Genomic DNA, 123,881 nt, shown 5'->3' with positions numbered 1-123,881 from the left:
TGAAATCTGCCCTCTTCTGGCACCAGAAGTTGAGAGAGGGGGCTGGGGGGGGGGGTCTGCAGGGGAAGGGCAGTGAGAGCCGGCTTGGTGGTGCGTGCCTGTAGTCCCAGCACACAGGAAGTAGAAACAGAAGGATCAAGAGTTCAAGGTCATGCTCCGGGACAGATGAAAATGCTCCCCTCTTCCTTTCTCATATATTGCAGGGGAACAGGGAAGGGCCTGATTGTTGAGCAAGCAGACTGAGTGGGAGAAGCCAAGAACTGGAACGTTCCCATGTAGGTTCCCACAGAGGTATCTTCACGCTAACACTCTTTCTCCATCTCTTCTACCAAATCTGCCCAAGGTGCAATCAGAATGTTCTGGTAGCAGAATAGACGGACTTAAGTGATACAGTGAAACATTTTGTTTTTATTTTATTTTTTTTAGAGTAAGTGGGCTTTTTAAAATCTATTTTTTATTACATATTCTTCCCCTCCCCTGAGTCCTTCCAGATCCTCTCCCCCTCTACCCTATTTATTTTATTTTTTAAGCCTTAATTACATTTTATTCTCTCTTTCTCTCTCTCTGTGTGTTTGTGTGTGTGAGTGATCTTGGGGACATGTGTGTACAGTTGTGGGAGTCAGAGAACTTGCAAGGAGTCTGATTCCCCCTCTTCCATGTAGGCCCTGGGGAATCTGACCCAGGCAGGTTTGGCAGCAAGTACCCTTACCCCTGAGCCATGTTGCCAGCCCCAGAATTTATTTTCATGTATGAGAGAAACTTTCATAAACAATACACCAAAACCACGGTGCAGAGAGGCTATCGCTTGGAACAAAATTATATCAAGGAATAAAATGGGTGAATTGAAATATTAGGGATAGAGCCAGGTGTGGTGGCGTATGCCTTTAATCCCAAGCACTCGGGAGGCAGAGGTAGGTGGATCGCTGTGAGTTCGAGGCCAGCCTGGTCTACAAAGCAAGTCCAGGACAACCAAAGCTACATAGAGAAACCCTGTCTCCATTAGAAAGAAAGAAAGAAAGAAAGAAAGAAAGAAAGAAAGAAAGAAAGAAAAGAAAAGAAATATTAGGGATAGAATAAATATAAACAGTTTTAACAAAATTCATGGTGGGAAGGCGGGAACAGCCCAGATTTAGGAATGAGGAGTTCTCATCAGAGCTCTCATCAGAAACTGAGAGCAGAACTCTGATGAAGATTTTAATTCTAGAACCTTCTCGCCAGCTATCCATCTCTAGGTTAATTCCAGGTTCTTTTGCTGACATGTTACACAGGAATCTGTTGCAGTGTCGTCTGTGATGCTTATCCCCAGAGGATCATTACATATACAACAGGCAAAGCTAGGACCCACTTGACATCATGTATCAAGGGATAAATACATCCACAGTGCACTCTAGGGGCAGGACAGGGAACGTAGCTCAGTGGTAGAGCACTTTGCTAATCAAGCACACACACACACCAATCCAACACCAACCCAACAAATGTGACCTAGTCACACAGTGAAATATTTAGCCTTCGAAGAGGTAGGAAATCCTGACATATGCTACATGGATGAACCCTGAAAGCACTGTTAATGAATGGAAGCCAGTCGGGAAAAGATGCTCTAAATGAGGGATCTAGAGCAGCCAAACCCTCAGAAACAAAACTATGACTGAGAGCTGGGAGTGGTTTGGAGGAGGGAAGGGGAGTTCCTATTTAATGGCAGTAGAGGTTTGGTTTTGCAAGAGGAGCCATTCTGGGAAAGGAGGAGGAACATTCTTGATGCTCTTAAGCCATGCCCTTAAAATGACAAAAATGCTAAGTTTTATGTAAGAAATCTGCATAGCAGTTAACACTTTGGGTTTTGTTGTTATTGTCCTTTGAGACGGTTTCTTCTCTGTGTGACCCTGGCTGTCCTGGAACTCACTCTCCAAACCAGGCTGGCCTTGAACTCAGAGCACCACTTGCCTGTGTCTCTCAGGTGCTGGGATTAAAAGCATGTGCCACAACTGCTAGCTAATATTTGGCATTTCAATGGCTCACATGTGGGAAGGAATATGGGAGGATCAGGGACATAACTTGGGGTAAGCCCAGCCGATTGTCTCCATGGTGATGACTAATGACAGCATCCTGTGACGGTCAGGGGCCAGCACAAAATCTTCCCAAGGTCAGCTTGTGCTTGTCCCAGTGTGTGTCATATGCTTACCTTCCTCACCAGTCAATCCTGTCTATGCTAAAACACTGGGCTGTCGTTCAACAGAGCTGGGCTTTATGCAACCCTTGGAAGAGGAGGGGTAGACACGCCACGTAGCCTCTCCCCTCAAAATGGCTAAATCCAACCAGCTCCTAGTGATGGAAGTACAGGATGCCTTTTCCTCAAGATCAACTCATTGATGGGATCTAGTTGTTGGGAGGCGATGGGAACTTTGGGAGAACAAGCTGGAGGCAGGCACCCAACAGGAGGGTGTGTGTGTATGTGTGTGTTCAGAGGCTAGATCTTGTCCCAGACTCCTTTCTGTTCCTCTCCCTGCTTCTTGGCTGCACCTATGGTGAATTCTACTGCCAAGATGTTCTGCCTCTCAGTACTATATAGCAGGGTAGTCACTGTCCAGGGGACTGAACCCATAAACCAAAATAAGTGAGAATCCACAGTGACAGGTATTCACCCCCAGCAATGCACCTTGAGACATTAAAGAAGCCCCCCCTTTCCAAGGTCAGGCCTTTCAGGCTAGCTGTGGTTTCTTTTTGAAGAGTGTCTAGGATTTTTTTTTTTAACTATGTGGATATTTGGAAGTGCACTGGTAGTGAAGGCGGATGACAGCATTACATCCTCCCCCCCCACCCTGTACTATGAGCAGACCCTTAGTGGGGCTCAGATCTTGGTAAAGCTGGATGATCTGGGCTCTCTGGAGAGCTTGCCTGCTACCTCCCCCAAAAAACAGGTGGCAGGAGATGGTGACACAGGCCATAACATGTCTGAGTCTTGAGGGTGTTATGCCAAGAAAAACAGATCTAATACAAAAAGACAAAGAGCATCCTACTAGGAGACTCCTAGGAACTGGTCCTCACTCAGACACAGAAAACCGGAGGTGGTTTCCAGCAGTCCAGGGGAGGGGTGTGGGGGCTTATTGTTTTGTCGGTGCTATGGTTTGAATGTTTATTCCCCACCTCACACCCCCCCCCCCCGCTAGACTTATATTAAGCACTGTCCCCAAGGTGACTGGTAGTATTAATTGGAGCATGGCCAGGTGTGGTGGCTCACATCTTGTAACCCCAACACTTGAGAGGCCGAGGCAAGAGGAGTATAATTCAAAGCCAGTCTGGACCAAATGGTGAAAGAGGAGGCCTTTGGGAGTGATTGGTGCATGAGAGTTTTCACTTCGTGAATAGGGAGTGGACAGGCACCCTTATTTTAGAAAGCACTTGGGAGAGGGTGTCTTCCCATTTTGCCATTCTGAAAGGGCATAGAAGGTCCCATCTAAGAATGACAGGTCCTCACCAGACACCAAACCTACGGGAGCCTTGACCCTGGGCCTTTCCACTTCCAGAGCTCAAAATGAATTTCAATTGTCTGTGAATTACCTAAGCCAAAGTATCAGTATGGTGGCTGTTTAAACAGACAAAGGCTTTTAGGTACATCTTCTCCAAAGAGGGGCCATTCCCCTTCTGTCTTAGTGTTTTATTGCTGTGAAAAGACACCCTGACCATAGCGACTCTTTTAAAAGAAAGCATTTAATTGATGCTGGCTTACAGCTTCAGAGGTGTAGTCTTTTGGTTTTGGTTTTTTGAGACAGGATTTCTCTGTGTAGCCTTGACTGTCTTGGACCTGCTTTGTAGACCAGGCTGGTTTTGAACTCACAGTGATCCAGCTGCCTCTGTCTCCCAAGTGCTGGGATTAAAGGTGTGTGCCACCACCGCCCGGCCTTAGTCTTATTATTGTTATGGCAGGAAGCATGGCAGCATGCGGGCAGACACGGTGCTGGAGAAGGAGTTGAGAGTTCTACCTCTTGATCCACAGGCAGCAGGGAGAGAGAGAGAGACACTGGGCCTGGCATGGACTTTTGAAACCTCAAAGCCCATTGACAGTGACACCCTTCCTCCAACAAGGCCACACCCACTCCAACAAGACCACACCTTCTAATCCTTTCAAATAGTTCCACTCCCTAAGCATCTAAAAATATAAGCCTATGAGGGCCATTTTTTGGGGGGGGGGTTTCAAGACAGGGTTTCTCTGTGTAGCCTTGGCTGTCTTAGACTCACTTTGTAGACCAGACTGGCCTCGAACTCACAGCGATCCACCTACCTCTGCCTCCCGAGTGCTGGGATTAAAGGCGTGCGCCACCACGCCCGGCTCTCGAGGGCCATTCTTATTCAAACCACCACACCTTCTTAGTGGCTAAGATGATAACTTTCCTATTATATTTGACCGCATTTTCCAAAAAACAGATGGGTGAAAATGTGGGAGCGACTAGTGGCAAGGTGAAGATAAAGCCAGAGAGATAGCGATGGGCACAGCTGTCGCTTTTACGCCACTGGGGAAAAAAGAAAGCGGAATGACCACGGGCTTTAAAAATGAGGTGCTTTAACACTGAAAGCTGGGAGCCAGGTATGGTGGCTGTGATGGCTCATCTTAGTTGTCAGTTTGAGAGGATCTAGAATCATCTGAGGTCTCTGAGCATGCCTGTGGGAGATTACCTTGATTACGTGAACTGATGTGAAGACCCCTGAGCTTTCTCCGCGGGAGGGCGCTCTGCTCCTCCAGAGTAAACACAGACACTCCTGTGGGAGGGTAGACCTGCCCTCATCCCAGGGAAGGCAGCATTTTATTTAGTAGAGTACAGCTGGAGACTGGGGGTGGGGGAGCTGGTGTTGACGTAGAGGGATGGGGGCCTCCCTCTCCATGCTTAGAAGTTGCCTTTGAGCTAGGCAGAAGTCTCCGTGTTTGGGTTTGTGCTCCTCAGCCCTCGGCCTTTGACTTGGTTGTTTTCTCCTCTGAGTCCTCGTTGGGATGCACTCGGAGGATTTGGGCTTTGCCAATGAACTCTAGAGGACAGAAGGGAGGAAAGAGAGGAAAGAGTGGACAGGGAGATGGGCCAAAGTCAAGGCCAGCTTTGCTTTCAGTTCCTGGGGGGGGGGGCGTACCTAAGACAAGCTGGCTCCCCTGCTCTGAGCCATACCGCTCCTCCCAGGCTGTTTCTCATCTGGATAGCAATAGCGAATCAAACCCCCTTTGTAGCCAGGCACGGTGGTGCATGCCTTTAATCTCCGTAGTCGAGAGGCAGAGGCAGATGGACCTCTGTGAGTTCGAGGCCAGCCTGGTCTACAAAGTGAGTCCAGGATAGCCAAGGCTACCCAGACTGTCTTGAAAAACCAGCCAACCAATGAAACACTCCTTTTGCATGCCAGCTCTCTTTGGGGGCACTTTGGACCCTGCATGGCCTGACAAGGGAGAATCATGCCCACTGTCAACAAGCATTCTCTTCTCTCCCCTCCAGCTGCTGCCCCACCCCCACACACTCTGGTTTAAGACACTATGTCCTGTCCACTGCAGGGGTCTCCTCTTTAGGCTCCCTGGTCGCTTTCCTGCCATTACCACCCTCACCCACGCTTTGCACAGTGACCACAGGGACATGCCACATCCTGCTCATAACCTCCAGAGTGCCCTGCACTCTTCAAGAGGTTGGCCTTGCCTTGTCTTACCTCATACTACTGCCCCCACCCACCAGATACCCCGGCCAGCTTCTTGTTCTATCGGTCTGCCAGGCAGGAGGGAATTTTACTTGGTGACTCTCCTTGGGCATGCTCAGGGACAAGCGTCTGTGGCTCAGCACAGGGAGTCCTCCCCCATTCACCTATTGTCTTCCCAAGGGATCCCGTCCTTTGTGCACATCCCTCTCTAAGATATAAATCCCGATGAAGTAGGAACTTGTCCCAGTTCTTCCCTCATGACTCCTCAGAGCCTGATACATGGTAAGTAAGCAACCAATGTTTGTTGCATGAGAAAGCAAACTGACTTTCTTGGGCAGGAACCCAGCCAGAGCTGGCTTCTGTGTACCTCCAGAATAACTCCCTTTGAGGGCTTTTTCTTACCTGGTTTTTCTATCTTGGGTGGAGGTGGTGTCTTTGTCTTCCTCAGGGATGGACTATAACCAAATACAAAAGATAGGCTCGGGAGGCTGAGTCCACAGATGGTCGGTTGGGTAGGAATTGGGGTGTGGCCAGTAGCCAGCTCTCAGGAAAGGCAAGACACCCTTCCTGCAGACCTTGGTGCAGGACTGTCAATGTGTGGACCCAGGCACCTCCCTGCACCACCAGAGCAGGAACTGGACAGGTGTGCTTCTGTGCCTACTGTTGCCACAGGGAACCAAAGCCCTCTTGTCTGGACTCATAAGGGAAGACCTTTCCCATAGCCCCGTGCCTGTCAGGCTGCGTCTGGACAAGCAGCTAAGAAGCTGCTGCAGCCCTTCACATACCCACACCATTTTATCTATAACTCTAGCAGGAGGCTTTAGAGAGGGGGTGCAGAGGCCAACTTGGGGTTGCTTATCAAAGCACACAGCACTGCTTGCCTTCCCTTCCTTGTGTTCTTCCAATGGCTTAGTCCCTATGTTTCAGCACTAGGAATTGAACCCAGGACTTGTCCAACCATCTACCCAATGAACCCTAGCCCCGTTTAAACAGGATATGGTGGCGGACACCTGTAATCCCAGTGCTCAGTAGGCAGATGCCGGAGGGTCGAGGGTTCAAGGTCATCTTCAGATACACAAAGCTGGTTGGAGGCCTACCTGGTCCACAAAGCAAAGCAGCCACCCACCAAAACATGCCTCCCACAAACCTAAGCCATTTTCCTCAGCTGTGCTCCAGCACCCCAAACACTATTCCCTCAAGTGTGCTCATCCCTGACCAGGCCAGTACTCCTCCATCTCCTGAGATGGGACCTTTTCCCAGCCTCTCTGCTTTGCGCTTTGTGCCTCAGTATTCAGCTGAGGAGATGGCTAAGTGCACAAGGTTCTTGCCAGGCAAGTTTGTGAGGTCTGGAGGCCCAGCGCCCACATGCATGTACTCTCCCCTGTGCCTTGAGGCACAATCTCTCCACTGCATCCAACAAACACTGATACATGTAGTCTAGCTAACCAACTTGCTTCCTTTTCCCTGTGCTATGTGCTGGAAGTAGAGGTTGGTCACTGAGCTAGGGAAGAGCAGATGCTCATCGTGAGGGTGTGGTTCTGGGAACAGGACAGATGAAGGGGGGCCTGGAGCCCACCTGGAGGTAGCCTGTTGCGTTTCTTGAGGCGGTTCTTGAAGCTCTTGGAGTTGGTTTAAGAGCTTCTCGGCTGGGATGGAGGGGAGAGGCTGTGGGAGGAGCTGAGCCACAGCGGTCTGCAAAAGCCCCAGCGCTAAGTCCTTCTCTGAAAACACAGCACAGGGCAGCATCCTTAAGGCCCAGCTCTTTCCTCCCTCATCCAGTCCCACCCTGGTGAAGAACAGCTTTCTCTAATCATCCTACTTTTCTTCATAGGGAGAAACCCAAGAAAGGTTCCCCACACTGCTTGTAGCTGTGTGAGCAGAGCCCTCAACCCTTCAGCCCTCTCTCCTACCAGGAAAAAACCAATATGCACTTGATTCTTGGCCCCTCCCACCACCTCCCACTCCCCCCACCCCCACCCAATGGCTGGGATTTTCTCTCCTCCCTCCCCACTTCCAACTTCCTTCTCCCATCCAGAAACTCCCCTCCAGTGAGCTGTAGCTCTGTCCCTGGAGATGCGCCCTCCCCACACAGTCCCAAAGCAGATGTGTACTTGTTGGCTTTTGCATACAAGCCCCTGTTTTCTTGTATGTGCACCCGGGTAGATATGTTTCCTACAGCAGCTGGGAAGGGCTGTGCCTGCTAGGAACAGTCTGGATATTTTTTTTTTCCTTTCCTTCCCAGACACCTATGCCTGAGGTCAGTACTAAAGTGGGATTCCCTTCCAAGGAATAGAGCCACAGAAACCCTACTGAGGAGCAGGGGAGGGGTGATGCTGGGAAGCCTTTGGGCTACTTTGGGAGTCCTAAGAGGAAAGACAGAAGGCCCTGGGGTAGAAGCTGAGTATCTCTGTCCTGCAGGGTCAGGAACAAGGGCAAGGTCTTGGCAGTCCCTACACAGGGCAAAGGCCACATTGTGCTGTCCTCACCCTTCGGTGGAGCATAGAGCAGCCAGAACTGAATAGCGCTTAGAGAGTCTGTTTGTAGAATCTGACAAAGGAGCTCCAAGATCTGTGTGTAAGAGGACAGGCTGTGGTCAGTGGGAGGCCCCCCGGCACACTCTAGCCAGAAGTGCAGCCAAATATGGGATCAGGGGATAGCAAGCTCCTCCACTCAACATATGGCCCCTGGGCCAGAGGCTTCTCTCGGCTAAACTGGTTCTCCTGTAGGATCCAGCACTTTGAGGAGGGGCTTTTTCTAACAATTGTTCTGGGGACATGGAGTGGAGGACACACGTAAGCTCCCCCACTGGGCAGGTAGAGGATGCGAGGCCTTGAGGATGGAAGGCCTCAAGTGGGGACTTCAGGACAGAGTTAAGCCTCAGAGAGCAGACAGGTAGACCCTGCAGCGCCACAGTTTTCATCAGGCTAGTTGGAACTTTTAGAGGCCCTCACTGGGACAGCTAAGTCAGAGCTGACATGTCACCTCCTCAGAGACGCATTGAGTCCAGCATGCTGGGATCTTTTGAGTGTTGACTTGAGGTACCCCACGGGGGCCTTCCCACCCGGGAGCTCTAAGAATCTAGAGATATTAGCCAGGGTGTGGGGGACTTGCTGTAAGTAGCCTGCTGGCCAGAGTGGGTTGCTTCTGCCAAGTGCCTAGTGAGGGGTTCCATCCAGTGAAGCAACCGAAAATCTCTGCTCTTAGCTGCCTCCTCAGCCTGTTGCTCCCCCTGTCTCCTCCAGTCAAGCAGCGGCAGGATATGGTCCAGCTGTGTCCGGAATGTGGTCTGGGGACTTCCTAGGCCAAGTTGCAGGTGGCGGCTGTGGCTATGGAAGGCTGGAGGGGGTACCCGAGGTGGGAGGTGAAACCCTGAGAGTCCTAGGAAAGTGGGGTTCTCTTAGCACTTTCCAGTCGGCTTTCCCAAGGACCTGGAGGGGTCTATCAGACCCTGGCAGGCCCACCTAATCCTTGATGGAGTAGGAACTGGGTTAGGCGTCTCCCTCAGGCCTTGACCTGCTAGATGCCCACACCCTGGTCCCCCAGCACCCACTTGCAGTGGTGGCCCACCCTGAACTGCCCTTAGACCCTTCCCCGTTCTTCCCGTCCTCCTTACCTGCCCTGGGCCCCCTCCCCACGGGACCTGAGAACCTAACTCCAGGTGCGGTGAGGCCACCCTATGGTGAAGAAAGTACTAGTTCTAGCTTGGCTATGCTAGTCATCCTCTGGGGACCTGAGCCGCAGGACTCTACCCAACAGAGACTAAACCTCATTGGTGAATGGGGGATCCTGGAATCTGTCTCATCCATGTTACTGGGCCCCAAAACACTGCCTTTCAGAGGGAGGTGGTGGTACTCTGGCTCTGGGGGATACATACTCATTTTCACAGGGATTGCCAATGCCCTAGTCCAATTGTCACACCGTAGGAGCTCATTTCAAGCCTTGATGGGAAAAGGGGCCCAAGGAGACCCAGGCCTGGCTAGCCTTTGCAGCCTGTGGGTTGGGAATGCACCAGCGGGCCCTTCCCTTTTAGCTTTTCAGTCCCTCTGAAGCTTTCTCAAGAACAGTGGGTATTAACACTGGAAGGATGCCTCAGTCGTAATGTTGCTCCCAATTTGGTCAATGAGCCCTGAGAGAGGACTTATACAGAAGGGTCAGGATGACAACAGGCTGTCTAGAGGTAGAGTGGCTCAGAGCCCAGGATGCTCACTCCTGGGGCAGGCTCTTTCTGGTCTTACAGTCTTAGGGGGCAGCGTTTCCAGAGAAGCTTCCCAAAGGCAGGCCAGAAGGGTGCTTGTTTGGAAGGCCTGGGAAGCTGGAGGCGGAGACCTTTGCAGTCCCTGCCTTCAGGATAGGGCTTACCAGAAGCTCCTGGTTCTGCAGAACAGAGGTTTGGACTCCTCCATCTTTGCCAGAAGGGTTGCCCCGCTGGCCCTGGCGGCTACGGCGGGTGAGGGCTTGGCTGGAAGCAGGAATAAGCCTACCAGTCTCAGCCGAGTACTTTGCCCCCTGGTCCCTCAGAGAGGGCTCTTCCTTCTGCTGGGAACAAAAGTGACCAAGGTCTCTAGGAGCCGGTGAGACCAGGAGAAGGCAGAGGGAGAAAGCTAAAGAGGAGGCTGGGTCACACCACATGCAGCCTCCCCCAAATCCTAGCAGGGACCTAGGATGTTGTCAAAGCTGTCTTCGCCTTGCCCCAGGCCCTCCTTCATCCTGGATCACCCTGCATCCCAACTCAGCATCCCAGGGTTGAATGAAGATGCCCCTAGTGGCCTCTTCCAGAGGCAGGTCTTCTTCCATCCTGTTTCAAGGTCCCTTCATCAACCCTAATTCCTGGCTCAGCTGCCCCTCTGTCTGAGGTCTGTTCCTCACAGCTTAACATGTTTTCTCCACTGCCCTGGCATCCATGCTCCCGTGTGTGAGTGTGTGTGTGTGTGTGTGTGTGTGTGTGTGTGTGTGTGTGTGTGTGTTTGTCTGCATGTGTGGATATGTACCACATGCGTGCAGTGTCTTCTGTTGATCCCCGGAACCAGAATTCTGAATGGTTGTGAGCCACCATGGGGATGCTGGGAACTAAATCTGGATCCTCTGTCAGAGCAACCAGTGTTCCTAACCACTGAGCCATCTCGTCAGCCCCTCTGCTCCCCTACACACAGCTTTTTAAAAGTGGGTGTTGAAGATTACCTTATCAGTCCCTTATAAGATAAGTTTTGTTTTGTTATTGTTTTTTGAGACAGGGTCTCTTCTCTACATGGAGCTGGCTGTATTAGAACTCACTGTGTAGACCCGGCTGGTCTCAAACTCATAAACTCACAGAGATTTGCCTGCCTTTACCTACTGAGGGGTTAAATTCATGTTCCACCATGCTTATAAAGCAAGTGTATTCTTTGGCTGGGTGAGGGGTGGAAGTAGGGGTGGGGTGGGAGTGCCGGGGAAGGAGGGGAAAGGCAAGTGTTTTCTCAATGAACTGTCTTCCTGGCCCTCGACAATCCCTGGGAAGCTTCTGGGTGCAAGGCAGGCTTGGAGCCTCGTGCATATGTAATTCTAGCTAAAGTGTGTACTAGTTCTCTCCCATTTTTTTTCCCCTTTGCTTTTTTTTCTTTTTTGGTTTGAGGCAAAGCCTCAGTAAGCAGCACTGACTGGCCTGGAACTTACTATGTAAAGCAGGCTAGCCTTAAGCTTGCACTAATCCTCCTGCCTCCATCTTCCTAATGCTGAGATCAGAGATGTGTACTGCTACACTCATTTTTCTCCACCATTTAAAGAAAACAAGACCTGGACACTTAGCTGAGCTACCCTGAGCACCGTAATGAGTTAGTTGCAAGCAGGGGACAAGAAGCCATGTCCCCACCTCTACACATAGGTCGCCCAAAACACACTCCATTACAAAGGGCTGAGTCTGTCCCAGTACCACCTGCCCTCACCACTTTGTCCCTGAATAGGACCGGTGAAATCATTTCCACTCTGAAACCCTCCTGCGATCCTCTACTCCCAATGAGACTGGGTGCTAACCTGTGTCGGTAAGTTAAGAAGAAATTCTTCCTCCTTTCCTTCAAAGTCAGCCTCCTCTCATCTGTCACCGCTGCCCACTCTACCCTGGGCTCCAGGCTTTGTTCTCTGAAGATATCCTAAGGTGGGTCAGGGGGCCTGCTGCTCAGAAGTGTTTCCCCCATAAGCATCCGTGGATGACCCTAGAGCAATGGTTCTCAACCTGTGGGTTGAGACCTTTGTGGGGATGGTGGAATGACCCCCTTCACAGGGGTCACCTGAGACCACCCCGCATATCAGATGTTTCCGTTACAGTTCATAACTCGTGTAATTATAGTTAGGAAGCCGCAGCCAAACTCATCCTGTGGTTGGGGCGGCACCACACTGTGAGGAGCTGTATTAAAGCGCCGCCTCATCAGGAAGGTTGAGAGCCACTGGACTAGAGGGTGCTTCTTGGGTTTCCTTTTGCTAGGTGTGATTTTGTGCCGCTTTGCCCTTCGCCGGCATGATGGCCCTTCCCCTCCCACGCCAGCAGCTGGGTGGCTGGGGGAGGGGACGGCGACTTACAGCAGCTTTCTTTCCAGGCTCGCTCCTTTGTTCGGCACCTGCGTCATTCATCCTTGACTCAATTTCCTTAGCCACTTGGGAAGCCAGGTCCTTTAAATTCTTCTTCCAGGTGTCTGAGGGGACAGGACAAGATTTAGGGGAGGGGGTCACCCTGTTTGCCCTCCCTGCGTCATCAGGATAGGGATGGAGGAGGGGAAAGGTTCTTAGAAGTGGCCTCTCACTTGGCAAGCTTTTCTGCCCCGGAGGGAAAAAGCTTAGAGACAGCCAAAGGAGCAGGTTTTGCTGATGCTGGCAGTCTCCCCGAGTCCTCTCCTGGAGGGTTAGGGGTGGTGGGGTGGAGCTTGGGGACATTAGGGCTACTGTGTCTAAATGCAAGCAGTCTGAGCTGGCTTCTCTTCCCTTTTAGATTCCTGGAGCCAACGCTGAGATTTGATTTGGGAAAGAGCCATGCTTGTTGTTAAGACACTGTGCCACTCAAATTTCTCTGCCTTGTACTGGCCGCCACCCTGTTCGACAGGATCTCTCCCACACCCTACTCTCCTGGACCTCCCACACCCTAGGAGCAGAAAAATAGGGCTTGGCCTCTGAAGTCCCTCCAACATCACAGCTGGAGGTCCTGATAAACCTCTTGAGTGTACGTGTTGCTAAATAGTACAACAGTCACATTTGTCTTTAGCTCCAAGTCACATGAGTATGGCCCAGACTGACTTGACTCCTGCTCTTTCTTACTGCTCAGATCTAAGCAGGTGCACTTTTAGGGGCTTTAGGACCTGGGGGATGACACATGAGACTGACCCAGGAACGGAGGGAAACGGGGAACCCCAATTGATGAACAATGGCCCTCTCCTTCTCATGTCCCTTGCCCAACCACATACTTTGGGAAAGGTCTGAGCCTCAGGTAGAAGAGTGTGGCCAAAGTACCCACCAGGAGAAAGCTGGGGGTTCCGGTTGGACTGTGGGTCTCCAATGGGAACAGAGATGGTGGGCATCCCTGTCAGATAGTCGGATAAAAGTGTAGATGTTGTCAAGGGTGCCAGAGAGATCTCGTCCCTCACCACGCAGACGGGCTTCCCGGTGATATCTGCAGAAGGAATGAGATCTGAAGGCTGGACCCCAGGAGCTCCAAGGGGCTGGGAAGAGGTGGGGACAGCAAGGGGTGCTCCGGGTCCTCCTCTTCCTATAACTAGAAACTCATATCATCGGAGACAACAACCCATATCAGACTTTACTCATGGGCTCAAGGGGCAAAGGCAAGACAGAGGCAAGCTCTCATAGGACCCTGGCTTCCCTACACTGGTCAATGAATTGTAGGTGGCTTACAATGAAGACAATAGGGGTGGGGGTGACGTGGGGGTGGGGGTGAGGGGACAGTTCCGTTGGTAAGTATTTCGCCTTGGAAGCAAGGGGATTTGTGGTCCACACTTAGATCTATGACTTTAAAAGGGGGCTGGACAGATGATGCTTAGTGAGTAAAAGCACTTGTCATGTAAATGTGAGGATCTGGGTTTAAATCCCAGGACCCATATAAAAGCCGGATGCATAAAGTGGGCATCTATAATCTAGTGTTCTTATGTATGGGGAGATGGGGGTAGAGCGAAGATATCCATGAAGCAGCTGGCCAGTGGAAAGCCAAGGATGCTCATTATCAAACAAGGTAGAAGGAGGTAAGGACTGATGCCTGAGGCTACCCTCTGACCTCTACCCGAATACCTGGGCACAGGTATACCCACATTCATAAATGTGAATGCGCGCGCGCGTGCGCGCGCACGCGCGCGCACACACACACACATACACACAAAGCCAAGCTTGTAACCCAAGAGCTGGGGAGGTGGAGACAGGAGGATCTCTAGTGCTTGTGGGCCAACCATCCTAGCTAAATGGGGATGGTGCCTGGAGAGCAACAGGATTGCTGCCTGGCCTCCACTTGCACACACATGAACATGCACACACACACACACACACACACAGACACACACAGACACACAGACACACACACACACACACACACACACACACACACACACACACACACACACGGGGTAGGGGCATTGGTGAGGACAGTAGAAAAGGAATTAGAATTTCTGTTAGCAGCCTATATGGGGTGGAGAAGAGTCTGCATGTGAGGACCCTTCCTGCCCAGAACCTATCACAAGTCCAAAGGTAAGGAACAGTGCGGCTGGGCCTTTGCTGCTTTGATCCCAGGACCCTCCCTCTACTGGCTCTGTGGTGTCTCCTCATCTTCTCTAATGTCTCCTAATTTCCTCAAGCTCTTCATCTGAACCTCTGTTCTTTTGTGTCTTTACAGTGTACTGTTTCTTCTCAGATGGCTCTCGCAGTGGTATCTCCCCAGCCTGTTCCATCTGTTTCCTCTACCACTGGCTCCTCCCCACTTCTATCCCCACCTCTGCTGGCCCTTGATGGCTTCTTAGTATTGGATTACTCTGGTTCTTTACTGCCCTGGCTGACCGTTAAGGAGTTGACATTGATGCCTCTCTGCCCTATGCTTCAGCTGAAGTCAGTGGTCAGATCCTAGGGACCTTCCCTTCTGTACTTGTAGAGCTATGGAATCTTCCACTGCTTGATGGTTCCGCTTCCATGAAGGCCACCAGTGTGATCTTGTTCAAATACTTCTCATGGTCACTTCTACTCTTGTCATCCTCCCAATGGCCCCAGTTTGATTCAGTGAAGCGATGATGATGATGATGATGATGATTGGCAATATCTCACTAGGTAGCACAGGGTAGGCAGGACCTTTTATGTAGACCAGGGTGGCCTTATACTTGTGATGATCCTTCTGCCTCAGCATTCCAAATGCTAGAGTTATAGGAGTATTCACCATGTCAGGCTGAGGTGGCTTAAGGCAGCACCAATGGCCTGCAGGATCCACCTACTCCTGCCTCTCTGAACTGCCATCCCTTCCCCTCTGCTTCTTACTCTGCCCGAGGCCCCCAATGGGGCTCTCCTGCTGTACCTCCAACAGAGCCAGGGTCTTTGTGTCGTGCCTCTGCATGACATTCTTGTGTTTGACTGATTCATGCTTATGGGTCCCACCCTTTCCTCTCTTTAGTCTTCCTCAATATCATGTAGTTGATTAGGACTCTTGTGACAACCTTTTGAAAATGGCCATCTCCCCTCTGTAGCCTGGTGCCGACATCTAGTCTATGTCTCATCCTTTCCAGCTGGATGTCAGCTCCTGGACAGCGGGGACAGTAGTCTGTTTCTGCCTATTGTCTTGTCCTTGGTGCCCTGACAAGTGCCCTTCTGTAGCTCACACTCTGTAAAAGCTGCAGGTGGGTGGGTGGGTGGATGGATGGCCAAAAGGACCAAACAGTATGAATCAGACGTCAGTGTAGTTCTGGGGGGGGGGGGGGCGAGACACCCATCCTTTTCTCTGGACTCGCAGGGAAGGAAATTCTGTAGGGAACTTCTGATATGCTTTTGCTTTCCTGTAGTCCCCAGGTCAGTCCTGGCTTGGCCACTGGGCAGCCTTGGGACTCAGTCAGGCCCCATGCTCTCTAGGCTCTGCCTGGAAACAGGTACGAATGCATGCCTCTATGCCAGATCTCATGATGCCTTAGTGATACCCACACCTCTGCAGGCCCCTGTAGGCAGATCCTGCGTACTTGGCCCCTACCTTGGATGTGCGTCACTCGCTGTGGTTGGGGGTGGTGCCGGGAGAAGAAAGAATGGTGGCTGAGGCGTCCAAAGCGGTAGGCACTGGGTGTTTGGGGCTTAGAAGTCTTCACTTCCTCTTGGGTCAGCTCGAAATCCACAATGCCTGGGACCACAGGCTCTTTCTGGAACCCGACGTCCCCGTGGCTCCTTGGAAAGGGCTCTGGTTTCTTCTCGGGCCCCGGCTCTGCCTTTGGACTAAAAGGGGATGGTTAAAGAGAGGCGAATGGTGTTTCCTCTGGCTCATCAGGCCTTGGGACTCAAGTGCTTATCAAGGAGCCCAGTCCCAGAGGCTGCCTTCATGGCACCCCCACCCTGTGACCCCAAAGCTTGGTTCCCCGAGAATCCTTTCCCAGTGATGCCATCTGGTCCCAGTGAGCCTCTGTCTTCCTAAGATGCCTTGGTAGGGATCTGGGGCCCATCTGCCAGAGAACAGATGGGACCTCCCAGGAGTCCCCGCTTTCTTCCTGAGACCAGATCTAAAACCAGAAAGAGAAGCCTCAGACCCACCTAGTCACCACACCCCCCTAGAATGCGCCAAAAGCCCCTTATATACATTCCCCGGGAACAGGGGCTGACCTCGTCAGGGGTTTCTCCCCAAACCAAAAATTTGGCAGCCCCAAGACGCCAGCTTCAGGCTGTCACCCTCCCCTGTGTCATTCTTATCTTAGTTTCAGCACCCCAGAGGTCAGATCTAGAGGCAAGGCCTGGGCCAGTCCTAGCAAGTCCTTTGCCCACGTGGTCCCTCCCAGGAGCTGCTGAGCTGAACTCCAAAGCGGCAGGAAGGGAAGCATCCAGCTTTTTGTCTTGTTGGGCTAGGCTGGAGACCAGCTGTCTCAGGTTCCCAGCATCCCACCCCACCCCCAGGATCTGAGGAAGCTTAGCCTCTGTCCCTGAAGAGGAGGAGGTGGTCAGTCTAGGTCCGAAGGTTGTCCCAGGAGGGTCGGCTCTACCACCTGCCTGGTGGCTTTCTGTACTTCCTTTGCTTGCTGACCCTGGCTGCAGGGAGGTCCCTTGGTGGAGTGGAGGTGGGCTTGGAATATGCTAAGAAAGGCGTGCCTCCCCTGATTCCTGGGAGGATGTTGCTGGGCGGCCCCCTTTTCCATTCTCTTTTCAGCTCTAGGCAATCTGAGACTTAAAGAAATAAAGCAAACTTCTCTGAAGTGGCAGTTCATGGCCTCCTCCACTCCCAAGTAAGGGGAAAAGCGCCTGCGCTGTAGCCCTGCCTTCTACTGTGTATTTCAGAGACCTATACGGAGTAGCTACCCAGCTCTGCTGGGTACCATTCCAAGGTGAGGAAGGGCCTCTCCTGGAGCTTGGACCCCAACTTACTGAATTCCTCCAAGTCTACCTTTGTCTTCTGTCCTGCTTCATCTCCCTGGTGGCCCCAATGCACTCCTTTCTAGCCCGTAGGCATTTAGGTCCTCACCTCGCTAGTGGATGCTCAGTCAACTGGGTTTTCACCTCCGTAGTCATCTCAGCGTTTGCAATGAGAGAGAAAGACTAGAATCCTAATGCCACTGTTCTCGCGGGAGGGCACAGCTCTGGTGGACTGCTGGCAGGTGTATAGACTGGAACAGACGATCTGAGTGGAGGAGAAGGGGGCAGCGTGTGGTAAAACTGAACACTGCGTTACCCAGGAACTCCTCTCCCAGACCTAAGATAAACTCCTACAGCTGTGCAACATGGTTGCCTGTGAGAGTAGTGCAGTCAGAGGGTCCAAAAATGGCAAAAATAAGACCCATCGCCATCGCATACATGCAGAAATGTGGGAAAGCCAGGGCTACACTCAGACCATGGCGCTTTTAGGTTGCTGAGAGAAGCGATGAACCATAGTAACAGCTACAGCAGGGCAGTAGTTCTTAACCCATGGGTTGCCATCCATCTTGGGGGAGGCGTCTGTCAAATGGACCCTTTCACAGGGGTCACATATTAGATATTTATTTACATTATGATTCATAACAGTAGCAAAATTACAGTTATGAGTAGCAACAAAGTTACTTTGTGGTTTGGGGGGTTCACCACAACATGAGGAACTGTATTAAATGGATGCAGCTTTCGGAAGGTTAAGAGCCACTGATGTAGGGTCTCACTATGTAGCCTTTGCCGGCCTGAAACTTGATAAGTACCCCAGGCTGGCCTTGGTCTCAAACTCATAGAAATCCACCTGCCTCTGACTCCAGAGTCCTGGGATTAAAGGCATTCCCCACCATGGCCAGCTTTGAAATGTTTTTTAAAAGTAGAAGTTCACAGGGTCATCAAGATGGCTCAACAGGTTAAGACACCTGCCACCAAGCCTGAGTTTAATCCCTGCAACCCACATGATGTTAACAGAAAGCTGACTCCTCCTAGTTGTTCTCTGACCTCTACACACACACACACACACACACACAAACCCATGCACATACACCCATCCACACACTGTACTCACACAGTATACACACACCTATACACACACACACACCATACATATATGCACAATACACACCTATACACACATAAATACACTGAAACACACCCCCATACAAACATCCATAAACACACCCACCCATATACACACACCCATACAGAGACACACACACGCTCCATAAACACATACTCAATACACAAACACGTATACACACATATCTATATGCACATACCATAAACACACTATACACCCCAACACGCACATGTACACACACACACACACACACACACACACACACAAACACAAATTCAGAGGCAAACATAATTATCACAAACATTAGGTCAGACAATAAATAAAACAACTAAGGAAGTTCCCCTAGTGAAATTTTTGGGTGGGACAAGTAGGAGGAAAAGAGCACGCAGGAGACATGTTAGTGGCGATGCTGTGATTCTTGTGCAGGTGGCACATTTACAACAGTTCAGTGCTCTAGTAAGTAAACTAATTAAAAGAAATGGATGAAAGGTGACAGATATAAAAAACCTGCTGAATTACGATGCCAGTTCTAGGGACAGGACATGAGTGCATCCTGAGAAAGGCCCTTAGCATCACGGATCTGCAAGGCTGAGAGGCCTCAGTACCACCCCCATCAGGTTAGCATATGATGGGTTTGCCTCATTTGAGGCTACCCAGCCAAGGACCAGCACCCCCGTTGGACTCACAGGCTCCTGATCTTTTGTCTAAAACAGTGAGCGAGGCTCCCTCTTCAGGAAGCCGCAGGAGGCTGTCATCGATGGCAGGGGCAAGTGCTTAGATGCTTCATGCTTGGAGACTGGGCATTTGGAGGTCCCTCATCCACTCGCCTACAGGAGAAGGTGCTCTTTAGAATAGAAGCTCTCAAGTGCTCTTGACCATCACAACAGCAAGAAATTCTTTTTCCCCTCAGGTCTCAATTCACATGTGTGTTACATGTGCATGCACATGCTTGTGTAACACACATGGATATATTCCGAAGCAGTATCAATCCATGAGATGTATTTGGATACTTTCGTATTTTTTTCTTTTTATGAACATCAGACATGCCCCATTCAACTGCTTCAATGAGCTTATGAGTTGCCACCCACACTAGAAGGGTCAGTAGGGACCCAGCAGGAGAGACAGATGAGGTCACTGCAGCCCGCTTCTACCATCCCCTGCCTCTACTCTGGGATCCTTGACAGTCAGGTACAAAAGGTCTGAAGGTAGCCACCAAATCTAACCACAGGTTGTCCTCTTGTCCCCCATCCCTTTATCCTCACCTGGAGCCAGAGCCTAGTTCATTTCCTGCCCTCCAGAGAGGTCCCCGAACTCACCAGGAAGCTGTCCACTACAGCATAAGAGCAAGAAGCCCCTGGTGCCTGACCAGGAAGGATAAAGAAGACTATTAATCAGGGGTAAGGCTTGTCGGAACTGTGGGCAAACCTGTTCTTTGTGACTGTGCTGAGCCCAGTGGTTGCTAGGTTACCTCTTTCCCACAGAACTGTGTTCCCCAGAACACAGACCCAGGACCTTCCCTGCCCCCCCCCCATATAGCCTTTCTCTTTCCTGGGGTAGGGGGTGGGGGACAGACAACTCACAGAGGACTTTCTCTCATCCCTTGAAACTCCTCCACTTCTTCTCCAAGCCCTTCTAATGGGGACCCACAGAAGAGGGTTAATTACCTGCAGCCAGCGCCAGATGGGAGGGAGAAAATCTGGCCAAGGATACAGGCTAAACTCGATTCTGGTCTTGCCAGCTTGACACAGCCAGAGCCATGTGCAGGGCTCTGCCTCGGGGAGCTTTGATTCTTGGGATCAGTACTGGGGCAGCGGAGGGGAGAAAGGGCTGGTTACCTCTTAGGTATAGAAGAGACCAATCGCAGGACCTGGAGGGACCCTGTGGCTTCACTTTGGCCGGATGGCAAGGAGGAAGGATTAGGGTTTTCAGTCAGTTAAGCTGCCTGCTGCATTGCCAGGCGTGTGGATTTCCAAGTACCCTCTGTTCAAATCCCATTCTGTCATTTATTGTGATGTGGCCTCAGACAGTCTACCCAAGGGCTCTGAGCCTCAGTCCCCATCTCTCTGAAATAGAGATGGGGTTCCCATTTATTGTCCCTTGGAAACTGAGTTAACACACACATTAAAGTGCTTAGAACAAAGCCGGGCCTGGTAGCACATGCCTTTAATCCCAGCACTCAGGAGGCAGAGGCAGGCAGATTGCTGTGAGTTCGAGGCCAGCCTGATCTACAAAATGAGTCCAGGACAGCCAAGGCTACACAGAGAAACCTTGTCTCAAAAAACCAAACGAAAAGAAGAAAGAAAGAAAGAAAGAAAGAAAGAAGAAAAAAAGAAAAAGTGCCTAGAACAGTATGTGGCATTGAGTCTGATCTCAACTATTATGTCTGTGTGAACTGAATGCCCTTGCCTGCCTCCCAGCTTGTTCTGAAGAATAAAGGAACTGGTGAGAGTGAAGTGCCTAACTATATTCATGCAGGAGATGCTCAAAAAGAGGGGCTAGGGAGGCGCTTTAGTCTGCAAAATGTTTACCCTGCAAGCATGCGCAGATAGATTTAGGTGGTTCCCTGACACTCCTGGTCCATCAGCCTACTGTGTTGGCTAGTTATCTGTCAATTTGATGCAAGCTTGAGTCGTTGGAGAGGAGGGAGCCTCGCTTTTACGTTAGGCTGTAGGCAATGGGGAGGGCCCAGCCCATTGTGGGTGGTGCCATCCCTGGCTGCCCTGTTTGAGTTCCTGTCCTGACTTCTTTTGGTGATAAATAGTGGTGTAGAGCAGTGTGTATGTCCGCCATATACACCCCTTCCTCCCCAAGTTGCTCTGGTGTTTCATCACAGCACTAGGGCACCTAGCCTATTTGGTGAAAAGAAAAAGTGGATGATGCCTGAGGAATGATATTTAAAATTGCTTTCTGGCTCATGTTCTTCACATGTTCACACATGTTCAGTAGCTGTATACACATGTGCACACACAAAAGTGATACTCAAAAGGATGTGTGTTACATAAAATTCATAGGCTATTAGTTTTTTTAAGGCAGGGTTTCTCTAGGCACCCCAGCTTAATTTTTATTATTAAAGGCCTATACTTATTATAATTGTTTTATCTAACCTGCTATCATAAGCAACAAAAGACAGACACCTGATTTTAGGTAAGCCTTATTTTACCTGGGCAGATATTAGCCCCTAAACTACCCTTATCTCCCAGCCCCCAAATTCTCTCTCTCTCTCTCTCTCTCTCTCTCTCTCTCTCTCTCTCTCTCTCTCTCTCTCTGTTTTTGGAGACAGAGTTTCACTGTGTAGCCTTGGATGTCCTGGACTCGCTTTGTAGAACAGGCTGGCCTCGAACTCACAGCGATCTGCTTGCTGCTGCCTCCCAAGTGCTGGGATGAAAGGCGTGCGCCACTGCGCCCGGCCCATAAATACTTTTTTTCCATCTGGGCTGCTTTCCTCCATCCATGCTGATCCAGCCATATGCTTCTCTCCATGCTAAGCCATGGTGGCTCCCTTCCTTCTTTCTCCTCCGGTACTTGTCTCTTTCTGTGATCTTTCAGTCCCCAAAGCCCTTGAACCTTAGCTCTGCCCCTCACTTCTGTCCTGCCCAGGTGTAGGCCTTTTATTCAGTCAATCAGGGATAATTTCTTAGGCAAAAATGACAAACATCATTTTGGGATACCTGAGTGTCTGCTCGTAAAAGACAGCAGACAGAACTCGGGGACCAAAATAATGAACAATCAGATGCAAAGCACCAGACTCGCTGCTGCTGACTAACTTATCCAGTCAGTTAAGCGAAGCAGGGTCTACAGTGGGGTGACGTCTTTGTCCACAACTACCTCATATAGTTAATGTGTTTATTTCTCTGAAGTTCAACCTGGGTACAGTAAAGTAGGAACAAGTTTGTCCTTGGTCCGGGGCCTCTTATGGCCTGGGAGGCATGTGGACAGGCTCTGTAAGCCAAGGAGTCTTGAATAAGCTACTGGAAGCAGGCCTAGAAATAAAGCTGCTAGCCAGGCATGGTGGTGCATGCCTTTAATCCCAGCACTCAGGAGGCAGAGGCAGGCAGATCGATGGGAATTTGAGGCCAGCCTGGTCTATAAAGTGAATCTAGGACAGCCAGGGCTACACAGAGAAACCCTGTCTCAAACAAACAAAAGAAAGAAAGAAAAGAAATAAGGCTGCTGCGTTTCCAAAACTTCTGGGGTTGCTTTATGTCAGTGTCGTGAGGCATCTAGACTCTGTGGGTAGACACTGTGGAGCAAGGGGTTTGAAATGGATAAAATGAGTGAACTGCTTTAAGCTCTCCTACTGTTCTGCCCCTCCCTGGGGACAGGAGACTCGAGCTCAGGAAGTTGGCCTCTGACTTCAAAAGCTTCCCCCTTTATGTGGCTCAGAGCATTCTTTGTCTGAGAAACGGCCTTTTTATCTGGGCCTGTCTCTGCAGGGTTCAGATGACCCTTTGGAAAACACCTTGAAAGCCCCTCTTGCATGTTTCTGGGCAGTCTGGTGACTATTGAGACAAATCCTACTGTGTTGGAGAAGGAGAAGGAGAAAGGAGGGGGAGGAGGAAGAGGAGGAGGAGGAGGAGGAAGAGGAGGAGGAGGAGGAGGACGCAGATTTCATGACCAGCCCCTCCCGACAGCGTCCTGCACTCTGGGGATTTCCTACCAAGTCTGCTGACACAGCTAAGGAGAAACCCCCACGCCACCTTCCCCACAGTGCCCTTTAATACTTTCATTGTGTGTGTATGCATGGTGCAGCTGGGGTGGAAGATGCAGGGGATAACTTAAGAAATGTCTTTTCTGTCCTTGGGAGGTGGTGGTTTAATTCCAGTACTCAGAAGGCAGAGGCGGGTGGATCTTTTTTGTTTGTTTCTTTTGTTTTTGGTTTTTCAACATAGGGTTTCTCTGTTACACAGAGCCCTGGCTGTCTTGAGGTAGGTGGATCTCTTTTTTGTTTTTGTTTTTGTTTTTTGTTTGTTTGGTTGGTTTTTTGAGGCAAGGTTTCTCTGTGTAGCATGGTTGTCCTGGACTCACTCTGTAGATCAGGTTGGCCTCGAACTCACAGTGATGAAGCAGGTGGATCTTAAGTTTACAGAGGAACTGGAGAACCCTCAGATCCTACCCCCAGGAGTGTCAGAAAGAGGAGCGAGCTGGGCTGCATAAGGAGACTGACCTAGGCCAGCCAGGGCTATACAGAGAGATCTTGTCTACAATAAATAAGTAAGACAGGGAGAGAGGAGAGGAGAGGAGAGAGAGGAGAAGAAAGGGGAGGGGAGGAGAGAGAGGTGAGGTAGAGGGGAGGTGAGGAAGACAAGGAGAGGAGAAGGGAGAGGAGAGAGGAGGAGAGAGAGGAGAGGGAGAGAGAGGTCTGTCTGCCTAGGCGTGTTTTGAGGTAAAGCCCTCTACCTCAGTCTCTCAGTAAAAGAGGAATAATATTAGACTTTACAGAAGAGGCAGAACAAGAGAATGACATTTCTAGCTGCGCATGGTGATGCACACCTTTAATCCCAGCACTGGGGAGGCAGAGGCAGGTGGATCGCTGTGAGTTCGAGGCCAGCCTGGTTTACAAAGTGAGTCTAGGACAGCTAAGGCTACATAGAGAGAACCTGTGTTGAAACAAAGAAACAAACAACGCTCCCCACCCCCCATCCCCAAAGAGAGTGACATTTCAAGAGGTTGAGCCTAGTTAAATAAGTATGAATTCACATTGAAACAGAAGGCACAGGGATTATTGCACATCTTCCAGACCATAAGGTCACAATAAGCTCCCCCATCATGGAAAAACTTCCTTGACAGGCTTCCTGTGTGTCAGGCACCATGGCAACCCTTTCAGATGTTTTATCTCATTTAACCCTTGGGCCAGGGAGATCTGTGTGTTGTAATTTTTTTTTTTTTTTTTTTTTAGCATCTGTGGCTTGTTCTTCTATCTTTAATGTGTTGGTTTTCTGCTCTCCCCACCCTCTACTTGGAACTGAACTTGGGGGCTCTGAGGCTCAGCTCTGGGTGCTCAGATGACAAGTCTGCACCACCACGCCAACTCTAACAGAATTTTCTGATAAAGATAAATTTCTAGTGTCAATGGATCGTATCCTTAATAGTTTGCCTACCTGAGGCTATGAGACATTCTCCCTGTTCTCCAGAACATTCTCCGGTTTATCTTTGAAATGCGAGTCTTTGGTCATCTGGAGACAGGTTTTGTGTATCACAGGATAAGGGTAAAGATCTGATTCCCCAGATAAATAGTTATTGAGCTGGGTGTGCTGCTACAAGCCTGTAATTGTAGCGTTTAGGAGGCCGCAGTAGGATTACTTTGAGCTCAAGTTTAGCCTGGGCTACAGAGTGAGACTCTCTGAAGAAGGAACAAAGCTGGCAAGATGGCTCAGCGCGTGATGTCACTTGCCACCAAACCTGATGATCTGAGTTCAATCTCCAAGACCTATAAGGATAAGGAGAGAAGTGACTCCTGCTAGTTATCCTCTGATCTAGACACACACATACAAACACACGCATACACACTCACTCTCACACATATTACACTCTCTCACACACCCTCTCTCCCTCACAAAATTTTAAAAGCAACAGCAGGCTGGGCGTGGCGGCGTGACGCACACCTTTAACCTCAGAACTCAGGAGACAGAGGCAGGTGGATCACTGTGAGTTCAAGGCCAGCCTGGTCTACAAAGCAAGTCCAGGACAGCCAAGGCTACATGGAGAAACCCTGTCTCAACACACACACACACACACACACACACACACACACCAGTTCACTGTGTTTGGTTGGTAAACAAGGTCAAGGTTTTGTCTTCATGACAGATACTCACCAGTGACCTTATCACCAGTGACCTTAGTGAATAAGTTTGCATGGGAAGACCACCTAGCTTTTGAAGGATGCCACCTTAAAGAACTTCCTGTTTTCTCTTCAAGCTGAACTTTGGCCCAGTAGCTATCTTCTGCATCTCAGCCCACAGATGCTCTGTCCACAAATAATCTTGGCAACAGTGGAGAAGGCAGCATGAGCAGATGGGAGAGGGCTCGGAGTACAGCGCAAAGCAGTCTGCCCTGCAGTGTCAGGGGTTTCCAGGCGGGGCGTGGGCTGCTAAGTCCTGCTTTCAAGTGCACGCTTCTAGCCCATGCTTTTAGTTTTCCTTGCTTTCTTGTGGATTCTATTATTTATCTATTTATTCCTCCTTATCTTCCTCATTCTTTGCCTTCTTGTTGTTGTTTGTCCCCCTTTTGATTTGTTTGTATTTCTTGAGACAGGATCTTACTACGTAGTCCAAATTGACCACAAACTTTTGTTTGTTTGTTTATCAAGACAGGGTTTCTCTGAGTAACCTTGGCTGCCCTGGACTCACTCTGTAGACCAGGCTGGCCTCGAACTCACAGAGATCCGCCTGCCTCTGCCTCCCGAGTGCTGAGATTAAGAGGCATGCACCACCACACCTGGGCCAACTGTTGGCTCTCTTAATTACTAACATCATCCTGCTCTCTTTGGGTTTACATTTCTAGTTCTTATATTTGTTGAGCAGACTATGCTTATTAATAATTAAGTTAATTGATAGCTGATTTTCAAATGTTTCAATGTTTCATCTCTTTAGGGCCATCATACCTTCTTCCCATAAATGTGTCTGATTTTATTGGAAACAAATGGGACCTGAGTACGGCTTTACTTTGACCTATTCAATGAGTAAAACTAAGTATATTTTCATATGGCTGAATGCTGTACTTCTGTGACCTTTGTCGTATCTTCCTAACGTGGGTACATAGCTTTAACTACTAGAGAGACAACCTCTTTGTGGTACGAGAGAGATGGTTTTTTTTCCTTCTCTCCTTTGTATATCTTCTCACTCTGTTCCTGCTGTTAACTCATGTTTTAGGCATTTTCTTCTGGTTATGCTGTACACTGGTGAAAGAGAGTTTTACCTGCCTTCAGAACTTGGAGAGGGCTTTTTAAAAAAAAGATTTATTTACTTATTTATTTTCTGCTTGTTTGTTTGTTTGTTTGTTTGTTCGAGACAGGGTTTCTCTGTGTAGCCATGGCTGTCCTGGTCTTGCCTTTTAGACCAGACTGGCCTTGAACTCACAGCGATCTGCCTGCCTCTGCCTCCCGAGTGCTGGGATTAAAGACATGCACCACCATGCCTGGCTACTTATTTATTATACAGGATTCTGCCTTCATGCCAGAAGAGGGCACCAGATCTCATTACAGATGGTTGTGAGCCACCATGTGATTGCTAGGAATTGAACTCAGGACCTTTGGAAGAGTAGTCAGTGCTCTTAAACTCTGAGCCATCTCTCTAGCCCCTGTGGGGTTTAGGGGCTTTAACCCATCATGTTTTAGTGGGATTTTGTCTAACCCCACGAGAAGGTCCACAGAACAGATGAGAAATTCCAGCACCGGAGACACTTGGGTCACCATTCTGTACCTATGTGACTGTGGATGCACACCGGTAGCTTCTGGGCCTTTGTTTCCTCATGTACAAAACAGGGGTAATGGTTCTGCTCATCCCATGAGACTGTTTGATGATTATACAAGATAATGCTTAAGTGATCAGCCAGCACAGGGCCTAGACCACTGTTCATAAAAATGAAGCAGATGTTGTTGAGAATGGCAGCTACCTTTTGCTGTTATTCTCTGTGGGTGTGTGGGAAGAACTCTTGTACCCACCCACTCCTGTCTCACAGGCTGTATGCTCTATGGTTTGTCTATGGATTCTGGCCAGTGTCACTAAGATGCTCTGATGAGGGCTGGCTGCTCTGAACCTTGAGTCCGTGCCAGACTTTGGCACCTGCCCCGGCTTTGTCGGTGCCCTGTTATCCTAACCTCTGTGGTAGCCTTTTGATGGAGTTGAGAAGAAAGAGGAGGTGTGGCTGCCCATCCCACCTGTCTCCTCTGGGCTGACCAGCCGGGTCATCTGTCATTTGAGCAGAAGTCTCAGCTCTGGGACTGACATGTGTGGGTTAGTCTAAACCAATACAGAGAAGGGTCAATGGCATGGAAGAGCGGGCACAGGGCACAGGAAGCACCTGCGCTCTTGAGAAAGTTGAAGGTCGGGCACAAACAAGCTTCCTACACACAGTCCTTTTCAACTGAAACGTCTTTTCTGTGGCCTTTACGCTAGTTCTCTGCTCACATTTTTCTTAGTGCCCGGTGCTCCTCATAATTCCATGCATCTCTTCTGCAAGCATACAAACTCCAAGAAGGGAAAGGTGACCGGGCAGTGGTGGCGCACGCCTGTAATCCCAGCACTCAGGAGGCAGAGGCAGGCGGATCTCTGTGAGTTCGAGGCCAGCCTAGTCTACAAAGCGAGAGCCCAAAAACAGCTGGCACTGTTACACAGAGAAACCATTTCTGGGAGCAGAAGGGAGCGGGAAGAGAAGGGAAAGGCTTCCTTTGTCTTGTCACCAAGCTCCTCAATATGTGTGGTAGCTCGGTGGGTGTGTTTGCTCACCTGTCAAGCTCCTGCTACAGCACCTGGTGCTCAGTATCATGGAATGAATGTATGAATCAGTTTCAGGTATGTATCTAATCCACTTATCTCCCCCACGCCTGGATCCTTGCCTAGTTCTCAACGAGCCCACCTAGTCTGAAGTCATTCTGCCCTGCCCAAGCTTGCCTTGTAGTTTGTGGTAGAGCTCTGTTGACTGCAGAGTTCCTAGGACTCGTTGAAATATGTTTTTCTAGAGACTTTCAGGTAGTCTTGTTCTAGTTACCCACCGTAAAAGCCATTATTATTATTATTATTATTATTATTATTATTATTATTATTTATTATTATTATTATTTTGGCTATGCTCATCCTTCAGATATTTAATTGATTCTCATGCCTAGCCCCTCTCCAGGATAGTCCCAGAATTATTTATGAGAAACAGCAGGAAATAGGCTAAGGAGTTTAGAAACGTTAAGGAATCAATGGGCTGGAGAAGTGCCTCAGTGATTAAGAGCACTGGCTGCTCTCCAAGAGCTAGTTGAGATCCTAGCGCTCACATGGTGGTTCGCAACTGTCTGTACCTCCAGTTCAAAGAGGCCTGGTGCCCTCTTCTAGCCTCCACAAGTGCTGCACGTAGTATTCCGTGGTGTAAACCTATCACCGGGGCATTTAGGCTGTTTCCAGGTTCTGGCTATTGTGAATAAGGCTGCTATGAACATGGTTGAGCATATGTCCTTGCTGTGTGGTGGAGCATAGACATCCATGTAGGAGTTCGGTCTGAGGATGAGAGGGACATAGGGGAGAAGGCAAAGCAAGACGGAAGCTGACCATAAGGGGCCTTAAGTACCAAGTCCAAGACCAGCTTTAGTTAACCAGGCTTGGAATGGTGTCTTTCTCTTTGATGGCTTCTTCAGATATGATGGGCTTCATTGGTAGACGGGTACCATACTCTGACATGGCAGGTGATTACTATTATAGCTTATACCATGTACTGAGCTCTTACTGGCCAAGAGCTTTCTGCATGGCCTGGAGGAAGGCCCAGGTCATCTCTGTTGCTCCTATCTAATGGATGTCCCTCTGATCAGTTTTCTCCCAACAGGCCTTGGGCTCTAGCTTGTTTTCGTGGTTGTAATGTTGCTTTCAGAGACATTGGGCAATCCCCACAGGGCTTTCTGTTCTCAACCAGAAACTCTGCAAGGCTTCCCTGGAGTCAGCAGGAAGGCCTTGTTGCTGCTGTGAACAGTGTGTTTGCAAGGACGTGTGTGGTTTTTGTGTGGAAGGTACTTGTGTGGCTTCAGAAAAGAAGCCAGCTTTAAACGGACTTGACAGTGGTATAGTGGCGAGGAATGCTAGATGTCTGAAGAGAAAACCTGTGGAATGACTTAAACATTCAAAATGCTCAAATGGGTGATAGACAGTACGATTGGGCCTTTGAAATATGTCTGAGCAAGCGGTTTCCTCTTAGTGGCGCTTGCAACACTGGTTCCTGTTGATCCTCAGTAGCTGAGCATAGCAGTCCCTTCCAGCTGATCTACAAAGGCTAGCTAGCTTCAGGCTGCACATCCACCAGGAAGCAGGTAGGCAGTGGCTCCAACAGGGCTCTGGACTCTGCCCAACCCAGTCTCCCTACTGATATTCAGAGGGAACAAGAAGCTATTTTGTACCGAGAATGACCCTGGCACTTGTCCTATCTTCTTTGCCAGCCTATCAAGGCTTGGGCTTCTCCGTCATGTCCCATGTATTGCCTTGACAGTACCCTCACAGCTTGGGAAATGTATAATAATCAGACATTCATTGACACAGAATGCTGGAGGCTGGAAGTCCAAGATGGAAGGGGCAGCATCTACTGAGGGCTTTTCGACTCTGTCATACTCCAGGAGAAGGGCAAAGAGAGACAGAGAGCGAGATGAAGGTTGAACTTGATGATGCTGACATTAATAATTCATTCATGAGGGCAGAGCCCCAACAGCCGCCTTCTTCTTCTTCTTCTTCTTCTTCTTCTTCTTCTTCTTCTTCTTCTTCTTCTTCTTCTTCTTCTTTTCTCCTTCTCCTTCTCCTTCTCCTTCTCCTTCTCCTTCTTTCCTTCTTTTGGTTTTTCGAGACAGGGTTTCTCTGTGAACCAGGCTGTCCCACATGCTGGGATTAAAGGCATGGGCCACCTATGGCTCCTAATTGCTTCTTAAAGATCCCCAGCTGACTCATTATGATCATTTCTAGTCCAATCTATTTGTCCACACATTTCAGGATTTCCTTGTTTTTAATAGCTGACTAGTATTCCATGGTATAAACATATCACTGGGGCATTTAGGCTGTTTCCAGGTTCTGGCTATTATGAATAAGGCTGCTATGAACATGGTTGAGCATATGTCCTTGCTGTGTGGTGGAGCATTTTCTGGGTATATTCCAAGGAGTGGGATAGCTGGGTCTTGAGGAAGCCCTATTCCCAGTTTTCTGAGAAATTGCCAGATAGATTTTCAAAGTGGTTTTACAAGTTTGCACTCCCACCAGCAATGAAGGAGTGTTCCTCTTTCTCCACATCCTCCCCACCATGTGGTGTCACTTGAGTTTTTAGATCTTAGCCATTCTAATGGGTATAAGATGGAATCTCAGAGTCATTTTTATTTTGCATTTCTCTGATGACTAAAGATGCTGAGCATTTCTTTAGGTGTTTCTCAGCCATTCGTTCAGTTAACTCAGAAGCAGAAAGACTCACATGGTAGATATTCACTTATAATTGTGCACTAGCCCAAAAGGCACATCCCATGAAAGTCTTCATTTACCAGGAGATTGGGATAGATGTGAGGACATCCTTCTGACACTCTAGGTAAGAGAAATATAGGAGATGGGGAAATAGAAGGACACAGAGGGTCCTAGAAACCTATAAGAAGAACATCATGATGGGTGGATTGGGGCCTAGAGGGTTCTGCTCAAACTATTGCACTAACCAAGGACAATGCAATAGTAAATATCGAAACCCTATTCTGATCTACCCAATGGACAGGACATTCTCCACAGTCATGTGGAGAGCGAGGTCTGACTTTGACATGAGCTCTGGTGCTCCATATTTGACCACCCCCCCCCTTGGTGAGGAGGCCTAGTGGCACTCAAAGAAAGAATAAGCAGGCTACCCAGATGAGACTTGATAGCCTATGACCATATAGTGGGGGAGGAGGTTCCCCTTGGTCATAGACCTAGGGGAGGGGAATAGGGGGAAAACAGGAGGGAGGGAAGAATGGGAGGATACAAGTGATGGAATAATGACTGAGTTGTAATCTGAATAAATTAATAAAAAAAAGATTCTCCAGCTGAAATATCCTTGCACTGTGGAAACTTATAGCACATGATCTTTAGGGACGGGTGTCATCTAAATATTCAGGGCATATTTGAAATCTAGCTTTGAAATCTAGGTTTACTCATTTGCTAAGTAGGGTGCTGAGATAAAATACTGCTGTGAATAAACAAAAACGTACTGTCTCACAGTTCTTGAGGCTAGAAGTCAGAGGTCAAGGTGTTGGGAAGGTGTAGGTTCTCCTGAAGGCTGAGGAGAAAGGTGTTTCCTGTCTCCTTCTTGCTGATGCTCTAGTGCCCTTGCCTTCTTCTTTTTTTTTTTTTTAAGATTTATTTATTTATTTATTATGTTTACAGTGCTCTGCCTGCATGTACACCTGTAGGTCAGAAGAGAGCATCATATCTCATTATAGGTGGTTGGGAGCCACCATGTGTTGCTGGGAATTGAATTCAGGACCTCAAGAAGAGCAGTCTTAACCACTGACCTATCTATCCAGCCCCGCCCTTGCCTTCTTACCATCTCCATTCTACACCTGTCCAAATTTCTCCTTTTAAAGATTTACCTTAAGCTGGGTGCAGTGGCACACGCCTGTAATCCCAGCACTCGGGAGGCAGAGGCAGGTGGATCTCTCTGAGTTCAAGAGTTCAGCCTAGTCTACAAAGTGAGTCCAGGACAGCCAAGGCTACACAGAAAAGCACTGTCTCAAAAACAAAACAAAACAACAACAACAACAACAACAAACCCCTTACCTTAAATAAAGGATTATTGTGTATGTATATGCATGGTGTGTGTGTGTGTGTGTGTGTGTGTGTGTGTGTGTGTGTGTGTGTTAGGGGATGGGGTACATGTAGTCAGAGGACAACTTTATGGAGTCTATTCTCTCCTTCTATTTACATAGGCTCTGAGGTATCAAACAGCCCATGAGGCTTGAGTAACACGTGTCTTTACTCACTGAGCCACCTTGCTGTGCCTCAGTTACCCTTTCCTAAGGATTCCAGTCATTTGGAGCTAGGCACCCAACCTGTCCTGGTACTACAACTATGTCTACCGTGATTTCATTTTCTAGTAGTTATAATCTGGGGACCTGAGAGTTAGGAGGCCAGCACAGGGATTGTCAGGGATATAATTCATCCCTAATGAAGATGGCCTTAGCATCAGCACCAGACGCCACCCTGCCGGTTCCTGTTGTACTGAGTCGGGCTTATAGGAAACCATGGCACCGGAAATCTGATGGTTAAGGGAGAGGCCCCAGTTCTGCTATGGTAAGTTGAAGGTAGAGCCCGTTAGCGATGGGGAGACAGCTCAGCTGCTAAAGTACTGCCAAAGTCAGTCAGGAGGGCCTGCCTGCTACAGCACTTGCCTGTCATGTGTGAGTCTTTGGACTGGATTGCCACCATTGCCAAAACATAATATAAAATGAAATAAAACATTGAGATCCTGTCTCAAAATAATCAATTAAGAAGCTGGGTGTGGTGGTGCATGCCTTTAATCCCAGCACTCAGGAGGCAGAAGCAGGCAGATTGATGTGAGTTTGAGACCAGCCTGGGCTACAAAAAGGCTACACAGAGAAACCTTGTCTCGAAAAACCAAAAAAAAAAAAAAAAATCAATTAAGAAATAGTATAGATTAGTAAATAAAATTGAGAGATTTTTATAGAGGGAAAAGGGAGTTCTGTCTTGCCTTGGAAAATCGAGGATCAAGGTGCTGGTCCCCTTGTCCATGGCACTGGTCCCCATGACCTCCGGCACTAAGCCCCATTCTTTATCCCTGCTGCTTTCTTTCCCATAGCCCCAGCACCCTCTGTCTCATCATACAGAAATGGATTATGCTTCTCTGTCTCTCCCATCAGGTCAGGGGCCGAAATCTGTTTTGCTTAGTGATACACTCCACACCCAAGATGCTGGCATTTTAATAGTTTAATGAATGCATGATTGAGCCTATGGCCCACATTCCCAGATGACAAGTCATATGACCTACCTGGGGCTCCTGAAGGCAGATCTACTGGCCATTATGGCCCTACACGCCTGAGGCTGCTGGGCTGCATGCCAGGCCCTCCCTCAGTGTGGCCTTGACTTGTCTGCCTTCACCAGTGGCTGAACAGGTGCGCTTTGCTCAGCCAGAGACTCTCCTGCCTTCCTGCCTCTACCTGGCTAAATCTTGGCTGTCTGTGTGCTCAGCTGTGACTGTCCTGGATCCCTCTTTTTAGGTTAATGCCACTCAGCAAGGAGAGGAACTGACTATAGACAAAACCAAACCAAACAAAGGCTTATGGAGAAAATTCTTAACATTTAGGTGTGTGTGTGTGTAAGAGAGAGAGAGAGAGAGAGAGAGAGAGAGAGAGAGAGAGAGAGAGAGAGAGAGAGCGCAGGGGTCAACCTTGAGTGTCTCTTCCTTAATTACTCTTACCTTATTTTTTGAGACAGGGTCTCTTACTGAACTTGTAGCTCACTGGTTCACTTAGACTAGCTGGCTCCAGGAATCCTTTTGTGGCTGCCCCGCCCAGAAGAGGATTACAGGCATGTGCTACTTTGTCTCACTTTTTTAAAGTTCTCCCCAGCCCCACCTCAATCAGGGTTTTTTTTATGTAGCCTTGTCTGTCCTGGACTCACTTTGTAGACCAGGCTGGCCAGGAACTCAAAGAGATCCACCTGCCTCTACCTCCCAGAGTGCTGGGATGCCAGGTGTGCGCCACCACACCTGGCTTTAACTTACATAAAAGTATATAACTTTTATTATATAAAATATATCAATTATATAGAACATAATTATATAGAATATATAATTGTATGTAATATAAAATTATATTAAAATTTGTATAAAATTTTAACTTATATGAAAATATTGCTTTATGTGTGTGGATGCTTTGGCTCATGTGTTTGTGTACCATCTGAGTGCTTGTTGGATGTGGAAGCCGGAAGAAGGTGTAGGATCCCCTGGAACTTTAGTTACGAGTGGCTCTGAGCTGCCATGTGGGTGCTGGAGAGCAATCCTGGGTCCTCTGCAAAAGCCACCCTTGCTCTTAATGTCAAGTCATCCCTTTAGCCTGTGTTCAGCATTTTCACATGTGTTCTAGGGGGCGGATCGAAGAGGCAGGTCCTCATGTTTGCATGACAAGATTACCAAGCCATTTTCCCAGGCATTTTATTTGAAAGACAAGGTCTCACTATGTAACCCTGGTGATCCTGGAATATGCTACACAGACCAGGCTGGTTTTGAAGTTGTGTGTTGGTCCTCCCGCCTCTCCCTAAATACTCTGAGTTTTTGCATCGGTCTTTAAAGATAACAAAGCCATCGCCATAGAAAGGTGGATGACTGCTGACTCTCCTGACCTCTAAATTGGAGGCTCAGGTGTCACACAGCTGGACTCACCCCGTGAGTCACCCTAGAAACTGGTTCTACAGGGACATACTAGGAGAAACTGTGTGCCTAGGTTTGCAATGATTTTATTGGTCCTCTGTTTACCCAGAACTTAGATTACTGGCCTCTTTAATAGGCTTTGTCTGTGGGAACAAGGCAGCCTGGCTTTCCAGAGGGCATCTGGCTACACTGTTCATCCTCGCAGCAGGACTAGGACAAATGCCAGGTGTACGCCACCGTACCTGGCTTTAACTTATATAAAATTACATAATTTTGTTATATAAAATATATCAATTACATATAATATAATTATATAGAATATCTAATTGTATATAATATAAAATTATATTAAAATTTTATTGGTTCAACAAATGATTGCTTCCTAGGGACCTGGAGTTATCAAACAGAGACTTCTGGGGAGCGAAACCCAAGTAGGCCATAGAGAAATCTAGACTAGAGACTCGGAGAGTGGTTTCCCCTCTCTACCCAATAATTGTTATTGATTGATTGATCGATTGACCAATTGTGATGGTGGTGGTAGTAAGGAGTAAGACAGGGTCTCACAGTGCAACTGGAGCCTTCATTTAGAGATCCTCCTGCCGCAGCTTTCCAAATGCTGGGGTTAAAGGCTTGTATTGATACACTCAGTTTTGAGTCAAGGAAATTGAAACCCAGAGAAGGTGAACGGTGCATTTAAAGCCATAAAGCACATATTCCCAAAGCCAACACAAGAAACAACTGTATTTTCTGGCTCTGGGTTCTGGGGCTAAAATATCAGGAATTCTAGGCTGTCTCTACTAGCTACAGGACCAAAGTGTAGGAGGAGATGAAGTCAAGTTTATCAGCTTTTACTCTGAAGTGGACAACGTACACGGTGGCCAAGGATTACATTCTTTTTCACTCTATCTTCAGGAGAGTCTCAACATGGACCTGTGGAAAGCTCTTCTGAGGCTGGGCATGGTGGTATCTGCCTGTCATCCCAGCACTTAGGAGCTGGGTGTAGGCCAGCCTCAGCTACACAGTGAGTTTGAGGTGAGCTTGGGTCGCATGAGACTCTTTCCCCTGCCTGCACCCCAGGAAAAAATGCAAAGCAGGGGCTGGAGAATTGGATCAGCAATTAAAAGAACAGGCTGATCTTTCAGGGGATGGGATGCCCTCTTCTGGCTTCTGCAGGTACTGCACACACATGGTGCACAGCTATACACACAGGCTTCCTCTGTAGCATCCTGGAAATGAGAAAACTTGTGATTACAATTTCAGAAATGGTTCCTTTGGAATTCAGTGACAAAATGCAGGCCCTCATGATGAAGATCTGTACATCTTTCTTTCTTTTTTTTCTTTTCTTTTCTTTTTGTTTGTTTGTTTTTTGTTTTTAGAGACAAGGTTTCTCTGTGTAGCCTTGGCTGTCTGGGACTCACTTTGTAGACCAGGCTGGCCTCGAACTCACAGAGATCCACTTGCCTCTGCCTCCCGACTGTACATCTTTCATTCTGGGCACAGGTTCCAAATTTTAGTTTCATGTCACATACAAACAGCAGTGGTTTGTTTCCTTTCATTGCTTTTGTTTTTATTGCTGCTATTTTTTTTTAACACTCTAATGTATAATCCAGGCTGGCTTGGAACTTACTATATAGCCAAGACTTGCCTAAAACTTGTGATCCTTCTGCCTCAACTTTCTAAGTGCTGGCATTACAAGGATATACTGTCATACTTGGCAGTGGCATTTTACTTTTGGGAGGGCAGGGGGCAGGAGCTGGTTTTATCTATTTACTCTTTCAGGAAGAAATATCATTACAATGTTGCATGCTACACATGTGTTGTATTTGAAATTTTGTTAACTCGTTTTGTAAAGATTTACTTTGTGGGCATGTGCATACCTCTGTGTGTGTGTGTGTGTGTGTGTGTGTGTGTGTGTGTGTGTGTGTATACACAAACATGCATGTGGGGCGCCTGCAGAGGCCAGAAGAGGTTGCCTGACATGGATGCTAAGACTCCAACTCATTTTTCCTGCAAGAGCAGCAAGTGCTCTTAGCCACTGAGCCATTTCTCCAGCCCAAGAAATTGTCTGTTCTGTAGTTTTGGAAAATTACACGCCCTATGACAGAACTACTCACTTGATGATTGAGTCACCAAGACACCATCTCTGTCTGGCCTGCATGCATTGCTCTCCCCCTTCGCAAGGAGTGTGCTGCTGGTTCTGGGACAGTCTGCCTGGCATTTTTATTGCTCTGGTATGCTGAGAGCTCTGAACTAAAGAGCTAAGGCACTTCTGACCTCCTCCTCCTGCTCCCATCTCATCTTGGGCCCTCCTCTTCGAGGCACGTTCCTTATCTTCCTGGAGATCCAACAAAAGACTCAACTGTCACGTGCTTCTCCCTCCCCTGCGATGTCATTACCCAGGGCAGATTACCAGAACAGAAAGTGACTGTAAGTATTGTCATTGTCTGCCTCTTGTTCTAATGGCTGCCCCCTGGGCAACTGAGAGGTCTTTCCTGTACTTAGCAAGACAACCTTCATTGACTGCCTTCCCTCACTTCTGCCGTGTGGCCCGTTGCCTAACCACCTTCAGCAGACACCCAAAGCTTCCATTCCTCTCTGTAGCTCAGGTCAGGTGTCAATCACCCACAGTCCTTCAAGGGTTATATTTGAGAGCCTCCTGCTGGGAACATCATGATATAATAATATGATTTCTCTCTCTTGTTCATCTGCCTACCATCAAATTATTTCATAACTAAATCCTTGAACCTTGAGGAAATTAAAAAAAAAAGGCCTTTTAAACTGGGCGTGGTGGCTCACACCTTTAATCCCAGCACTCAGGAGGCAGAGGCAGGTGGATCACTGTGAGTTTGAGACCAGCCTGGTCTACAGAGCGAGTCCAGGACGGCCAAGGCTAACACAGAGAAACCCTGTCTTGAAAAACCAAAAAAATAAACAACAACAAAAAAAAGGCCTTTTCTTTTGAAGTGTGTAGGAATTTGATTTTGAGGGGCTGGTTAGGGTGCCTGCTGCCAGAGTTCAATACCTGAGATTCACATAGATGGAAGGGGAGAACTTACTCCTGTCCTTAGCATCCATGTCAGGAGTCACCTGCACTCCACACACACACCATAGCCTGCAGTCCCCCTGGGGTGGGAATCAAAACATGTAAAACATTTTTTTTTTTAAGAACTTGATTTTGGGATACTAAAAGGGAGTTAGAAAAATATAAGTATGGAATCTGATAGGATTTGGGTATGTCCTGCTCTGTGAGGAGCACCACCTGCTAGCACCACTCAGACAAGTGAGAGAGAGGCTGGTGGGAGGGACCAATCCACTTGCTAGGATAAGGGCCTTAAAGGACCAGAGATCAGACTTAACGGGACAAACTGGCTGGGTTTAGCTTATCACAGAACTCTGATAGGGACCTGGCTATGGCAGAAGCAGATGGAATAATGATTTGTCAGTGTCAACTGAGAGACAGGCCCAGTGTGGGTACTGGCTGCCGCTGTTGCAATACGCCCATCTTATAAACTTTGATTTGAGACCCCTGGCTGGAAGCCCAGAGAGTTAAAACAACTTGCCTGCACCTTACTCCATCAGACATATCTGACAACCCCTACATTGCTGAGAAGAGAACTCTAATAAGACAGGGACAAGAGAAAAACTCAATGCTTTCCAAAGAAGCTATAAAGTCAGACATGATGGCACACATATGCGACCCCAGCATTCTGGAGGGGGAGGCAGGAAGATCAGCAGTTTAAGCTATATAGAGACTTTAATGCTAGCCTGGACAACATATTACTCATGAAAGCAGAATAAAGATGCATGCAAGCATGCACAAGCTCACATATGGACACACCCCTAAAACTAAAAGAAGATAGCTTGCGGTTCTAGCTTAGTTGGTAGAGCACTTGTTTAACATGCATGAAAGCCTCAGGTTCTATCCTTAGCACTGCAGGAACATGGCATGACGTCACATACCTATGATGCTAGCACTTAGGCAGTGGAAGTAGGACAAGAGAGCTGTTCAAGGTTGGCCACATAGTGCGTTTGAAGCCAGCTTGCACTCTATGAGTCCCTCTCTTTCTCTCTCTTTTTAAAAAAGATTTATTTATTTATTATTATATATACAATGCTCTGCCTGCATGTACACCTGCATGCCGGAAGAGGCACCAGATCTCATTATAGATGGCTGTGAGCCACCATGTGGTTGCTGGGATTTGAACTCAAGACCTCTGGAGGAGCAGTCAGTGCCCTGAACCTCTGAGCTATCTCTCCAGCCGGAGTCCCTGTCTCAAAAACAACAAAAACAGCTCAAGTAAGCAGGCATGTTGAATGTACAGTCTACAAAGGCATGGCCTTCTCCTTTTGCTTTTTATTGCTGTGTAACTGAGTGGATTGTTGTTGTTGTTGTTGTTTTAAATCACATCTGTGTGTGTGCTTGCTCAGAGACCATCTTGTGAAGTCAGTTCTTTCTTTTTGCCATACGGACCGCAGGCATGCAGCTCAGGGCTTGAAGGTTCTGAGGCATCTTTTTTTTTTTTTTTGGTTCTGAGGCATCTTGCTGGATCCCGCTATATAACTCTGCAGCATGCAAAGGAATTGGACAAAGTTTAAAGGGCGTTGCTGTCCCATTTACCTCAAAGAATAGTGAACACATTGGCAACAAACACTGCATCTACCCTTCACATCCACCTGGCTGGCTGGCCGTGAGGAAAAGAACTTGTGTGTTAGCGAAGGAGGGAGCTGGGTAAGAAGACAGACATCGAAAGTAAGATCTAATCTAAGGCATCTAAGCTGTGTGGCAGGCCCTGGCATGCAGTTTAGCCTGAGTATCTTTTATTGTTGTTCAAGTTATTTTATTTACTGGAAAGTTTTGTGGGGTTTTTGTTTTTGTTTTTGTTTTTTGTTTTTTGAGACAGGGTTTCTCTGTGTAGCCTTGACTGTCTTGGACTAGCTTTGTAGACCAGGCTGGCCTAGAACTCACAAAGATCCACCAGCCTCTGCCTCTCGAGTGCTGGGATTACAGGCATGCGCCACAGGCTTCTATCAGAAAGTTTTACAATCTCTGTATTGGGTGGGGTGGGGGAGGGGCTAGCTGAGGACCTGAGGGGGTGTCTGGTTGCAGCCCACCTGTCTTCAAAGTTGTCTTGTGGTAGCTCCTCACTGGTTTCCTTCTGCCAAAGGAAGTTTCTGTTTGTCTAGCTTTTGATATGGTCACTGTTTTTTGATATTTTGTACACCGTAGGTCTCTTTGGGAAGGGTGTGGCTTCCTTGGAAAGTTGGTCTCAGTTTTGTGAAGGCTTGGTCACAGTGACTTTGGGGATCAGAGCCTAAGACATGACTCTAGGGAGGACAGGCGGCCACTCAAGCCAAGCCATGGGAGTGCAGAGGGACTCCCTGTTCCTCTCAGCTTCTTGTCACATGGAAAAGACCAGACATTTGCCTTGTTCTGTGGGCACCTCCCTTGTCTTCCCTCCCCGCTGTGTCCATCTGCCTTGCCTTTGTCTAACTCCTAGCTGGTGGCACCAAGGTTGTCTCTGGCCCTGTCTGGGTGCACTTAGATTATGAAACTTTTTCTTTTCTTTCTTTCTTTCTTTTTTTTTTTTTTTTTAATGATTTCATTATGTCGTCCTGGCTGTCCTGGAACTCACTACATACACCAGGCTGGCGTTGAACTCACAGAGCTCTCCCTATCTTTGCTGGCATTAAAGTGTGTGCCACCATTCCCAGCTGCTTATGAACTCCTTGTTGGATCCTGCAGGTTGCTTTCGTGATTTCTTTAAGGCTCATATTTGCGGGGTTCCTGACTGACATCACACGATATAAGCATGTGGTTTCTCTCCTGTTCATCTGCTTACCATCAGCTCGGTTGTACTTTTCCAGAGCCTTTCCAGGGTCTCAGATGCCACAAATCTTAGGTCTTCCCACAGCTTTACATGCTGAGCAAGGAGTATCAAGACTATAGGCCAGGGCCGCCATAGTGGTGTTTGGCTTTAATGCCAGCACTTGGGAGGTGAGTGTGAGACCAGCTAGAGACCCTATCAAGGAAAAAAAAAAGGGGGGGGGGGAATGTGTTTGCCTAAGGAGGAGCAAACTCTCACCAGCGGGCATGGATGGCTATCATTCTGAGCAGAACCAGATGTGCTGGTGTGAATGCTTTTTGCAATTGGTAGATGCAGGTGCTGCAATGAAATACTCCCGGCCTAAACTGATAACAGAAAATCCCAGAGTGGCTTCTTTCCTTTCCCCAAACTCTGCATCAGGAAGGTGGTCGGGTCCTCACTTAGTCCCTCTCAATCTCCTGTTACCCTGGGAGGCACCAAGGGTATCAAGGGGCAGCTTGGGGGGACGTTTTTTCCTGCTTCACACATATGCATATTCTTCATTAAACTCCATAAACAAGTGCAGACAAAGGCATGTAATAAGAACACTGGCTTTCTCTGCCAACAGGGGTGGGGGTGGGGTGGGGACGGGGAGCTTTTTTTCCCTTCAGATCTTGTTATGCGCAGATCAACCTGGAGAGCTTGTTAAAGTGTAGGTACTGGTTTGGGTCTGGATTGGGGCTCTTAAACGCCAACTTTCTAACAAGTTCTCAGGTAATGCCAAAGCTGTTCTTGTGCTGCCTTACCTGTTGCTCACTAGCCAGCTAAGTGCTGGGTGGGAAGAGGGTTCCAGGACTTTAGGCTTCAGTTAGTCTTCGTCCCCACACTCACCCCCAGTTTCTCTCTCTCTCTCTCTCTCTCTCTCTACACACACACACACACACACACACACACACACACACACACACACACACACACACACACGATGGGGGTCGGGTGGCAAGCAGAAGCAAGAGAGGCAGCGAGGCAGCATCAGGGCCTGACAGGGACCGTGAGAGAACACACCTGCAAGCCTAGACCTGTGTTGCAGTCTCCACTCTGCTGAGAACTGCCAGGAGATGCAGCTCTCTCCAGGCCCAGTTCTGTTGTGTATGCTCTCTAGAGTCCATCAGACAAATAGCTGACGGGGGTGGGGGGGTGGGGGGGTGGGAGTGGTGGGGGTAGGGGGGTGGGGGGGTGGGGGTGGGGGGGGTAGGGGGGTGGTGGGGGTGGGGCCTCTCACTCTTTGTAATTCATAAACAAGTCTTCCCTAGGTCATTGGAAGTCTGGAGCCTTGGCTAAACCCCACTCCCCCTTGCATGGCTTTGCTCTCTGTGCCCTTGTGTTTGTCAGTTGCAAAGGAGGGACTGAGAGTCAAGGAATCAGGGCAAGTCAGGACAGAGAATGAGCACCACGTAACAGAGACGCTGAGCATCGAGACGCTGAGCATAATTCTCCCCCAAGAAAAGATCAGTCAAAACAGTTGAATTGGGTTCGTATTTCTGGGAAGAATCAGGTATGTTGGAGGATGGAGGGGTGGAGGTGGGGGGGGGGGGCGGGTGAGGGAATCCGACCTTGCCTTCCACTCACCTGGATACATGAATTCTAGAGTCAAGGACAAGGGGCCTAGGGAGATTGTTTAGCAGGTACAAGCATGGTGGCTTCAGTTCAAATCCCCAGAGCCACACAAAAAGCCATGCATGGCTAAGCTCATCAGCGTTGGGGGGGAGGGGGGGTGATAGGGAGGCTCAAACAGGTGGCTCACTGGATCTTGATTGTCTCCCTCATCCTTAGGCCTTTGCACTCATGCACGGTATGTACAGCCACACACATGTACACTCACACAAAGGGGATATTCTTAGGCGTTAAATAATTCTACATGTTTCCATGGCAGCTAAGGAGAAGGCTGGAGGCAATGCCTCTGACCTGAAGAAGTAATAAAACACAGATGGGGCATATGCAGGGCAGGGCTTATATAGCTCTTGAAGAGCAGACATTGGAAGAGGTGCAGGCTGCATCACTCAACGTTACAGCACCGAGAACATGGTAAGAGCTGGAGGCATCATGATCTGACTCAGGAGATCTGGATGTCACAGAGAGATGCCTGGTTGTGGAAGGGTATGGAAGGGCCCAGCAACCTGCCAGGTTTCTTCAGGGTCTTAACTACTGTGAGAGGGAGACTGAAGGGGTGCTGCCATGGGGTGCAGAGGAGGCAAAATGTTCCATCCCAGACTCACCAGATAGAGATAAGGATGGGGCTACTAAGGACACCCTCATTTGGGTATCTTCACTCACAAGGGGATGGAACTGGGTGTCTTCATGGGTGACAATTCCATTTCGTGTCTCTGTCTCTCTCTGTCTCTCTCTGTCTCTCTCTGTCTCTCTCTCTCTCTCTCTCTCTCTCTCTCTCTCTCTCCAGGGTTTCTCTGTATAATAGCCCTGGCTGTCCTGGAACTCTCTTTGTAGACCAGGCTGGCCTCGAACCCACAGCAATCTGCCTGCATCTGCCTCTGCTTCCCAAGTGCTAGGATTAAAGGTGTGTGCCACCACGCCCAGCTAGGTGTTTCTTAAAAGGCCCACCATACAAGTCATTGCTGTAACTATGCAGCCATCTGCTCCACTAAGTAAGGGTTGTCATACCTGTTTGAAAGGCACTTTTCCTCCTATCTGGTATGAGAGGTGACTTTTGTGATCCTGGTAGGCCCTTCCACTTTGATAATAGTGATTACCAACTTTGCTTCTGAAAATACCATTTCAGCGGTTGGAGAGATGGCTTAGTGGATAAGAGCACAATCTGCTCTTCCAGAGGTTCTGAGTTCAATTCCCAGCAACCACATGGTGGCTCACAACCATCTATATTGGGATCTGATGCCCTCTTCTGGCATGAATGTGTACATGCAAATAGAGCACTCATACACACAAAATAAATAAATCTTTATTTAAAAAAAAAAAGAACATACCATTTCTGCCCAGTATTTATACTATTTGCCTTCTATTGCCTCTGGGGAGTGAAGGCTGGGGTGATGTTTCTATTAACCAAGTTGACATGCCATTTTTCCTCAGACATCATTAACCTTGATAGGAAAACCAATCTCTTGCTTACTCAGTGAACTTGACACAAGCTAAAGTCAACTGAGAGGAGAGACAATTAATTAAGAAAATGCCTTGGGCTGGAGAGATGGCTCAGAGGTTAAGAGCACTAGCTGCTCTTACAGAGGTCCTGAGTTCAATTCCCAGCAACCACATGGTGGTTCATAACCATCTATAGTGATCTGATGCCCTCTTCTGGCCTTCAGGTACACATGAAGGCAGAGCACTGTATACATAATACATAAATAAATAAATAAATCTTAAAAAAAAAAAAAGCAAGCCAGGGCAACAAGCCAGTACATAACGCTCCTTTATGGCCTCAGCGTTAGCTCCTAGCTCCAGGTTTTTGCCCTGTTTGAGTTCCTGTCCTGACAGGACAGTAAGCCAAAAAATCCATTTTCCCCCCAAGTTTCTTTGGTCACGGTGTTTAATCACAGCAATAGAAACCCTAACTAAGACACTGAGTAAAATCTCAAAGCTCTTTCTTTACAGACCCAGGTCAGGTGGTGGCTTAGATCAGTCTTATCTGCAAGCCCACACTGGATGGAAGTGACCAGCTGTGTCCAGAATGCTAGCCTTGGGGTAGGGTGAGGGAGTGGAAGCCTTGCTCTCTGAAGCCCTAATTGGCCTCAAAATTCCAGCACTGTTCCTGCCTCGGCCGGCTTACGGGAGTGAACCACTACACCAGGTTCAAACTAGTTATCTCAAGTATTTATTTTTATTTATGTGTCTGTGTCTACCAAATGTGTGTGTGTGTGTGTCTTCCAAGTGTGTGTGTGTGTCCTCAGAGGACAGAGAGGATGTCAGACCTGGGCCTGGACGAATAGGTGGCTGGGAGGCATCTTATGTGGGTGCTGAGAGCCAATCTCACTGAGCCCTCCCTCTCAGGCCCTTCAAACTATCCTTTTACAGCCAACTTTTTTGTTTGTTCTTGTTTTTTGGAGACAGAGTTTCTCTGTGTAGCCTCAGCTGTCCTCGTCTCGCTAGTGTAGACTAGACAGGCCCTTGAACTCACGGAGATCTGCCTGCCTTTGCTTCCAGAGTGCTGGGATTACAGGCCTGCACCACTGCACCCGCCTAAACAACCAACTTCTTATGGCTATAATTTCAGGACTTGGGAGCCTGAGGCAGGAGGATTGATTCAAGTTCAATGCTAGTTTATAGCTTACACAACAGTGAGACCCTGTCTCAAGCGAATAAACACCAACCCATCCCCCAAACTGCTGAGCATAAGCGGCTGGCCCATGACTTTGATCTCAACGTTTGGGAGATGGAGGGCAGGAAGCTTGTGACTTCAAAGTTACCCTCAGATACATGACCAATTTGAGGCCGGCATGGCCCACATCAGAACTTGTCTCAAAACAAAGATTATGGTAGAGAGATGTCATCCTAGCTTTTTGGAAGGCTATGCTGAATCAGGAGAATACCTAAATCAAAGCCTCGCCCGCAGTACAGAAAGAGCTCAAGGCCAGCCTAGGCAATTTAGTAAAAACCCGGCATCCTAAAACAACAACAACAACAACAGACAACATAAGACAAAAGACAACATAAGACAAATAAAAAAAGGGACGCCTGAAGGAGTTGTAAAACAACAGGGCCAGTCTCCGGCTCTAGCAGAGACCTCCAGACACCTCACCGGGCTAAATCACACTCTTTACTCCGCCAGCGGGTGGCGCGCACGCGCTGAGGGCGGAGTACACGGAGAGCCCAGAGCCGCGTCTGACGTGCGCGCGCCCCACAGCGTCGTGGCCGCGCACGCCCGGGGCTCCAGGAGGCGGGCCGGTACCCTAAAGCCATTTCCGGGAGGGGCGGGACGGGCGGCGGCGCACCTCCAATCTCGGCGGCGGCGGCGGAAAGGGGAACCCGGGTCCAGCGACCGGGTCAGTCTTTAAGAGCAGAGGCGCGGGAGTTGGGCGGTGGCGGCGAGCTGAGCCGCTGCTGTGGAAGAAGCAGGCGAGGGTCCTCGGCTTGAGGAGGTGGAGTCGCTGCGGTGGGCAGGACGGGGCTGGGGCTGAGGGGAGTCAGGCAGAGCTGAGGTGGAGGGGGATCGGGGCTGGGCTGAGAGGAGGAGAAGGGGGAGGCCGAGCTGTGAGGAGCTGGGCCCGAGAGGGAGCCGAGCTGAGGGGTGGCGGGCCCGTGGCTGTGGGGGAGTCGGGCTGAGGGGAGCGGGTTTCCGGGCTTGCCGGGGAGCTGTGCTAAGGGAGAGAGGGTCCTGGTCTGAGGAGAGCGCAGGCCAGGGTGAGGGGGAGCTGGGCTGAGGGGAGCGGGGTCCGGGCCTTGTGGGGGTACGGGAGCTGGGTGACGGGAGCGGGGCCTGGGCTGAGGTGGGTGGGTCCCGGGCTGGTGTGTGGAGCAGGGCTGAGCCTTGGCGCCGAGGTTTGGGTACCTAGGGCTGTCAGCAGCCGAGCGGGAGAGACTGATCGGGCTAGGGTAGCCTGAGGTCTGGCTGGCGATCGGGCTGGGGTAGCCTGAGGTCTGGCTAGCGGTGAGGCTGTGGAACTGTGGAGCTGTTGGGCTGGGGGCGCCGGGGGCTGCGCTGTCTAGTTTGTCCACCCTAGGGGGGAGGTGGGGCAGGGCGGGGCTCCCGCGTGAACTCTTCTGAGTTCTTTTCCTTTTGGATTCTGGTGTTCTGGTTCGGCTAGCGTGCTGATAATCCAGGCAGTGAAATCCCGAGAGCCTTCCAAGGAGCCGGCCAGGCAGCTGATCCAGCAGCTTTCAAGTCTTAGAGTGGAAAAAAAAAGTGTTTCCCCTTTTCAGACGCTGAAAAAGAGGAGGCCTGAGGAGACTGCTGCAGAGGAAGATGCCTAGTACCGACCTTCTAAAGTTGGTGAGTTCCGATCAAAGAGAACCCTCATCCCTTAACTCTCAGAAGGATCTAAGTCATGTGGCCATTTTCCCTCTGATGTTTGCTTTTGGTAAAAGCTGAGCATTGTCACTTTGTTTGTTTTTTTGTTTTAAACTGGAGTTAATAATCAGGGTGAATAAATTGATAAATACAGTATATGTAGAACTTACAAATTCTTGGAGAATGTTTTACAGAGTCATCGCAGAAGGTTTTCAGCTCTTTCTGCTCTTCCCACTAGAGCAATTGCTTTTTGTTTTTGTTTTCCTTCTGAAGTAACTCAGGGAGGCTGGAACTCAGCATATATACTTAGCCTTGAACAGTCAGTAATTTTCCTTCCTTTACCTCTCAGTGTTGGGATTTTTGTTTGCTTCGTTTTTTATTTATTTATTTATTTTTGTTTCTGTTTTGTTTTGTCTTGTTTTTGTTTGGCTTTTGGAGACAGTATCTCATTATGTAATACTGGCTGGCCTGTAACTTGCTATGTAGATCAGGCTGGCCTGGAATTCCAGGAGATTTGCCTGCTTCTGCCTCCTGAGTGCTGGGATTAAACAAAGAAATAACCACAAGCCCAGCTTGTTTTGTTTTGTTTTTGAGGCAGAAGCTCTCAATGTAGCGTAGGGTGGCCTTGAACTAGCAATCCTCCTTCTGCCTCCTAAGTGTGAACCATCGTGCTGGGCTCTTTTTGAGACAGCACGTCACTAAGCAAACAAGGATGTCTGTGAACTCCTTATCCCGATGGAGCTGACCTTGAACTCTGTATGGTTCAGATGAGACAGGAAGACTTGCTTTGCCTTCAGAGCCTAGTGAAAAGTTTACAGAAAATAGATTCTTGCCCAAATTTCATGAATTTTCAGCAGGTAATAAATAGCTGTATGAACTGCAAATTTATATTACAAGAGAATTATGTTTAGAAATATTGGAAACTAAATAAAAGGAACCTAATCTCTCTCCATTGCCCTTCACCTCCTCCTTGCAACACTCTATTACCAAGAGACAGTTGCTATTGGCATATTGGACAGTTAATGGGCAGCTTCTGGCTTTCCTCTACTGTATCTCAATGTGCATGTAAATGGCAAATTCCCATACAGAAGTAGAATATTTCTTCTTCATGTGAGGATTGTGCTTATTTGGGGGGAGGGGTGTTAATGAGCTCTTAAGTCTGAGCAGGGCTTGTTTTCGTTTAGTGTATTTGGAATCCTTTTTGTTCTGAGTTATTTCTCTAGCTGTCGTCATGCCCATCGATGGCTTCCTGGTACTCTAGAATGGGGATTTTTGTCTAGCTTATTGAAGTAAGGGATTGACGTAGATAAGAATAATCCTTGACAAGCCATTTTTTGAAGATAACATAGAGATTGCATAAAGTGCTTTCACTAAAAAGGCTGTCAACTTTTTCTTAACTGTAGTGTGTTGTTGCTTGGGGTTGAAAGGTTAAAAAAAAAAAAAAAAGGACCAGAGCTAGACTTTCAATGGATTACTACATTTTTATCATGATCTGAGTTTATAAGGTTCTCATTCTCTTTTTTACAATATTTAAAACTGATTTGTCACCTGGAAAGAAAGGACCTAAGAAAGTGAAAAGAAGCAATCCCAGAAAAATGTCTCATAATCTTAAAAAACAAACAAACCAACTCTGTGTGTGTGTGTATGTACAGTTCAGAGTCTTACATGCTAGGCAAGTGCTCAGCACTTCTTACTGTCTCAGGCAGGCTTTGAACTTAGAATCCTCCTGCTCACCAGGCCCTGATTAAAAACAATCTTATGCCATTTGGGGAGCTTAATATTGTACATGAATCCAGATTCTCATCACTTATGCTAGCAGAATGAGACCAGCAGTAGGGTAGGAAGTCAGTATGAGGTGGATTCTCAGAGAATAGAATAGCTCTTACTGTTCATGTCAAGATTGCATTAGATGCAGAAAGAGATAGTTTACATACTTATTAAATTTTTACTAGACTCTCTAAAAAAATATCCTGACATCCTCCTTTAATAAATGAAAAAATTAGGCTCTACTGAGTTCCACAGGAGTTCGGTGGTGGAGTTGTTTTACCTCAAGTGGAATGATTTCAGAAGATCCCTCCCTTTCACCTTTGTCATACTGCCTGGAGCAGATCTCTGAGAGGTGGAGGCTGTTGATCATTGTGGCTGACAGTGGAGAGTTTGGGAAGAACAGAAATTGGAACTATTTGGGGGCGGGCACTTTGGAAATGCATGTGAGAAGAAAGATTCTTGTCTCAGTATCATCTTGCCGTGAAGTCCCTGGTGTATTATAAAGTCCTGTTTATTTTCCTTTATAACTGCAGTTACGAGATTGAAAATTTGAACTGTGTGCCTATAAGTATAATGTTAAAGTGCTTGAAGAGGCTGGGTGTAGTGGCACATGTCTGCAATCCCAGCACTCAGGGAGGCAGAGGCAGGTGGATCTCTGTGAGTTCGAGCCCAGCATGGTCTACAAACCGAGTCCAGGACAGTCAAGGCCACACAGAAAAACCCTGTCTCAAAAAACAAACAAACAAACAAAAAAAACAAACAAATGTCTGAAGGGCATTATGAAATATTTATTGTAAAGGGAATATTGAGTGATAGGGCTGAAAACCACTCTGAACAACATGTAGGTGAGAGAAAATGTGAAGATCACCTAGAGCTTGTACATGATCAAGGAGCTTGAGCTCTGTGTGTTCCACCTCTCAGTTCTGTCTGTCTAGTAAGGGTGGTTTACATGTCTTTTTTTCCATTTAGTCACATATGACATGTCATGGGACGGTTACACTTTCCATCTATGTCTCAGGAAGAATAAATGAACATGTTCCTCTCTAGAGGATATTGCAAGAGGGAATTCAAGTTAGGCAATTTTGTAGCAGCCTTTCTTCACTCTGGTGACATTTTCATCCATATTCTCTTCAGTTCCACGTGATGATATCACTTTGCAAGTTGTCAAATATTTATAGTTTTATTGGAAAATTTACTTCATAAAGCCAGTATATTTCATAGATGTCTTTGAGGAATAAGTTTGTAGGTATTCTAGGTAAAACAAGCTTACCTTATTTTGATGGTAATTGTTTATTTAGTAAGTCCTTTTTGTTTGTTTCTTGTTTTGTTTTGAGACAGGGTTTCTTTGTGTAGTCTTGGCTGCCCTGGACTCACTTTGTAGACCAGGCTGGCCTCTGCCTCCCGAGTGCTGGGATTAAAGGCATGTGCCGCCACGCCTGGCTATTTAGTAAGTTCTTAACCTAGGCAGTTTTTCTTTGAGGGGACTTGAAATGACCTTGGGAAACATTTCTTGGCTACTAGCATCTACTAGATAAAAGCCAGGAATAAATATCTAGTAACGTATCCAGTATCCAATAAAGTAGCTAGTAATGACCATGACCTGCCCCAATAAGAGGTGCGTTGTAAAATGTGTGCAGCCTTGAGGTTGAGAACTCCAGTTGGAGGTCTCTAATATGGCTGATCTTGAGGTTTTGTTTCCTGTGAGTAGGGGAATGACCCTCCTACAGTGTTACTTAGGTTATTTTCCCCATGATTCAACCCTGTTGTTGGGAGAGATATCTGGATGAATCTATAGTCTGGTCATCTGTAGGAGAACAAATTCCTGAAGAAATTAATGCTTTCCCGTTCAATATTTCTGCAGTGTCCTTTGAAATCAGGCTGCCTTCAGTTTTTATTTCTGGCTCAAAAATAAAGTCTTGGGACTGAGAGATGACTTAGTGGTTAAGAGCACTGGCTACTCCTCCAGAAGACCCAGGTTTGATTCTCACACGGTGGCTAACAACTATACTTTCAGTTCTAGCCAATTCAAGGTGTTCTGGGTTCTTCTGTACCAGGCAAGTGGTACACATGCATTCATGAAGGCAAAATACCCACCATATATATTTTTTAATGTTTCTAGGTTTAGAAGTTTTGCTTGTAATATGTCTGTGCACTGCATTTGTGCAGTTCCACAGAGGCCAGAAGAAGGCATCAGATCCCCTGTATCTAGAATTAGAGATAGTTGTGAGCCACCATGTGGGTGTTGGTAGTTAACGCTGGGTCTTCTGGGCAAGCAACCAGTCAGCAGTCCTCTTAACCCCTGAGCCCCCTCTCCAGCCCTGCCCGTTGTCTTTTTTCTTTCTTTCTTTCTTTCTTTCTTTCTTTCTTTCTTTCTTTCTTTCTTTCTTTTCTGGAATACAGTTTTTCTGAATCTCAAATGGAATTTAAGAATAAACTGAGGTGAACTCTAAATATTATTTTCTATTATTTGAGCCAGGTTTCTTGATTGTAGTATTAATCGAAAGAAAGGACAATTTCATTTGACTGATAGGACATTTATAATTGTGTGGGCACCCCAGAGATAATTATAGAGTGGACAGTGTAGTTGGTATTGTTCCAGTCTTACAATGAAGCAGAACTCTTAATAATTTCTCTAGCCTTTAGTCTAAAGGAAAGGTGAATTATAAATAGATAAGCTACAAATCCCATAGTTGGTTTAGCTTTGCATTCTGTGTGCCAGTAATTTTTAGTAACATTTGCCTTCTTAATTAATAAACATTACTCTAATATTACATACAGTTTGTACACATGGGTGGCAGAATTTAGAACCAGCCTGAGGTTAAGAATTTTCCGTGGGGAATTGATTTGTTGTGAATCAGTCCTCATGTATAAATACACAGAGCCTAATTACTGAGAGAAAAACTTATGCAGTAAATGGAATAGTGAAAGCTGCAGTGGTACACCTTTAACAGTTGTCTGGCACATTCAATCTGTGTGTTTTGAATTTCAGGCACTATTCACCAAGGCAGGACAGGCTTAAAGAAAACCAGTGGGGAGCCATGAGTGGTGGTACATACTACTGAGGTTGGTGGTACATAATAGGGTTTTCTTGAGGAACAACACTGATAGAATGAATCTATCTATCTATCTATCTATCTATCTATCTAGGATTTGTTAGAGTTCTTTACAGGCTGTGGTTCAGCTAGTTCAAGAATAGCTGTCTCCTGAGAAAGTCCAAGAATCCAGTGGTTGTTCAGTTCATGAGGCTGGATGTTCTCATCTGGCCTTCAGTATTAAAGTCCCAAAGAAATGGGCCCTAATGCCAGTGACTCAGCAGCAAGATATATGAGCTTGCCAATGAGAATGAGGGTAAGCAGGTGAAAAGCAAAAGCTTCTTTGTTCCATGTGCTTTACAAAGGCTGCCATAAGAAGATGTGGCCCAGATATAGGATGGGTCTTTCAACCTCACATCCTTTGGTCAAGAGAAATGGCTCACAGATGTGCCCAGGTGCTTGGATTTTTAGTTAATTCTAGATGTAGTCAGGTTTACAATTGAGAATAGGCATCTCACCTGTCATCCAGAACTCAAGGGGTAGGAGGATCCTGACTTAGAGACCAGACTGGGTTAAATACCGAGCTGCTGGGTGAACTGGACTACCTGGTGAGACTATCTAAATAAGGCAGAACAAACCCAAGAAACAAAACTAACAAATGCAAACAAAAGACCCCAACTGGGAGTGGTTTAGAACACCCTGGAGCCAGCAGATAGAGTATCTTTGTCTCTCTTAGGCCTGAAAAGGCAGAGGAGGGAGAATTCACTTTTTGAGCCTTGGGAGTTCAGCTGAAGGGGAGTGGCAGTTAGCAGAGGGCTGGTCAGTAGGAAGGGAGAAACAGACTATTTTTTCCATCCATTTTCCACTAATGTTGGTATTCTCCAAGAGAAACCAGAGGTTAAAAGAGCCTAGGTCATGTAATTCATAGAGGCAGCCTCATAAGGTATGTGGCCAAGTTAGAAAATGTCAGGTGGAGGAACTAAGAGAGAAGTAATGCTTACTATGCTGAAGTTGTTACATTTTACAGGAGTCAGTGCTTGAGCAGGTGATAGAAAATGGATAGGATGGACCTGTTAGTAACAGGAGAATAGAGTCACAGGCAGAGTGTTACTGTTCTGGCAAGCCCAGAGCTGCTTTGGTAGTAGCCATGGAATTTTAATTACCATCATGAAGGGCCTTTAGAAGCCTGAACTCTAACAGCTCCCCGCCTCCCTTCCCCTCCTCTTTCCCCTCCTCTCTTATTACACCCCTCCCCCACACCAGCACTTTTTGTAAAGACAGGGTCTGACTGTATAGCCCAGTTTGATCTAGCACTCATCGTCCTCTTGTGTCCTACCCACTCCCTCAGTTACAGGCATGTATCACCACACCTAGCTTAAAGTCCATGTATGTGGAGGTCAGAGGTCACCTTGGTATGCTGTTCCTCAGGAGCCATCCATACCTTGTTTGAGGCATGATTCTGGGACCTGGGGCTTCCTGGCCAGATAGCCTAACTTAATTAGCATTTGTCACTGTATTCCAAGCTTCAGGATGAAGGCCCTACCCAGCCTTCCTTTGTATATGGGTGTTGGAGATTGAACATGAAGCAAGCACTTTACTAGTTCTACTGTCTTCCCAAGCCCAAAGGCTGAAAATTGTAATTGTACAGATCAATAAATATTTATATATGGATATACTATCCTTACTACCTAGATCAAAGAATTCCTAGCACTTTAGCAGGTTCCTCCAGCTGGTCTGGAACTTGCTATGTAGGCCAGGCTGGCCTCAAACACACAGAGCTCCCCCTGACTCTCCCTCCTGAATACTGGAATTAAAGGTAAGCATCATCACACCTGGCTTACTAAACAGATTTTTGAATAAGAAAAATGACAGTGCCAGAAATTCACTTGCTCTTTGAACTTGAAGCCAGTTGTTATCCAGAATGGGGGTAAGTATAAAAGAGAAGAGGGGATTTTCCAATTTGGGTTTTCATTTTAATGTATTTTTTTCTTAACTGTAAACTCAGGGAGACAGAGGCAGGCTGACCTCAGAGTTCAAGGTCAGCCTGGTCTAAAAAGGGAGTCCATGACAGCCAAGGTTATACAGAGAAACCTTGTTTCGAAAAACCAAAAAAAGAAAAGTAGAAAGCTTTAACAATCTTGATTCATATACAAATATAAAATTATGACTTTGGTCATAATAGGGAATCTTGTCACAATTAATTTAAAAGAGAAATCCAGCCAGGCATGGTGGCTCATGCCTTTAATCCCAGCACTTGGGAGGCAGAGGCAGGCAGATTGCTGTGAGTTCGAGGCCAACCTGGTTGATCTACAAAGTGAGTCCAGGGCAGCCAAGGCTACACAGAGAAACTCTGTCTTGAAAAACCAAAACAAAACAAAACAAAAACAACAAAAAAAGAGAAGTCCAAAGAACACATATATTTGTACATCAGGGATAGTGAACCTGAGCCCAGTGTGGTGGCACACACCTGCAATCCCAGCTCTTGGGAAGTTGATGGAAGAGAACTTCTGTGAGTTTGAGGCCAGCCTGGGTTTCATGTTAACTAACAGATCAACCTGGAGCTACATAGTAGTAAGACCCTGTCTCAAAACAAAGGAAAATAACAACGACAACAAAAACTAAGAAAAGAAAATGTGCAAGTGGAGATGAGACTAGTTTCTTCAGTAGTGGGAACTTTTACTGATCCTTGACAAACTTTGTTGTTTATATATGAAAATTTGTTTGCCTACCCATCAGTTACCTGCTGGTTGGAGAGCTGTAGAGTCAGGACCTGTAACCCAGAGGATGCTTCCATTGGAAGCAAACATTTCTTTGTTTGCTTTTCACAGATTATTAAAATACCTGAAACTCTGTCAGATGTTACTGTTAGATTGACTTCCCTCACTGCTTATTTCTGTTTTAAGATTGGATGATAGACTTTCCAAAGAGTGGTTATAAAAGATGTAGGTCAGAGAGCAAGATTAAGTCCCTGTTTCCTATCTGGGCACACTGGCGTAATCCCAGCACTCAGGGATGCAGAGGCAGGGAGTTCCAGGCCAGCCTGGTCTACAAAGCAAGTCCAAGACAGCTAAGGCTATACAGAGAAACCCTGTCTCAAGAAAAAAGAAAAGAGAGAGAGAGGGAGGGGGAAAAAAGCCCTTCTTTTGTCTTTGTGAACAGGATTCCAAGTCCTCAGTGATTTAGTGACTGTGTTAGGCTGTGCATATTAAATTGTCTTGCCCTAATACTTATTGTAGGCAAAGATTTCCACAAATAGTTAAAAATTTAGAAAGTCAGGGCTGGAGAAATGGCTCACAAGTTAAGAGCATATTTTGTTCTTTTAGGGGACCCAAGTTTGGTTCCCAGCACCCATGTCAGGTGGCTCACAACTATCTCTAACTCCAGTTCTAATGAGACCTGATGCTTCTGGCCTCTGCAGGCACTTGTACTCATGTGACTAAACCTGCACAGAGATATACCTAATTAAAAATAATAAATTTCTAAAAATTTTTAGTAGTCTGGGCTTCTTAACTCAGTGATACAACTAGTATGGTAATTATATTTGCCTAATTTATAAGCTAGCTTCTTCCTCAGTTATCATATGCTCAAAGAAAATTTATATGAAGAATATAGCATTATTTAGTTGATTAATCAGTAAATTCACTTTTCCTTGGCGGGGGTGGGGAGGGGGTGCGGCGGAGATTTCTAAGACAGGGTTTCTCTGTATAGCCTTGGCTGGACTAGCTTTGTAAACCAGGCTGGCCTCTAACTCAGAGATCCGCCTGCCACTGTCTCCCGAGTTTATAGTGATTACAGGCATACGCCATCATGCCTGGCTGTAAATTCACATTTCTAGTCAATCAGGGAAACACAAATCAAAATGACTCTGAGATTCTGTCTTATACCCATCAGAATGGCTAAGATCAAAAACTCAAATGACAGCACAGCTTGCAAGGATGTGGAGAAAGGGGAACGTTCTTCCATTGCTGGTGTGAGTGCAAACTTGTACAATTACTCTGGAAATTAATCTGGCACTTTCTCAGAATACTGGGAATAGGGCTACCTCAACACCACTCCTGAGCCTATACCCAAAACATGCTCCACCATACTACAAGGACTCAACTTTGCTCAACTATGTTCATAGCAGTTTTATTTGTAATAGCCAGAATCTGGAAACAACCTAAATGTCCCTCAACCAAAGAATGGATACAGAAATTGTGGTACATTTACACAATGAATACTATTCAACTATTAAAAACAAGGAAATCAGGGCTGGGCATGGTGCTGCATGTTTTTAATCCCAGCACTTGGGAAGCAGAGGCAGGCCTGGTCTACAAAGCGAGTCCAGGACAGTGAAGGCTAACAGAGAGACCCTGTCTTCAAAAACAGAAACAAAACGAAATAAAAACAAGGAATCTTAAAATTTGTATGCAAATGGATGGAACTAGGAAAGATTATCCTGAGTGAGGTAACCGAAACCCAGAAAGATACACATGGTATATACTCACTTATAAGTGGATATTAACCCAACATAGATGTCCTCTGAGAGACTCCACCCAGCAGGGGATCGGGACAGATGCTGAGACTCACTGGACTCATGGTAGAGTTGGGGGCATGGAAGGACTTGGATGGGTCATGAGATCTACAAGGAGACCCACAAGGCTGGTAGATCTGGGCCCAAGGGGGCCTGCACAAACTGATGCACTAACTATGGATGATACATGCAGAGAACCTAGACCCTCTGTTCAGATGTAGGTGATGGACAGCTCATTCTCCACTTTGGATGGATGGGTCAGGGAGCAGGGACTGCCTCTGACATGAGCTCTGTTGCCCTAGATTTGAACACTTTCTCTTGCTGCCTTGGGGGTCACACAGAGGAAGGGGATGCAGGCTATCCTGATGTGACCTAATAGGCTGTGGTCAGATGATGGGGGAGGAGCCCTCCCCAGAGGATTAGGGAAGGGTAATAGGGTGGAAGACGGAGGGAGGGTGGGAACAGTAAGATAAGAGTGAGGGGATAACATTTGGGATGTAATGTGAATAAACTATAAAAAAAAAGAGAAACATTTAAAAGAAAGCATCTTGTCTTTTTTGATGCTTTGTCCTTGATTGTACACACACGCACGCCAAAAGTACCTTACCAAAAGTACCCTACAGTATTTTGACTCATCCACTTTTGTGAGTTTTTTAAAAGATTTTACTTTCCCATGAGTGTATGCTCAATGGCTTGGGATCATTGTAGTCTTTTTCCTTCAGTGGCCAGGGTTGTTTGGTATCTCAGTGGCTGAGGAAGTGCTGTACCTAATACCTCAGGGCTGCCAGTAGAACCATTAAACTTGGAAGTACTTGTGGAATAATACTGAGTGTACAGTATAACCTACAGTGGGTGCTGGAAAGAACCTGTGGACTTTTAAGCTATCTGAGGTGATTCTCAGATGCTGAGCTTCTTGACTCCTCAGTGGAAGTTTTAGGGGAAATGTTCAGTTTGCTCTTGATGGAGCCTGTCTCTCCTGTATCACAGCTCGTTGCTTGGTTGGTTGCAATGGCTGTTTGGTTTATTGCTCAATTCTCAATTCTCCTTTAATGACCCCAGAGAGTTTTCCCTTTGGGCTTGTGATCTGCTTTTGCTGATTAACTCTGCTCCCTTTTGAGGCTCCTAGATATACTGTTTTCTTACCTGTTTACTTTGTACTTGGGAGTTTCCTAGAATATGATGTGTAAGAGAATCAGATTTTGATTCTTGATCCTATGATCAGATTCTTGATAATAGAACTCTCAGATAGTGGGTGGTCTAGGTGAAACAGGTTTTTCTTTTCCTTGGGAGCCAATTTCTGCTTTAAAGCTCAGCTTTTTGCTTTTTTGGCGGTGGGGAGACAAAACAAATGGAGGCTGAATGGAAAGAAGAAATGAATACTTTTCCTACCTACCAAAAGTCAGGGTTTTTTTCCTTATCAGAATGTGTGAGAAACAGGACCTTAGCTTTGTACTAACAAATTCACCATACTAGTGGAAACAGAACAGTTTGTTTGTTTGTTTGTTTGTTTGTTTGTTTTTCCAGACAGGGCTTTATTATGTAGCCCTGGCTGTCCTGGAACTCAATCTGTACACCAGGCTGGCCTCAAACTCAGAGTGAAACAGTTTTGGTTTGGTTTGCTTTGGTTTTGGTTTTTTGAGATAGGGATTCTCTGTGTAACAACCCAGCTGACCTGGAACTTGCTTTGTAGACCAGGTGGCCTTAAACTCAGAGATCCACAAGATCCACCTGCCTCTACCTCCCAAGGGCTGGGATTAAAGGCATGCGCCACCATGCCTGGCCTTGAGAAACAGTTTTTAATACACGATTCTGCATAAAAGGATGCCAACAAAAAAGAAAGGCAAAAATGGCTGTGTGGTGATTTGGTTCAAGATAGTAGTTTCTAAAATCTCTGATGATGAGAAATTTCTACCCTCTTTTTCCTACAGACTGATATTTTAGAGTTATAATCTTCACATTCTGGCATAGCTCCCTCTCTGAACTTTCATCCCTTAAGATGCAAAGCCTCATCTAATTTTCTACATCTTGTCTTTTTTTCTGGTGTGGGCATTCAGTAAAGAACTCTTGAGTTCTGAGGAAACTGCCAGAAGGGAGAGAGGGCCTAACTCCTTGGCATATCTGTGCCTTTTATGAGACGAGCACTAAGTATACTTTATACTAAAAGTAGATGGTAATGATTTATTTCTTGCCAAGGGGATAGTGGCTTTTCTTAGGCTGGACTTTATGTATGACAAACAAGGGCTCTGTCACTTCTGTGCCTTTCTTTGTAGGATTGCAAGGTAGAAGATTTAAATTTTCTCCAGTGTCTGTCCAAGGAATAAATATTAGGAACAATTGATGTAGTAGACTTGGTGGATGATGTGGCCGATTAGCACTTCCTAAGAAAGTTTGGTGAATTTGTTTTACTTCCTTCCCAAGAGCTGGGTGATTGGGTCTCAGTAATATAAGTGAGCTATTTACTTTTTTCTCTTTTTAAAAAGGAGATGGGAAAGGTTCCTTCATATCTCCCTACCTTCCCTACCAGTTCCTGCTACTGAACCTAGGCCTAGTCAAGTGCTCTACCACCTTATTACCTCCTCAACCCTCTCACCTGCTTCTATTATTTTATTTTGAAACAGAGTTTCACTAAGTTGCCCAGGCTGGTCTTGAACTTGTTATGCTCCTGTTTCAAAATAAATGTTCCTGGGCCATGTGAACTTCTAGTGGAGATATTCTGAACCATGGCCCTGGGTAAAGTTGATGTGCTTTATTGGTTTAGTAAAAAGTGGTGAACAAGAAATTAGATTCTAGCTGGGCTTGGTGGCGCACGCCTTTTATCCCAGCACTTGGGAGGCAGAGGCAAGCAGATTATTGTGAGTTCGAGGCCAGCCTGGTCAACAAAGTGAGTTCAGGATAGCCAAGGCCACACAGAGAAACCCTGTCTCGAAAAACCAAAAGAAAAAAAAGAAAGAAAGAAAGAAAGAAATTAGATTCTTTTGCAGGTTTGAGCTGAAGGGAAGCACATTTTGAGATTGTTCTTTGAGCCTTAGTTTCTTCATTTTTGAAATGAAGATTGGAGTAGATGATCTTGGAGATTATTTCAGATGGTAACTTCTTGTGATTTTGAAGTCAATAATTAAAAAAAAAATATGTGGATGATGTTTGCCTGTGTGTATGTGCATGCATTTGTGTTCACCACATGTGAACCTGTGGAGATCAGAAGACAGTGTCATATCTCTTAAGACTGGAGTTTCAGATGGCTGTGAGCAGCAATGTGGGTGCTGGAAACTTGTTTCCTCTGTAAGAGCAGCAAGCTTTCCTAAGTACTTAACTGTCTCTCTAGTCCTCAGAGTACTTTGTGAATTAATTTCCATTTCTTTTGGAAGCAGGTTAACAGGTGTGTAAGTTCGCAGTTTGAGAAAGCCGCATCTAGAGGTACTTGGCCTTTGTAGACACCGTCTGGTCATTTGGCAGTGTTGTCTGTTTCGGGTTCAGAGGTAGTGAAGCTGTGGGTCCTTACTTTGGCCATTAAGATAAATGAGAGGGGAGGAACTGTGAGAACTGCAAGTGTTGAACCTATGGGTCTTCTGGTTCCTTCCACTGGTAGTTTCATTCTGAAAACAAGGTGATAGGAAATTAAAATGAAACAGGCTTGTGTCTACTCTCACCGTTCATTTTGTAGTGTGATCTTTAGATCTCACTATCTTTGCTTACGAAGGACACGATATGCTCTGATGGCCTGAGATATGGTGATTTGTGTCTTGTCAGGTGAGTGTATACAGAGTTCAGTTAGAAATTACTGGCCTCTTTTCCATATTTAGTCTGAAGCCATTGTGCCCTGAGCAGCTTAGTGATAGAGATATAAACTTCCTAGGATCTTGCAAAACACATGGTCTAAAGGTTTTAAGGATTATAATTATTTCACATTAGCTAAGTTGGTGTTGGATTCCTACCATTGTAAAGCTGCTCTTTCAGGTGTTGTAGTTGGTAGGAGGTTAATAGCCAGCTTATTTATATTCTACTAGCACTGGAAGACTGTGGTTTAAAATCTTTGAACTGTTCTCCCTCACTGGGTTTAATGCTTTGCTTCAGGTCAGATTAAATCACAATGCCCCTAGGCTAATGCAGTTTGGCTCTGATTGACTTATAAGAAATGATCTATCACAACATATCAGATATTTAGCACATAGAAGTGCAAAAAAGACATTGTACTGTAGTGTAAGGATCAACCTTCTGGGGCTGGAGAGATAGCTCAGTGGTTAAGAGCACTGCCTGCTCTTCCAAAGGACCCGGGTTCAATTCCTAGCACCCACATGGCAGCTCACAACTCTCTGTAACTCCAAGATCCAACACTCCCACAGGAACGGACATAAATTAAAATTAAATAAAATATTTTAAAAAAAAGGATCAACCTTCTGTTGGGAAATAGCTTTCTCAGAGTTCTAGTTTTATAGTGATCTATAGAGATCAAGAAAGTCATTACTGTTTGAATGTCTTCCTGGGTTAGTTATTGACTTACTCTCTGCCTGAGGTCTCAGTTATTGCCGGATGTGTGCTTTCAGACAGATAGGCAATTTGAGAAGTAGCTAGCTTGTATGTACTTTAATTTTGACTGTACAATCTTAGCTTATGTTCCACTACTTTAAAACCTATAGCCAGTTGTTGTGGGAGACAAAGGTAGGTATTAAGTGTTGGTTGAGGTGGAGTGAAAGTGAAAGAATAGACAGACTCTATGGAAGCGGATTATCCTTAATCAGGACAAGGAAGGGCAGCAGTCTACCAGGAAACAGAGACTGTGCCCAGGTGCAGGTGGCTTGGAGCTTTTATAGGGCAGAAAAGGTAACTTTGGGAGTGGAAGATTCCAAATGCAGAGCTGTTCCCCTGCAGTCTTGGTTATAAATACCAATAGAAGTTAGTATGTTGATTTCTTACCAGGAGTCCTTGGATCCTAACATCCTGAGGAAGATGTTATCAGTGTGTCAACTTCTCTGTCCAGAGTTCCTCAACTCACCTGCAATCTTGGGTTATTAGTCCTTATTAAGTTCTTGTGCCAGTGGATAGTGGTAGGTAGTTAGGATTTTATACAACTAAATACAACTTTAGTTGGATGTGAATGTATCATATAGCTAAAGTAGAGTCTATTCCGAACATAAATTATAAACAGAAAGCTCTTAAGGTACCATTGAATGTAATGTGTTATGCAGTCTTTTGCCCAGGGACACTAAGCATTGGAAGAAGACTGGAGAGGCTAGGGCTGTAACTCAGTGGTAGTGTATACTCCTGGTATTCAAGAAGGCCTTGCTTCAGCCCTCAGAACTGCAGTAGCAACAGAGAGAGGGAAGAGGTTGAATATTGAGATAGGAAACTTAGGTCTCTGGCTTTTTTTCTGTCCCAAACCTGTCTGTAGGAGCATAGGCACATCATTTCAAACCCATGAGGCTTCTGCTTACATAGTGAGAATGTTTATGTTAGACTTGATCACTAAGGCTCCCTTTAGCTCCTCCATTCTATGTTGGAGTGTTGCATCAGGACCCAACTTGGGGTTTACACTGTTTTTCAAGACCCAAAGGAGTTGCTTTTTTTTTCCTCAAGGGGATAATGCTAGGTTACTCCACCCAACTATTCAATGAGCTGTCCATGTGATGAGGAGCTTTTTCATTGGGGACTGAGCCTGTTGTTTGTAGAAATTTAGCATGAAGCCAGAAGTGATTTCTGTGACCACTTAGTTGCTTACACAAAAAAATTGTCATGACCTATTTTAATTTGTAATTATTCTGTCTTTAAAGATAGAAAATTTACAGGATTCCCATTGTCCTCCTAATAATCAACACAGTTGGGCCTAGAGAGATGACCAAGGGCTAAGAATACAAGCTGCTTTTTTTTTTTTGGTTTTCGGGTTTTGGTTTTTTCAAGACAAGGTCTCTCTGTGTTAGCCTTGGCTGTCCTGGACTCACTTTGTAGACCAGGTTGGCCTCGAACTCAGAGTGATCCGCCTGCCTCAGCCTCCCTGAGTGCTGGGATTACAGATGTGTGCTGCTGTGCCTGGCACAAGCTGCTCTTATAGAGGACCCTTGTTCAGTTCCCAGCACCCACATTACACACACACACACACACACACACACACACACACACACACGAAAATTAAAAATAATTAGAAGAAAAGAATTGGCACAGTCACCAAGAAAGTATGTTCTTGCTGAGTTATATTTTGTAATTGAGTTAATGAGGATTGTCTTTATACTATAATTTTAAGGTGTTTGAACATTTGTTTTTCATTACCTGCTTCTTTGCTTTGTCCCTAATGTTCTGTTATTTTTCATTCAGTGCCATGAAGAATTGGCCACTGTCATCATAGCACCTTTGATATTGCTAACATGTAATTTCTATGTGAATGAGGAATTAGTACTGCCACTTAAAACTGTTTAATTCTTTGCTTTGATCACAGCTTTGAACGAGTTGTCTTTAGTAGAAAAAATAGCATCCCTTTGATGGTGACAGACTCCTCTGGTCTTTCCCAATTTTTTGCTGGAATTGCCATTGCTTTGTAGGATTGAAGTTGTTGATAGCAACAGTGGACTCTGGGGAATAGATACCTGTTGTAGATAAGCTGTTTCCATGGATAGCCCTCAGGGAACCTAAAACTTGCCTAATGTTAATTGCTTTTTATTAGTCTAATTACTAAAGGTATTGTTTTAATCCATTTGGGATGCTGTAATGTAATGCCTTAAACAGAGTGGCTTATAAACAACAGCTTCTTTGACAGTTTAGGAAGCTGAGAAATCTAAGATCAACATAAATGGAGGCCCCACTTCTAGAAGGTAGCACCGAAAAGAGGGTTCATACAAGGGGTTTCTAAACAGCTGTGACTTCACTGAGAAGGAGCAGGCGCACTCTCTGGGGTCTGTCTCTTGTAAGGGTGCTAATTGTACTCATGGAGGCTTCTCTGTGACTTCATAACCTCTGAGGGTTCCTACCTCCTGTTAACACTAGCTGGAGGCTTTGATGTCAGCAGAAGTTTGTGGGGGAACGTAAGCAGTTAGTCTGTAGCAGGTTCAAGAAAGACTTGTTAAGTGCCTGTTCTGTTGTGTGAGCCTTCATGTTCTTAGCACAATAATAGATACCCAAGAGGAGCAGAACTCAAAAGCAGTACCATCCTTTTTTCAAAACACCTTCTACATCTTTAGTTTTCCTTTTCTTCTAGTTCTGTCGTTGTTAGTGGTATACTAATCACTTAACTAATGATGACTTGAAAATTTGGGATTATTTATATTATTTATTCTCACTCCATAATTTTTCACAGCCAAAAAGTTTGTTCTGTTTCCTTTCTGTTACTGTGATAAAACACTGATCAAAGGCATCTTAGGAGAGGAAAGGAAGTCAGGGCCTGAACTTCATGCAGGAGCCATGGAGGAATGCTGCTTGTTGGCTCAGTCACAGGTTCAAGCTTAGTCAGCCCAGTGCACCCAAGAACACCTCCTCAGGGAATAGTGCCACCACGCTCTGAGCCCTCCTACATCAACTAAGAGTCAAGACAGTTCCCCACAGACATAGCCATAGGCCAATCGGAACTAGCAATCCCTCATTTGAGACTCCCTCCTTACGTGACTAAACTGTGTCAGGTTGACAGATGTAGCTAACTATGACAGTCACTAACTCCAGTTTCCTTTAGAAATATCTTTCAAATTTGGATTACTAAACTGAGTATGGTGGCTTAAATCTATAGTCACAGCATGTAGAGGCTGAATCATTAGGATCACTGCTCGTTCAAGGCTATCTTGGGCCATGTAGTGCATTCTTGGACAGCCTGGGCTATAGTGTTGAGATCTTGTCTTTAAAACAAAACAAAAACCACCCCAATTTTTCTTTTTCTTTCTTTCTTTTTTTTTTTTAAGAGAGAAACATTTGTTTAGGGTTATGGCTTCGGAGGGGTAGAGTCCATCATGGTGGGAGAAGGCATACACATGTGGTAGCAGGAGTTAGCTCATCTCATTTTTTTTTTTAATCTGGACATAGGAAGCGCAAATCAAAAATATGTATTTTTTCTTATCCTATCTACAGTGTTATATCACTTAAGGGCAAGCCCAGTTCAGTTTTCTATTGCCCTTTCAGCAATCACTCAACTGACCTATTTGTTGCTGATGTCTGTCTACTCTTACTCATCTTCACCAAATAATCTTTAAGCAAAAGATTTCTCTTATGCTCAACAATTTATGTCTAGCTTTTAAAAAATTATCCTGATTTGTTTCCTTTTACTCAATATTATTTTCTATAGGTTTTTCTTTATAAAAATATCGATATTTTAAATATTTCAACATGAGTACATAAAATGTGTTATAGTTTAACCATTCTCTATTTGTGGACATTTACATTTCTTGAGTTTTTCTTTTGCTCTTACAAAGAACATTTGAAATGAACACACCTAGGGCCAGGTGTGGTGGCGCACGCCTTTAATCCTAGCACTTGGGAGGCAGAGGCAGGTAGATCTTTGTGAGTTTTGAGGCCAGTCTGGTCTACAAGCCAGGACAACCACGGCTACACAGAAAAACCCTGTCTCAAAAACAACAAACAAACAAACAACAACAACAAACAACAAAAAGGAAATGAACACACTTAAACGCTTCTCTCTGTGAACATGATAGAGGTTTATAGATTCACCAAAGTGATATTTCTGTAGGATTTACAGTGTTAGTAGATGCCATATACTTGATTTACAAAAACTTCTTATTGATTTATAATTTTACTTGTCATGCTTTTTCTCTAAGCCTGTTATGATATATTTATTACTGTATCCTTACTGAGAAAGGGTTTCACGATGTAGACTAGGCTGGGAACTCAAATTTAGGATCCTTCTATCCTGTCTCATCCTCCAAATTCCAGGATTATAGGTATGGCATGCCTTCATGCCTAACTTCCAAGCCCATTTTAAATATCCTCTCTACCTCAGTTCTCTGCTTGACTCATCCCTTTCCCTCAATTACTCAATCCACAGTTGTATTCAGTGCAGATTGTGTGCCAGGTACCTGCTATATGGTAGGAACCCAGCACTGACTAAGACAGAAATAGTCCCTGTTCTGTGTAGTTTCACTCTTAGCACATTGTAAGAACTTGTATTATTCCTGGGTTCTTTTTATGTATTTTCAGCTGCTATACTGTCTTCCTGGTATATTTTTTCTTTATTTCTTTTTTCTTTTTTTAAACTTCCTATAGAATTTTCTCTTTCTAACTATACATTTACATTTACCCATATGCTTCCTCCAGTTTAAGTGCCATAAAAATATTTAGTGCGTAAATAATAAACTGCCCAATAAACTAAGTTTTACATTGTGGCTTAGTAAATAAGGATAAGAACAGGTCTTCAAGAAAACAAACAAACAACAACAACAAAAACAGGCTTAGATGTGCACACCTGTAATCCCAGCACCTGGGGAGGCAGAGACAGGCTGATCTCTGTGACTGTGAGGCCAGCCTTGTCTGTAAATCGAGTCCAGGACAGCCAAGGCTATATGGAGAAACCCTGCCTGGAAAACCCAAAGAAGAAGAAGAAGAAAAGGAAGAAGAAGAAAAGAAAGAAGACGAACAAGTCTTAAAGGTCAGGGAGATAAGAAGTAGATGAGTAGACTGCAAGGCAGGTTGTGATAAGCCTATCACAAATCAATTCTTCACAGAAACTTAAAGGGAGAGATGAATTCTCAAGAGTGAGATCTCCTGGCCAGACTTGGTAGCTCATTTCTGTAATCCCACTATTTGGGAAGTTGAGGCAAGAGGATTTAAGTTTGAGACCTGCTTTGGCTATAAAATGAATTCAAGACTAGCCTGGCAACTTAGCCATACCTTGTCTCAAAATTAAAAGCAAAGAAGGGCTTAGGATGTAGCTGGACCTGGCGTGCATAAAGGAGGTCCTAGTGTTAATCTCAGAGAGATTTTGGTAAATTTACAGATGAGATTTTTTTTCAGTTTGTTTGTTTGTTTTTGTTTTTTGAAACAGTGGTTTTTTTTTGTTTTTGTTTTTTATGTAGCCTTGGCTGTCCTAGACTCTTTGTAGACCAGGCTGGCCTCAAAACTCATGCAGATCTGCCTGCCTCTGCCTCCCGAATGCTGGGATTAAAGGTGTGCGCCACCATGCCTGGCTGCAGGTGGGATTTTTGTTGTTGATGTTGTTTTTTGCCAGATACTATGTGGGATAAAATAAAATACTGTGAATATTGTGCCAGACTTCGAGTGGGTAAGTGAGTTTTTAGAGTAGGATTAGACAGCAGTAACCTCATAGTCAAATTTGTCTCTATGAACCAAGAATGATTTTAGCTTTTTTTTTTTTTTTTGTCCTTTTAGAGACAGAGTCTCATTATGTAGTCCAGGCCTCAGACTTGTGGTCATGCTTCAGTGCTGCGATTATTTGCAGGAATCACCTCACATGCTTGAGTTTTACATTTTCAGATTATTGGGAAAAAAGAATATTTTGTGGCTTAGGAATTCTATGAAATTCAGATTTCAGTGTGCATACAGTTGTGTAGGAACCCAGCCGCATTACTTAGCATACTGTCTGTACATTGTGCTGCAGCACCAGAGCTGAGTAGCTGTACCAGAATCAGTTCACAGCACCTAAAATGGTCACAGTCTGGATCCACCCAGAACAACTTTGTTTATGGCTCGGGTAGAGCAGAGAAAAAGTGGCACTCACATTGAGAACTGGTTTAAGAGAGGAACTGTTAGGAGTACTAGCAATGAGATAAAGGTGACAGATCACACTGACTTGATCAAGATTAATTCCTTATTTTGCAAACTAAGCAGATCAAAAGTTGTGTCAGAGTCCACATTGTACTGTTAGGTCAGAGCAGCTGGTGTAGAAACTTTGAGCGCTGTAGCCCATGATAAGATTATTGCTGAGGTGGGGCCTCGTCGTAAGTAACAGCCTTGCCCTGGTGAGAGTTGAAGAACAAACTTAAGAACAGACTTCCTTCCTCTGAATGTAATGCTTGTTTTTCCTTTTAAATTTCTAGAAGGACTTTGAACCTTACTTGGAGATTTTGGAAGCATATTCCACAAAAGCCAAGAATTACGTGAATGGGTATTGCACCAAATACGAGCCCTGGCAGCTCATTGCGTGGACTGTCCTGTGTACTCTGCTGGTAGTCTGGGCGCACGGGCTTATCTTCCAGCCAGAGAGTAAGTATACCACCCCTTCCATCATGATAGACTGGAGCGTCACTCATGGCTGATGGGTTGGAAGCATGTCTTTTGGTTTCATTCTGCCTTTTAAAATCTATTTTGATGGGAAATAGACCCTGATTTATGAATTATGAAATTCTGTTAGGACTTTTGGGTGCTATTACTGTTTATGGTTTTGTGGATTTTTTTTTCATTTGTAGTTTGCATAAGAACTCCTTAGATATTAGTAACTATAAAGATTCGCAAATGTCTCAGAGTATAGCTTACACATTTTTTCAGTACTAGTTTCTTCCTAGAATATAATTGTGCTATTTGAGATTCCCAGAGTAGAAATGTATTGCATTCATTAGTGGCCTTTCTTTGCATTAAAGATTTAGGAGCAGGCTCGAAGAGCTACCACCTGACTGCCAACTGGGCCCTGGGAGAATCTGCATAAGGAATGTGTGGCCCTTCGTCCTTTAGAGTTAACTTCTGTTAAAGGACAGTGGTAGTGACTTGTCAGGTGGACAGAAGAGAAACAGCACCATTTCTCAGTGGCCGCTGAGGATAATACCTTTCAGTGATTGGCTTGACCTTCTGAAGGTGTAAACAGGTCCTACGTGCCCAATTCTTCTCCACCTAGACCTCTATGTGACTGACCATTGCCCTTTGAGTTATTTTCTCCCCACAGGCTGTGCTCGGGAGGCTGTTTGATTATATTTACATCAGTGCTATTTTGTAATGCTCCCTGGGCTCTCCCCACACTTACTGATATCTTAAGAACTTCCTTGGCAGAAGACACAAACAACTAATCATTTTCATTTATTTGATATTCCTCCATTGCTTCACGACCTTAATGACATCTGTTGGGGGCACATTAACTAACTTTTTTTTTTTTTTTTTTTTTTGGCTTTTCTTTCCAGTTCCCCAGTCAGTTTAGAAGCTAGATGTTTTTTATCTTTTTGGGGCGAGCTGGGGTGGGGATTGGGTTGAGACAGGGTTTCTCTGTGTCGCCCTGTCTGGAACTTTCTCTATAGTCCAGGCTGGCCTCAAACTCAGAGATCTACCTGCTTATGCCTCCCAAGTGTTAGGATTAAAGGTGTGCACCACTATTGCCACCGCTGGTTTTTAATCATTTATTTATTTACTTGTTTATTTATTATATACATTGGTGTTTTGACTGCATGTATGTCTGTGTGAGAGTGTCAGATTCCCTGAAACAGTAGTTAACAGACAGTTGCAAGCTGCCATGTAGGTGCTGGGAATTGAACCCAGGTCCTTTGGAAGAGCAGTCAGTGGCGCCATCTCTCCAGCCCAAGTTTTTATCTTCTTATCATACAGCCACTGAGCTATTGTAGCATTGTAGTTACAGCAAACTAAATCTTGCAAAATGTGACAACTAATAGGCAAGTTCCACTGCTTTAGAGCTTTTTAATTTAAAGTAGAAGTGAGACATGATTGTCTAGTCTAAAATTATAGTCTATTGCAGCTTTAAAACGCTGTCTTCAGGTTCTGTTCCTCATTCTTGGCTGGTTTTCTCCCACATTGTTAATGAGACTGGTCTGTCATTTCAGCTCATGGTTTCCATGTGCCTATAGCCTTAGTTGTCCTTTCAGGTGTATTCCTTACTAGAAAGTGTTTCACTCAGTGAGCAAGGATTCATATCTTCTCTATCTCCCCCTCCTCTCCCTCCCTCGTGACTTCCCCTCCCCTCCCCCATCTCATCTGTCTTGTCTTGTTTTGTTTCAAGATGAGGTATGGTCTCACTATGTAGAATAGGCTTGTTTATTGAGTGGTCCTCCTGTCTCTACCTCTTGAATGTTAGGTTATACAGGTGTGTATCACCATATCTGGCTTTTTTTTTTCTTTTTTCTTTTTTCCTGTGATACATATACATACATGTTGCCTTTTAAATTTTATTTTATATTTTATGTGTATGGGGGTTTTGCCTACATATATGTTTTGCACCACATTCCTTATATTACCCTTTTAAGCTTGGGAAGGGACACATGCTGGGATCAAACATTGGGCCTTGTGCATGCCCAGGAAGTATTCTACCACTGAAATATATATAAATATATATATACTCCAGCCTCTCATTTCACTCATTTTAAAGTATACAGTTTAGTAGCATTTACATTTAATTAATATTCACATTATTGTATAATCTCTACCTTCAGAATTTCCTCTTAGTTTAAATTGAGCTTTTAACAAATAAACAATTTCTGAGCCAGGTATGGTACAAGTTTGAACTCCTAGCCCTTAGAAAGCTAAGGTAGAAGGATTGTTTGAAGCCAGCCTGAATAATATTGACCCTGTCTCAAAACCCAAGAAAAGTCACCATTTTCATTTTCCCTAATCTCCAAAATCACCATTCTGTGTACGTCTCCTTTTAAGATTAGAGCTGTTGACGTTCTTACTTATTTGTTACAATTAGTATTAACTTTAGGTATTTACTTCTTTAAATTAAAACTTTTATTTAACTGAAAATATTATTTACAATGTGCTATTATGAAGTATGTATGCATTGCTTAGTGGCTAAGCTGAGCTAGTTAACATTCATTACCTCTGTGTTTTCTGTGGTTAGATATTTCAGTTGTCAGCTGGCTGTGCCATTCAGTTTGGTGAACTTGTAGCAGAAACACAAGCTGGTGCTTGCTTACTTGCTGACCCTGGGCATTCCATTTGAAAACTACCAAAACCACTATATTTTAGTAAGATATGCTATATAAGTCTTTGTAGGTTGAACGCCAAGCTCCCTTGTTCAATTACATCTTCACTAGTTTTCTGTTTTCAGTAGTTTCTTTTACTGCCTGAACTTGGTTGTCCTGGAACTTGCTCTGTAGACCAGGCTAACATTCAGCTAAGATATCTTCTTGCCTCTGTCTCTTGCATGCTGGGATAAAAAGAGTGTACCAACATGGCTGGACCTAAACTGTTCTTTAATTCCTTTTCACAAGATGGAAACTTAACTGGGTGGGATCTTGCCCTGAGGTCACCAGCCCCTTTATTCCATTTAATACCTTTAATATGTTTATCTCCGTGAACACAGGATTTAGCTCGTCCTGGTGCCCCTTTCTCCTTGAACTACATTTTGTATTTTTCCTTGTTGAGCTTGTTCCTTTTCATCAAAACGCTCTACATAAGAGTGAACACTAATAACCATATAACAGAGTCTATACTAGGCTGTTTTAAGATCATTGCAGTGAATCTTAATCTCTTCTCTCTAGCCTCAGGCAGACTCTTTGGACAAGGATAAAAAGCAGCTGCATTTTTCACCAAAATATTACAAGAACAGTCTCTAGGCCACATATTAACATTCTTCTCCTCTGAAACCTTTTGAGCCAGGTGCCCCCCCCCCCCGCTCCCCCAGTTCAAATTACCCTCAGCACCACTGTTTTTCATGCTTCTACTAGAATGCCCATTAAACAATGCTTAAAGGGGCTGGGAAGATGGCTCAGAGGTTAAGAGCACTGACTGCTCCTCCAAAGGTCCTGAGTTCAAATCCCAGCAACCATATGGTGGCTCACAACCGTCTATAATGTGATGTCATGCCCTTTTCTGGCCTGCAGGTGTACATGCAGGCAGAATATTGTATACTTAATAAATAAATAAATCTTTAAAAAACAACAAAACAATGCTTAAAATGTTCAGCTGCTTTTCTAATCCAGAGTTGTAAAGTCAACATTCTTCCAAACAAAAGCATGGCCAGGCCTATCACAGAAATACCCTAGTCCCTGGTACCAACTTCTGTCTTAGTTAGGGTTTTATTGTTATGAAGAGACACCATGACCATGGCAGCTTATAAAGAAAAATGTTTAATTAGGGCTGGTTTACAGTTTCAGAGGTTTAGTCCATTATCATCATGGCAGGAAATGTGGAGGCGTACAGGCAGACATGATGCTAGAGAAGGAGCTGAGAGTTCTGCATCTTAATCTGCAAGCAATAGAAGAAGACGGTGTGCCACACTGGGTACAGCTTGATCATAGGAGACCTCAAAGCCCACCCCGACAATGACACACTTCTTCCAACAAGGCCACACTTCCTAATAGTGCCACTTCCTAAGGGCCAAACATTCAAACATGAGTCTATGGGGGCCATTCCTGCTCAAACCAGGGTTTACAGTGTTGATCGGATACAGTAGTAGAAGAACAGTGCCACCTAAGCAAGCAGAGTAAAACAAAGATGCAGGCAGGCCTTGATGAGTGTCAGCTGAGGGAGTAAACATACCCATGTGTCACCACAGTTAGGAGTTGCCTTACCTAGATCTCTTAGGAATGTAACAAAGGTTCATATTCAGTGCATGCCTCAGATAAAAGCTAATCTAGGATCTCCTAGGCTCACCTGGATAATAAAATAATCTCTACCGTGCATTTGAAGCAGTGTAGAGTCCTGGGAGTCCTTGGCTACTCTCACTGCTCTGAACTGTGCCTTGAACAAATCCTCATTCTCTGATCCTCGTTTGCCTTTTAGCCTCTAAAGCCTTCTAGCCCAGCCTTACAATGCGGCTGCCAGTGTCAGTCCATGTATTCACATGAATGGACAAGTGGCCTTCCAACATGTTGACTTATAACTATTATAGTTGATGGGATCAGAATTCTTTGCCCTTTGTAACTGCCTGAAAGTGGACCCTGATGTCCATGATTTTCAGGTTCCTTTTCAGTCTAAAAAATGTCCTCAGGGCCAGTGTTGTTTGACAGACTGGAGTATAGGTCCTAAAAGAAAGCATGTGTTGGCCATGTACTTTGGGGATGGAAAGTCATCTGGATATTTGTAAACCTTGGGCAGGTCAGGAGCTCTGGAATCTGTTTATCATTTGACTGGCAATTCTGCTTCTGGGAATTTATTCCATTATATGCTTGTATGTGTGCAGTATGATATGTATTAAAAGGTTATTTATTTTGAGCATGGTTGGTAACAGCCAAAATTAAGATGAGCTTATGTATCCTTCAGTGAGGTTAGATTATGAAACATTTCTTTAATGGAATACACGTGTGCATGCACAGTGGCACATACATGAACATGGGCACACATCTTCTCATACCTTACACACACAGAGACAGGAACAAATGAGGGAATAATAATCTTTACTATTTCTAAATGGAAAAGCAAGGTCTAGTACAGTGGTTTGCTATATTACCTCTTCAGTAAAAGAAATAAATGAGAATTTATCTTTACTGTTACTGGTAAATACAACAAACTCAGGCTGGGCCTGATGGTACATGCCTTTAATCTCAGCACTCCGGGAGGCAGAAGTAGGTGGATCACTGTGAGTTCGAGGCCAGCCTAGTCTACAAAGTGAGTCCAGGATAGCCAAAGCTACACAGAGAAACCCTGTCTCAAAAAACAAAATAAAAAAAACCCCCAACAAACTCTGCAAGTGTATGCTGGAAGCAAAGGCCTTATGTAAAGGCAGGATGAGATATGGGTGGAAGAAAAGAAGGACGAAGAAACATTATCACATGTGTCTGTTGAAAAATTGGGCCACATAAATATATTACTTAAAAATTAAAATATTTTTATCAAAAATGAAAGAAAATTTCCCCCTAGAGGAAGTGAGGTTGTAAGAGATAACTGAATAATTGCTGTCTGTGGACTAGTAGGCTATATCCATGGAACTTCATGTGACTAATAAAACTTTTTTCGTGCAGGTTTATGGTTACGGTTTAAAAAGAAATTGTTTAAGCTCATCAGGAAGATGCCACTTATTGGACGCAAGGTGGGTGCAGTCTGTGAGGGTCTTTGGGGTGTGACTTCTTTCTCTTGTTAGATCAACATTCTTGAGGAAGAGGAGTGATTTTTGTCTGCCAGACTTGGTCACTTGACTCCCCTACAGCAGATGTGGCTTAAAATGTTGGAAAGGCCAAATTTGAGAACACTTTCTCCAACATATTTGGCCAAAGGAGAGATGAGAAGTCTTCTAAGGAACAACTTGGCAGAACCAGATAGTAAACATTTTTGACTCTGCAGGCCCAGACAAGAAGAGGTTAGGCAGGGACTGAACCTGCCTATGTTTCAGAGAAACTATGAGCCTCTGCCAAGAATTCCCTGATCCCAGGGTTGGAAATTTAAAGAGATAATAGCTGTTTTCTTGCTCTTTGCCTCCTCTTTACAATAGAGCTGCTTTCTTCACTGTGTCCTCTTTGCTATCACACAGGGATAAGATATTTCTCCTCAGGGCTGGGTATTTTATCAAGGGGAAGATAAGCAGGACAGGCTCTTCACAAGATGTAAGAAAGGCCTTTGAATCCTGAGTCTCTCCAAAGCCCCAGTGCCCTGCCTGTCTCTCACCTTTTCTCCAGCTTTTCCTAGCTTTACTTTCTTTTAGGTTTTCCTACATCTTTGACTCTGAGTCTCTCCACCTTTCTCCTTCAGTTTTAAGATGGATTTGATTTGACTGATTGATTGGTTGATTTTGTAGAGTTTTTAATAAAATCAAACACCTCTCTGCCACTGAGCCACATTCCCAGAGAAACATTCCTTCTTTGATGGTGGTAGTAGTGGTAACTGGGAATTGAATCTAGTACCTCACCAATTCTAGGCAGGCACTTGACTACTGGAATGCAGAAAAATGTTCCTTTTGTTGAGGTTTGGTGGTGATGGTGTTAGTGGTGGTGATAGTTATCAAACATGCTAGGCAAGCAGTCTACTGCTAAGCTGCATTCCTAGCCCCTTGAAAGTTGTGAGACAAACAAATGCTAGGATTTCAGAACCTATTCTAATTTTTTTGAAATTACAGAATTGAAGATCCTTAGAGGCCATATAAGTACCTTCACTTTTCAAAAACAAATTCTGAGGCTTAGAGACAAGTGTTTGTGTGTGTATGAATGTGCATTTAGGCATCATTATATACTGAACACATGTTTATTGAGTACTTTCTCAGTCCTAGTTCTTTTTACTATTGTGCTAGGGATACAGTGTTGAACAGCACCAAGTCCTTCCTCTTGTGGAACTTTCATCTTAGTAGAAGAAACAGAAAACAAACATTTAACAATTGCATTTAAAATAAATTTTATAATGTAATAGAAGTAAAAATTGGGAATGCTATGTTTTTTAATATACTTCCCAATGGGCCTTCCCCCCCCCCACCTTTGTCTACTTTCCTTTCTTTTGTTTTTGTTTTTGTTTTTTAGAGACAGGTCTCTCTGTGTTAGCCTTAGCTGTCCTAGACTCACTTTGCAGACCAAGCTAACCTCGAACTCACAGCCATCTACCTGCCTCTGCCTCCTGAGTGCTGGTATTAAAGATGTCTGCCACCACACCCAGCTTATTTGCCCTTAAAACAGCATGATCTATGCAGGAACACTCAGCTTTCACAGTTTGTTCCTGTCGCATGATCCTTATGCATGTAGCATGATCTTCTATCACCTCTGTGTCCATGTATTCCTGAACAGAATGTGGACTCTGCTACCTGCAGTGCTGACATATGTTAAAGTCACTTTCCTGTGGCTTCACTGAGAGCTACATATAATAAGATGCTCTTGTATTCTACTCATCCATGGCCTGGACGGAGAAGAATGGGGATAGCTGATGTGAGATATTGGACATCAAGATTGATTGTAACACAAAGCCTTTCTCTCCATATTCAATCACCCAGGAGTCCCCAAAGTAGCAGCTCCTGCCATTTTGTGTCCATAACTTGCTTTGTTTCTCTCCTGAACACCATTGTAGTCTTTTCTGTCTCTCTTGGTAAAAGTAAATGTCGTGAGACCAGGGCTTTTTATTTATTTTTTTTAACTGTTGTACCATAGGTTTTTGTTTTTTAATGACTATCTCAAGCCTGTATTAGTAGTTCAGCAAGTATTTGTTGAGCAAATAAGTAAGTAAACAAATGAAAGAAATGGCTCAGAAAGTGTAGCTGTGAGGATGGAAAAGAATCATAGTTGATAAGTTACATGGCAGAAAGAACTATGGGTCAAGCATCCTGTAGCGCCTTAAGGAGATGTAGTGTAATCATCCTGGCACTCCTTAAGTCTGTCTGGTTATCTGGGAGCTGTGTAGATCTCCTTACTTAAGCTATTTTGCCAATATCTGTTGAGTTTACTCATCAATTGCACAACACTCAGGATCCCCTTTTATTGTAGCTTGGACAGTTTCATGACTGTCAAACACAGTATTGCTGTGATTGCTGACACAGCCCTCAGGCTAGTTCTGACTTCAGCCTGTTGAAACCTAGTGCAGTGTACAGCCTGGAAAGGGGAAACTTACTGGCTTTTTAAATTTCTAAGAGTTATTGCACACTCTGGCTGGATAAACAGATAAAATGTTCATTTTCCTTTAAAAAAAAAGTCTAAACTGTTTAATTTAGTAGCACCTATGCAGTGCCTGGTGTTGAGCCATTGATTCTGCCTTAGAGGTGGCCTTTCTGTCTGTGTATTTCACTCTTTTTCCCATCTAGTTAACTTTTTTCCTTTGTCCTTGGAGATCCAAGAAGAGCTGAATAAGGCCAAGAAGGATGTCATCAAGCACATGCCATTTCTGAAGGTGAACAAGGAGTATGTGAAAACTCTGCCTGCTCAGGGTCTGAGCACAGCTGAGGTTCTGGAGAGACTCAGGGAGTACAGCTCTATGGGTAAGCCTTGGCCCTGGGTGCTGCCTTTGTCCTTATCATTGGCTAATGTTGGCACAGGCCAAGGATCACTTGGCACTTACTTGTGCAGGATGACCTATTTTCTACTTCAAAGACCAAATTTCATATTGTAGATGAAATAGAGATTTATGTCAAAATTATGGTATCTGTCTCAAGGCACAGAAGGCGGTAAAAATATGAACAGAAAGTTGGGTGTAAAAGCGTCTGCCTGTAATTCCAGTACTTGGAAGATTGAGATAAAAGAATTGCCTCATGACCAAGACAGCTTAGGTCATTAATTACCAGGCCAGATAGGGCTTATGTGGGTGCTGTTTCAAAATAGACGGGCAAAACTTAAAAAGTCAACAATGATGAACACAGGAAGTAGATAAGGAGGCGGGGACCGGAGCGATGACGGGCGCTGAAGAGGACTGGCTGTTACCCAGAGGCCTGGGTTCAGGTCTCAGAACCCACCAGTGGCTCACAGCCATCTACAGTTCTAGTTCCAGAGGATCTAGCTCCCTCTTCTGGCCTCCCTGGCATGAGGCATGCACATGGGTGCATAGACGTACATGCAGGCAAAACACCCATACACATAAAAAAAATTAATTGGAAAAAAGAGGAAATAGGTAGAGGGGTGGATAACTAGATGACTGGTCTGTACGAGTACGTATCTGTCTACACCTACTGAGCTATACAAGTGTCTATTGATCTTCTGTATGCATTGGCATATACTATATAACCTCATGTTCAAGAGCATGACCTGGGAATCACTCATTTCACAAATACCTAAATTTTCAACTTTAATAGGGAGAGATATTTACCTTGTGTGTGCTCCAGTTTATCCTTACAATCTCTACTTCTCTAAAAGTCTGATTAAGAGATGAAAGGAAATCATACATGAAAATGTATAGTACCTAGTACATATCATATAATAGTTGTTTAATAAATGTTAAGTATTACTGCTGCTATTAGATCTTCTTGCTGCCTTCCCAATGAGCTTGGGTTGCAAGATGTGTCACCATGACCAGTTTATGCAACTCTGGCATTGAACTTATGACCCAGTGCATGCTAGTCAAGTACTTGCCAGCTAGGCAACTTCTCCCTCCAAATAAGCTTTTTAGTTTGACATCTTAATTTATAAGCAAATAGCAAAAATGTTATAGTAATTTCATCTGTGCCCCTCTTCTTGTAAAGCATGTTACATTTGTCAAAACTAGAAAAATAACATTGGTATAGCACTATGAACTAGGAACAAATTCTGTTTCATCTTTTTTTTTTTTTTCTTCTCTGAGACAGGGTTTTTCTGTGTAGCCTTGGCTGTCCTGGACTTCTGTACAGACCAGACTGGCCTCGAACTCACAGTGATCCACCTGCCTCTGCCTCCCCAGTGCTGGGATTAAAGGCATGCGCTACCACACCTGACTAGTATTTCATTGTTATTATTATTATTATTATTATTTTTTACTCATACCTATTTTCTATTCTAGGGCTCAATTCAGATTACATTTTAACAAACAGCTTTTAAAATTTCTAACTGACGTGTGGATTTCTTTTTTAAAATATTTATTTGTTTATTTCGTACATAGTACTTTGTCTGCATGTACAGGCACCAGATCTTAATATAGATGGTTGTGAGCTACCATGTTGTTGCTGGGAATTGAACTCAGGACCTTTGGAAGAACAAGCAGAGCTTTTATCCTCTGAGCCATCTCTTCAGCCCATGTGTGGATTTCTTGATATCATATAGTACAGAATTAGATATGGTTTGGGACAAGTATTTCTAACCTGTAGCCTATGGGAACACGTTTCCCAAAATAGCTGTGAATGAAGCGCAACAGGTTTGTAGATGATAGTGCCTTATTATAATGTTAAAAGGTTGGTCACTTCTGTTCTAAGATATGATGATAAGGAGCAGGGGTTATAAACCCTGGGACCTGTATAGCCAAGACTTCCATGTTTTTAAGGGCATGTTGTTACCATCTTTCCTTTGGTCTTGTTTTTTTTTTTTTTTTTTTTGGTTTTTTTTTTTTGGTTTTGTTTTTTAATGCCATGACCCATTTGGAATGGTGAAAGGGCAGGATGCGAAGCTGTGTATCCTGTCTATCCTTAGGTGTGGTTGCCACAGGCCAGAAGACATGTGTGGTACATAGCCATGTCCTGTAAGAAAAGAATGAGACTCAGACTGGAAAGCACACATAGCTGTGGGAAGGAGGGCTCTGCCTGTACATCCATCTGCTCTCTTTAGAGTTGGAGAATCTTCTTTTGGAGAGCAGGTGGTTCCATGTGCTTTTCAGTTAGCATGTTTCTTCGACACCCCTCTTGCAGACCACTTTCAGTAGGATGCAGCCTTGTTGTAGCAGAAAGGATCCTTCTTAGCAGACGTGTTAGTGTAATAGAGAATGTTTCTGAGACAGCAGGGGGATCTCTGGTGGGGAACCCTTCTCAGCCTTGTCTCATGGTCACTTCTGTGCCTGCTCCTGCATGTGGAAGGTGGCTACTGCGGTGTGTATTTCCAGGCCTAGAAAAAAGAGTGGGGCCTGAGATGAAGGTGCTCCCTCCTCCATGGTATGCTTTGTGCTCTGGAGGTTCTGTAGTGAGATCTCACACTTGCTCTTTTCTCAGCTTTGCTTATAGCAGTTCCTACACTTCCTGTGATTAGATGGGGGAAACAAGGGGAACTACAGAGAAAAGGGTCATATGGAGAACAGGAAATACATGAGGCAAAGAGCACCTTTTACATTGAAAGAAGATAGCCAAGGATACAGGCAGCATTACCGTCTGTCTCCATTATACCCTGATGTAGTTCCTGTCCTTTTCTACAACTGTTGACATTAATGAATGACCTTTTATCTTCTGTGCTGTGGTAAATGATTTTTTTTCTTAATAGAAGAACAGCACTGAGTTTTTACTGAACTTATTCTTTTACTTAAAAAAGCAAAAACAAAAACAGAAAAACTTATTTTTCTCTATGGAACTGTCCTGGAAGATCCTCAGCTGAGAGTACAGCTCAGGTGGGAAGGGAGGTAGGACAGGATCTAAGACACTGGCTGAAACTGGATTGGGGGCTGGACCCCCTTTCATCTTCTTTGCCTAGGTTGTTACTCCACTCACTCCCTACCACCACCATCCCTAACTCTCAGGTGCTTCCAGTCGGTGCTTCAGCTCTGGCCCCTGGAGGGAGCAGTTCTTGGGCTTAGCAAGGGTTGGAAACAAGTGGGCAGGGCAGATATGCCTTGGTGCCAACCATATTCTACTTGAACTAATGTACCTGCTCAGGTGCTGTGTCCCAAGAGCCATAGTCAAGGTGGGAGGTATTGGAAAAGGGAGGGGTAGTTACAAGAATCTGCCTTGAGAGAACTTCTCTTAGCATTTACCCAGTGGTGCCCTCTCTGGCTATTTATTTCTTTAGTGCTAGGAGGACACGGCATGGGAACTCTGATTTTTAATAAATCTTGAATTGTATTTATTAACTTGAAAAAATACTTTTTAAAATTATATATGTGGGTGTGTATCTATGTGGGAATGTGTATACTTGGGTGCAGATGCCCTCAGAGGCCAAAGAGGGCATTAGGTCCCCTAGAGCTGGAAATGTAGGAAGCTGTGAGCTGCCTGATATAGGCACTAGGAGCCGAACTCTGGTCCTCAGCAAGAGACTATGTATTCTTTTTTGTTTGTTTGTTGTGCTTTGTTTTGTTTTTAGAGAAAGATTTCTCTGTGTAGCCTTGGCTGTCCTGGACTCACTCTGTAGAGCAGGCTGGCCTTGAACTCACAGCAATCCATCTGCCTCTGCCTCCTGAGTCCTGGGATTAAAGGCGTGTGCCACTGTGCCCGGCCAGACTATGTATTCTTAACTGCTGAGCCATATGTCTGATTCCTGAATTTTTTACTCACATGCCCTGAGGTTTTTGCCTGTCCTATCTGTATTAATGCTTGTTTTCCCAGTGATGCCTGCCTGCTGACAGAGTGACCTTAACTTTTTCTACAGATGTCTCCTGGCAAGAAGGGAAAGCCTCAGGAACTGTGTACAGTGGAGAGCCGAAGCTCACAGAGCTGCTAGTTCAGGTGAACACTGAGGGCTTGTGTGCATAGGTGCCATTCCTAGTTTATTTAATTATTTAATCTCATTTAATAATAATAATACTAATATTATTATTATTTTACTCTTAAAAACAAAAAATTTATTGTTGTTGTTGTTATTATTATTATTATTATTATTAATTTTACTATTGAAGTAAAACCATAGAGATTCAGAAGTTTCATTCACTTACATAGGCAAATGTGCAAAATAGCGTCAAATGCATCTTCAGACTGTGAAAAGGGGAAATGTCATTTATATCTCTGGACTTTACTAGTAAAGGAGCCTGCCATTTGAGGATACTGTTTTTGTTTTTTGAGACAGGGTCTCTACCTACATAGCACTGGCTGTCCTTGAACTGCTTATGTAGACCAGCTGCTTCAAACTCAGATATCCTCCTGCCTCTGCCTCCCAAGTGCTGGGACCAAAAGTCTCTTTTCTATGCTGGACTTCATTTGAGATTGTTAATGCTAGAACCAGTGTTGTTTGATACAGGAGTCAGGGCAAGGCTGCTCCATCATAATGTCCTCAAAGTATACTCCACAAGAGGAGCCTGACTTTAGAATGGAACATAGCTGCTTCCATTTCTAATAGAGCTTAGTTTTGAAACCCATTTCTTATATGAAATTACAGTTAAAGTTGTGATTTCTCAGGCCTTGTTCTTCTTACATTTGAACTCCCACCTATCATTTTAGCCGTCCCTGTTACCTTCCATGTCGACGTTCATCTTGCTCTTTCACAATTCTTTCCCACCTGTTTCGTGTGATGAATTTTCATTCATCTCTTGAGGTTCCTCTCATCAAACACCTCTAGAGCACTCAGGATGTTAGCAGTTGCCTCATCAGGGTCCCTTAGCACATACAGACATGTTAACTCAGCAGCAGTGGCTGCTTTGTGGTAGGCCAACTATCATTGTTTTTCATGCATAATTACTGTTGGGACCCTGTAAGGTAGATGGCATTAGTCCCCTTTGCATATGAGGAAACTGAGCCTCGGAGGGCTTATTTGGCCTGTACAGCTGAAAATGATAGGCAAAGCTGTGTCTTCAAAGTGATGGTGATCTTTTGGTGTTACCCTTTAATACTTCTGTTTTATTTCTTCCCTTATCATATTGTAGAATCATTTATTTTCATGTCTTGTCTCTTACATTATAGTCTGGTCTTTAAGCCTTCCTTCTTCCAGTTCTTACTGTTGGACCCAGTCCCAGTACCTGAAAACCTTACTCAGTGCATAGTTCTTTTGCCTTGTTTAGTGTAACAACCTATCTTTTTGTTTGTTTGTTTGTTTTGTTTTCCAAGACCGGGTTTCTTTTGTATAGCCCTGGCTGTCTTAGACTCACTTTGTAGACCAGGCTGGCCTCAAACTCACAGAGACTGACCTGCGTCTGTCTCCCTGAGTGCTGTGATTACAGGCGTGCCCCACCATGCCTGGCTGTAGCAACGATCTTATACCTCCTTGCATTTCTCTGCAGGCTTATGGAGAATTCACATGGAGCAATCCACTGCATCCAGATATCTTCCCTGGACTGCGGAAGTTAGAGGCAGAAATTGTAAGGATGGCTTGTTCCCTCTTCAATGGGGGACCAGACTCCTGTGGATGTGTAAGTGGCTTATAATGGAGGTTTTAAAATAGCCTGTTATGCAATTATTATACTGTGATTGTAGAATGATTTAGATGAAGTCTAATTTTAAAATGTTACTTCTTTTAAAATCCTGAGTGTCAACATATTGGTATTTATTCTAGGTATTTTTTTTTTCTTTTCAACTTCATATTTCAAAAATCTTTAAGCTTTTATAAAGTTGCTAAGACAGTTTAAAGAACACGCTGAGTTCACCAGATATTTTGCCACATCTCTCTACTTGGCTTATTTTCTTCCTCTTTTCTCATGAACTCATCCACATACCTATTGATCTACACTACCTGTAAGCGTTAGTTTTTAATCTGTATTTTATTTGGGGTTCCTTAAGCCTCTACCTACCTTACAACCCCCGCTCCCCAGGTAGCAGAGAAAGAAGGTTAGATGGGAAAGGGGACTTGGGTCTCTTTAGACTTAGTTACAGCTGGTTAGGGTCATCGGGTTCTTTGGGGCAATCTCAGTCATCAGGACATCCAGCAGCAACTTCTTCCTTCTCTGTCTCCTTGAAGCATCCTCAAAGAGTCCTCCTCTCTCTGGACTTTGGTAACTGCAGCTGACAAAGACCACACTCCTTTCTGAACTGCGTGAGGCTATTATCAGCTGTGGACAAACTAAAAATATCTCCATATCCCACATTTGGGATTAAAACAAAAACCTGTTTATATAACATAACTGAGTTTTTAAAGAAACCAAAACTTCCACTACAACTAATCCCGCCCCCCATTTCTTTTTGGTATGTGAAATAGAGTCCCATAGCCCAGGTTGGCCTCAAACCTGCTTTGTAGCTGAGGATAACCTTGAACTCCTGATTATAGGTGTGTGGTACCACAGCCCTGCCTCTTTCTGTGTTTTCATTTTGTAAAGTGATACCAGTGTCAAGTTGTAAAAAGCCACTTTCTTCCACATCACTGAGGTTTATTTCTTAAACAGTGAAGAGTTTGGGTTTTCTGCGGTTTCTTGTTGCACTGTGACCTTGGACAAACCCCTGGACTACAGCCTGTTAGAGGGGGAAGATCTGGCTTTGGCAGATTGTCTTGCAGAAAGTTGGGTTATGTTTTGTTTTAGGGTTTAGATGGTTTTTAATGTTAGTTTAGTGATTAATAGAATTTTCTTAATGCTTTGTCAAGCTTTTTAGTTATTTTTATTAGAAAAGTTACTTAAGGTATTACTATATGTTGCTGGAAATAGAAGCTTTTTTTTTTTTCCTTACATGATAGGCCTATATCAATTGAAACCCCCTTTCCCTCTGAGTCTTCTTGCCCTCACTTCTTTTCTAGGTTATCTGGGTATTTGCATGATTCCTTGTGTTTCCAGCTGCCCAGGCATTGACTGTACCACACAGCTCTCTTAAATAAAGTGGCGTTGGTCTTTCTTTAAATCTGGATTCACTAAACGTATCTCAGACCCTTTTTCTGAGTCAGATTTTTTTCCCCCAAGACAAGGTTTCTCTGTGTAGCCTTGGCTGTCCTGGCCTCTATAGACCAGGCTGACCTCAAACTCACATTGATCCTCCTGCCTTTCGAGTGCTGGGATCAAAGGTGTGTGCCACCACGCCCGGCCCTGAGTCAGAATTTTTAAATGTTCTTGACATACTTACTCCTCTGTTAGTGTCATTTGCTCCTTTGCTGTCGGTTTGTCATCTCATTTTGTTATTTTGTTGTCTGGCGCTGATGGTCTCCTGTTGTATTGAATTGTGATCTTATGCTCATGTGCTAGAACAGTGGGTCTCAACCTGTGGGTCTAATGGTCAGGACCCACAGATTTGCTGTTCTGTCTTTCTGAGTTGCTCCTTTCTCCTCATTAGTCATGTTCACTACACGTAGAAAGGTAGAGAATAAGGAAACCTCTTGCCTCTCTGTAGCAGGAGGGTGGTCATGAGACTTCTCAAGACTTCCCTGACTACCCTGATTTCCAGAGTTGTCTAGGCTCTGTGTTTACTTGTACCTCTGCATATATTGTGTATTACTGTTTGTTTTAGTTAGGGTTTCTACTGGGGCTAGCTTACAGTTTAAAGGTTTAGTCCATTATTGTTATGGCAGAGGCATAGCGGCCACATGGTGCTGGAGGAGTGGAAAGTTTTACATCTGGAACTGCAGGCAACAGGAAGAGAGAAACACTAGGCCTGGTTTGAGCATCTGAGACCTCAAAGCCCACCCCAGGTGGTACACTTCCTCCAACAAAGCCACAACTACTCCTAATAGTGCCACTTCCTGAGAGCTGTTTTCTTTCAAACCACCACACTGTTTCTTTGCCAGTGTTTGAAATTTGTTAAATAGATTTCTCTTTCCTTATTTGGTTATTATTGCAGAGCTATTGGGGTTTCTTTGTGTTTTGTTCTAGTCAGTCTCCTATAGTAATACAACCCTAAGGACCTTCGTACTGCTGCAGTTAAACCTTGTCTCTCTCCAGTTGTCCTCTTTTTAGTGTTATGGCAGGGACCAAGAGAAAAGATGATGTCTGCTTCCCATTCTTACGTTTAGACTTCAGTAGAGAGCTCAGCTTGTCTCACCCTCTCTCTTTAGTTTTTTTTCTTTTTTCTTTCTTTCTTTTCTTTCTTTCTTTCTTTCTTTCTTTCTTTTTTTTTTTCCTTGTCTCTCTCTGCTTCTGTCATGCATCTCTCTTGATGAGCTGTTTTTGGTGAAGGGCTGGGGAGGAGGGTGGTATTCACTGTTGAGAGAAGCAAGAAGGCTAAGCTAAATTAAAGACAAATCTTCCCCCCCACCCCCCCACCCCCCCCACCCCCCGAGACAGGGTTTCTCTGTGTAGCCTTAGCTGTTGTAGACTCCCTTTGTAGCCCAGGCTGGCCTTGAACTCACAGCGATCCACCTGCCTCTGCCTCCTGAGTGCTGGGGTTAAAGGTGTACACCACCATCCTGGCTGGAAAATCTTTTTTTTTTTTAATTTTATTTAAAGATTTATTTACCTATTTATTTATTCATTATGTATACAATATACTGCCTGCATGCCAGAAGATGGCACAGTATCTTCTTATAGATGGCTGTGAGCCACCATGTGGTTGCTGGGAATTGAACTCAGGACCTTTGGAAGAACAGCCAGTGTTCTTAACTTCTGACCCATCTCTCCAGCTCCTAAAAGCAAATCTTTAGACTGAAACTAGCTGAGGGTCTTAAACACTTAATCAGGTTTTTTGTTTTGTTTTTGTTTTTGTTTTTCTGCTTCAAAATATCTTTCCCTCCATTAACTTCAATTGCCACATTCATAGTGAATTATACTAAAAAATTAGATCACAGAATGTTGCCTGGCCTGCAGGCAGATCCAACCATATCTGAAAGAAAATGGTTTGTGTTCTGAAACACATAACTCAGAGTGAGAGTTTTTATATATGTTGAAAGAAGTTGATAGGCACTAGTGACTTGAGACCTGTTTCTTTTGTTTCTGTTTTTTGTTTTTGTTTTTACAGCGTTTCTTTCTCTGTGTTACCTTGGCTGTCCTGGACTCGGTTTGTAGACCAGGCCAGCCTCAAGCTCAAGGAGCTCCACCTACTTCTGCCTCCTGAGTTCTGAGATTAAAGGTGTGCCACTACTGCCCATCGAGGCCTCTCTTTCTTATTCCACGATGAAATTTCTGTCCTGAAGACAGGACACATGATGTAGATGACTAAGAATTTGGAAGTATTTTTGTTTAGGTCATTGTCAGACTTGGGTAAGAATGTAAGGCCTGGTAATTCCCCAACTTTCTACACAGCTGTCTCGGTGCCTCATGTGACTACTCTGAGGTTTAGGCTAGACCACAGAGGGTTGTTGCTGATTTGTAGAATTAATCTCAATTATAAGCTGTCTTCTCCAACATAATGACCTACAAACAAGGGTCCTCTGTCCACATTCTGTGAGCTATTTTAGGGTGGTCACATGTTTCATGGAGGGCTTCCTGAGTCAATAAATTACTTAATTTTCTGAGTTAATCTTCTTCGTAACTCTTGACCACTGGGATTCTACATACATCTCATGGTATTTTTATCCTGTATGTAGATGTTAGAAAAGTTTAGTAAACATTCTTCATTCTGTCTCAAATTGATACATAATCCAAAATACAGAAAGTTTTACTTCTTATCAACAGATGTAATGGCTAACACTTAATGAATTGCTTAGGGACTTTAGTTTTCTTTTTGAAAAGAAAAACCCGGGCTGGAGAGATGGCTCAGTAGGTAAGAGCACTGTCTGCTCTTCCAGAGATCCTGAGTTCAAGTCCCAGCAACCACATGGTGGCTCACTACCATCTATAATATGATCTGATGCCCTCTTCTGGCATGCAGGAGCACTTATACATAAAATAAATAAATAAAATCTTTTTTTCAAAGAAAAGAAACACCCAAGATTGTATGACTCTTCACAGATGCTAAATCTAAGATAATATCCTGCTAGCTCAGCACTGTAGCCTTTGAGTTGTTGGGAAATAATTTAAGCTCAGTTACTAAAAGATAGTGAGGTGATAATAGTATGTGTTTACTGAATGTCAAGTTGGGTTTCAGAAGCGTTAATTGCTGAACACTGCAGCATGCCCTGTAGTCCTGAACTGCACTGTCTGGAAGACAGAGCATATCTGCTCTACAGCATTGTCTACATCCTTGTCTGTTTCTGCATCAAACATTTTTTAAGGTCAAAGCAGGCTGTACCTCCTTATTCCTACCCTTAACTTATTTTGAGATAGGATTTCACTGTGTAATTCTGACTGTCCTGGACTCACTCTGTAAACCTGGCTGGCCTCGAACTCACTTACCTGCCTCTACCTCCCTGAATGCTGGGATTAAAGGTGTATGCCACCACACTTGGTTACCCCTTGCTTCTTTTCTTTACGTAGATGACTTCAGGGGGAACAGAAAGCATCCTGATGGCCTGCAAAGCTTATCGGGACTTGGCCTTTGAGAAGGGGATCAAAACTCCAGAAATGTATGTATGTGTGTCCATTTCCCCTCAGATATTGTCTGTTTGGAGCAGTACAGTGTAAGCTGAGCCCAATCTGTTTCTCTGCTGCTTCTCTTCCTCCTACAGTGCCAGTCTCCTTGCCTTTGGCCCAGACCTTCTACCTTGTCCCTTTATATCCAGTGGTTGGTTATGTGAGCTTAAACTCAGTGCACACTATTAGCAAGAATGGCATTCTTTTTCCAGAGGTGACAGTCAGAGGCCTACATCTCTTTATCCTGTGTTGTTAATTTATCCAGAGCCTAAGGAAAACTGTCTGTCGAATGTAGTTGAGTGAACATTTCTGAAGTATCTTAGACTACCTCTAGTACTTCCCCGAAGCATTTCTATCTGAGTGTTAGTTCTAGAAGAAAGAATTTAAACCGGGCACTGTGGCACACGGCTATGATCCTAGCACTCTGGGAATCTCTGTGAGTTTGAGGCAAGCCTGGTCTACAAAGTGAGTCCAGCCACAGAGAAACCCTGTCTTGCCAAAAAACAAAACAAAGCCGGGTGGTGATGGTGCAGGCCTTTAATCCCAGCACTTGGGAGGCAGAGGCAGGCAGATCTCTATGAGTTTGAGGCCAGCCTGGTCTATAAAGGGAGTCCAGGACAGTCAAGGCTGCACAGAGAAACTCTTTCTCAAAAACAAACAAACAAACAAAAACCCAAGACTAGACAAAACAAAAACAATTTAAAAGCAATATATATAATTTTTTGAGGTTTTATTTACGTTGCTATTTGTGTGATTATAATTTTGGTTCCTTGGTATCCTGAAACAAGCATGTATCTGTGACTCTATTAGCAACCACATAGGAGACACAGATTTTAGTTTTTCATAGGTTCAGGGCTGACAGTGCCCGCTGGTCTGATGTTGACTGCTGCTTCTGCATCTATGCCAGGCAGCCTTACTATCCAGTAGAACAGCATTTTGCATCTCACAGACGTCCTCTGGATGGTCAGCTCTCAGGATGTTCTGCCTCATACCCCTCATCTGAACCCTCTGTCTGTTGGCTTTTTCCTCTCTGGCCCAATTTATGCTCTGTGTGCTTTTGTGTTCTGAGTTTTCCTTCCTGTTGCCAAAATGATTTCCTAAATCGTAGAGGAAAATTGTCTGCAGAAAATCACTATACCTCTTTTTGTTTGCACCAAGAAAATATAAACATAATGGTTCAAGGAAAAATAATCAGATGTTTTAACTGGTGATCTTAATTGCTTGAGTGTTCTCCTGGGTCCTGTTGTGCTCTGCATTTCATCAGCACCCTTCTCCCCCATCACCTAGTGTGGCTCCTCGGAGTGCCCATGCCGCATTTGACAAAGCAGCCCATTACTTTGGAATGAAGATTATACGTGTTAAACAGAACAAGAACATGGAGGTGGATGTGGGGGTGAGTCCTCTGAAGGTTTGAGGGGCAGGATGTCACACTGACCTCCTCTCCAGGTACACACAGATGCACTCCCCTGCTCAGCCTAGAGCAGCCAGAGCAGAAAGCAGACTGGCAGTGTGGCAGCCAGCCATGTTTCTTAGGGCTGAAGGTGCATGACCTGGTCCCTGATGCTGTAGAGCTGGCTTTTAATTTCAACACTTTTACTTTCTTTTATTTATAAAATGACTAAAGATGAACTTGTCCCAGCACTCCCTTTCACGGAACTGGCCATGTTTTTATATCTCACATATGTGTAGAGGAATTTTTTTTGTTTTTCTGAAGCCATTACATTATTGGAATTTTTAGGCTTCAAGGTTAAGGTAAGTTTTTACCAAATCGTCTCTGATAGGTTGTGGGGTGGGGGCTTTGTCTCCTAGCTTAGTGTTGTTTCTATTTCCATATTCCATAGTGGTTGCATTTCCATTTGGATTCTCCCAGAGTGTGGAGACTTGTGAACCTGGGCTTGTAAGTCAGTGATCCACGTTGTCCTCACAACAAAAGTCATAAACAGCTGTGACTAAGATTCTTACTTCTCTTAAACTTTAAACCCCTAGGCAATGAGAAGAGCCATCTCCAGGAACACAGCTATGCTAGTCTGTTCTGCCCCACAGTTTCCTCATGGTGTGATAGATCCGATCCCCGAAGTGGCCAAGGTGAGTGAGGAGACATTTGGGCCTTGTAGATTTGTGGTGTGGAGATTTAAAATAGATGTGATGATGCAGGGCTTTATGAGGAGAAAGGGTTTTGATTTTAGGTTTGAACATAGCAGGGATTGATAGCTCTCATCAACCCAATGGCAAAAGCCCCTTCATCTTTTCTGGGAGCCTCTGAAAGTCACTGGCATCTTCATTGGGAGAAGGGTAGTATATGACTCAGGCTGCCTTTAAACTAGGTATTTTGAAATAGTAGTGACTCTTAGATTCCTATCTGCCATTAGGAACATGCCTGCCAGATAATGACTAAAGTAGGACCTTCTCCTCTAGAGGCTGTTAAATCAGAGCTCTGCTGTTTCTCGTGTGGTGGCCGGGGAAGCTTGAGGGCATGTATATTTCAATACAAATGACATGAAATACATTTCAGATGGACACCTTTGAAGACTGAATATACATGAAAGATATACATGGGATTTGGGATTATAGGTTACTTGGTAGAGTACACTCCAAGCATGTATGAAGTCCTGGGTTTGATCCTCAGCACCCCTAAAACTGGGCATGGTAGTATATGCTGGTCATCTCAGGCAGGAGAATCAGACAAGTTCAAGGTCTTCCATGGGCCACAGAGCAAGTTCAAGGCTAGGCTGGGATACATGAGATCTGTCTTCAAATATATGTATAAATAGCCACTTGTTAACACCTATAAGCTGTACTGCAGAGTAGCCTACTTTTCCACTCAGATTCTGTTTAGGGTTTATTTACATATTCATATGTTCTTTTTAACTAGCTGGCTGTCAAATATAAAATCCCTCTTCATGTGGATGCTTGTCTTGGGGGCTTCCTCATTGTCTTCATGGAGAAAGCAGGCTACCCGCTGGAGAAACCATTTGATTTCCGGGTGAAAGGTGTAACCAGCATTTCAGCGGATACTCATAAGGTGAGCTAAAGAGGTAACCAGTTGATGACAGCTAGTGATTTTAGCTATTCTCCACAAAACAAGTTAACTGAAGCACTAATTTCCCCACACACATACTGTCTCAGTGTTTCTATTGCTGTGAAGAGACACCATGGGCACAATAACTCTTATAAAGGAATATAGTGAATTGGGGTTTAGTCCATTATCATCATGGCAGGAAGCATGGCAGACATGATGCTGGGGAAGTAGCCGGGAGTTCTACTTCTGGATCCATAGGCAGCTCAAAAAGAATGTCACTCTAGACCTGGCTCGAGGATCTGAGACATCAAAGCCTATCCCCAGTAACACACTTCCTCCAGCAACACCACAACAAGGCCACACCTCCCAGTTGGCCATTGCCATTCAAACCATCACACATACCAACATATAAAATAAAGTCTAACTCTTGTCTGTCAGGAGGTTAGCTATCAGGTGGTTACAGTGAGGAGGTGATAAGAAAAGGAGCTCCTGCCCTTGTTCATACTGGGCTGAGAGGATTTACCTATCAGCCGACTGTATAGCTAGGGCCCTTGTGCAGTCTTGAAGTTACTGGAAGTGGTTAGGATTGACCCTGGAGTCACTGAGCCTAGGTGACAATATGCCAATAGCAGAGTCCTTTTGGAAGAGGAAACCCATGTGTTCAGGAGCAGCTGGCTTACAGTGTTTGTTGGGTCTATGCCTGCCATCCTTGGTAGGCAGGAATGAAATCAATCTTGGTTGGCAACTCTTGAAAATATATCCAGATGTGGGGGGAAAAAATCTTAATGGCTTCCAGATGTGTACCTTGTTTTTTGTTTATTTGTTTTTTGTTTTGTTCTGTTTTTTGTACCTTGTTTTGATTATATTTCTAGAGCTTATTTTAAACTAGATCATAGTCGAAGACTTGTTTTTCAGACTCTAAATGATCTACAATAAAATTTTAATCACAAGTGGTCTGCTTTACAACCTGGACAACTCCTTTGTCCTTTCCCCCTTAACTGTCCATTTTTTGTGGGTCTGGTAGTGAAACTTGGATTAGCTGTGCTAAGAGCTCTCTAGCAAGAATCCAGTTGCACAGTATATTTCAAGATGGAGTAGTTTTGCATTTGGAACACCAGTATGTTCTTAAAAAGAAGAGTAATGCCAAGCAAAAAAGATAGGAATCAGATCAGATTATAATTTGATCTTCCAAGTGACTTGGATCCTGTTTGTTTGTTTGTTTTCCTAGCTTCTACTAGAAATTTGTTCTTGTTTTCATGCTGACATGCTATCCTAGAGAAAGTTTTTTGTTTTGTTTTGTTTTTATGATAAGGTATCTATATAGCCCAAGCTGGCTTGAAATTCACTGTGTAACTGAAGATGGCCTTAAATTCCCGATTTTCCTGCCTTCACCTGCCAAGTACTAGAACTGTAGGCATATGACACTGTGCTCAGCTTCCCAGAGAAAGATTTTAAGCAAGGAAATCCAAGGGCTGAATGAGAGAGGGAGGAAACCTAGCCTTAATTTTCCCTGGATCTCAGATGGCTCAGCCCTTACAAAAAGAATGTGGAGTCTCTCCTTCACGTTCCACCTGTCTGTTAACACTGTTGAGTATGACTCTTACCTGAATGGGAAGCATCACAGAGCTCCCATGAGAAAGCAGCCATTACCATGTGTGATTCTGCGGGCAGAGTTGCCAGATACAGCCACACTTTGACCTCTCTGCTTCTCCCCTCAGTATGGCTATGCTCCCAAAGGTTCATCAGTGGTGCTGTACTCGGACGAGAAGTACAGGAAGTACCAGTTCTTTGTTGATGCAGATTGGCAAGGTGGTATCTACGCATCTCCAAGCATAGCTGGTTCACGGCCCGGTGGCATCATTGCAGCCTGTTGGGCCGCCTTAATGCACTTTGGTGAGAACGGCTATGTTGAAGCTACCAAACAGATCATCAAAACTGCTCGCTTCCTCAAGTCAGAGTATGTGTGGAAAACGGGGTCCTGCTTTATCTCTTCCTCTTTTTCCTAGTTGGCCCAAGGCATTTCTCTTGTCTGGTGGCACACCCTTTGACCACTTACTGTCTCCTGATAGACTGGGATTTAGATCAGCCCCTTTCCTAATGGTGCTGGAGGAAGAGAAACTTGCATTCTGTCATGTGCCTTAGGAGTGCGGTAGATTGGGAAAAGCCAGTGGTTCTGGGTGGAGTTTGGGGCTTGGAACATTTCTGATGTTCTGTCTGGGACTCTGATCTCCATAAAAACTACCCACCCCAACATAGCCTCTTTGGTGTAGAAGACAAGAGAAGTCCCAAGAGTAGGCTGTGTTCATCAACTGAGGTAAGGACTAGTGGAATGGATATTGCTCAATTTCTTCTTCATTTGCTTATTTTCAGACTGGAAAACATCAAAAACATCTTCATTTTGGGGGATCCTCAATTTTCCGTTATTGCCCTAGGCTCCCACGATTTTGACATCTACAGACTGTCTAATATGATGTCTGCTAAGGGGTGGAATTTTAACCTCTTGCAGTTCCCAAAAAGGTATGTCTAAAGCCTCCGTCCCTCCCTTCGTTTCATGATCTGAAAAGCTGAGGTAGCAAGGTAACCTGATACAGAGTTCAGCTTCTAAAGCTCAGCTCATTGGTAGCAACTGGAGATTGTAGGTGTAAGGAACAAGACAGTTTGCTTTAAACTCTAGTAAAACTGGCCGCCAGTCTCCTGAGACAAGTTGTTGCTTGTAAGGTTTTCTTCTGTTCTTTCCCTGACCTCTGTATTCTGCGGTCCATCTTGTCAGTAGCTATCAGCTAGCGTCTCTAAGATACCATTATCTGTGCAATGTTTATTTCGCTCAGAGCCCTCTAAAAGGTTTCCCATCTCACAGGCCTGCTGGACTCTTCAGTATGCTTTTCTGACTTAATATTCTACTCCAGCTAAATGGGTCTGTACTCGTAGCTACAGCCCACCTTCTGCAGGTTACAGTCGTTGCTAACTCCATCCTTTCTAGAACGAGTTAGAGTTTCTTTTTCTTTTTCTTTTTTGGTTTTTTGAGACAGGGTTTCTCTCTGTAGCAGTTCTGGCTGTCCTGGAACCCTCTCTGTAGTCAAGGCTGGCCTTGAACTCATGGAGATCCACCTGCCTCTGCCTCCCAAGTGCTGGCGTTAAAGGCATGCACCACCACCGCCTGGCAAGTTAGGGTTTCTTAAGAACACTGAAGTCCTTCAAGACCCCAGCTCTGGCTTCTCCCCACCAGGGTTTACCCCCTAAGACAAAAGCCTCTTACCTTTCATTGTCCACACACGATGAAAGGTAGCCACCATTGACAGTCTGTGGCATGGAGACAGGATAGAAGAGCCAGTTGTGTTCATTTTGTTACGATGGTTCTTAACATGCCAAAAAACACCCATCTCCTGGGTCAAAAACCCACAAATTTGAGAGCTTGATTCCCAGAATTGGAAACAGCAGCAGTATGGAGAGTCAACCAGTACATCATTCCACTGGAGTGGCTTTATTTTAGGGTTTCTTTTTCAGGGTCTGTTCCTCTCATTTTTCTCTTCTCCCACAGCATTCATTTCTGCATTACGTTAGTACATACTCGGAAGCGAGTGGCAATCCATTTCCTAAAGGATATCCGGGAGTCGGTCACACAAATCATGAAGAATCCCAAAGCTAAGACCACGGGAATGGTAAGAAAACCAGGGCATTTCTGCTTAGAAACATTAGGAGTAGTGTGGGAGTCTGAAATAATCAGACTATTTGGAGTCTGTTTCTGCCTCAGCTCAGTGTGCACAAACTCTCAACAGTTAAGGTTGCTGCTGGTTTCTGTTCCCTTCTTGTTAGGTGTCTCTGATGAGATAGAAAGCAGAAGCTGCATAACCAAAGTAGGGATGCTCCTGTCCTGTCTGTCTGACACAGGAAAGGCAATCAGCACTCTGAAGGTTCTTTTCTTTTCTTTTCTTACCAGTAAATCCCAGAGTAGTTTCTTTACTTGGAAAGGCAGGTTGGAAAGTACCTATGACAAATATCCTGTGGCAGTTGCTTTTTTGATGGAAAGATGCCTGGGCTAGGAATGGGGGCTGGATGCACAAGGGTGGCAGCTGTGCTTACATCACTAATAATGTGTCCTTGGTTGGATTTGCAGGGCGCCATCTATGGCACGGCCCAGGCGACCATCGACAGGAACCTGGTTGCAGACATATCCTCCGTCTTCTTGGATAGCCTTTATAGTACGGACCCTGTGAGCCAGGGCAGCCAGATGAATGGCTCTCCAAAGCCCCGCTGAACTTTGACCCTTGTTAGTTCCATGGAGCTTCGGGGCCTTCAGAAGGCTCTTGGTGTTTGGAACAGAGCACACACAACATCTGGACTGGCTCTTTAGAGCACAAAATGCTAAACCATAAGATAGCTTCAGCCTCAGGACTCCTCTCGTTTCCTTTCATGGCTTTGAATTTGAAGGCCCTGAGGGATTCCACTGCATAATGAGTCTGCCCTGGTTATAAATGTTACCCTAGAAATTGTTTTAACCATATTCTTCTCTAATGTCTTTAGTATCCTCTTCACGTAATCATTGTGTGGTGGCTCTAACCTACCCCAATTACTTAGGGAAAGTGTGACATAGCAAGAGGGTGTCTTTGCTACCTCAGTCAAATGTTTTGGCTGTCAGACAGGAGGCATTTATATACTGTGTACCCCGGGTGGGTGTTAGTATGTCCCACACAGGAGGTGATTTCAGCCTCTGCTTCAGGTGATCAGGTGACCTGTCTCTCGGGATCACTTTCATTTCAGCTTGTTTTACTTTTCCAAGCACAGGTTGGCCAGGTCATTGACCTCTTTCTTGCATAACCAGAGCATGTTCCCTTGGCAGGTTTTGAAGTGCTCTTTTCTCTTCCATGCATGGCCATGGTTGCTACCATCTTTGGAGATGCCTATTGGCAGTGATGCTCACACTTGTTTGTTCTTATTGCTGTAGGGTAGGGAAGGAACATGTTTTTCAGAGAATCTAGGGCTTTCTGGCTGTGGTGCCACCTCTCTGGAGTAGGGGTAGATCATACCTGAGCCCTCTCCTAAGCCAGAGAGCCAAAACCAGACCCTTTCCTATATTATCTTGAATAGCAGCATAGGTAAGCCCCCATGTGCACATGTGGCCAGTGGTACTCCCCTTCCACATTGCCTTAATCCATCATGTAATGAGAATCTGTTTTTATTAAAGGAAACACTCCACAAGTGTCCTTGACTTCCCTCGGTGGGTATGAAGATGTGCTTTCCTATCAGTGTGTTCCTCCTGCCCCTCCCCCTTTATTCAGCTTCCAAAGGTACGATGACATTTTAATGTTCCTCAGCCTCCACTAAAAGGAAATAGCACAGGACAAGAGGCATTTTGGAGTAGGAATGCTTAGCTGCAGCCATTACGCCTGGGGTCCTGGATTTCCTTCATAAGACTGATTGCCCAGGGTGATACAGGGACAGGACCAACCCCTGTGCCAACTTGCCACTTGCTTCTCCCTTTTAGGGATAGGGGCTCTGACCTAGGCTGAGCCCCTGTCCTCCTCTGATGATCATACCACGTGCCTTTCTCCCCAGCAATGAGTAGTAAACTTACTCCTCATCCAGGCCCTGGCAGAAATGTACCAGTCTTTGAGGTGTGTCTGTTTGTAGGAGAGAACTTGAGATAAATCAGAGCTTTGTTCTGGCCTGTCCCCTTTTCAGGGATTCCTGAGTATTCAGCCTGAGTATAGCTGGCTGGGAGAGCCAAACCACTAGGCTCTTCCTCACCGTCTTTGGGAAGTGTTCCTCAGCACTGTTCTGACCCCATAGCCATTACTAGCTAGCTCATTTCAGGGCAAGTGTGTATGTCCACTTCCCTCCTGTATGCTCTATGGTGAGTTGTGAGGGTCAGGGATGGTTGATGTTCCCATGTGTCAGAGAGAGGCTGAGTTCTTGAGCTCACACACATCCATTGGATAAAGCTTGCAGGACTCAACTCTGGGTCTACAGTGCATCATTGCTGGAGAGGGCCAGGGACCACCCAGCAGGCACCACTAGCTTACTAGTGGCAAAAATGGAGAAGCAGGTCCTCTATAGTCTCAACAGAACCAGGGACTGAGCCACTCCCTTTTTGGCAGCACCGGGATGGGGTGCTGGTGGTTTTCAGAGGGACCTGCTGCAGCCATTTTAATTTATAATTAGGAACCTTAGTGTGACTTAACGCTTTTGTTTTGTGTGTGTGTGTTTGCATGTGCATGCCATGCCTAGCCGGTGCAGGGTGGGTAGGGTCTAGTATCATGGTATCATGTGACTTAGTAGGTACCACGGTGGCTTCTGCAAATTCTGCTGTCTTGTTTCTGTATTAGATGTAGGTAGTACTGTGAATATACTGCCATGTCACTTTTAATATTACCAGTTTTTATAATCGGAAAATGGTACTTGCCTCTTTGGAATTCTGTTTTGTCTTCTCTAATGTCCCAGTCATCTCCATGCCCTTTCCTGACTGCAGCAATAACTCTTAAAAAGCAACTGAATAATAAATGTCCTGAACTGTAGTCACTGGATGGTTGCATTATTTTATACAGATCACAGATAAAAGTAGTTGCTGAATGGGAAACTGATGAACACCCCTCCATCACTCCTCCCCTCAGGGGTGGGGGGAGTTAAATTGTTACACACCTGCAGCAGGCGCTTCAGCAGGGAGCTTAATTGTCTCCAGGAGCTGTAGTTATGTCCATATGGGGAGGTCTTCCTGGGGCCTTGTCCCTGAATGAACTCCTCTTCATCCACTTCTACCAGAACATACTGATGGATTAGCTGCCTGGGTGGTCACCCACTAACTGCACAGCCTGGCTCTGTCTGACCAGTCAAAACCTGTCGTTCATTTTGGGAGCCTATAACGCTCCTGGATAATGAGTGGATGCTAGGTGTCACATTCTGTTCTAAGTAAGAAAGAAAAGGATTCCCATGGTTCAGGGAGCTTTAACACCAGCGAGCTTTTTGGGCATTCCAACGTGGCCGGTACAAAGGCAAAGAAGGTTTTCTGTGGTTCCTGACAAATGACCTAGATCTCTGGTCACCAGAAAACCCTAAGATTGTCACCAGTATACGTGAAGATGATCAACCTAAGGCGATTGATGGATCCGCAGTACGCTCCGGGCAGACCTGGCTGAACTCAACAGAAAGCAGCTGAGGTGCTGGTTGTATACCTTTCTGTCTTCTGTGTGGGTCCTGATAGTGCTGAGCTGCCTCTGCCATACCCAGTGGTGACAAAAGCAATGGCAGGATTCCCCTGATAGCCACCAAGTATAGCCTGGGTGGGCAAAAGTTAGCCTTTGACAACCTTGTTTCCCCCCACCCCACCCCACCCCAACAATAATGCTGGGTATTGAACCGAGAGCCACATGCGTAGTGGGCAAACGTGCTACCACCGAGCTGTTTTCCCAGCCCTTTTTTTTTTTTAAATCTTGCGTTAGATTCTCACTCAGTTGCCCAGACTTAGGATTGAATGTGTGATTCTCATACCTCAGCCTCCCAAGTAGGTAGATTCCAGGCCTCTGCCGTCAGGCCCAGTTTGACAGCCTTTTGTTGCTACTGTGTTTCCACTTGTGATCTCATGTGATCTTCTTTTCACCTTCTCTCTGTTTAGTTATCTGGGCTGATCTGAGAATAAAACTAGATGCTAAAAGCTGTTGCCCGTCATTCGTGGATAGGTGTGCCTTATTCAGATGTGGAGCCACTTGGGTTGGCATTTTCAAATCCAGGTCCATGGTAAGTAGAATAGGAAGGCCATTAACTAGAGTCAGGTTCTCCGTGCTTCCTGTCTTTGTCCCGTGTCCTCAGCTGTTAGATCTGAGCATACTCGGGAACAGTCTGAAGTAGTAGGACAATGATGCTAAGTCTGGGTGGTTTTGCCGTTAAGCTGTGTGGTCAGGTTGTCGTCATAGTGCCAGCCTCTGCCTTTTCTGGCCCTCGGAGGACCAACTTATTCATGCTGCCTCAGCTCCAGGCCAGGGGTCATAGGTGAGAACTACAGTGGGGAGGATTGTTCTGTCCCCTGCTCTGAGTGTCTTACGGCACACACGGGTGAAGAGGGCTTGGCTCCTATTTTTCCCATTTTGTCATTTCTTGGGCATTTTCAACCCCCGAGAATTGCTAGCCAGGAACCTGGCCTGTATAAACTGGTCCTTAACTGCCCCAGTAGCAAATAGCCCATCATTATTTGCTCTACCTCGTGTCTAAGACTGAGAATTGCAAAAGCTGTCAGAACTGGAGGTCTTAAGATGTTTCTGGTCTTTGATTTAGGCCCGTGTACTAGAAAGTGCATTGGAAACAGCCTTTATGTGAGGAACCGATTCCAACGATAATGGAAGCCAACTTGGCTATCTGGAAGAGCAGTTCCAGTCTAGAGCTCAAGACCCACGAAGTCAGTGATACATACCAGCTCAGATAGGAGTCCAGAACTCTATATAGGCCTTCAACTGATTGAATGAAGCTCACTTATATTAGAACAATCTGCTTTACTAAGGGCCAAAGTTTAACCTCACCCAGAACACCCCTGCTCCAACACACCCAGAATCCTATTTGATTTAATGTCTGGAACCTCATGGCATATCTAGGTTCATTCATACAAAGTTAGTCATTGTAGCAGAAAGAAGAACATACCGGCAGCACACTGCCTTTTTAGAGGTGCCTTGTACACATTGTCCTCTTGCAGATACCCTATTGGCAGTTGTGGTCTCTGAGGCATAACTAGTATCCTCCTTTGTCACCATTACTCACTTCTCTGTGTTCCCTTAGCTCACGGCTCATCTTGTCTAGTAACAGCGTATGGTTTTCCTGTTGCCAGTTTCCATTATTTCCAGCATAACAGTGAACCTGAAGATAGAGTTGCTCCTCTCCCTCGCTCTCCCTCAGTACCTTGTGACCATTCTATTGCATTTGGGCAGGGGACAGGCTCAGTGCCTTACTGGGATAATTCCTGCGGGCTGAGCATGTGCAAAGAAAGCCCTGGGTCTTATCCCCAGAGCCACAAAGACAGGACAGACCCCTCAAAACGAAACATGACTGATTCCAGTTTGGCATGACCCATGGAAAAGAAGGTTCTAGAAGCTGAACCAATTGATAGCATTGTTTTATTGGAGGCATGAAGAACATATTTCCATAATACAGTGGGGCTTGTTTTAGTTGTGGGGTCTGAGACTGGACTTTGAGTCATGGTTTAATCACAGGTACTTGGAAAATGAACTAGAAAGGAGGAGCAAGATACAGCCTGGAAAGAACACTACTGCCGCTGGGAACCCTACAGAGAAAGGGAGAGCTTATTCAAATTAGGGTAACATGGCAGAGGCCCAGTGAGAAGAGTGACACAGGTAAAGATCTGCTGTTGACACTAACACTGACATCTTTTTCTTTTCTTTTCTTTTCTTTTCTTTAATTTTCTTTTCTTTTCTTTTCTTTTCTTTTCTTTTGACACTGACATCTTGCTGAGGGCCAGCCTCCTTGGTTTCCTCCCTAGGTTCCTCATTCAGTCACCCCTACCCCCCAGGAAATACAAAACAGGGTGGATCTATGTCATAGACACGGCGACTTGTTCAATGAAGCTGGCCAGGTTTATGTCCCGTTCTGAAAGACCAGCACACTCATGTGTGCTCAAGGTGATATGGACCTGAAGGAGAGAAAACCAGGAGTTCAGGCACGGGCAAGTGTCCTCCCGGGAAGAGCAAGAGAGCCATCAGCTGTGGGCTCAGCTCTACCAGGAACTGCAGGATAGTAGCCAGTCGCTGTAATTACTTCTAGGACAGAAACTGGTCACTAGTTGTTCTGAAGACAGTAGATTGTGACCGCTTTCCTGACAGCTCTAAGAAAGGTGCAAAGCTGCTTACACATCATTTTTCCTAGTATCGTTTCCAAAAATGGTGACTTCAGCAATAGGATAAAAAAATCCAGGTATCAAGAACAAAAAAGAACTGAAGTCAGGGGCCAGCAAGATGGCTCAGTGGGAAAAGACATTCACCAACAGGCCTGACAACCTGTATTCAACCTCTAGGGACCCACAGGGTAGGAGGAGAAAACAGACCTCCCACCAGTTATCCTCTGACTCCGCATGCACAGTATATCTGTGCCCATAAACACACACTAAATAAATGTAAACAAAAAAAATTTTAAGCCTTGAGGTAGGCTCCTAAACACACCCTTGGTGTTTTTCTAAACAGTCCAGCAGAGCTCTTAGCACATTCATCAGTCTGATCTGATGGCCATGCCCAGATACCTCAGTTCCGTTTTATTGCTCTCTCATTCTTCCTTCTAGAATAAAGCCATTAGTGCTGTTAGCAGTGGGTACGCCCTTTTATTTGCCCTCTCTTCCTGAGTCTTCCCTTCTTAATGTCTGGCCACAGCATTTTAGAGTGTTTTAATTTGCACTTATTATCTGTAGTGAAGCTGGCTGTTTGGTGGGGAGTCTCTGTTGGCTCTAGGAAGGACAGAAGAAGTGGACAACAGCTAATTGGCGAGGAAGGGCCTACAGTCAGGTCCAACGGTGAACCTTCAGGAAGACTTGGGGTTCTAAGAGATGTACAGAGGCAGGGTATAACATGGGGGACAACTTCACTCACCTTGTTGTAAACATTAAACCACTCAGGATGGTGGTCCAGCTTTTCAGCCTGCAGGGCGACTCTTGTCATGAATCCAAAAGCCTGGTAAAACGAAGGAAGACCCAGATCTTGTCATGGGTAGTAAGGCCTTGATGCAGGAGAAGAGCTTAGCTTCTGCCAGGGAGTCCCAGAGCTCTATCATATCCCCCGTGATATCCTGCTCCTGATTCTGAGGCCCATATTAGTATCTCTAGCATCACCAATGTGGTGCAAACAATACAGGCTGTTAGTATTTGCTAATTCTTTGCCATTTATTAAAGCACCTTCAAAAGGGCATATGCTTGCTACCTGGACTGTCTTCTCCAAAGACTTCCTCAAGTTCAAGTTCCAGGAAGGGAGGCTCCAAGGCCCTTTTCCTCTTTGCAAGTCACTTAGCTAACAGGACAGGACATGACACACACAGTATGGCCCACACAGGCCCTGCTCCACGTACCCTATTGAAGTCTTTAAAATGGAACTGCTTGAAGATAGCATCTCGACCTTCCAGTTCATTCCATCCCACAGCCCTCAGATTTGGCAGCAGCTGGTCCCGCTCCTCAGCACTCAGTCTGTGTGCCTTGCCAGCCTACAAGAGGGAGAACAAAGGCCCCAGCGTGTTCTTTTTATATGTCAAGAGTTGCCTTAGACCTTTGGGAGAAATTTAGCCCGTGCTAGCTTCAGTGGATACACGTGTCTCATAGCAAGCAACAGGCCCTTTGGTTTCCATGGATATGCCCTGCGAGGAGGTAAGGTCTAGGCTGGTTTACTGATAGGCTCTTGGGTCTTAATATTTTTTTGTTTTGTGTTTTTGCCTTTGGTTTGGTTTTGGTATATGTGTTTGTGCGGGTAGGTGCATGTGGAGGCCAGAGAACAACCTCAGATGTCATTCTTCCGGTATCATTTACCTATATTTTAATTAATTTTTTTTTAATTTTATGGGTATGAATGTTTTGTCTTCACATAAGTCTACATACCACCTGCATGTCTGGTCCCTGCAGAGGCCAGAAGAGGGTGCCAGGTGCCCTAGAACTGGAGTCCCAGGCAGTTGTGAGCTGCCATGAGGGTGCTGAGAGTCAAACCCAGGTCCCTTGAAATAGAAGCCGGTATTCTTAGGAGCCACGGAGCAACTTTCCAGCCCTCTTTATTATTGTTATTATTATTGTTGTTGTTGTTGTTGTTGTTATTGTTATTTTAAAGACAGGGCCTCTCACCAAGTAGGCTATGCTGGCTAGCCAAAGAATCTCAGAGATCCATCTGTCCTGCCTCCCCAGTGCTGGGATTATGAGCACACACTATCATGCCCAGCTTATTTTATTTTATTTTATTATTTTATTTTATATTCTGAGACAGGATTTCTTTTTGTAGCCTGGCTGTACTGAAACTCACTCTGTAGACCAGGCTAGCCTCAAACTCACAGAGATCTGCCTGCTTCTGCCTCCCCAAGTGCCAGGTCTGCACCACCCCCTCATGCCCAGCTTTTTAAATATGCTTTCTGGGACTGAAAACTCTGAGCTTCATATGTGTAAGCACTTTACAAACTAAGCCACATCTGCAGCTCAGATCCTGGGTTTTATACCTGCTTCAGAGTTAGAGAATGCCAAAGAATATGTGATGTAGAGAAGTGTTCCCCAACTCCTGCTCCCAAAGCCTCACAGATCCCCCACCCCATCTTCCCATGTAAGCGCCACCCTGTTACCAAGGGAGTTAAAGCAAAATTCAGCCCAATTCCAACGCATTGCATATGCCCTTCCTGGCATCCCTGTTGTTCAGCATTCCTTCTGTGTTCCATCCCCGCACCCTTTCTCTAGATGGACTAGAGAAGAAACAGGCCCGGACAGAGGAGATGTGAGCGGTCTGCTCTTCCCTCACTTATCCTCAGTGACATCAAGGACTCAAGGTGTGGCCTCTTATACCTACAGTCCCAGGGCTGGATGCAGGAGCCAGCATTTTAAGCATAGTCCCAGATGATTCTCAGCCACCTTGCAGCTGTGAGCACTGCCTCCATCATGCCCCTACATCGTCCACAGCTGTCAGGCTGAGGTTCTCAGGATGGCTGTCTCTGGCCCCTTGTGACTCTGGCCCCCACAGGGCCCAGTTCCAACATGGAAATAGTGTGTTAAGGGCACTTAGCATATTCATTAGCCATGTTGTGCAAAGTGCCCATAGTGGGACCCTCAGCACACACTAGGTCAGGTCCTGAGTGGACTGTCCAGAAAACGTAGAAGTTAGAGTCAATTCTATCCTCTGGGGCATATGGAGCCATGAGTCTAATAAACAGGATTGTAAAATAGAACCATCACCCTGGGACGCAATGTCAAATTGACACCAACTCAAAGCCTCGGAAGTGGGAAGAAGGCGAACTGAGCCCTGCAAGCCACCCATAAGTTTTGATACCCTGGGGTAGGTTGGCAGGGTGGTTTTATGCCTTGGCTCTGCCCAATTACCAGCCAGATGGCCCCTTGGCTTCATGGGTAAAGGGCTGAGACCCTCTCCTTTGACCTAGAGATGCCAGCAGAATATTTCAGTGGATGTCAGCTTCATTTAAAAAAGGGCTTCCTAGCTGAGTGTGGTGGCACACACCTTTAATCCCAGCACTCGGGAGGCAGAGGCAGGCAGATCGCTATGAGTTCGAGGCCAGCCTGGTCTACAGAGCGAGTCCAGGGCGGCCAACGCTACACAGAGAGATCCTGTCTCGAAAAGAGCACTTCCTAGGACAAGAAGGAGACCTGTGGCAGGTCTGGTACCTACAGAACCATCATTGTTGTATGTGCTCTCATAAACAACCAGGTTCCACCTCATCACTCCGCTGCCCTGGGTGGGCGTGGCTGTAGAGAAGGCAGCAGAGATCTCCACTGTGGTTAATAGGGAGGTCTTTCCAGAACTGGTCCTTCAGTGGCTGATAAGCTGGGCCCTTGTAACCAGGCAACCAGATATCACTGGGCACCAGTGAGCAGTGGTGGGTAGAGGTGAGCTAGTGGGATGTGGCGGGGTTAGGAGTACTTTCTCTTTAGAATTTTCCAGAACCAAGACTCAGACAACAACTCTGAACTCTGGGGTCAGAGGACTAAGGGCCTTGTTTGCTTAGCAAAGCGCTGTGAGCCTCTGGTAGTGTGGACTGAGGGGGTTACTGATTATCCAAGCCTGTGTCTTTGGTCCCCAATGACCCTTCCCAGGCCACAGCTCCAAAACTGCCCTCCCATGCTTGACTGTTCCCAGGAGAGTGCAGAGAACTTTGTTGATTGGGAAGGGTTGCCAGGTCTGGCAGCTGCAGAGACACCCCTTTCCTAAGGACCTAAGATCTTGACCCACCACCGCTCCAGGTGGGACACAGAGCCCCAACTAGGTGCTAGGCCGGGGCACAAGGCTGAGGACCGTACTGGGGTGCACAAAGAAATGAGCCCCGCCAGATCCGACACCCTAAGGGACCAATCAGCTAGTCTGTACGTCCAGGACAGCACCACCGAGACCCGCCTTCCTGCCACACCCCGTCGGAGCCCGTCCCGCAGGCCGACCAGACCCGGGAGACATGTCAGGCTCCAGTCTCTCCAGGGCCCAGCGCCACCGCCACCTCCCATATCTGCGCCCCAGCGCCCCTAACGGCGGCTAGGTAACCCTAGCCCGGCTCGATGGCGCTGCGGAAGGCTCAGCAGGACCCTCACTCCAGCATCGGAGCCCTCGCTCCCCGCCCTCCCCCCTCGCCCCACCGCTTCCTGGTCCCCGGTCAGGGTCCGCCAGACCTCCTGTGCTTGCTTACCATGTCCAGAGCAGAGAGCAGGTGACAGCAGAGGAGGAGAGAGCGGCCAGCAGGCTGGAGGCCACCGCGGGGAGGGGGGTGGGGGGTGGGCGGGGCAGAGATCCGGCCGCAGGCGGTAATAATTAACTAACGTGGGTCCTACACGCCCTTCTAGCGCTTTCCATGCTCCATGCTCTCTGAGCATGGCTACGTGATGGGCTCCAGGGCACAGACTTTGGCACGTCTCTGCTGCCAGTCTGCTGGAGGACTCTGGGCACCAGACTGCCTGACCTATTGCTGTATTAACAAGGACAACAATAAAAGCCACCTAGATAAATATGACACACACTGGACTGCACATATGTAAAGTGCACAATTGTAACCGACCTGACAGGAAGGCAGATATTCAAAAGAAAAACGCTGCGTCCCTTCCTTGGGCTGTCAGGCTATTGTAACAATGGACCCAACAAATCAGTATTTCCCCTAAGAATCTTGTGTTGGAAGAAAAAGGCTGAGAGTTGGTGCCAGCCAGGAAAGAAACCTGTCTACTGGAAAGATTTCACACTGTTCTGACAACTTGTTCCAGACCACCTCGAAGGTGACCACACCTTGACTGCGTGCAACTGTTTAGTTAGGTACTCCTCTGTTTTAACCTGTCAGACCCATAAATGGACATGGGGGGGGGGGTCTTGAACCTCTTCAATTCTCTTCCTAGTGTGGCCATATTGAATAAATCATCTTGCTCTGCATTCCACTGTTTTAATTTTTAAAAAAGTTATTTGTGTGTGGGGGGGCGGGTGTTATATGCACTGCTCGTATGTAGGTGCCATGGAGGCCAAAAGGGAGCATTGGATCCCCTGGAACTGACCTTTCATGGTGTTTTGAGCTGCCCGATGAGTATCCTGGGAACAAAATTCAGAGTCTCTGCAAGAACAGTAAGGGCTCAACCTCTGAGCCACCTCCCCAGGCCCTCGGCTATGACTTGTCTCTTTAGTTGGCATTACAGTGAGCAGGTGGCCGAGCCTGGCTTGTTAGGGCTTCCAGGGCTCAGGCTCTGACCCTAACACTACAGTAACATGGTGAGATACATGCTTCTCTGAGGAAACCATCATCGGCACAATCAGGATCATAAACGTCAGCTCTGAAGTTTCCCGGTGCCACCTGGAGCCTTCCCTCCCTCCCTCCCTCCCTTCCTCCCTCCCTCCATGCCTCCCTCCTTCCCTCCCTCCCTCCCTCCCTCTCTCCCTCCAGGGCTCCTCCTAGGCCAGCTGTTTTCAATGGCTGTAGAGTAGTTTGCATTTCCTAGACAGTCCCATGCATGAAATCATATAGTACATAAATCAGCTTATTTGTTTTGAGGTCCACTAATGTTTCACATGCCAATTAATTCCTTGTTTTTGTGGCTAAGGGAAATTATCTCCTTAGCTCTGGAAGGGGTGGTGGATATAGGTGAGTTGTGGGAAGAGGGCTTCCCTTTCTCTCCAGTGTCTTCTAGAACCTCCCAAGTCTCAGACTGACAACCCTCTGAACTCACTGTTTAGGCTATGTGAAAGCTCCTGAAAAGAACGCTGCCTTCCACTGAGCCTTCAGCAGGGCCAATCAACTGATGCGGTGGTTCTCAAACCTTCCTCACACTGCGACTCATGTTTTAGAGACCTACCCCTCCCCCCAATGATAAAATTTTTTTTGTTGCTACTTCATAACTATAACTTTTTCTACTGTTACAAATCATAGTGTTAGGCCGGGCGTGGTGGTGCATGCCTTTAATCCCAGCACTCAGGAGGCAGAGGTAGGCAGATCTCTGTAAGTTTGAGGCCAGCCTGGTCTACAAAGCAAGTCCAGGACAGCCAAGGCTACACAGAGAGACCCTGTAGCATGAATACTCTCTCTCTCTCTCTCTCTCTCTCTCTCTCTCTCTCTCTCTCTCTCTCTCATTCAAGTGGGCACCTGTGTGCCACATGGGTGTTTTGGAAGCCAGAAAACAATGTGCAGGAATCAGTCCTCTCTTTCCACCTTGTGGGTCCCAGGAATTGAACTCAGGTCATCAAGTTTTAGCAGCAAGCACTTTACTTGATGAGCCATCTCATAGGCCCAACTCCTCCTATCTTCCCTGCAATGTCTGGACTCTTGTTAGAACACCAGTGGACCGTGTATGTGGGGGTTGATGCTGGGTGCTTGTTGATCTGCTGCCCATGGAGACACCCACACCACTGTCTTGACCACATCTTTTTAATAGGTCTTGAGTCTGGTACCTAACTCTCCTAACAATTAACACATTGCTTTCTGTTAACTGTTCTTCCTGCACTCCTCCCTTCTGTAGCAAAGTAGTGCTAATGTAAATTTTGTCCGTATTTATTCTTTAAAAATGTGTGTTGCTTCATCTAGATTTATGCAAGAGTACTATATTACACATGGTTTGGAATAAAACATAACACTTAAGCCGAAAGTTTTGTCCTACTCATGATGCCAAGAATACACTTAATTTGTATTGGCAAGGATTTTTTTTTTTTGAGACAGGGTTTCTCTGTGTAGCCTTGGCTGTCCTAGACTCGATTTGTAGACCAGGCTGGCCTCAAACTCATAGGGATCCACTTGCCTCTGCCTCCCGAGTGTTGGGATTAAAGGTGTGCACCATCACACCCGGCTGTATGAAATTCTTAATACTAATACTAATACTAATACTAGTACTAGTACTAGTACTAATACTAATACTAATGCTAATGCTAATGCTAATACTAATACTAGTACTAGTACTAGTACTAGTACTAATACTAATGCTAATGCTAATGCTAATACTAATACTAGTACTAGTACTAGTACTAGTACTAATACTAATACTGCCTCTGCCTCCTGAGTGCTGAGATTAAAGTCGTGTGCCACTACGCCCTGCAAAGATTCTTTCTAACTGTGCTCTGTGTTCTGTGATGAAAGTCTACCCTGGCTTCTCATCCTACCAGTGATGGCCACCCAGGTCATCTCTAGCTCCTTATTACCACCCCACCATCCACCCCACAAGCAAGCGAGCAGCTGTCCCCCCAAAAGCCCCTGGACAAGGCTGCATTTACATTTTCAGCAGCTCCCAGGCCTGTGGAATGATGCCTATAAACTCAACCTGCACAGCTAGAGCTTCCCCTCATAGGTGTGCATCCCAGAACCATCCAGATGCTTCTAGAACAGGGACAACAGCAGCTGTTCTTACCTGTGCTGTTGGAGGCTTTCTATTTCCTCACACATCTCAGCTTTCATACCGTCTGGCGCTCTCTCTCTCTCTCTCTCTCTCTCTCTCTCTCTCTCTCTCTCTCTCTGTGTGTGTGTGTGTGCGCGCGCACACACACACACACACACACACACACACACACACACACACACACACACATGCTCTGGTGGGAGTTTTATCATGGTTTTTGGCTGAAGACAAACTCCTGCTTCTGGAGAAAGCTGTGTTTCTTCTCTTTTTAGGCTGTTTGTTTGTTTGGGTTGGTTTGGTTTGATTTTTTGAGACAGTGTTTCTTTGTGTAGCCTTGGCTATCCTGGACTCGATTTTTGTAGGCTCGAACTCACAGCTCTGCCAGCCTCTACCTCCTGAGTGCTGGCATTAAAAGCATCACCACCACATCCGGCTGGCTGTTTTTATTTTAATGTTTGCCATGGAGTTGTGAGAGGGACACTGGATATTTAACCTAGACTCTCATGCCTGCCAGGCAAGTGAGCACCCTACTGCAGAACTACAAGAAAATAGATTTTCACCGAATCTCAAGAAACAAATGCACTACCATAAAATAACAATTTTCCATAATAGTTTTAAGATTTGAAAGGACAATCGATCCAATACGAGGAAAATTATATGTTTTAATTTTGCTTAAAGGTATTCTTTACCAAATCGTTATACGCTAAAGATAGCACCAAATGAGAAAGAAACAACAACAACAACACCACATTTTTACACATCCCCCTCTCTCCAAAATCCTGGGAACAAATATCCAGGGCTTCACTTGTGTCAGCACAATTGACTGCAGCTCCCTGTGCCAGCAAGATTACAAACAAAAGCCTCACCAGAAGCCTTAATCCAGGAGCTGGAGAGGTAGCTCAGTGGGTAAAATGCTTGCTGTACAAGCCTGGGGGCCTAAAGTTCAAATCCCCAGCACCTGCGTAAGGAAGCTAGCCATAGCAGCAGGATCCAGCGATTCCAGTACTGGAAAGGTGAAGACAAGAGCATGCTGGGGGCTTGCCCAGCCAGCCAGCTTAGCTGAATTGTTGAGTTGCAGGTTCAGAGAGAGAGACCCTGGCTCAAAAGAGTAAGGTGGAGAGTGATACCCAGCATCAACCTCAGACCCTCACATGCAGGAACATACACATGTACCCACAAACACAAACTTGTGTATACACATATATATACACGAGTGCACACACACACTCACACAGGTCATGATTCAGGCTGGACAGCAGCTCACACCTGGCATATTCAAGGCATTTGGCTCTTTCCCCAGCCCTGCAAAAATAAATTACAACAAGCCAGGTTTGGTGGTGCACACCTTTAATCCCAGCACTCGGAAGGCAGGGGCAGGCAGATATCTGTGAGTTCGAGGCCAGCCTGGTCTACAAAATGAGTCCAAGATAACCAGGGCTATACAGAGAAATCCTGTCTCTAAAAACCTAAATACATACATACAAAACAACATACAAATATAGTAAAAATAAAAGAGAAAACGAGCCAGGCATGGTGACACACATCTGTAATCCTGGCACACATCTGTAATTCCAGCCCTTCCCTCTAGAGATTGAGGCAGGAGGATTATGAGTTCAAGGTCAGTCTGGTCCACATAGTGAGAATAAAACCAAACAAGATAGCAGAAAGCCTTTGCCCCCAAGCATTGCACACCAGTTGCATGGAGGACTCGCCGAGGATGCTGACTCCGTTCCCCTGAGCTACCCCTCTTCTGCCAGAGGCTGGAGCCTCTCATACATAAGCATACTCCAAAAGGCACTCCTGTAGCCAGGATGGCTAGCCATGACTCACACAGCTAAGACAGGGATTTAGTGTCACACTGATGTGACCTTTGAAACCCAGATAAGTGTTTCCCAACATCCAGGCTGAATAACACGGAGAGAGGGGAAGTGGAAAGAGCCTCTGGGCTTTCAAAAAAAAAACAAAAAACAAAAACAAAAACCCAAAAAACAAAAACAAAAACAAAAAACTGGTCCTTGGATGTGCCACTTGAGGAAAGGCTAGGCTCAGCTCTCACTCCCTTCCCAGATCTTTTGGTCTTTCCCTATCCTCTTCTCTTCTCCTCTTCTTTCCTCCTCCTCGTCCTCTTCCTCCTCCTCGTCCTCTTCCTCCTCCTCCTCCTCCTCCTCTTCTTTTTTGAGACAGGTTTCTCTGTGTAACAGCTCTAGCTGTCCTGGAACTCACTGTGTAGACCAGGATGGCCTCAAACTCATAGAGATCCGCCTGCCTCTGCCTCCCAAGTGCTGGAATTAAAGGCATGAGCCACCACCATCCGGCCTTTTTTTTTAAAAATCATTTTTTTAATTAAAATTTTATTTTATGCGCATTGGTGTTTTGCCTGCATGTATGTCTGTTTAAGGGTGTCAGATCTTGGTGTTGCAGACAGTTGTCAGCTGCCATATGAGTGCTGGGAATTGAACCCAGATCCTTTAGAAGAGCAGTGAGTGCTCTTATCCACTGAGCCATCTCTCCAGCTCCACTCCCTTTTGTTAATTATAGAAAAAAATATGTCCTGGAGACTCAGGTGAGTGTCCCATGAAAAAAAAATAGAAAATAAAAATAATAAAATATAGAAAATTAAAAAAAATAGTGGAAACAAATAAAAGAGAAATGGGGAGAAGAAAACAATCAAAACCAAAACAAAACAAGTAACAGACACAAAACAGAGACAGGCACATGCCTGTGGTCCCAGCACTCAACAGCTGAGACAGGAGGATTTAGAGTTCAGGCAGTGGGGCTACATGGCATTACTCAATCTAAAAAGGGGTGGGAGAAGCACACGGTTGGGTGTAAGGAGAATGCTGCCTGCCAATCCCAGCCCTGCACCTGCCATGGTCCCACACAGACATGCCCACATTTTTAAATGTAGCATAGGCCTCGCTCGAGGCCCATTCCTCTCTGGGTTTAGTGGGATTCTGGACAAGTCCCCTATTGGGGTATCTGAGAGGTGGGGACAGTTATGACAGCTTTGTGGGATGGCTGTAATGAGTGCTGGCATTGCCATTTCTGTCCTCACTGCCCCAAACTTGAAGGTCACCTTCACAGCCACGATTGTTGACCTGTCTGGGGACAGTCTCTTTACCCGATCCTTATAGACTTCAAGGTGCAGGGAGTTAAGGTTCCCCTCTCAAACAAAGGCTGGCTGGTTTGAGGATGAGCAAGAACTTCCTGTCCCTGTGTGGACAGTGAGTGGGGACAGTGAGTGCATATCCTTCTCAGGTCCCCAGCAGGAGCCAGTGACCATCTGCTCAGGTGCAGGTGGAGCCACTCCAACCACCCTACTGTCTTTCCTGCTGCCAGGCGTCTCCTTCACTCACAGACTTGCAGGGAGAAAGCCTTTGTTGAAGATCTACATCAAAGAAATTCCTTCCAGTCTCATTTGTTTTTCAGCTTAGCAACTTAGACGAACATCCAAGCAATTAAATTCTTCCATAGTCCAGTCTGTCTGGCTTGCTCTTTATTTTTCCGGATCTGTGGCTTTCCGAGGAAGACTTTCTCACCCCAGTATTAAAGAGGATAGGTCTGTGATCTAATATTTTGTATATTAATTGTTTTGTGTTTTGTTTTGTTTTTGTTTCTTTAAAGCAACTGGCTTAAGCTGTGTTACTCTGTTATACAGGCTTAGACTTAGAGCCAAACAACCACCATCTTGGGGAGTTCAGCTGGGTCTACTCACAACAAGATCATCACAGCTGGGCTCCTTAACTGTTGACATTCCTTCTTGGAAGGGGGAGGTCACAGGGTCAGAGGACCCTCACCTGAGTCACCAGCCACACCTCCCAACCAGTTGTATGCAATTCTGCCCTAAGGTTTGTGGGAGGGGCTAGAGTGTATAGGGACAGGGCTCAATCAGTGAGAAAGGCCTCATCCCTGCCCTGTGAAGAATCTCCTGTTCTGCGTTTTGGGGTGCCAGACTCATACTCCAATAAGTTGCCCTTTACGTAGTAGGCTCTGTAAGGAAGCCTGATACACTATTGGTTCTCCAGAGTGAACTTGGGTGGAACTGTACCTCGAAGAAGGAGTAAGTAGATGTTTATAGCTCCCTGGGAAGGCATTTTAGCCACACCATCTCTTTGGAGTTTACTTGGTGGCGTCTTGTGAGATACAGTAACGGTACCCACAGATGCATTCCCCGTGCTTGTCACTCACATATCCAAGCAGATAAGTGATTATCTCCAGCATTGAATGTCTCATCTTTCCTCACTGACCTGAGCCCAGATATGGTAGTTAATTTTCCTTTCTTCTCCTTCTCCTTCTCCTTCTCCTTCTCCTTCTCCTTCTCCTTCTTCTTCTTCTTCTTCTTCTTCTTCTTCTTCTTCTTCTTCTTCTTTTCTTCCTTCTCCTCCTTCTCCTCCCCACTCCTTCTTCTTCTTTGGTTTTTCAAGACAAGGTTTCTCTATTACACAGAGCCCTGGCTGTCCTGGACTCTCTTTGTAGACCAGGCTGGCCTTGAACTCACAGAGAACCACCTGCCTCTGCTTTCTGAGTGCTGGGATTAAAGGCATGTACCACCATGCCTTGCTCTTTTATTTTTATTATTTTTTAAAGATTTATTTATTTAGTTATTATTTATGCAATGTTCTGCCTGCATGTACACCTGCAGGCCACTAGAGGGCACCTCATCTCATAGATGGTTGTGAGCCACCCTGCGATTGCTGGAAACTGAATTCAGGACATTTGGAAGAACAGATAGTGCTCTTCTTAACCTCTGAGCCATCTCTCCAACCCGGTGGTAGTTAATTGTCATTGTCACTGACTGGAGGCACACTTTCAGGCTAGTCACTAAAGGTCTTTCCAGAGGACTTTTGTTTGTTTGTTTTGTTTTTGTTTTTTGAGACAGGGTTTCTCTGTGTAGCCTTGACTGTCCTGGAACTCGCTTTGTAGACTAGGCTGGCCTCGAACTCACAGAGATCCACTTGCCTCTGCCTCCCGAGTGATGGGATTAAAGGCTTGCGCCACCACCACCCGGCTTCCAGAGGACTTTAACCTAGGTAAGGAAAGCCCATTCAAGTGTGGTTGTCACTTTCCTGTGACACAGGGTCCCTAACTAAATGAAAAGGGAAGGACAGAGGAGGTGAGTTGAGCTGAGCACCAGCACTCACCCTCTCTCTCATTCCACTTGGCCGGATGCCTCCCCACCACGGTGGACTGTATCCCCTCAAACCGTGAGTCAAAAGAAGCCCCTCCCCTCCCTTGAGGTAAGATTTTTGTGGGTATTTTGTCACAGTGATGAGAAAGGTAGCGACAAAACACAGTGACCTTTGTAACCCGCTTCTTCCATCTTCCTGGCGTTGGTCTCTGCGTTTCCCGTCCTATCCTTTTGATCTGCCATCTCTTACGTGTTTGAATTTCTCTAGCTTTATAGTTTGTTTTGATATCCGGTAGGTCAAGTCCCGTCCCATTTTTTCTGCTTCCAAATGTCCGTGCTTGATCTTGCTTGTTTACTCTCTCAGATGAGCTCTCCAGTCAGCTTGTCAAGTTCTATAAAAATCCCCTTAGGAATCTGATTGGATATGCATTGAATTTATAGATTTAATTTGGGAAGAATTGACATCTTCCTATTATTGCATCTCCGTGTCCCCAAGTATGATATATCACTCCATTTACTCAGACCTACTTTACGTCCTTCAGTAAGCTTTTATTGTGTCCCCATAGGAAGACGTGGACATTCCTTGCTTATCCCTCCCCCCCTTTTTTTTGGATCAGGATTGTCTGTGGCTCATGGGATGCTTTTCCATTATAATTCTAATTGGCCTTCAGGGTGCATGAGAGCTGTTTGGATTTTAACACGTTATGTTGCCTCTCTAGTCTTGCTGATGAACTTTAGGTCTTTTGTTTGCCAGTGAGTTAGAAAGACTGTGACCTCTCTGAAGGTCACAGGGCCCTGTTCCCTCCTGGATGGCGGCGGTTGGTGCCGCTTGCAAGGGCTGCTGGCTTGGAGCAGAGCTTCTGAACTTCAGTGAGGCGACTCTGGGCCTTGTGTCTGTTCTGAGAACTGCTGCCCCGAGCTGCATTCCCTCTCCGCTCAGCCCTTTCTCTGGTTTTCCGTTTTTCACAATCTCCTCAGAGTAAGTGCTGGGAAAGCCAACCATATGATACTGTGTATACAGATCCCTTGGGATGCTGGAGTGTCACAATATTCTCCAACCATCTGGGGGTGTCACCTGTATCCAGGGGTTCCTCTCCTCTGCACTGCCTCCTTCCAAAGAACCCAGGGCTCTGCACAGTACGGGAGGGGAGCTATGGCCACGCCCCCACCCTGCAGCCCAGCTGCATTCCTTGCTTTTCCGGTATGTGGTGTCATTGCCTTGACTCAGGCCTCCCCTCTCTCTTATCCTCTCTGAAGCCTTCTCGGGCTCCCTGCACAGAAATGGCAGCTCTCTGAACAACATGCCCCGAAAGAGGGCATCGAAAGCAAGCCTCTGACCTCAGCAGTAGAGACGGCTCTCAGAGATAGTGGTAAGCCTTTTGGAGGCCCACAGAGAATGGTGAGTGAAGTGTCAGCAACTTCTAAGAGTTCTAGAAAGATCCTGATCCACTGCACACAGTGCTGGTCTACTAGGGACTCCTGCACAGGAGAGAAGTCTCAAAATGGATACCATGTTAGGGTGGTGACTGCGTCCCCCTTCTTTACAGAAGGCTCCTGAGGTGACCTTGCCCCCCCCTCCTCCCATTTCCTTTATAGGTACACCTACCTGATTGGTTCCTATTGGTGCTATTGGGATGGTCTGATTGGCCCTTTAATCGTATAAAGGCTCATACACTGCAAAATAAAGTTAGTTCTGTACTTTGAGTCTGGTCTCTGGAGTCTGATTCCTGAGATTCTGCGTGGGCTCTGTTGTCACTCATCCCCTCCCCCCACCCTTTCCCCCCATTCCCCCTGTTCCTGATCCACACACAGGGACACTCTGTACTTCTCCACGGAGCCAGCAAGCACAGACTGGAGGCCTGGCGCTTAGCCATCAGTCCTGAACTGGCCACCTCTGGTCTCTTTCCTGGGCTACAAGCCTTGCATTCTTTCCTCCCACTCCCAACACAAATGTCCTTCACAGGGATGTGATTAGCAGAGGGTCTAGGGCAGTGGTTCTCATTTGGAGTGGTAGTGGCTCTTACTTCCTCAAGGGGCCAGCTGGTGATGCTTGGAGACATTTTCAGTAGTCACATGTAGGCATGGAGTGGTACAGTCATCAGTGGGTACCAACTAAAGATGCTGCTAAGCATCATCCAGTATCAGGGTACTTCCAGAGCCAGCTCAGGAGCCTGGTAAACCTCTGTCTCCTATCGTGCCACTCAGCATAAATGTAATAGGAGCCAAGGATGAGGGCTCTACAGGAATTCCAGCTCTCTAGCAGTTTCACTTAAAAAGAGCAAAGGGAGCTGTGTGTGGTGGCGCATTCCTTTAATCCCAGCACTCGGGAGGCAGAGGCAGGCAGACCTCTGTGAGTTTGAGGCCAGCCTGGTCTACAAAAGCAAGTCCAGGTCAGCAAGGGCTACACAGAGAATCCCTGTCTCAAAAAACTTAAAAAAAAAAAAAAAGCAAAGGAAACATACACAGTTACTTTTACTTTGTTTTCCTTTGACACAGATCTTATGTAGTCCTGACTGGAGCCAGTCAAACTTACTGTTTTGACAAACTTGCTTCTACCTTATGAGTTCTGGGGATGGAGGCCTGCGGCACCACACATGGTTTATACCATGCCGAGGATCAAAGTCAGGGCTCTGTGAATGCTAGGCAAGCTCTCTACTCACATTTCCAGACCTGTAATTAGTTTTAATTTAGTGTCTGGTATTTATCTACCAGATCCCAGATGTTATCATTTTATCATATAATTAGAATAAAATTGAAGCATGTACTTTTTTTTTTTTTAATACTAGGTTTCTGGAATACAATGTGAATCTTAGGCTTACGTCCTTTTCATACTCAACACTGAGTTTCCATCATCAATGTTTGATCTGTAGGTAGAGTTCAGAAAATTGATGGTTGGCAGCCAAGTGCTTAGTATAGGTGTTTAAATGTAAATTAAAACCAAATAAAGGGGCTAGAGAGATGGCTCGGTGGTTAAGAGCACTGGGTGCTCTTCCAAAGGACCCGGGTTCAATTCCCAGCACCCACGTGGCAGCTCACAACTGTCTGTAACCTCTCATTCTAGGGGATCCGGCACCCTCACCCAGACATGTGCAGTCAAAAGACACATGCACATAAAATAAATAAATAAACATCAAATAAGGTATCACTTAGTCACAGGTGATACGTAGTTCAGTGTTTACTGGTCACAAGTGGCCACAGCTACTAGACTGGGCAGCACAGGCCTGGCTGTGAGAAACAGACCTGGAGGCAGAGGCAGCAGTGTTTAGGCAAGTTTGAGACCACCCTGGCCTACAACAGCTACTAGCTCCAGGTCAGCCAAGGCTACATAGTGAGTCCTTGTGTCAAAAGCCAAAAACAACAAAGGTAACAAAACTGAACAAAACAAAAGAAAGTAGAAACCGGGCGTGGTGACACACACCTGTAATCCCAGCACTTAGGGGGCAGAGGCAAGCAGATCGCTGTGAGTTCAAGGCCAGCCTGGTCTACCAAAGTTACACAGAGAAATCTTGTCTCAGAAAAAAGAAAGAAAGAAAGAAAGAAAGAAAGAAAGAAAGAAAGAAAGAAAGAAAGAAAAAGAAAAGAAGTAGAGATCCTCCCGCCTTCCTAGGGACAGAGGAAGCTTTTGTCCATAGTTTGGAGAACTGAGCTCAGTTATGTGTCCTGGCCATGATAAGACACAGCTGTACTGTCGGAGACCTTTTGATCTCAGGAAGGAGCTGTCCCCACAGTGCTGCAGGCGACAAGTGCTGTGACAGATGGTGTGTGGAGCAGGAGACACAGGGACTCTCTGCCCCGCCCCATGACAGTGAATCATGGGTGGCGCGTGCTTAAGAGTTCATAGGAGACAAACTGAGCTCTTGGGCGCCCCCTGGAGGGAAGGCAACCTGAACAATAGCAGGTGAGGATCCTGTAAGAGTCTGTGTGGGGCTGGAGGGGTCAGGTGGAGTGGATGGATGGTGAAGGACTCCATGCGTACATTAAGCCGTGGTTCTCAATCTGGGGGCCGAATGACCCTTTTACAGGAGTCACACATGCGATATCCTACACATCAGGTGTTTGCGTTACAACTCGTAACAGTGGCAAAATTACACTTATAAAGAGCAATGAAATAAATTTCTGGCCGAGGGTCACCACAACATGAGGAACTGTATAACAGGGTGGCAGCGGGACTGCCTCCGACATGAATTCTGATGCCCCCAATTTGATCACTTTCACTTGGTGGGGAGGCTGGGTGGCACACAGAGGAAGAGGGAGCAGGCTATCCAGATGAGACCTGTTGCTGTGATCACATGCTGGGGGAGGAGGTCCCCTTCTGTCAGAGGTCTAGGGAGGGGAATAGGGCGAAAGAGGGAGGAGGGGTGGGAACATACATGTGAGGGGATAACAATCGGGACGTAATCTGAATAAATTATTTTTAAAAAAGTTTGCAGCATTAGAAAGGTTGAGAACCACTGATATTAAGGGTTGCCCACTTAAGAGCTGGGTTGGGGGTTGGGAGCAGGAGGGGGAGGGGTGAGCGGGTGATGGTGGACTGGAGAGTCCTGCTCAATGGCCAGGCACCCCTGCAATGCTGCCTTCGACCAACAGGGGGCAGGGCACCCTCAGGAAATGATACCGGTTCTCTGCAACTCGGCAATCAAGGTGGAGCCCTGGGTGAGAACTTGTAAAGCTCAGTGGACATTTTTCTAAGCTTCAGGCCCTATGCTGGGATCTAGGTGAGTTACGAAGAGCCCCATCCTTTGCAGGATGTGTCTCCAGGCACATGGGGACTCCACACTGGCAGTGAAGACCTGAGAAGGTGTTTTCAAGCAGGGGTGTGCTGTGGAGGGGAGTGTCTTTCTTTTTCTTAAGTTGGTAAAACATATTTTTATTGGTAGGAGTGGAACATGATTCTATAATTTTAACACTGTTAACCATCAATTTTGTTCCCACTGCTGTTCCGTGTAATTGTGGTTTTCTTTTCTTTTCATTGTTTGAGCATCTCATCATGCATATAATGTGTTTTGATCAAGTCCACCCCCATTCCCTCCCCTAAGATCACTCCCTTCCCGACTGTGTGTGTGTGTGTGTGTGTGTGTGTGTGTGTGTGTGTAAAACTCACGTGGTCCACTTAGTGCTGCTAGCATATGCCTGGAAGTCGGATCATGTACAGCTGCACAGGCAGCCTCTTGGGGGCCACATCACTAAAAAAAAAAGAAAACCGACTCTCCTGCCACAGTGCTTTCGATTGCCAATAGCTCCCCAGATTGGGACAGGGATTTTGTTTGGCTCAATCTTGAGTCACTCTGAGTTCTAAAAAAAAGCCCACTCCACGCGACGGAACCCATGCCTGGCACCATTATTAGAGCCAAGAAGCTGTGGCTAGAGAGGTCATAGACCCTAGAGGAGAGTCTATCACTTTTATTCTGTTAAATCGGTGCTTCTCAGCCTTCCTAATGCTGCAGACATTTAATAGTTCCTTGAATAGGAACGCCTCATGTTATGGTGACCTCCAGCCATAACATTATTTTTGTTGCTACTTCGTGACTGTAATTTTGCTACTGTTATGAACCATAATATAAATATTTGTGTTTTCTGATGGTCTTAGGTGACCCCTGTGAAAGGGTCATTTGGTCCCCAAAGGGGTCGTGACCCACAGGTTGAGAACTGCTGTGTTGAATGGGCACAGTATTAAGCTGGTTGTGTATGACATCATTATACTCTGCGATTAGGGCACACCCTCCCTCCCAACCCTCATCAGGGAAGCTTCTTTTTGAAGTTAACAGCAATCATCACAGAGACCCACAACTGCTCAGTGTGAGGGAATAAGAGATTGCGGCGTGTTTAGCTCTACACGGGGCATCTATACCATGTCCCCTCCTCTCAGGACTCAGGGTTCATAATAGGAGAGGGGACAAAAAGACTCTAGGAGCAGGGTGGGGGTGTCTTCAATCAAACAGTGTCTTCCAGACACTAACAAGGCATCTGCGTGCGTGAGGCATTTCTTGAGCTGTCCATAAAGGAGGTTGCTAGATTGCTGCTCAGAGAGGAGGGGCGTGGCAAAAGCAGGACTGAGGAAGTGAAGCCAGTCTGTGTGGCCACGCCCAAGTGGCACACCTCTACAACACAGCTCCTCTCTCTCTCTCTCTCTCTCTCTCTCTCTCTCTCTCTCTCTCTCTGTGTGTGTGTGTGTGTGTGTGTGTGTGTGTGTGTGTAGCCCTGTTTATCCTGGAACTTGTTCTGTAGATCAGGCTGGCTTCAAACTCACAGAGATCTACCTGCCTTTGCCTCCTGAGTGCTGGGATTAAAGGCGTGCGCCTTCACTGCCTGGCTACAACACAACTCTTGAGCCTAAGGCTGAGGGATCATTGAGGACCAGGCAGGCAGAAATAGTTCAAGAGCCACATAAATGGGAAGTCCACTGTGAGACTGTGTCTCCTAAACTGTCAGAGATGCTACACTCATGAAGTGTCAACAACATAGCTGCCTAAACATGGCCTGAACGAAGACCATGTATACACACACATATACATATATGGCCTGAGCAGGTCATATTTATGTAGTTAGGAATGTGTGAGCTTCACTTCTCTGAGTTTAGTCTAACTCAGCCTTGATCAGATAGAGCCATATTACAAGAAAACCCTGTGCACATGGAAGCAGGAGGGAGGCTTTCCCTGCATGGCCACAGAGAGCCTAGATAGTAGCACCACATATTCAGAAAGCAGGGTTGCAGAAGACTGTAAGCTTGTTTGTGTGTATAAGTCTGTGAGTGTGTATGTGCATGTGTATACATGTGTGTGAGTGTGTATGTGCATGTGTATACATGTGTGTGAGTGTGTATGTGCATGTGTGTATATATGTGTGAGTGTGTATGTGGATGTGTGTTTATGTCTGTGAGTGTGTATGTATGTACATGTGTGTATACATGTGTGAGTGTGTGTAGATGTGTGTTTATGTCTGTGAGTGTGTATGTGCATGTGTGTGCTGCACCGAGCCATGCACACTCTCAGAGGTCAGAGGAGGGCAACAGGTGCCTTTTATCATAACAGGTTCCCTTGAATTACTGCCACATGCAACCATTCACAGATTTTTTTTTTTAACTCGGGTTCTGGGGATCTGAACTTGGGTCCTTACACTTGCAGAGTGAGCCACCTTCCCCTCTAAACTGTTTTCCCAGCCATATTATAAATATTAACTCCTGCTCTGTTGCTTCTTTGTTGTGTAGCCTAACCTTTCTGGGCCTCAGAAAATCATGAAGATAAATGATGCTTGGTGCCTTGTTGCCAACCTCCCAGCAACAAGGGGAAACCAAATGCAGCAGCTTCTCTACGCTGCTCAAAGAAAGGTCATCCATAAAGGAAAGCATTACTAACTGCACCCGCTAACCCTACTGTGATACTGCCTTGAAGTTGGGCGGGGAGAGCTGCATAGCTTAAGCGGGGCTTCCTCTGGGCTCCAGTGCTGTTTACTGGCATGGCAGCACAGCCTGGCCTCTAATTAGCTCCTCCGCAGTATGCCCAGGAGGTGGGCAGGAGAGCAGGCAAGAGCAAAGCTTCAGGAGGGGTGGGTGGGGCTGGGAACAGAATGCTCCCCTAGTTCCCAAGGTCCACATCTGCCTCTGTCCACACTAGGGTAGCTGGATTTTTCTTTCTGGGCCTCAGTTTCCCCTGACCGAGGTAGCATGGGATAGTGGGAGGTGTGACTAAAATTGCTACCTTGTCCTCTCTGTCACAGGAAGGACACTGCTTGTACCCTTAGGTCTGTGCATCTTGTCTATGGCCAGGTTCTAGTGGGGCTTGCGACTGTCACTGTCACAAACACGCACGTAACTCAGGGCCTGTTTCTCACTTGTGCCTTAGTGTGGCAGCTGACCCCAGGCTGGCCCCAGCTGCAGGGAGCTGCTTAGACCTGTCTTCCTACAGGGCCTGTTGGGTTGTAAGACAGCACTGAGCTGCATAGGCAAGTTAGTGTAGCCCAGAGATGGCTGCCCTGTCTTGTGGATGGGGCCAGTGGCTGTCACTTTCCACCCTTGCCGAGGCCCATGGGGACTCTCCCCATCCCCAGTCTCCCCTGCCCCCCCATGTCCGCCCCCCCTCACCCCTTGCTTCTTTTGTAGACAACTGTTCTCATTCTGTCTTCCTTTTACCACAAGACCTATTTTTAATTTTCAGCCTTGTGGGAGGGGAGGGAGAGTAATGAGAGGTTGATGGCGGGGAGCGTTCCCTCTCTCCCTGTCTGTCCTCTTCCCTCTTCAGTTGTGCTGTCGTGCTAGTATCCGCACCTCCTCCAATGTCCCACCTTCCCCTGTATACCCCTCCCTGTATCTGCTGCTCTCCAAAGGGCCCCTCTGGGGATATCTCTGTGCAATTCCCTTCCCATCCTCCAGGTGGCAGCAGTTGTTCATGGTGCCCCATTCCTATGCCGAGACTGACCCCCTCCCTTCCCCACTTCCTGCTCCTTGACCACTAGTGACTATTTTCGTGCCTGTTCTGTGGCTGCAGCAGGCACTGGAAGCCACTCCCTCTTTCTGGAGCCTGACCTTTCCCTGGTGTCCATGACCTTGAGTCCTTCAGGCCTCCTCTATCCTTTTCATTAGCTCTTGGAGTCAGCTGGTGGCTTGGGAGCAGCAGGGTCCCTACCTGCTTGCTACTCCTGAGACTTGCCGGCTCTGCAGCCCTGTTTTTCAGAGGGTCTGATTGATTGACGGTGCTATCAGAGATGTGTGTGTATCTATGCCTGCTTGGGTTGAGCCCAGCCTCGGCTTCTGTTGCACAGAAATGGGTCTATCCTCACTGGATGGCAGCGAACTCTTCCCTTTGCCTGGTATTTTGGGGGCATTGCACAGAGCACCAGGTTGAGGACCAGGTCAACAAGGAAGAATACAGAGCCAGTGATGAGAAGTGACCACCTTGAGCACACAGAGAGATTGAAAGCAGGTCTACAGGGCAAGGCTGAGGCTATAGCATCTTGTCTTTACCACCATGACCCAAGTGCATCCTGAGCCAGGCTCAGACCTTTTGAGCTTGCTAACTGTTGAGAGAAGAAAGGCCCGAGGGCCAGCTTGGAATCTCTCAAAGTCCTGAGGACACTTGGATGGAGTTAGCATGCGCTTTCAGGGGTGTTCCCAGGTACCCCGAGAGCCTCTAGGCCTGGGCATTTGCTCACTAAGTTGGGTCTTTCCTTTGTTGGCTGCAGCTGTTCATCTTGCCAGGCAGGGCGAGGGCCAAGTCAGGTACAGTTAAATAATGCAGAGTCCCTTTCCTGACATCTCTGCTACTCCTCCCAGGGCCCTTGGTGATGGCTGTGTGTGAAAAGTACCAGAGCTGGGAAGAGTGGACACTATGCTGTGCCCTTTCCTGGTGGCTGCCTCCTGAGAGGGAACCACTGGTAGAGGCATCACAAGAAGCTGAGTCTAGGTCAACAGGGGGCAGCCACGCCCACAGTCCACCTTGCAGTGGGCTACTGGGCTGAGTCTATTGGCCTGGGGGTGAGGTGGGGCTCCTCCTAGCTTTGCAGGAGGTGGCTGAGGAGACAGATCTGTGCCCAGCCGAATGAGTTGCAGTCAACTGCACTGCCTTTGAGCCTGAGGGAAGCCAAGATACTGGGGTGCATCAGGTGGGGGCTGAGACAATGACGGGATGGGTGGCTCTGTGTGTGTTCCAGTGCGGCTCATTGAGGGGACCCACGGCAGTAGCCAAGCCTGTAGACTTGATTCTTCAAGAGAAGCTACCCAGGGCTGTGGCTGGCAGCCTGCTCTGCAAACCCACCCCTCACAGCCACCCCTGCCTCTTTTCATTATGTCTAGTCAGGGACACAACTGGGGAATCCTAGATCTGGGCCACATTTGGGGTGTCAAATCCCCTAGTGGACTGTTTGCTGTTTAGCTGAGATGTGTCATGGCTAGGCTTGCTGAAGCTCGTCCCACTTCGTGCTATTGTGGTGTCAGAGCACCATAGTCTGTGGGTTCCTGTCCCTCCTGCTCCTTCTCCCCTGCACCCTCTGTGGGAATATCACCAGCGACTCCCTTTTTTGTGACACAAGAGGCTCTTGCAGTACCCACCATGCGGGCAGGAATACGTGGCCTAGAAACAGAACAGCTCCCGCAGCAGCACCACGAAGTCCAGCCTTTGTGGGATTCTGGGAGCAATGGTTAGAGGACACAAATTACAGTGCTCTGCTCTGGGACCTGCCTCAGTCTCACCGGCAGCCTCCGGCCTTACTGGGCTGTTCTGGGCCTCCATGGGCCGTCCTTGCAGCCCTGAGCTCTTTCCCACGGCCTCCCTGGCCTCTGAGGGCTCTGAGGAGTGTCGGAGCCCCGACACTCTTTGATGATGCTCTGGCTCCACTTCCTAAATTCACAGAGAACCATTGAGATTGAGCGTCTTTCCTGCAGCAGCATTGAAGGTCTGAGGTAGGCTGGCCAGGGGAGTGGCCTATTCGGGGGCGTGGCTTCTTCTGGACCGTCCCGTCGATTGGGTGATTGCCTGGCTGGCTCCTCTGCTTACTCTGCTGGTCTTCTGGCAGCCTCTTGTCCTCCAGGAGCAGCTGACCCTGCACAGGGCATCCTGTGGAACTAGAGGTTTCTGACACTCATAAGCTGAGGACCAGATTAAAGGAGTAGCTTCCCTAGGCCCGTAGCAGGTTAACCATAGTTCAGAGTCACCAACCAGCCTCTTAATGTCCTAAGGCAGCATTGGGTACTGGTGATAAATTCTAGCAGGTTTCCTGATAGAGGCAGGACCTAAGATCTAGAACCTGGGGCTGGAGAGATGGCTCAGAAGTTTGGCTGCTCTTCAAAGGTCTGGAGTTCAACCCACATGGTGGCTCACAACCATCTATGAGATCTGGTGCCCTCTTCTGGCATGCAGGCATACATGTGTATACACTGTACACACATAATAAACAATTTTTTAAAAAAAATCTAGAACAACGTGAGAGACAAGCCTTCAGGAATGCCTGTGATGGGTTATCTTGATTAGGTTATTTGAGGCAGGAAGACCCACCCCTCAAATGGGCTGCTGGGTAAAAAAAAAAAAAAAAAAAAAAAAAAAGGAGAAAGCTGAGTCCAGCAGGTGTTTCTCTCTGCTTTCCAGCTCCAGATACATTGTGTCCAGCTGTCTCCTGCTCTTGCTGCCCTGTCTTCCCTGAAGGTCAGGACCTTCAGACTGAGTCCCAGCAAACCTTTCCTGCCTTAAAGTGTTTTTTTTGGGGGGGGGGTATGGTCAGGTGTTTTGTCATAGTACTGGGAAAAATAACTAACACAGACAGACTCTGAAGGGAGGCATGGGTGCAGAGTCAAGGGGCTTGTGGTTGGCTTCCTGGATACAGCTTCCAGGTAGGGGTCGAGAGGGAGAGGTGTTCTATCTGCCTGTCTCGGATTGGGGACCCAGGGAGAGGCTGGTTGTTCTGAACTTGAACTTGGTCCCTCCTGCACAATGATGGAGACACATCTCCCTGGAGGCCACTCCTCCTCCCCCCCCCCCCCCGCCCCAGCTCAAATGGGATGGAGATAGCAATACTTTCTGAGAGGCTGAGCTGTCAGAGATGGTTTATGCTTCCTGGGCACCTGCCCTGGTGCTCAGAGAGACCGCAGCAACATGAAATCTTAACAAAGGCTGCATATTTCCTGGACACCTGGGAGCTACATGGTCTGGGCCAGTGCAGGAAGGCACAGGGCCCAGGCCCAACCCACTAGGCTTGGAGTTTTAGCCACAGGTGCTTTTTTCAGTTGCCTGGGATATCTCCTCATGGCAAAACATCCCAGTGCTTGAGAATATAGTGCAGCCCCTCCCCATATATTCTTGTAGTTATTCACCCCTTGTCTTCCCAGCTCTCCAGGTTCCTCCTCCTAGGCCTATTTGAAGGTTTCTTCCTCTCAGAAGCTTCCTGGGCTTGCCCTTGCCCTTGCCCTCAGGGCTCAGGGAGAAGCCATTCTGAGGGCCCACGGCAGTACATAGAGCACCTGGGGAAAGGAAGATCTGGCAGCACCAGATTCAACTGGGAAGTTCTGCGGTTGATTAGTGATGTCTGCCAGGGTCAGGGTAGAAGATGGACTAAGGGCTTGCTCTCTTTCATTTTTGGTGTGCACATGTACAGGTGCTTGTGGAAGCCACAGTACAACCTCAGGTGTCATTTCTTAAACAGGGTCTCTAATTGGCTTAGAGCTTGACAAGCAGGCTAGACTGGCTGACAGGGACCCCAGGGATCCTCCTGTCTCTGTCTCCTAGTGCTGGGATTCCATGTAGCACCGTGGCTAACACTTTTTATGTGGGTTCTGGGGTACTGAACTCATGTCCTCATGTTTGCAAAGCAAAACTTTACCAACGGTGCCAACTATCCCAGGCTTCTCCCTCCTTTCTTCAGCTTCTTGTTGGTACAGGAAGAGGGCCACTGGATGTTCCTCCCATATAGGTGCTCAGACTCAATCTTCCCTGGGCCAGAG

The 123,881-nt window shown here is 46.0% G+C and overlaps 3 protein-coding genes across 16 annotated transcripts; 1 reads left to right on the top strand and 2 right to left on the bottom strand.

Annotated features, from left to right (window-relative positions):
• Positions 1–4,736: 4,736 nt before the first annotated feature.
• On the bottom strand, positions 4,737–20,217 carry TBATA (thymus, brain and testes associated). Of its 12 annotated transcripts, XM_084753686.1 has the most exons (15): positions 19,990–20,217; positions 19,642–19,686; positions 19,012–19,152; positions 17,312–17,467; positions 16,843–17,016; positions 15,845–16,080; positions 13,136–13,291; positions 12,211–12,323; positions 10,021–10,197; positions 9,275–9,335; positions 8,773–9,039; positions 8,148–8,229; positions 7,238–7,382; positions 6,064–6,116; positions 4,737–5,016 (listed from the first exon to the last, which is right to left on the bottom strand). In XM_084753686.1, exons 4-15 carry the CDS (start codon positions 17,356–17,358, stop codon positions 4,896–4,898), a joined length of 1,632 nt encoding a protein of 543 aa, XP_084609812.1. In that variant the 5' UTR covers positions 17,359–17,467; positions 19,012–19,152; positions 19,642–19,686; positions 19,990–20,217; the 3' UTR covers positions 4,737–4,895. The 12 variants fall into 12 exon arrangements, with proteins under 12 accessions (XP_084609812.1, XP_084609808.1, XP_084609816.1 ...); XM_084753682.1 differs by lacking the exon at positions 19,990–20,217 and having other exon boundaries at positions 19,642–19,798; XM_084753690.1 differs by lacking the exon at positions 19,990–20,217 and having other exon boundaries at positions 8,773–8,997; positions 19,642–19,798.
• A 24,932-nt stretch (positions 20,218–45,149) lies between these two features.
• SGPL1 (sphingosine-1-phosphate lyase 1) lies at positions 45,150–95,335 on the top strand. Of its 3 annotated transcripts, none has more exons than XM_084752294.1 (15): positions 45,150–45,302; positions 46,084–46,153; positions 66,460–66,625; positions 72,259–72,326; positions 75,032–75,179; positions 79,165–79,241; positions 80,726–80,854; positions 85,709–85,797; positions 87,092–87,197; positions 87,791–87,889; positions 88,677–88,826; positions 90,542–90,780; positions 91,194–91,340; positions 92,362–92,482; positions 92,938–95,335. In XM_084752294.1, exons 2-15 carry the CDS (start codon positions 46,127–46,129, stop codon positions 93,076–93,078), a joined length of 1,707 nt encoding a protein of 568 aa, XP_084608420.1. In that variant the 5' UTR covers positions 45,150–45,302; positions 46,084–46,126; the 3' UTR covers positions 93,079–95,335. The 3 variants fall into 3 exon arrangements, with proteins under 3 accessions (XP_084608420.1, XP_084608421.1, XP_084608422.1); XM_084752295.1 differs by having other exon boundaries at positions 45,165–45,316; XM_084752296.1 differs by having other exon boundaries at positions 45,184–45,279.
• A 2,563-nt stretch (positions 95,336–97,898) lies between these two features.
• PCBD1 (pterin-4 alpha-carbinolamine dehydratase 1) lies at positions 97,899–103,272 on the bottom strand. Its single transcript, XM_084752313.1, has 4 exons — positions 103,167–103,272; positions 99,867–99,998; positions 99,395–99,475; positions 97,899–98,448 (listed from the first exon to the last, which is right to left on the bottom strand). Exons 1-4 carry the CDS (start codon positions 103,167–103,169, stop codon positions 98,350–98,352), a joined length of 315 nt encoding a protein of 104 aa, XP_084608439.1. The 5' UTR covers positions 103,170–103,272; the 3' UTR covers positions 97,899–98,349.
• Between the last annotated feature and the right edge of the window lie 20,609 nt (positions 103,273–123,881).

The sequence above is a fragment of the Acomys minous genome (genome assembly GCF_964271855.1).
Source record: "Acomys minous genome assembly, chromosome: 13".
In the NCBI taxonomy this organism is placed as follows: domain Eukaryota; kingdom Metazoa; phylum Chordata; class Mammalia; order Rodentia; family Muridae; genus Acomys; species Acomys minous.
This window is presented reverse-complemented; position numbering and strand designations above follow the sequence as displayed.

What these genes read in the sequence shown, in the direction of transcription:
- TBATA (XM_084753686.1), bottom strand. Translation starts at nt 17,358, where the DNA reads ATGACTACGGAGGTGAAAACCCAGTTGACTGAGCATCCACTAGCGAG. An exon ending in ACTGAGCATCCACTAGCGAG is followed by an intron (nt 17,017 to 17,311) that starts GTGAGGACCTAA and finishes TATTTCTTTAAG; the next exon opens with TCTCAGATTGCCTAGAGCTG. An exon ending in AGCCTGGAAAGAAAGCTGCT is followed by an intron (nt 10,198 to 12,210) that starts GTAAGTCGCCGT and finishes TTTTGTTCCCAG; the next exon opens with CAGAAGGAAGAGCCCTCTCT.
- SGPL1 (XM_084752294.1), top strand. Translation starts at nt 46,127, where the DNA reads ATGCCTAGTACCGACCTTCTAAAGTTG. An exon ending in GACCAGACTCCTGTGGATGT is followed by an intron (nt 80,855 to 85,708) that starts GTAAGTGGCTTA and finishes TTCTTTACGTAG; the next exon opens with ATGACTTCAGGGGGAACAGA. An exon ending in GCTCGCTTCCTCAAGTCAGA is followed by an intron (nt 90,781 to 91,193) that starts GTATGTGTGGAA and finishes GCTTATTTTCAG; the next exon opens with ACTGGAAAACATCAAAAACA.
- PCBD1 (XM_084752313.1), bottom strand. An exon ending in ATTTTAAAGACTTCAATAGG is followed by an intron (nt 99,476 to 99,866) that starts GTACGTGGAGCA and finishes TCGTTTTACCAG; the next exon opens with GCTTTTGGATTCATGACAAG. An exon ending in GGTTTAATGTTTACAACAAG is followed by an intron (nt 98,449 to 99,394) that starts GTGAGTGAAGTT and finishes TCTCTCCTTCAG; the next exon opens with GTCCATATCACCTTGAGCAC.